Source organism: Cryptomeria japonica, chromosome 1 (assembly GCF_030272615.1).
Source record: "Cryptomeria japonica chromosome 1, Sugi_1.0, whole genome shotgun sequence".
Lineage (NCBI taxonomy): Eukaryota > Viridiplantae > Streptophyta > Pinopsida > Cupressales > Cupressaceae > Cryptomeria > Cryptomeria japonica.
In genome coordinates this window covers 283,631,009-283,775,187 of record NC_081405.1, presented here as the reverse complement: position 1 = coordinate 283,775,187, position 144,179 = coordinate 283,631,009, and positions in this window count along the sequence as shown.

Here is a 144,179-nt window from a genome sequence, read left to right as displayed (position 1 = left end):
CTTGTAAGATAAAAATACTATGCTAAGAAGACAATCTTTCGTTTGAATAGAAATTGATAGAATAAATCTTTTATTACAACCAATCCTATCTGAAAAGAAACAATCTTTTATGGATAATCAAATATACATCTAAAAGAAGACAATCTTTCCCTTCTATCTTTCAAGCAATTTAAAGACAAGATTAAAAATATTAAGAAGGTGTAACACATGTATGTACCTTACATATAAATTGAATAAAATGAGTACACGTTCTTTTATTCAATTATTAACATGCATTCCATTCTTATGGTTTAGAATTCTAAGTTTATCTCATCTAAACTCTCTATCTATCTTTCCAAGTGTCGTGGTTCATTTACCTCTTTTCTCAAAACATCATATTTAGTTTAAATACTAATATGTGACTTTTCATGATTTAAAACTTAACACACCGACTTCACTAATTTACTATAATGACAATCTAATATGATACAAGTTCGTAAAACACTTATCTATAAGGCTTTTCAAATGAGACACTCGATAACCATCATTATTTTTCTTGCAAAATTTGAAAGTCTAAGTCTTTCCTTGTGATATCAAAATAACTTCATTATTTATAAGTCATTATCCTATTATTTCATCTTCTTCGTGGTTCAATCTCAAAGTTTCTCTCTCTATCCTCTTCCTTTATTTAGAGAGGATTGGGTGATCTATGAGAGTTTCACTAAGTTTATCAACAAACTTAAGAAAGTATTTCACTATTGTATCTATATTTACATGAACATAATTTTTGAACAATTAACAATGATTCCTTTCACGATTCTATCTCTTCCATTAGTATATTGCATAGGTCTAAAACTAGATCATCTTTTAAAGAATATGTAAAGCAACCTATAATGCAATTCCTACTACTCTTTAACATCTTCCATGCATGTTCTTAGTTATTTTATCATATATACCTCATAATACATTTCTCTATAAGACTATTCAAAAGTGAGTTCAAACAATTTTGTTCTAATCATGGCTTGACTCAATCAAACTTCATTCTAATAAACATTATATAACTTCATGAATCACTTACTATCCTTGCATAATGACCAAATAATTAAGGTAGATCCTACCTCCTTATTCTCTTGTTACTGGCTTGAGGTGATGGATTTGCTTCCCTCTTCACATTTTCTTTTTCTCTTTCAAGATGGTACACAACCTCTTTGACACTCTCCATTTGTCGATTCTTCTATTAACTCTATCCTTCCTTTCTATCTTTTATTTCTAAACTTTACTCTGAAATTCAACTCTAAATCTTAGATGATCATGATTGATCTTTTACAATTCGATTGAAAAATATTCTAAATCTCACTACTTTTCTCTTCTTCATTCCATTCTCTAATCCTTGGTTGCATCTCTTCTCTTTTTCCTCTTCCATCTCCCCCACTCTCTTCCAACTCAATGGTCTATATATAGTGTTGTTGTCTACCTTCCTTTCCTACTTTCAGGCTATCTCTCCTAGAGGTGGATTGATTCTAAGTGACACCACTCATGATCTAATTACAACATAACAATCCTAAATGGTTTTGAACACTTATGTGTTCTCCATGCACTGTTATCCATTATCCATTTCATGACACCACACCACTAAGCTATTAAATTCATAATTATTGGTTATCCGGATGGCTTTTAATTCCAAGACTATGTCCACTTTACTAAAAATGACTTCCCTAAATATGCAAGTTAACTAATACTAATTTCTTTCCACACTTGTCGATCAAGGTGTGAACATTGGTGATTTACGTGGGCTAATGAACTACGTTCTATTAAGTCATGCCACATTAAATAGCAGTACCAACGTGTGTAAAATGTGGTTGGTGTTTTAATTTAGTAGTAAAGGGAGGAGGTGTGTTGACTCCTTCTAAACTACGCCTGCCTTAATTAATGCAACTACACATAAAACTAGCCAACTACCATATTGGATCTACTACGTGGTGATTGGGACAACTTTATCCATTAAAGTTTCTACTTGCAACGTGGAGTATGTTTCACAAAATAGGGACGAGGGTGGTCATCGATGTGTATCCTTTTTAAAACAACTCACCTTAACTTACCTCCCACCGCCTTCGACTTGCACGTGGAGTTTGAACTTTCTAAAAAGGGAGGAGAGTGGTCGGTGGTAGTACCGACCCCTCCCTTTATTTAAGGGGGGTGGTCGATGTTACCATTGACCACCTTCTTTAATATATATTTTTCTTTAAATTAACCCCGCCATTATCACTATTATAATTTGTTTTATTTTAATTTCATTTTTATTATATTTTAATATATAGTTAATGTTTTTTTGTCTTTTTTTAATTAATATATATATATATATATATGTATTTAAACATTAATCTTTGTTTAAATAAATTATTTAATAAACCCTTTCTATAATATATATATCGGATTTTCATTACATAATTTAATTTCATAAATACATTATTTCGAATGGTCATGATCATAAAATAAGAAAACAATCACTTAAGCATAATTAAATATTCAATATATAAATGTATATATATATATATATATATATATATATATATTATGGATTTTTATAAAATAGTTTAATTCCTCAAACCTATTTACATATTTGATAATTACACTCTTATCTATAAGTCTGTGATCAAATTATCATTAGAATTCATATACACATGTATATAATGCGTATATATTTTTGATCTCAAATGATTACATATATGTATAAACAAAAGTCTTGACGAAATCAAATTTTACTATAATTGGATATTGATATATGTATATGATTGAATTCTTATATACATATACATTTTATACTATTGACCAATTTACAAAAATACTTATTAGTACACTTTTCCATACATTTTACATATCTGAACAAGAAGGACATAAAAACCTAGGGTCGATATTCGTTTTCGAATCATCTACACATTTTATCTCTTTTAACCATAGAGCTTAATATTTCACCATTACTCATGCAACTTAAATTCAATTCAATCGCCACTCACATCATGCAATCAATGCACATGTATAATTATTTAAATCAATCTACTACTCATTCCAAATTCATCATTTCTATTTGAACGAACACTCAATAAGGTCATTTAAATCATCCATCTTTCAAGATGCAAATATAAATCCTAATGTGGTGTGTGAAAGATTCCATCTATCCTAATGAAATACAAGAGCTAAGACAACTCTACCTGAACCATGTTCTTGCCTTCATCATTGTTCACCTATTCCTGCATTCACTTTGCACTCAATCACTCATTAGCACTGACGATCCCAATTTACAATAAAAATTATTACTGATCATTCAATTGTATATAAATCATATCAGTACATTCGATATCCTTTCTTATATCATTAACAGTTCTATTTCATTTCAATTTCATGATAAAAATAAACATTATTTTCCTAATTAAATAATTATGGAAAAATAGGGTTTGTGACAATTGATGTTGGATAGGGCATCCAGTTGAACTTTATTAGTACATTTATGTCAAGTTGAAATTAAGGTTTGTGAGGATAAAAATGGCAAATGTGAATCACTTCTCACATTGTGAGCAAAGATAAGAAGTAGAAGAGAAATGTGAACCAGTTTCTAAGGAGATCAAAAGTGTTGAGGCGATCTGATAGAAGTTATTGTGCTTCTATCAGGAACAAAAGGTATTTTCATAAGCTTATTTTGAACCCTAAATTTCTCAGAATGGCATCATCTTCTACTAATATGCCTTCGGTAGTTGAAGTTTCAGAGAGAGAAAGCATGCAATTCTAGAAGCACCCATTTAAGTCTGTGGAAGATGATCCAAACGGTGCCTTCTCATCTGTGCCCTATGGTGTTTTGCATGTTGATGATGTAAGAGCCTATATTCACTGCAACATTGAGAAGACCAGAAATGAAGCAATTCTAGCACTTTACAACAAACATCTCTGGGATAGGGATAGAAGCCTTAAACTAGAATATGTGCAATTGCAGAGGAAGTATTTCACCTAATTTGTGCATTTCCCCATGTTTGATGAAGATGAGTGGGTAAGATATATTCTGAGTCATGTGCACGATAAATTTATCTAGCTAGAGAAGCCATACAAAATCACCAAGCAAGACATTCATGCAGTCACATGTCTGCATCAAACCAGTGACAAGCCGAATCTAAGGAAAGTAGTAAAAACAACTATGACAAAGGCAATCAATGTGCAATTTGATAATAGGTCCATGACTATTGATGATATCCAAGAGCATGATGTGAGATTTGCATCCATGATTATTGGATACAAGGTCTATCAGTCTAGTAGATTGAATTTTGTCTCCAGTATTACAATTTATGCAGCATATCAAATGGTGAAAGAGGATGCTCAGTATGATCTTTGTTCAGTCCTTCTTTGGGAGCTCTTAAGAAATTTGAAGAAGATAAAATCAGACAAGAAGAATGTATTTAAGTTTGGTTCTCTAGTTGTCTATTTGGCACTGTACTTCATGAACCAAATCCCCGGTACAAGCAGAGTGCCATGGGCATTTGAATTACTGATGGCCACTCAGATCAAACAAGGTTTACAAAGATTGGAAAATGGAGAAAACTAGGTAGTAGCCTTGTGGATTTTCTTTAAGAATTTCTAATGCCAAATGAAACATAGAGAAAGGATTCCCAAAGAGATTGTTGAGAAATATGAGAACACTATTTGCTTCGTGGTGGATAAAGACCAATGTCACATGGAAGCTATGGAGCCTAGGACAATCTAGATTTTGCTGATGGGTTATGAGGTGGATGGTCAGGCTCTTGAATTTTATGTTCAACATCTTTTGAGAAAACAAGTGGACCCCAATGAACTCAAGTTTGGCACCAACAAGGATAAGGATATGGATTTGCATAAGTAGTTCACCGTGCCTGCAAGGAAGAGAAAAGTATCTAAGATGGTTGAAGAAGTGGTTGTGTAGATGGGATTTACCAAAGAGGTAGTGAAGAAAGCAAGGGAGAAGCATTCTCAGATGCAAGCTATGGAGGAATCCAAGAAGCCTAAGGCTAAATCAGGTCCCTCCAAAGAAAAACCAAAAGAGACCAAGTTTGCCCCTACTTCGGTAATACCTTTAATAGGACAGAGCTCATCCGCAAAGGGAGTTTTGAAACAAAAAGAGAAACCAAAATAAACCTATGTTGTTGTATCTTCGATGGCATCAGAGATTGAATCTGATGAAGAAGTAGAAAAGGAAAAAAACAAAGGAGAATTTGTGAGGGTGGTGGGAAACCACAATCTGGTGGTGCAATGCAGAGAAAGAAAGCTAAATTTGAACGTACCCTTACCAAAAGACCCAAGAGGGGAAGGAAGCTCAAAACTCAAATTGATGATGATCTTGAAACTGGTAACTTGTAAGGTAAATATACATTTGTTCCTCTAATGACAACAGATCAATTGATTGATGAAAATTTGAAGAATCTTGGAGCATACTATGAAAATCTAGCTGAGGTTGATCAAAGAAAAGTTGAGGAATCTGTTGTTTTGTACTTACACAATTTTAATTAAAACTTTAATTGAATTGGAGCATAGAATTCCTAAGGATCTATATAATATTATTGATGCGAGGAGGTTGACTACTAGTAAAATAGATAAATAAATGAAAGAGAGAGAATTGATCAATGTTTGCACCTATATCTCCCAAGATGAATCCAAAAGGCTCATTGAGGAAGCAAATAAGAAGGAATTCAGAAGTAGGAATAGGGTGAATAGGTTAATGATTGGAAAAGTTGAAGATGTGAGGAAGGAAACTAAGGAAATATAGAAAAGAATCATACAAAACAATCCTTTATATAGTGATACAGTTTAGACTTCTCATCTGGAAGTAAAGGAAGGTGTCTCTGGTGATCAGAAAGATGAAACTTGGATAGAGGGACATCCGAAAGATAAAATTCATATAACCCTTGATGATAGAGATTAGTGTGAACCCTCTAGTGGTAGGAAGTATTGGAAAAATTCCTGAGGTTCCAAACAATGACACTACACCAAATGAAGGGAATAATGTTGAAGAAAAGGAACCTAAGAAGACAGAGGTGTAGGATGCTGAGGTAGATAAAGGGAAGAAATGTTGGCATTCTATTTATATTGATGTCAACCAGTATAGGATGGCAACCGGTATTGGAGATGTATGTGCAGTGTTGTCATTGATGTCAATTAGTATTATTGTCATGGATGGCAACTAATAGTGTGTGCAATTGAGGCCAACTGATATGCAAGCTAGAGTCACTAATATACAAGTTGTTGTTGGGAATGAAGAAATTGGTACCCGGTGAACAAGTGGATGAACATTTTAGTATACATGTTGTACTAACCGGTAAGATGATGACCAGCAAGATTGTAGAGTGCACAGCTCACCGATATGCTAGTGTGATGCCATCTAGCAGGACTCCCACCGGTAAATGATGTTGTCCCTAGAAAAAGAGAATACTAAAGAAGGAATGCTACCTATGGATTGTAGGGAAATTTCTTCTTCCCAATAACAGGGAAGTCACACCAATGCACCATTGGTCAGTGGATGACATAGATCCTCTCCCACTGATGATTGGCAGATTGTGAACCACGATGTATCTACCTCCACCAACAAGACGATATGTGTGAGCCTCTAGCATGTGATATTAATGATGTGCACCTGATCAGCGGAGTAAGTAGATTAGCTACCAGAACAAATGAGTGATGAGTTTGTCACTTTGACAAAATGGCTAAGAGGAGAACCTGTCAAATGAAGGAGAAGGAAAGGTTTAGCTGCAGACAGAGAGTGCAACCAAAATGCATATGCAAATTGATGCAAAGATAGTTAAAGACTTATTGCATGATATTATCATGCATGTTAATGACATAAAGGCGGATGTAGTGTTCATTGATACACAGGGCTACCAGTATGCAAGAAATATCACAAGTGAAAGGCTCTCATCAAATCAAGGTGAGTATGTTGATTTGCAAGGATAATGATCGGTCAATATGATACAACAATAGCATAAAGATGATAGCTAGTATGTGTGATGACTGGGCTGACATGATCCACTAGCACAAGGAAGGTGAAGGTTAACTGGGAAGGCAAGATATGCTGGCAGAGTTAGAGTGTTGGTAGGAAAAGTGAAGCAGTCACCCGTGAGGAGGGAACTCAAAGAGATCAATCTGTACCAATCAGCAAGAGTAAAAACAATGAAAACACAAAGATATGATGGAGGCAATGCAGAATAGATAATTTTATTGCATGATATCTCATCACAATCAATTGGTAACAACTGGGTTACAACATATCAGCTCATAGGCCTGTTAGAATAGGTCACAACCGGGACCATGAATCGAAAGATCTATCTTCTATGCACACTCTAGCTAATTGATTCTATCTTGATTACATTCTAAAGAATAATTACAAATACATATATTGATCAAAACCCGAAGAACAAGACCTAACATGAAAATAACAAGGTCGGCCTCTGCCAAGAGATTCCTCTAAAAAATCCAAAGGATGAAATGTAGATCACAAGAAAAGGTCGGCCACACACCAAGAAAAATTTAAATCAATGCCCAAGGCTCCACAAGCTTCAAAATGGGTTCCGGTGGATCACTAGAATAGGTCTTAGGCAACTGGTAACAAGAAATTGTCGTGGAAAATGGTAGCAATATCTTGCCAGAAAGTGATCCAAATGTGATGCAATCTGAAAGTAAGATAGATGATCAAGTCTTGAATTAGACTCCAACTCCATAGGATCTGGTGAGCCAAAATTGGGACACATAGAAAGGAAAACTGAAACTACAAACAGAAAACAAAACAGAAAGGAAAATGTTTTTGGTTGATGCAAGATTGTTGTGAACTGGGGATGCTCCTGCATCAGACATCCAAGGTTAATGAAAAAGTGAGCCTGTCACTTTGCTGGGGTCAAAGGGAAACCAAGGCGGTCTACCTCTACCTGAGAAATCCAAGACAAATCTTCAATTGGCTTGCCCTTCCACTTCACAAGATATTCCTTATACTAATTATTTCGGGTACTACGCCCAATCCTACTATCCAAAATATCTTCAATCTGATCTGGTTCCTTCTAGGGAAATTGTTCCTCCAAGTCTACAACACTTTCCTTATTGAATATTCAGTAGCTCCACTTCATATGCATTTCCAGAACTGAACTTCCTCAAAATCTTACAGGGTCCAAACTTCTTCGTCTGTAACTTATTATAAGCTCCAACTGGGAATATCTCTTTTCTCAAATATACCATCACTTCATCACCAACTTCAAATTCCTTATGTCTCCTCTTCTCATCTACCTTCTCCTTATATTTGTTATTCATGTCTTCCAAATGTTGTTTAACCTAAATATGCAATGCTTCCATGTGATCTGCAAAGTCTTCTTCTTCTGAACTCTTCTAGTCTTCACTGCTAATGTCTCTCAATTCTGATGTTCCTCTAGCGTGCACTCTGATAACAATCTCAAAAGGTGTTTTTTTTGGTACTTCTATTCACTAAATTGTTGTAGGCAAAATTTGTTTGTGCAAGAATCAATTCCCAACTTTCGGTTTTATCTCCCACTAAACATCTCAACAAATTTCCCAAACTCCGGTTTAAAACTTTTGTCTATTTTATCAATCTATGGATGAAAAGTAGAACAAAACTTCAAATCTATCTTCAACTTATTCCAAAGTGTTCTCCAAAAATAGCCAACAAACTTCTTCACTCAAGACTGCTCCTATTGTTCTTCCACTTGCATCACAATCCACATGAAATTATTTATTGAAATCCAATAAAGCTAACACAGGCTGCTCAGACACTTTTTGCTTCAACAATTAAAAACTTTTGTTTTCTCTAGTGGTCCACTTGAATTCCTTCTGATCTCCTCTCATGGTCTCAGTCATAGGGTTACAAACTGAACTGAAATTTCTGATAAACTTCTGGTAAAAACTAGCCAATCCATGAAATGATCTTACTTCCCCAATGCTTTCTGGTGTAGGCCACTCAACAATGGCTTTCACTTTCTCAGGGTTCATCTTCAAACCATCCTCATATATCACAAATCCTAAATAGACTAACTCATCCTTCATGAAAGTATACTTCTTGATATTTATCAACAACTTTTCTTCTCTCAACCTCTGCAAAACTTGTCTTAGCTGCAACAAATGTTCCTCTTTTGTTTTAATGAAAATCAAAATGTCATCCAAATACACAATAACAAACTTACCCAAGATTTTTTTCAATACTTCATTCATCAGCCTCATGAAAGTACTTGGTGCATTAGTCAATCCAAAAGGCATCAACAACCATTCATATAGTCCTTCATTTGTCTTAAATGTTGTCTTTCACTCATCACCTTCTCTGATCCTGATCTGATGATATCCACTCTTCAAATCTATCTTTGTAAAGTATTTTTCTCCACTCAAATAGTCCATTATGTCATCCATCCTAGGTAAAGGAAACCAGTATTTCATTGTGATCTTGTTTATTTCTCTTGAATCAGTACACATTCTACACTCTCCATTCTTCTTATGTGCTAATACTATTGGTACTGCACAAGGGCTCAAACTCTCCTTGATCAAACCTTTCTTCAACAGCTCTTGCACTTGTCTATTTAGTTCTTGATTCTCTTCCAGTGTCAACCGGTGTCTAGCTTTGTTAGGCAAACTAGCTTTGGGAACCAAGTCCATGCAATGACGAATGCTTCTTATAGGTGCCAATCCATCAGGTACATTATCTGAAATGATGTCCTCATATTCTATCAGTAAATCTCTTATCTCTTCTGGGTGCCCTCCTTTTGGTTCCAGTCTCTCAGTCTTCTTAGTAATTAAGGAAAAACACACATTCTCATGTCTCAGTCCAACCATGAATTTCTTTCTATCTACTAAACAAAATCTGGTATTCGTACAGACTTCATTCTTCAAAGGTTCCTACAAAGGTAGCAAGGTTTTTTTCATCCCATTGGCCATAATAGTGTATGTATTCTTCCTCCCATCATGTATTGCATGTCTATCAAACTACCAAGGTCTACCCAACAAAAGATGACAAATATCCATAGGCATAATATCACATAAAACTTCATCATGAGAATTCCCAATTTTTAATTTCACCAAACATTGTTCACTTACTAACAACTTATGTTCATCCTAAAACCATGCTATCCGATAAGGCTTAGGGTATTTCAATCTCTCCAATTTAAACTTATTCACCATCTCTTCTGAAACAAGGTTATCTGAACTACCACTATCAATAACAACTTTACAACACTTACCGGATACCTTACACCTAGTATTAAACAGATTCTTCCTCTGCAAGGGCTCTTCATCTGCTTTGGTATGACACAAAGCTCTCCTCATCATCAACAGTTCTCCATATTCTAGATTATTATCTAATTTGGTGGGGTTTTCTTCCAACGTTTTTTCTCTCCAGGTAGCCTCTATCTTCTTACACTCAAATGCATGGTGTCCTTCTCCTCCACACTTAAAGCAAGTTCCTCTAAATGTCCTCTTGTCTTGTCTTCCAAAGTTCTCATTCTGATAACCATCTGATTCTCTCCTCTGGTGGAGATTTCTATAATCCTTCTGGTATGAAATATCTTCTTTTCTCACTTCCTTGTCCTTGTTCTAATCTGTACTAGTTCCTCTTCCTCTGGTATATCCTCTTCCTTCTTGAAATCTTCCTCTGGTAAACCTTCCACCTCTACCTCTTTTTCTCTTCTCATGTCTTTTGTTCAATTTCTCATCAACCTTTAGGGCATACTAGTAAGCCTCTTCAACACTCTCCAATTTTATTATACTAAGTTCATCTTGTATAGACATCCGCAATCCATTTAAATATCTTGTAATTTGTTCAACTTCATCATCAACATATCTGGATCTGATGTTCAACTTGTTAAATGCTTCAGTGTACTCCTTCACACTAGATTCCTTCTGTCTCATATTATGAATCTTCTAGAACAAATCCATTTAATAATTCATTAGCACAAACTTTGATTTCAACTTAGCAATCATCCAATCCCATGTCTTAATCTTTTCTTTACCTCTTCTTTGTCTATCAACTTGCAAATGCTCCCAACAAAGAGATGCATGACCTTTCAATCGGGTACAGGCATATTTCACCTTTCTCTCTTCTGTAGTGTTTTCAAAATTGAAATACTTCTCCATCTCTAAGATCCAATCCATCAATTCATCTAAATCTAACTTCCCATCATATTTTGATTAGGTAAAATGAGGTTTAGTGTTCACCCTACACAAAACCCTTAAAAACCTTTCTTCATCCAAATCAACCGTCGGTAGGTTTACTTGTTCTGCCAAGGCTTCTTCTTCTTCATCTTCACTTACATCTTCAATATGCTAGCCTCTTCTCTGGGTTGTCTCCATGACTTATAACTCGATTGCTATTCCTCACAACATCTCCATCACAGTAGGGTTTGCATTCCAACGTGCTTCACCATTCCTAGTTCCTCTTCGTGCCATCGATTCATGCTAGTCCTCTACAATTGCAGGTTGGATCTGCAGTCTGCCACCCTTTGGAATGAAACTTTGCTCTGATACCACTTGAAGCAGTCACTGGTGAGGAGGGACCTCAAAGAGATCAATCTGTACCGATTAGCAAGAGTAAAAACAATAGAAACACAAAGATATGATGGAGGTAATGCATAACAGATAATTTTATTGTATGAAATATGGTCACAATCAACCAGTAAAAACTGGGTTACAACATATCAACTCACAGGCCTGGTAGAATAGGTCACAACCGGGACCTTGAATCGGAAGATCTATCTTCTATGCACAGTCTATCTACTTTATTCTCTCTTCATTACATTCTAAAGAATAATTACAAATATATATATCGATCCAAAGGATCCAGTCGACCCAAAAGGGATCAAAACTCGAAGAACAAGACCTAACATGAAAATAACAAGGTCGGCCTCTGCTAAGAGATTCCTTCAAAAAATACAAAGGATGAAACATAGATCATGGGAAAAGGTTAGCCACACTCCAAGGAACATCGAAATCAATTCCCAAGGCTCTACAAGCTTCAGGATGGGTTCTGGTAGATCACCAGAATAGGTCTTAGGCAATCGGTAACAAAGGAATAACTGATAATAAGAAACTGCCATTGAAATCGATGGCGATATCTTGTCAAAAAATGATCCAAATGTGATGCAGTCTAAAAGTAAGATAGATGATCAAGTATTCAAGTAGAATCCAACTCCACAAGATCTGGTGCGCCAAAACTAGGACACATAGAAAGGAAAACTGAAACTGCAAACAGAAAACAAAACATAAACGAAAATGTCTATGGTTGATGCAAGATTGTTGTGAACCGGGGATGCTCCTACATCACAGAAATGGACCGGTAGTATGAAGCATACACCGGTTGTGTGTTATTGGTTAGGGACCAAGTAGGACCAACATAGTGAGCCAAGGTGGATGCCAAAAAAGGTGTCATGTGGAGTCAAGGTGGCGAACAAGCATGAAGTGATAGATGGAGTGTGTACCAACTAGGTTCTTACAGATTCAGTCGACATTAAATACAGACCTCATAAATCAAGGGATGTGTTGCAGAGGTGTGTGACTTGAGGAAGGTCGAATAGAGGTGATTGATGGAATGCATTGATCAATGCAGAGTGTCCAGGTGCAGATCAAAGTTGGTGCTATAAACCATCAAACCATTTATGGTGGTTGACCAAGTGCCAAGCCAATGAACTGTCTGTGTTTTCCAAGTATAGAAAATGTGCCTTGGAAGAAAGAAGATATGGTAGATGATTCCCTACTGCATGTAGGTTGTTGATCTTTATGCAGAATAAGATCTGATTGGATCTGATACTCCTCATGATCAGTTGAAGAAACCCTAGCGCACCAATAGTTTAAAGTTGTGTTTTGGTAGGAAATCTCAGCTATAAGTATGCAAGTAGAAGACAGGATTGAATGATGTTGCCAGAATGTGCAATGCCAGTTGAATGAAAAGAGTCAATCTAACTATGATAGTGAAACAACTAAGCATTTGGAGGAGCAATTGGTAAGAGGATTGAAAGTGGTTTAACCTATAAGGCCAAGCTAACTAGTAAACTGTTATAGTTTAATAGTAGTATAAATTGATAGAGTTTGCACTCGTAAGAAGCAGACAAAGAAGAGTGAAGTATGCAGAGAGAGTGTTGAAGGAGATCCAGCAAGGTGAAGGATAGATTAGGGTTGAACTGGTACTCAGGAAGTCACCGGTAACCAGACACAAAGACAGACAACTGGTAGAGCCTGAATTGGTAAGGCTGCAACAACAAGCTAAGAAGAGAGAGGAAGAGAGTAAGCAAAGATCAGACAAGGAGGAGGCAATGTGACAGGAGATAGGAGTGAACCGGTGAGGCAAGGGAGTGTAACCAATAGAGAGGAGGTAGATTGTAAGATAGTGAATACTACCAGCAAATATGAGTAGGAGAGAAACTGATAGAGAGAGATTACTTGCAAAGGTTACATAACCCATTTGTAACCAGGATAAAACTATTGTATTATTTTGATCTAATATATTTTTGTCACTGAGTTGGAACTCAATGTAGGGGTTGGTTCCCTAAATCATTAGGAGTGGTGCTCCTTGGGTTGGTGCTCTAAATGTTGTAACCAGTGTTTTCATTGTGAGGTTGGATTGGAGCAGTAGACTCTAGCAGCTTTTCTCACCGAGATTTTTCCCATCTTGGGTTTTCCTCGTATATACCGGTGTCATGTGATGTGCCTTTGTGTGGTTGCATTATGATATCTTACTTTATCTCATCAATAGGTTTGCTTGGTGTTTGTATTGCTAATCGGTACTCACTCTTAGGATCAAAAGGTAAGGAGTTTTGGAAACCACTGATTCACCCCCTCTCAGTGGTACATTGTGTTCAACAAGAAATTTGTTGAAGCTCTGGCAATTGACACTCCTCTAGTAAAAGGGACAAGGACCCTACCTCAAATATCAATCAATCTTGATGGCCCCCTTGATATTGGATTAATTTCACCAGCTAAGAAGTTGATTCTTGCAGCAGTCATACAAGATCAGTCCAGTCAAGATCTGGTCAAGTCTGAGAATGAAGAAAAAAAGCTTATTTAGATGTCAGTTGATGTGTTGTAGAAGGTAGTACTGGGTTTGCAAGTAGATCCCAATTCTAGACCCTTTGATAAATTATTACAATTGATTAATAATGTAAATACCAACTTTGATTCTTTGGAGAAGTCTACCACTAAGCGGGTATTAGATAGATTCAAAGAGGTTTGTATGCAATCATTCTAGAAAATGATAGAGGATGATAGTGTCCCATTAAATAAAGGTTTTCAGACAATCTTTGATGCATTAACTAAAGGTGGTAAAATATATAAGTCTTGTCTTATTTTTCCAAAGTTCACAGTAGATATAGACAAGAAGATTGGTATCTATCAGGGTAAGCTAGCTAGTATTTCACAATCTTTTGATTCTAATGTATCCCTATCCAGAAGTATAGAAGGGTAGGTAATGGCTCTCAACGATCAGATCTCGAGCCTAAATATAGAGAAGGATAGAATTTTGAGGAGAATTGGTGAACTTCAGAATCTAATTGCCACCCGGATGGACACCATGTAAGTAATAAGGTTGATTGTATGAAGGCTATAACACAACCTATTCATCTAAATTAAAGGATGTGGAGATTCATGTCTATGTTTTCAGTGCATTCATCATAGTTTTGGATAACTTGAAAAGTGGGTGGAACATTCGATTAGACACAAAGGATCACTAATCGGGGGCTGAATTAGTGATTTAAATGATTTTTTACTTAATCGGATCTATACCGATTCAATATAAAATAAACAAAATGTAGACCGGTTACCAAAGCAATACAAACAAGGTGTGTAGGAGAAAGATCTAACAGATTAATACAATAGACACATGAAGATGCAACTCATAACACCAAATGTACAAGGAAAGCACAATGTGGGAAAAACCTTGGTGAGAATAGTTGTTTGAGATCTTCTGCTCCAATCTAGCCTCACAATGAAAAGATCTGATTACAAATTTTAGGGCACCAACCCCTACACAATTTATAGGCTACAACCTAAAGGAGCTACAATCCCTGCACTAAGCACCTTCTTAGTGAAAACAATATGAAAACTCATATACACAAATGAGATCTCTGCTACAAATGAAGTTTTACAACCCTTCAAAGTTTTGCACTACCAATTTATATCTTACCAATTTGTGTTAACTCAACACACACTGCAACTTAGTCTTTCTGCTGGTTCTAAATTTGCTAAATCTTCTCTCCCTCTATTCTGCTGAATTTAACTCACACTTGGTCATTGTCTATCAGGTACTGCTTCTTCTAGTTTGTCACCTCATTCTATGCTCACTTTGTTGATTTGTTCTTTACACCGGTTTACCCTTCTTCTATTGGTATTATGGATGTGTTAAATTAGTTTTGTCATTGATGTTAACACTTATCCTTCTGGAGATCTATGGTTATGTTGAACTAACACATTATGTTCATTGGCAAGTTCAGTGACTTATGCACAGTCATAGGTATATTGCTCACCACCAGGTTATATGGTTCACCAACACTGATGATGACTTGTTATCATCTAGAGATCAATTAATTATGTCGAAGACATGGTATGGATACTTGGTTTTGGTGTTATGGTTATTGGTCTAATCGGGTTGACATATTTATTGTTACCAGAAAAATGGTCTAGGTTATGGACCGGTATGCGTTATCTATTCCAGATCAGCATGGCACATTATGGAGATGATTTATTGATTACATATTGCTGTAAATGTATTGAGCTGACATGTTGTATTGCATCAAGACTTATTTATAATTGATTTAATTGTAATATTATTAGTGAGCCAACCTACACATTTGGTCTTAGGTTTTGTATATATGTAAGGTCTCATTTGTGAGATGAGATATGGTATGTAAGGTTATGGTATTTGTAACATGGTATGTGCGAATATTGAAGATCATATGAGCAGACCATAGAGAAGGTTGAAGGAAGGCTTGAAGATGTTTGTCAGAGCTTAACCAGTATTGAATCCAACATTGGAGACACTATTTTGAGCAGTACATTATTCTAGGATTTAACCATCCTACTGTAGTCATTGTGACTCCCATTTCAGCAATGTGCTCTAGGCAATTGGCCTTTCTGCAAGTGCAAACCCCATTTGTATACACATACTATCTACAGTAGTATCATTTGATTGTGGGTAAGGTTTCCCACCATAGTTTTTCCCTTTATCGAGTTTCCACGTACAAATCTTTCTATTATGAGTTGTGGATGTTGTTTCTCTTTCTGTTTCATGCATTAAGTTTCACCAGTATTGATATTAAATGTTAATCTATTAACCGACATTAAGTTTGGTTTACCGGTATTAAGTATCAAGTTTGATTAAGTTATAATTAGGATAAAATTCATTGACCACTGATTCACTCCCACTCTCAGTTGCCCTTCTGGTTCCTAACAGCTTCTCCTTGTAGGTACAATATTCACTCACAAACACTTTAGGTGTTTATCTCTTCATCTCTCAGACAACAATTTCACTCTATCCTTCACCCTTCAGTCGCTCTCTATCTGTCTTCAATCACCATATTTAAACTAAATCTTTCCCGCCAAAAACCAAATCAAACAAGGGGTAGCTAGGGTTTCCTTCCACCGATCAAATCTTCATTAAATCAGATCTGATCTACCTTGGATTGTGCACTTTATTCTAGAGGATAAATCATCAAACGTTTTTTATCTGATCAATGCATGTTTGCTAAAAATAGAAAGCCTAACCTTGATTTACAGCCTTGAAACCAATCAATGTATTTATGATCTAGATGTTTCTTGTTCGACATCATCCTGCAATTTGATTTCAAGCTTTGATTACGATGGTGACAACCATCTGATCTTCCTCTGTCGTCCATCCTTCATTGAGTTGCAAACATTTGCAATCAATCCATGATTTGTCCAATCGCATTAAATCTCAACCTATCACACCAACCTCTGCCTTTTTGCCAACTGCCATCCATCTATCAAACATGTCGACAATCGACCCATTGACATCAAATTAGTTCATGCTTATTCATTCGACAAAACTCCATACCGGTTCAATCCCTTATCGGTATAACTTTCTCCTGCTACTATCTGACAACATACACTACACCGGTAGTTCAAATTCTCCTCTGGTGGTTTGTGCTCTCTTTGACACTCTGCCTCTTCATCACAACCATTATCTCAAACAAAAAAACCAGCCTTCATACCAGTTACAACTTGTCATGCTAATACACAACTTCATATCACCTTTTACCAGTGATATCACTAAAAATCTCAATACCTGCTTGTCTTCCATGCCTTCATACTGATTTTGTCTTCCATGCCTTCATATTGGTTGTGTCTTCCACCATACTTGTTGACATGCCTTCATGTTAATCTTCCTTATGTCGGTTTAATCTTATTCATACCGAGTTGGCATAACCTACCGGTAGCCTGTAATACTGGTTGACATCAATGACAACTCAATGCCAACAATCTCCACCTTTGGCATTGATGTCAATATTTTCTATTTTAGTTTCTCTCCCTCTTTGATAGAAATGTCAAAGGGAACCTTAGTCTGACACCAATCATACTACCAGTGTCTACCCATAATCTCTCCCTTGTCTACATCTGGTTAGGACACATTCTCCCCCTGTGTCTAGGCTTCATGATTCAAGAGTCATAAGATAGTAGCAATTATTGACTCCCCCTAAGCCATACATCCTCCTACACATTTAAGTGATGCCAAATGGTGGGAGAACTCCCATCTTTTGTCTCAAGTGCTCAAATGGGCCCAAAGGAAGTGGCTTGGTAAATATGTCAGTAATCTTCTCACCAGCTGGAACATATTCAACAATGACCTCCTTGTTTGCTACCTTCTCCCTCAAGAAGTGATACTTGATTGCAATGTGTTTTGTTCTTGAGTGCATTACTGGAATCTTGGAGATGTTGATTGCACTTGAGTTGTCACATCGGATTGGAATAGGATCTGGTATCTCCACCTGTATGTCCTTCAATGTTTGCTTCATCCATATCACTTGTGAAAAACATGTAGCAGTTGTTATATACTCTCCCTCAGCAGTAGATGATAACATTGGATCTTGCTTCTTGTTGTGTCATGATACTAACCGGTCTCCTAACTAGTACTTTTTTGGTCATCAATACTTCCTGCCCAATCTGCATCAATATAAGCCTGCAAAGAAAAGTCTCCTTTCTTTGGATACCATAGGCCATGACTGATAGTTCCTTGCAGATACCTGAAGATTCTCCTAGATGCATTTAAGTGAGACTATTTTGGAGTAGCTTGGAATCTTGATACCATACAAATAGCTTGTACAATATCTGGTCTAGATGTTGTTAGATATAACAGATTACCAATCATAGACCTATGCAGTGTTTGCTCAACTTCTGGTGATTCATCTAGTTTACTCAACTTACAACCAGTTACCATGGGAGTACTTAACTGTTTGTTGTCCTCCATTTGAAATTTCACCTAGCATGGACATATTAAATTTTGCCTTCATCTAATCTACAAATTCTTTGTACATGATATCCTTGTCTCCACTAAAGATAATATCATCCATATATACAACAACTATAATCATGTGATCTCCATTTACCTTGACATACAAGTTATTATCTGCATTCCCTTTCTAAAAACCTTGCTCCTTCAAGTATTTATCCTGTTGGCATTTTTGTTGTTTATGTTGTGATTGTCATTGATGGACACACACTTGTATTGAGATCCCCTTTATATGTATGAGCTTGTGCTTAACCGGTATTTGTTCCAACCGGTATGTTGTATACTAGTCTTTAGACTAGTGGTGATTTTGCAGAATGTGTTTCCCGGTCTGAAGCGGCATGTCGACCCCAAGAGGTTCGTAGATCACAAGCGGTATGAGGGAGCAAAGCAGCACAACACATTCTTACCAGTCTTCATTTTTGTCAAACCGGCAACCGGTATTTTGTATGAACCGGTAATACTCTGTGATGAGTTACCAACTAGCATTTTGTGATGAGTTACCAATCCACCGATTGTTTGATGGTGCCAACACATTGATGGTGCTTCTTATGTCATGTTACTGAGTATGTCTAGATTCATTGAACCTAGGAAATTGTAATGTAATCCTATTGGACTGACATGAAATCAGATTCCTTTAAAAGGACATCATGTCTAGGGTTTTAAGTTGTTGCTGAAAGGGTTAATGTCATGCTAGGGCTTAAGGTGGAAGTTGAGAATGATCTTATCTGAGAAGATCAAGTTCTAACTATGAGAGAGAGAGAGAGAGAAGACTGAAGTAATGCTGGAATGCATTAGCTATGAGCGATACTGGATCTAACCAAGCAGTTTGTGCTATTAGATAGATCAAACACTTGTTGATTACTCACATCTTTGACAAGTTTGTAGCCCTTAACTGGGTAGGCCTCAAAGCCTTTGTAAAATCCTCTAACAAGGTGGTTCAGACATGTGAATCTAAAATCCTCTGACAAGGTAGTCTTTAATCAGACTTATCTCCTAACAAAGATTGAGATTCCTAATAGGATCTATTCTGGTGAAGAACATTGTAAGACCTTAACCAGTCTGACCTTAACCGATTTGGTTTCTATTCTGTAGATAGTGACTTGTGAGTTCCATCTCACCGTGGTTTTTCCCAGTTGGGTTTCCATGTCAAATATCTTATGTTATGGTTGTATTGCTTTTGTGGGTGAATGCTTTATTCACATTTTGGTTTGCATGTGTGGTAACCGGTTTGACTGTTAGACTGCTTTACCAGTTTATCTTTAGACTGTGTAAGCGTTTTAGTGCAGATATTTTTGGCATACTAATTCACCCCCCCTCTTAGTATTCATCATATCCAATCGACAATACCATGATCTAAGAGTTTGCTTCAAGCCATACAAGGCTTTCTTCAACCAACATACAAAACTCTCATCATCATGTAATAGATATCCTTCTGGTTGTTCCATATACACTTCCTCTATTAGGATAACTGGTGAACAACTGAGAGGGGGGTTGAATCAGTTGTTAATAGATTATAACGTTTAATCCATAATATAGCCTTAAACTGGAGCACATAAACATTCAAATATCAGTAAAGCAGAAACATATGCCAGTAGACACAGATACCGGTAAAGCAATGTAACTCAACAATTAAATAGATAATCAATGCAAAGAAACCATACCACATAACACCATTATTTGTACGTGGAAAACCTAGAAAGGGAAAAACCATGGTGGGAAGCCTACCCACAGTTAGATGATACTTCTGCAGAAAGTATATGATACAATAAGGGGCCTGCACATGCAAGAAGGCACACTGCCTAGAGCGTACTACTTATCACAAAAGTGTCTCACTTACTATAGAGGTTAAAACCACCTTGAGATAAATGGACAACAATCCAATAAAGTGAACTACCAGAGATAGCATCTACCATGCCTAATTATAGTCCCGGTTAAGCTCAATACCGGAGGCCTTTGACCTCTTCCTTAATCCCAATTCGATCACCTATGATCAACCTAATCCTCTGCTGAATGATATTACAATATTTGCACATTACATTCCACATCCATGATCTACAATGAGATCTTACATCATTTTATACAAACCCTAAGGCCTAAACCAATTACGTCATCCACCTAAAAGATATTACAATAATATCATTACATAATTCCATATTATAATGATATGCCATGTCGGCTTAAGACCAAAAAAATAATAAAAAATCCATAAATCCTCCTGAAACATCCCAGTAACGTGTAGAGTACATGTTAGCATGATACCAGTCCATAACCTAGATAGGCATGGGACCTATTCTAGGTCCACCATGCCAAACCAATGTCTTCAAGAAGTTGAAGAATGATCAAAGAACATCTTCAGCATCCTGAAATCCATTTAGAAGCCACACCAACACCACTTATGCATCCTGTCATGATTCCTTAGTGAAAGCTCTACCAGTAAAGCCTTAAACCAATGTCGGTAAGGGTTTACAAGAGTGTATGATATTATCCAATACGAAATCAATACCAACTAACCAAAGCATCCTCCAAAAGCATGTATCATATGTAACCATTCACATTCCATATATCCAAACATGTTGGAAGTGTGCAACACATGATCTCTTCTATCGGTAACACTAGATCTTCTACCAGTAACCAAAACCTATATGTCGGTAACCATCCATAACAGTTAGTGTTGACATCAATGAAAAAACATCAATGCAATACATAATCAATTCATCCAAAATGCCAACAATCTCCCACTTTGGCATTGATGGAAACACTAGATGTGAAAAACATCTAAGTACCAAGAAGTACCAAACAAGTCTCCCCCTATGGAAGACAACCAACAATTTGTGTGAATGAACCAACAATCTATGTGAATGATATCTCTGTAAATTTCTAAATACATCTCTACCCCTAATGTATACAAGTCCTTTTTCTTTATTTTCACATCAATATCTCTCCCCCTTTGACATCAATGCCAAAAATATGACAAAAATATCAAGGCAATAATGTAAATCTCAAAGCTAACTACTCCCCTTGAGTAGTAGCACCACTCATCAGTGTCGGAATGAATAATGTTTCTAATAATGCATGTCGGACTGATGAAAAAACTACATCAATCAAGTCTTTGTCGGAGGGGCAGAAACTCCTAACCTGTCTCTCAAATACTCAAATGATTCCTTAGACAATGGTTTAGTTAATATGTCTACAATTTGTTCTTTAGTGTTCAGATAAACCAGTTTGACTTCTTTTTCTTCTACCTTGTCCTTCAGAAAGTTGTACTTTATTGATATATGTTTAGTCTTAGAGTGAAATACCAGATTTTTAAACATGTCAATAGCTACAGAGTTATCACAAAAGACAACTACTGGTTCACTACAATTTACCTTGATATCCTTCAACATTTGCTGCATCCACAAGACTTGGGTGCAACTAGTTGCTACTGCAACATACTCAACTTCTGTAGTAGATAAAGAAATGCATGACTATTTTTTGCTGATCCATGAAACCAGTTTATTTTCAAGAAAGAAAGCTCCACCAGAAGTGCTCTTCCTATCATCAATATCACCTGCCTAATCTGAGTCAGCAAATGCACATAAAGTGAATTCATCATTTTTAGAATACCATAGGCCATATTCTGTTATTCCTTGCAAATACCGAAATATTCTCTTTACTGCACATTCATGATTTTCTTTAGGATTACTTTGGTACCTTGAAACAATACTTACTATATTCATAATATCAGGTCTAGTCTAAGTTAGATATAACAGACCACCCATCATAGACGTATACCTTGTCATATTTACCCGTGTAGAAGTATCCTTGATAGATAATGTTGGTATTTTGGTATGATTTTGTCATTGATGTCAACACCTGCTAACACACCTACTTTGGAGATCCAGCAACATTCACCGGCAATCAGTGAAATGCTCAAACAATCACCGGTATATGGTTAACCGTTAGGATATAATGTTCACCGATACCTGCAATGACATGGAAGACACTTGGTAATGTCAAAGACATCATGTGGACAATTTTCCTTGAAGTAATATCATTGGTATATTCTTATTTGCATATTTGCTTTTACCAGCAAATAGGTCCAGGTTATCTAGGGTTACACCAGCAGGTTTATCTTTTCCAGATCAGCATGGCACACTATGGAGATGATTTATTGTTGTTGTAAATGCATTAAGCCAACATGTTCAATTGGTTATTGCATCGGATATTGTATTATTTGTAAAAAATTTTATTGTAATATCTTGTAGAGCTGACCTACTAAAATTGGTCTTAGGGTATGGTATAAATGTAAGATCTTATTTGTAAGATCAAGTGTGGAATGCGAAAAAGATTTAAGGAAGGGTATATGCGAGATCAAGCAGAGATATACACGAAGACATCATTTGAAAGTGAAGTTAAGTTTTTTTTGAAAAGCATATCAGCATTACACCAGTACTGAATCCAGCATATGAAGATGCTATTTTGTGTAGTACATTCTCATTGGATTTAACCATCCAACTATAGTCAGTGTGACTCCCATTTGTGTTTGAGCAGTGAGCTCTAGGTTGTTGGCCTTTCTGCATGTGCAGACCCCTCTTTGTACACTTACTATCTGTAGTAGTATCATCTGATTGTGGGTAAGGTTTCCCACAGTGGTTTTTTCCCTTACAGGGTTTCCACGTACAAATATTTGTGTCATGTGTTGTGGTTGACTTTGTGCTTGTGTTTCATGCATTAATTCTTACTGGTACAACATTTCCTGTTAACATTGTTTACCGACACAATTAACTGTCTTACCGGTATTATCCAATAAGTTGGTCAATAAGATTTTGGTTTGAATTTATTAGACAACTGATTCACCCCCCCCCTCTCAGTTGTCCCCGGGACCTACAATTGGTATCAGAGCCTAGTCCTCTTTTTGTAGAAGTTTAACAACTTGAGGAGATCCAATGTCTACTAATTATTTCAGGAAGGATAGTCCTAAACTTGATGGAACCAACTACGGAATATGGAAAATCAGAATGGAGACACATCTGAATTGCATTGGTAAAGACATCTGGGAAGTTACTAAGAATGGTTATACTGTTGTTGTAGCTGGTCAGCCTGCTCCTATTACTTTAGGTAAAGATGAAGAAAATGATTGCAAAGCAAGAGAAGCACTTTTGAGTGCTTTATCAGATCAACAAATCATGGGATTATTAGATAGATCTACTGCAAAAGCTATTTGGGATCATTTGGAAACACTGAATGAAGGGGATTCCACAGTCAAAATTGCAAAACTTGAAAGCTTCCGAGTCAGGTATGAACATCTGAAAATGGAAGAAGATGAAAGAATTTCTTCCTTTATGGAAAGAGTAAATGAAATTGTTTTAGGTATCAAATGTTGTGGAGGAACCTTGAGTGAAGATGAGATTGTTTCAAAAATCTTAAGAGGTTTTCCACCGGCATATAAAATGAAGGTTACTGCTATTAATGAGCTGACAACAATGCCTAATACATCAATAACTAGGGATACATTGATTGGAAAACTTTCAGCTTTTGAAATAGAGGAATTTGGTCCTATTGCTATAAAAACTGATTTGGCCTTCAAAGCATCAACATCATCTGCTCCATCTTTTGACAAATCAGAATGGAGAGCTTTTTATGTAAGAGAACTTGAAGAAACCAGGAAGGAGAATGAAGAGCTTGAAGAACTTGAAGCGCTATTTGCAAGAAAAATGCCAAAAGGTCTAGTTGGAAGTAAGTATGAAGGTAAAGCACCCTTTAAATGTTTCAATTGCAATAAGATTGGTCATATGGCTTCAAGATGCCCTGATAGACATGCTAGACTAAGAGAAGAAGCTAGAAGGACATACAAACCTAATCCTAAATAACAGAGATACAGATTTAAGAAAAACAAAGATAAATCTTGTTACATTGCTGATGAAGGTGTGACTGATGATTCTGATGAGGATCCAGTAGGCAACGGATGGGTCTTTGTTGCTATAACAGAAGATCAACCAGTACCTATTGCTCCACCGGTAGAACAATCCCTAGCAACTAAAGTTGAATCAAAGGATGAATGGATTATTGACTTAGCATGCTCACATCACATGACTAGAGACAAAGGCAAATTCTTGAACTTTCAAGAATACAATGGAGGTTTAGTAAGATTCGGAGATGACAAAGCTTGTTCAATCAAAGGTAAGGGTTCAATATCTCTTGATGGTAAACATAACACTAACAATGTTTAATATGTTGAAGGATTAAAACATAATCTTTTAAGTGTTGGTTAATTAGTTGAGAAAGGTTTTCAGTTACAATTTAAAAATGGAAAATGCAAAATCATGAATAGAACTGGCTCGGAAATTGCAACAGGTAAAAATCAGTACTTCTAAGGCATGCTTAATTGCTCATATAGATGAAAGTTGGCTATGGCATAAAAGACTATGTCATGTAAATTTTGATTGCAAGGTAAAAATCAGTACTTCTAAGGCAGTTAGAGATCTACCTAAAATTGTGAAACCTCATAATACAATTTGCAAGGAATGTCAATTTGGAAAATAGGTTAGAGCTAGTTTCAAAAGTATTCCAGAAAAATCCAATAATTCTCTTGATTTAATTCACACTGATTTATGTGGTCTGGCTAGAACTAAAAGCCTACAAGGTGATAGATATTTCATGCTAATTATTGATGATTATTCTAGAATGTGTTGGGTTACTTTTCTCAGAGAAAAGTCAGAAGCACTTGGGAAGTTCAAACTATTCAAAGCAATGGTTGAAAATGAAACTGGTAAGAAAATTAAATGTTTAAGATCATATCGAGGAGGAGAATTCACATCTAGAGATTTTAATACATTCTGTAAAGTGAATGGAATCATAAGACAGTTATCAGCACCTCAGACACCACAACATAATGGAGTTGTTGAAAGGAAAAATAGAACTATTTTGGATGCAGCAAGAAGTATGTTATCAGAAGAAAATCTACCACATGTACTAGAGAGAGGTAGTAAGCATTGTTGTCTATACATTCAACAAAGTTCACATCAAAGGTGAAACCGGTAAGACCCCTCATGAAATATGGTTTGGTAATACTCCTACTCTTAAGTATTTCAGAATTTTTGGAAGTAAATGTTATATTAGAATAGATGAGTATATTGGCAAGTTTGATCCTAGAAGTGATGAAGGAATATTTCTTGGTTATTCATCTAAGAGTAAATCTTATAGATGTTTTAATAAAAGATTACAGAAAATTGTTGAGAGTACAAATGTAAAGATTGATGAACAATTCAGAGGAACTTCAAGGTATATAGACTCTGAACCGGTAACAGAAATTATGACAAATGAACCAATAGTAAATCCACTGGTACAGAATAATGACCCAGTTACTCCGGTATCATTAGAGGATACCATAGTAATTGAAGAAGAACAACAGACTAAGACACCCCGGTATGTAAGACTGAATCATTCTGAAGATCAGATAATTGGAAGCAAATTTAAAGGAGTCATGATAATAGGAAGATTGGCAAATGAAGAGGTGTGTCTTATTTCTCAAATTGAACCATTATCTATCAATGAGGCATGTGAAGATAAATTTTGGATTAAACCTATGGAAGAAGAATTAGGACAAATTGAGAGAAATAATACTTGGACATTAATTCCCCGGCCTGAAAATAAAAATGTAATTGGAACCAAATCGGTATTTAGAAACAAACTCAATGAAGTTGGTAAGGTTGTCAGGAATAAAGCAAGACTAGTGTGTAAGGGATATTCTCAGAAAGAAGGAGTTGATTATAATGAAACCTTTGCACCTGTAACGTCGTAAATTGTACGCACTTGCTAAAGTAGTACAATTTCACACCTAGTTTAGCACCTACCTTGGCGCATTTTGCATTTTGCATTGCATTTCCCCTTTAGCACTTAATTAATTAAATTAATTAGGTCTAAGGTTCTATTTCATCATCGTCCACATCATAAAGTTGGGCCCTTTTCATTAAAGTGTGCCCCTTTCATTTTACTCTTCCAATACATCATTTAATCAAAAACCCTAATTAGGTCCTATTTTGAACTTGGGGGCTTGATTTCGGGGGTCAAAAAATCTCGAAATCACCTGTAACTTCAAGATTCTCTCTAAAATCATCATATCCGATGGCCCTGAAAATTTGGTGAAAAGTTGTCAGGACCATGGCGCCCAGAGTGCACATGGTCCCAGACATTTTTCCCAAAATTTTAGGAGCACAATCCAATCATAAAATAAAGCTTAACCCCAAGAAATTGGTGGGAGATTCAATCTCTAGGTCAGCCAAAAGTTGAAATTAAGACCTAGGGTTTCATATATAAGAGCTCTCTTTGTTCATTGGAGAGGATTCAAATTTTTTGGTTTCAGGGACCTTCTATGCAGTGAAAGAGCAGATCTTTGAAGACTTCAACAACATTCAACATCCATCCATCAAGCATTCATCCATTTAGGGCTTTGAAGACATTGAAGAGCAATAGGGGATCACTGACTGAAGATTGGCTTGTACCCCTCCCTTGGGGTTGGGTATGATTTCATGTTGTATTCATTTCTTTGCATAAGCCACATTATATCATTTGTATTCATGCTTTAGATCACTTTGCATCTTGATTTGGAGCATTTACATTATCATTTACAAGCAATTAGGGTTTACTTTCTAGGTTGCTCTAGTTTGCTTACTTGCTTTTTAGGATCTTGCACACACACTACTGTTACAATACAAATTTTCTATTCATGGAGGTGGAAATCACCGAAGCAGGGGTTTGACTAAGGCAAAACCCTATATAGTCGCCCACCATACCTTTTCAGATATAAGTACAAGTTTTCGGATTCGGACGACGCCGCAAGTTGTAGATCCGACGGAAGCGGACTGAGACAGAACTTCACACCAAATTTTAGAGCAAAAGACTAGGATAGGGGTGTGGAGTGCCCTGGTCTTTCCAGGACAAGGGCGCTAGGCGCCCTAGTCCCTAGGACAGGGGTGCTGAGCGCCCTAGTCCCTCTGTCAGACAACAAGTTTCAGACAGCTTTTTAGGTTGCAGAACAGCAGTTTCAGGAGCAGTTTTAGGGGTAGTATCAGGACAGTGGCGCTTGCGCCCCCATCCCAAACATTTGCACTCATATTTTAACTCTAGGTACGCATTTGCATTCTTGTCTTGTCCTTGTGTTTACAACTTTCCATTGTTTAATCTCAATTCTGCAATCTTATTATTAGTTCATACTTGCACTTTGGGTTAGGAATTGAACTTGCATCATTCTTTCAATTACAACAAAGGAATAGAAATCCTAATAGGTATCCTATGGCTCTCTCTTCCACAAAAAGAAGTAGCCAATTGTGTGATACCTCTAGGCTCTTTCGTATTCCACAATGTGTGTCAAAAGGTAGGATTAGGGCATGTTTGCTTAGTGTCACTTTTTCCCCCACACATTTTGGTGAACCCGACGTGAACTCCAATCTTCTCTAATTCTGATTTATGTTTTCAAATTTGAGTGTTTATGCTATTTCAAAATCAAATTTGTATTTACAAGTTTTAATTTCTTGCAAGATTCAAAAATCTAGAGGAAATTTTTGCTAAAACCCTAATTTTTCAATTCAAAGTTGAACTTGTGGATAGCTTAATTGGGATCAATAATTTCAAATCTGATTTAGGAACTCATTTGAATCATTAATTTCATTTTCTTAATCTACATTCTAAGTGCTTGCAGTGGTTAAAATTAAACATTTCCTTCTATTTTGCATGTGTTATCATTTGAAAGAGGAAAATTGTTGTCATGATGCATTCATTTCATAGATGTGATAATGGGTTAGCTTCCCTTGTTTCAATTTTTCCTTCTCCTAAAGAACCTCCCCCCATCTATAACAACATTTTAGTGCTTAAAAGAGTTGCTACCAATCCCTTTGAGACTCTCCCATGCTCTAAGGATGAAGACTTTAAGAGTGATCTTGACAATTCTCCTAAAATGTGCCCGTCCTATTTAGCTATCCTAGAGGAAGAGAATGATATCATAAACACCTTTCTTAATGTTACTTCACCTTCCCTACATGATGCCTCTCTAAGTGAAAAGGTATTGGTGGACACTGACTTATTTTCTCCTAAAGTTGGTTCTTCCAATGGGGGCATGTTAGTACAACAAGAGGTTATGAACACTTCTTTCAAAGATCTCCTTCCTAAGCATGAATCTTTGGAGAAATATGTTCATGTTCCTCCTAAAAAACACTCCCTTCATGAGGATCCTTTTGTGCAAGAAGATGAAATTATCCCTACATTTCCTAGTGATGGCATTTCCTTTTCCAACAAAATTCCCACTAGAGATGATGAATTAATGATAAATGCTTACCCTTCTCCTAAAGTTTGTCTTACCCATAAGCATCCCTTAGAGAAAGAAGATGAAATAATAAGCAATTTCCTTAATTATCTCTCCCCTAAAGATCATATTGAACATATTTTGAGGAAAGAGGATGAGTTTAACACATCTATTGATGCTCTCCCTCCTAAGGATGAGGAATTAATAAACAATGTTGTCTCCTCTCCCGAAATTGACAATACTTCAAACATTCCTTTCAACCACTTCACTATTTGGGATGAACCTTTAGAAGAAGGTGTAGATTATTCTCTACCCCATGAGAGAACCCTAGCCAAAGGGGATGAAATCAAGATTGAAAACTCCCTTGATAGTTTCTCACCTTCCTTGAATCTCAATTATTCTCCCTCTAAAAATAAAGCATCTCCCTCTCCTCAACTTGGTTCTACTCATAAGGAAACCCTAGTTCAAGGCAAGATGGTTAACATCTCTTTCAAAGATCTCCCTCTCAAGAGTGAGACTTTAGAGATTAATGTCGATCCTTCTCCTAAAGAGTTTATTCCCCATGTAGATCCTTTGATGATAGAGGATGATATGACCTTTCCTAGTACTACTCTGCCTACTAGAACATCAATGCCTACCCCTTGTCTCTCTCCTAAAATTGATTTAATCCGTGATGAGATTTTAGTGCAAGAGAAGACTATCAACAATTCTTCAAACATTTTTGTTCATTCCTCTAAACCATCCTCAATCAATTTGATACATGTGAATGAAACACCTAACAAACCTATCTTCACTATCCAAGGTGCTTGTCCTTCTCAAAATTCTCAACCTTTAAATAAGCCTATCTTAGTGGTTCAAGGTGGTTATGCTAATGATTCTTTTTTCACTCCTAACAAACCTATTATTACTGTGCAAGGAGGTTATTCTACTAAGAGCCCTTATGAGTATGCTAAGCAACTGACTAGAGAGAGTTATAATGCGGTTGCTCATACCTATAATACTAGAAATAATAGGCAGCCTAATCCTCCTCCAGTTATCCCAACTTCACTTCCTCCTTCCCAACCTATTCTTCCGCAAGCTCCACATATTTCACAAGTTCTTGGTAAGGAATATGATCTCATAGAACAACTTAAAGCTACCCCTGCTAAGATATCCCTTTGGGATTTGATCCAAACTTCTTCCGCTCATCATGGAATGTTACAAGATGCCTTGATAGATTTGAATGTTCCTCCACCTAATACATCTAGTAATATAGTGTCTTTGGTTAACTCTGTGATGAATCCTAAAGCTCAAATTGTGTTTACTCAAGATGAGTTGCCTACTAGTGAAATTCAACATCGATATGATCCCTTGATGATTGTGGCTATCATAAATGACACTGCTATAAGATGAACACTGGTAGATAATGGTTCTGGCCTTAATGTGTGTAGCATTAATCTATTGCATAAGATGAATGTGGATACATCCCTTATTGAGCCTGACTCTCATCCCATTCAAGGCTTTGATAATGTGGCTAAGTCTTCACTAGGTATTATCACCTTACCCATCACAGTGGGACCTGTTACTTTGCCTACTCCTATCCATGTTATGTCGGGAAATCTAACATACAACTTGTTATTAGGGAGACCTTGGATTCACAGTATGCAAGTTGTCCCCTCTACATTGCATAGACAAGTTAAATTTATTTATAATAATAAGACATATACCTTGATAGGTGATACTAATTTTCAAGCTTGTTTGCAAGCATCTACTTCCAAAGGGAGTTCTTCTAAGCCTTCCTCTTCTAGTGATGACTCGTTAAACAAGATACCTATGGATGGATCATCACCCTCTGATAATCAAAATTCTTTGGATGAGTATGAAGTTCCTGAAGAGGATTCTTCTCAACTTGAATCTACACATCAAAAGGCTTTTGATCCTGAGAAGGTTCTCGCAGAAGACGATTGGGGATCTCTTGATTTCAATCCCACCTTTGTAGGTGAGTATAGGGTTCCTCCTAGAGAGCTTAAAGTTAAAAAGAAGGAAGAAACTAGAGATCAATCAGTCTTACCTGAACCTATGAGCAATAATTTTGTGGCCGCTTCTCAAACTTCTTCTCCTCACACCTCTAATTCTGAAGAATTTGATTCTTTGTCTTATGAAAAACCACCTTCTCTTTCTGAAATGGCTAATCATTATGGTCGTGGTTTTCATATTTTGGCTAAGAGTGGCCATAGTGGAAATGGTTGTGGCACAAATGAACAAGGAATTAAAGTTCTTTTAGAACATAACATGCATGAATATTCATTTGGACTTGGATATAATCTTTCTAAGCCCACCAAAGCATCTAAAAGACCATCTCTCAATGTGAATGCTATATTTAGTAGTGATGATGATCTCACCTCAACTAAATCATCTTCTACTTCTATCAACTCTCATTCCCCTCATAAGGAAATCTTGGCAATGAACAAATCTCTTTATTCTAAATCCACTTATGAATCTTTATCTCCTATTCATCATAAAGTCCTTTCCTCCAGGGATAAGGCTCTAATAAATTACACTCATCTTTCTTCTAAGATTTCTCGTAACTTTCCTTCTTCAATTTTTATCACTTTATACATGTTTTTGATCTCACTTATAGTTGAGCATTCAGCATGTCATATTCAAATACCTCATTCAATCTATCATGTCTTTAAATAACATTAATGGCTATTATGTTGCTCATCATTATGTGACATTGGTAGCTCATTTACTAGGGGCTCATTGTCATTCATGATGGTACAATTTCAAGTGCAATCATATTTTTGAAGCAACATAATAGCCTAATTTTTCTATGTTATCTCTTGTTCCTATGGGGTAATAGTGTGGAAATACTGATCATCTTTGCTTTAGAATTCTCTTTTCCTAGATATGGGAGAAGATGTGTATTCTCTTTCTTATCCTACCCACTTCTTGTGAGGAGCATTTTACATACACTAATGTCTTGCTTGCATGAACTCATGTGAGTATGTAGTGCATTTTGTTCATGTCTAAATCTCTCCCTGGAAGATTGAGTAAGTCCTTCTCATTGACCTTATCCTTGGGAGGCAATGATCTTTTCTTGTTTTTATCTAAGGATCCACTTTTTCCTATTTCGTGGATGGTGTGAACTTTATTACTTGATGTTATTCCTTGTATGCATTTGTTGTTGTTTGTTCAAGGATTCTCTCTTACAAGAGGTGTAAGTCCTTGACTACAACCTCTTTTGCACTTGGCCAAATATATCCATAATGAATTCACTCTCCCAATTGGGTTAAAAAGAGCATCATCCTTCATTAAGAATCACTTTCACTTCTCGGAACCAGAGCACAGACTCTTAGAGTGAGATGTCTCCATTTTTCTTTTATGCAAGGTGATAGTTCTTGGAACTAGAGCATAGACTCTTAGAGCAAGATGTCACACTTTTGTACTATACATATACAGGTTGTAGCATAATCGGGCATAGACTCCTATGAGGTGCTTCTAACCTCACTTACACACACATGCACGAGGTTGAGTGGAACTAGCGGCATAAGGCTAGACTTTCTCACTCTCCTCCCTTACACGGATCACCTGGACAGACTCTAGGGGCTAGTTTTCCATGTCCTTTTTCCCATGGATCACCTAGACAAGATCTAGGGGCAAGAAGTCCATGTTTTCTCTCTCACTATTCTTCCCATGGATCACCAATGTGTGTATTCATGCTTTTTTCCTTTCTTTTCTTCTCTTTGCATTTTGTTTCCATTTACATCCTTCATCTTGTGTTAGAGAACTCTCAAATCCTCACACTCTTTTTTGTGTTGGAATTGAGATTTAGTCCTCTTTCTTACCAAATGATTCTCCATTAGTTTTTGATCTCATATCAAATCTTCTTGTGAGCATTTATCATCAATATTCTTTAACAATTCGAAGTGGTAAACATGATACCCTGTTTCAACTCACTAAAATTAGCAAGCCAAAACAAGAGGGGGCATATAGCTACCCTCGAATTTTCATCACCTTCCTTAGTAAGCATTAGGTGATTTTGTGATCTAACGTGTGTTTTTTAGGGTGCGGTTCCTAATTGTATACTGCAGATACCGTTGGGGGCTTCGTCCGACAACTTATGGATATATCATTTTTCAAATAATGTTTACTTTTCTGTACTTTAGCTTGCATATGCACGTAGTGTTCATATGACCACTAAAGTGGGGGCTAAATGTAACGTCGTAAATTGTACGCACTTGCTAAAGCAGTACAATTTCACACCTAGTTTAGCACCCGCCTTGGCGCATTTTGCATTTTGCATTGCATTTCCCCTTTAGCACTTAATTAATTAAATTAATTAGGTCTAAGGTTCTATTTCATCATTGTCCACATCATAAAGTTGGGCCCTTTACATTAAAGTGTGCCCCTTTCATTTTATTCTTACAATACATCATTTAATCAAAAACCCTAATTAGGTCCTATTTTGAACTTAGGGGCTTGATTTCGGGGGTCAAAACATCTCGAAATCACCTGTAACTTCAAGATTCTCTCTAAAATCATCATATCCGACGGCCCTAAAAATTTGGTGAAAAGTTGTTGGGACCATGGCGCCTGGAGTGCACATGGTCCCGGACATTTTTCCCAAAATTTTAGGAGCGCGATCCAATCAAAAAATAAAGCTTAACCCCAAGAAATTGGCGGGAGATTCAATCTCTAGGTCGGCCAAAAGTTGAAATTAAGACCTAGGGTTTCATATATAAGAGCTCTCTTTGTTCATTGGAGAGGATCCGAATTTTTTGGTTTCAGGGACCTTCTATGCAGCGAAAGAGAAGATCTTTGAAGACTTCAACAACATTCAACATCCATCCATCAAGCATTCATCAATTTCATTCATCCATTTAGGGCTTTGAAGACATTGAAGAGCAATAGGGGATCACCGACTAAAGATTGGCTTGTACCCCTCCCTTGGGGTTGGGTATGATTTCATGTTGTATTCATGTCTTTGCATAAGCCACATTATATCATTTGTATTCATGCTTTAGATCACTTTGCATCTTGATTTGGAGCATTTACATTATCATTTACAAGAAATTAGGGTTTACTTTCTAGGTTGCTCTAGTTTGCTTACTTGCTTTTTAGGATCTTGCACACACACAAGGTCTGCACACACACTACTATTACAATACAACTTGGCTATTTGTGGAGGTGGAAATCACTGAAGCGGGGGTTTGACTAAGGTAAAACCCTATATAGCCGCCCACCATACCTTTTCAGATATAAGTACAGGTTTCAGGATTCGGACGACGCCGCAAGTTGCAGATCTGATGGAAGCGGACCGAGACAGAACTTCACACCAAATTTCAGAGCAAAAGACCAGGACAGGGGCATGGAGTGCCCTGGTCCTGCCAGGACAGGGGCGCTGGGCGCCCTGGTCCCTCTGTCAGACAGCAAGTTTCAAACAGCTTTTCAGGCTGCAGAACAGCAGTTTCAGGAGCAGTTTCAGGGGCAGTATCAGGACAGTGGCACCTTCGCCCCCATCCCAAACATTTTCACTCAAATTTTAACTCTAGGTACGCATTTGCATTCTTGTCTTGTCCTTGTGTTTACAGCTTTCCATTGTTTAATCTCAATTCTGCAATCTTGTTATTAGTTCATACTTGCGCTTTGGGTTAGGAATTGAACTTGCATCATTCTTTCAATTACAACAAAGGAATAGAAATCCTAATAGGTAGCCCGTGGCTCTCTCTTCCACAAAAAGAAGTAGCCAATTGTGTGATACCTCTAGGCTCTTTCGTATTCCACAATGTGTGTCAAAAGGTAGGATTAGGGCATGTTTGCTTAGTGTCACTTTTTCCCCCACACAGCACTGGTAGCCAGAATTGAAGCAGTTAGATTATTCTTAGCCTTTGCAGCTCACAAAGATTACAAAGTTTATCAAATGGATATTAAATGTGCATTTTTGAATGGAGATATTGAAGAAGAAGTTTATATTGAACAACCTGATGGATTTTCTTTGATAGATAACAATGATATGGTTTGCAGATTAAGAAAAGCTCTATATGGACTAAAACAAGCTCCAAGGGCCTGGTATGCAAGATTGGATAGGTATCTCTTAAAAATTGGTTTTACTAAAGGAAATGCAGATAGCAATTTATATTACAAAGTAACTAATGATGACATTTTGATTATGGAAGTATTTGTTGATGATATAATCTTTGGAGGAGAAGATGGATTATGCAAAGAATTTTCTCTTAAAATGCGGCATGAATTTGAAATGTCTATGATTGGAGAAATAAAATTCTTTTTTGGATTGCAAATTTTACAGACTGATAAAGGCAAATTTTTGAGTCAATCTAAGTACTTGAAAGAACTACTCAAGAAATTTGGGATGGAGAACTCTAAACCGGTAAGCACACCTATGACTACAAATGACAAATTATCTCAAAGGGATGAATCTACACCTGTTAGTCCAACTAGATACAAATCTATGATAGGAGGTTTACTGTATTTGACACAAACCAGACCTGATATTATGAATGCAGTATGTATAGTTTCTAGATTTCAGAGTAATCCCAAGGAAAATCATGAATCAGCTGTAAAAAGGATTTTTCGGTACTTACAAGGCACAACAAATCTTGGATTATGGTATCCTAAAGATGAAAATTTTGATCTATATGCATACACAGATGCAAATTGGGCAGGAGATGTGGATGATAGAAAGAGCACCACTGGAGGAGCATTCTTTCTTGGAAAGAGATTAGTTTCTTGGTTAAGTAAGAAACAGAGTTGTACATCTTTATCAACAGCAGAATCAGAATATGTTGCAGCAACAACAAACTATACACAGGTACTTTGGCTTAAGCAAATGTTGAAATACATAAAGGTAAAATGCAAGGAACCTATTACTATATATTGTGATAACACTGCAGCAATCGATATATCTAAGAATCTAGTATTACATTCTAAAAGAAAACATGTTTATATCAAACTGAATTTTCTAAGGGAAAAAGTTGAAGAAAAGGAAATAAAACTGGTTTATGTGAGTACTAAAGAATAGCTTGTAGATATTTTTATAAAACCTTTGCCTAAGGAAACTTTTGAGTATCTCAGAGATAAGCTCGGAGTCTTACCTCCACCGGTAGAGACTTAGACAGTTGATGATAGTCACCAACCGGCAGAATTAAATGGACAAATCTTTTATTCCGGTATTTGATGAGGAAGCTACTTCTCAGGGGGAGTAGTTGGTATATTGAATTGGTTGGTATTGTGTATGAACTTGACCTTTTTGTGACTTTGGCATTTAATGTCAAAGGGGGAGAGATATATGGAAAAACATTAAAGAAAAATATATGAAAAATGCATTATCTTTTTGAGGAGAGATTCATATTGTAAATAAATCTTTGTATAAACACATATTACTCCTAGGGGGAGAATCGGTTTTTGTACTTGGCATTTCTATTTTGGCACTGTTATCACTATTTTAAAATTGGGTTCTTCTTTTCCCATAATTGGCTATGGTACCTTGAAAAATTTTCAAATAAGGTGTAATCCCAAGTGCTTTAGCTTTCTTCTAAACCTTAGGGGTTTAAGGGTATTGATTTTTTTAGATTTTATCCTTTTGTTAAACCCTTTGGTTTCTAATCTTCTGTTACTTTATTCACTTAAGTTATGGGTCGGGGGGTCGTAGGAAGTGTCCCCCCTTGTTTTTTGGCCTAGGCGGCTACGTTGATTATTTGAAAAATTTATGCCTTGTATGCTTTTCTTCTAAAGTTGTCAGGCCCAGTATATGCCGATCAATTTAAGAGACGATCCGACGGTCCGCGCTATTTCGCCAGGGTAAAATGCTCACCCTTTAGGCCCGTGAAATAGCGAGAATGAACGAGGGCCGTCCATGTGTCATGATGGAGAAAGTAAAGGGTGTAGCTGTCAGAGGTGGTTGGAGCCCCGTGGCTTTCTTCTGGCGTATTAAAAGGTAGCACGTGGCACAAGTCACTACAGTCAGCGGGTCAGGATTAAAGGTTCAAAGTGGGCCCCAGAAATGAGTCGGGACGCAGGTGGAGATGACCTGGAAGGTACAGCTGTTAACAATTTATTGAGACTTCGTGGCTCCTTCTAGCAAATGACAGAGTGACAAGTCAGCTCCGAAAGTGACAAGGCGCCAGGTGTCCATGACGGGTTAGTGGGCCCACATCTCCTGAGAGCTTTCTCAGAGAGTTAAATGTTGGTCAACATAAAACATGATCCAATGGCCCACACTATTTCGCAAGGGTAAAATGCTCACCCTTTAAGCCCATGAAATAGCGAGAGTTAACAAGAGCCGTCCACGTGTCATGATGATGACGTGAGAGATAGACCTATTGAGACGAAAGTGGGGCCCCTCATGGTTTCTTTTGGGTGAATGAGAAAATGACAAGTCGGCGCCGCAGGTGACTGGATGCCAGGTGTCCATGATGGGTCAGCGGGCCCATCATTCCTGAAAGCTTTTTCAAAGGGTTAAATGCTGATTAACTGCAGAGATGATCCAACGGCCCGCGCCATTTTGCAAGGGTAAAATGCTCACCCTTTAAGCCCACGAAATAGTGAGAGTTAACAAGACCCGTCCACGTGTCATGATGATGACATGGTCAAAAAGTGAGCCCGTCACAGTATAAAGAAAGACACGCGGTCAGTATCAAGTGGAATGCAAAGGGATTTCTAAGGCCAATGGTTGGGTGCCGCGTGGTATTATGTAGCCAATAGAAAAGCGGGACCCAGACTAAAGACAAAGCCGTCAATAACGAAAGGTAACAGTGAAACACTTGCAGGAATGTTATGACCCGTTGGAGCGAAAAATACGAATTCTCGTATGAATTTGATTTTGAAGGGACGGCCGGAGCATGCGGAATCAATGTTATAGTTAAGGCCTTGAGTACAAGTATTTGATTTCCTAACAACCTAGTAAAGATATCTTTTAAAATATTTTGCAAGAGAGTAGATGCAGAGTTATCTTTTTCAAATACAGAGCAAGAGGTTCAGTTGCAGAGCAAAATTCCTTCAAACAAGCATCGAGTTCTTTCATGTTTTGTAGAAATTCTTGTGTGGTGTTTTAAATAAGAATCATTCTCGTGTTGCAGAATTGTTTAAGAGTGTATTCATTTTCTTGCATTTTCAAATGGCTCCTAAAAGGGAATTTTCCGGCAAGGTTGATTATTTAGAAAGAACTGTATGTGACGATTTTTTAGAACAATTGACGTTGTCAACTAACCAGGCATCAAAGGTCAAAGAGTTAGTGCCCAGGGCTCCCCGTCTAAAGATAGGAGAAGGATTGTATGATAAAGGTAATTGGCTGAGAGACCCACGGGTTGGACTGTCAGGGTTGGGGCTGTTTAGAGTCGGATTTGGAATGAGGAATTCTCCTACTCCTCAAAATAATATCTGGGAACTAGATGTTGGGAGATTAGTAGTCCCAGGGGTATTCATGGATACAGACTTGCTAACCCAAATGGCATTGAACTATGATTCAGTCACAAGATGCATCCGGGATGTAAATGGGAAAACCCTTGTGGAAATCAATGCAGAAGAATTCAGAACAGCATTTGGGCTCAATGAGTTCACAAACTTCTTGGAACCCATAAATTTCACACAATTAGCTCAAGTGTACAGTGCACAGAGGAGTCATCTTAGGAATGGGCCTCTTAAAGAACTTTTTCTGAAAATAGGAGGGTTAGCAGTTGTAGGGCCCAACACACAAGAGCCTTTTTCATTGAGTATGTTTACCTTGAGAGCTAAAGGAATGTATTGGGCACTTTGCCAAGATCTAGGAGAAGATGTTGAACCAAATATGCCAAATCATTATTTGCCAATGATTGTTCAGATTTTGAATCAATCTCTTGCTATCACATTTGATTACGCTTCTTACATTGCCGATGCTATCCATGGAGGGTTGGTAAGAATAAAAAATGGAAAGGTGGATAGACCTTTCGGATGGTATTCACTCTTAATGCACTTTTTTCACTTCAAAGGTGGTGATTATTTCGCTAGTGGACTGGACCTGGTTAAAGAGAAGGAAGGAGAGAAAATGTCAGTACAATTATGGAGTACTATGTTGTCATGGGACAGAGAGGATGCTAGTTTCCTAAAGTTCAATAAATATTTTGCATCTAAAATAAGGACTCTCCTTTGCTCTGATAACCCAAGAATCCCCAAGGTTCTTTTGGAATTTCTAAGGCTAAAAGAATTCGTAGAGAACATCAAAATTGTTCATAACTGGGGCGACATGTACTTATATCTAGTCTCCACGATCTTCAGAGTTTTTGGTTTCAGGGGCACTCCATTTTTGTTACCTTACCAGGTCCCTCTCAAAGTGGGAATAACTGAGATCCTTAGACAAATTGGTGGCCTACAAGAGGCAGAGTTAACAGGCAGAGGTAAAGGGACTATTTTCCCTGCAGCTACCATAGCCCACCAATTTGTAATTACAAAGGGAGGCTGGAATTGCTTTGAGGATTTCCTCAAACCCTACCATTTATCCACTGCAGTGTCTAGATGTGCTGATCCAGAGGACTTCTTCAATGGTGTGTTCAGGAAGAAGGTAGCATTTAGAGGTAGGCCTCATCAATTCCAATTTCTTGAAGACCTCATCAGAAATGAATTTGATTTAGATGAGCAGGAGTTGAGGAAAGAAAAGTGGGTGGCTTACAAGAAAGCCTTGGATTTTGTGCATCAATTTGATGCTAGCTATCACCCATTGTCTAGCTTCTTCCCATTGGAAGAAAAAATAAAATTTTTGATTGTATGTTTTGAAGATGTGATGCAGACATTGAAGGAGAAGACGGAAGCTGTGATTAAAAATGACCCAGAAAAAGCCAGAGTGATTCTGAGCAGGTCAGCTTCCACCAAAGCAATTCCTCCTGGTGATTACATACTGCGAAAGAAATCAGGTTATAGTGTGCTGGTGCCTACAACAGGGGAGCCCTCTTCATCCAAAGGAAAGAGGAAAGTACAAGATGTCATTGACATCCAAGACAGCCCAAAGAAGCAAAGGGTGGGGAAGGAAGTGCAATCAGATACACCCTTGTATTCCCCATCCCAATCCCCCATCCACATAGGAGATGAACAAGCAGCAGCTGCACACCTCTTGCAGTTGGGCAGCTTGGGGGAGATTGCATACACTTATGATGAAATGGAAGAAGGGATGCCAGAAGAACCCATTGAAGCTGAAATGGACATTACCTCAACTGAACTTAAAGGCCAGGAGTGGGACCCTGAGATGAAAAAGGCAAGTAGTGCCTTTTTAGCTGATGACAGCTTTGTCACATGTGAAGCATTCATGCAATTCATTTGGAAGCAGCATATAGATAGATATAATGATAGATGTGAGACAAGAAAGGCAGAGCAACCCAAAAAAATCTAGCCTTAGTGGAGGAAGAAATAAAACAGGAGATGATGGAAGAATTCAAAACCATCACTTGTGAAAAAGGAAGAGATCTAGTAGCACAAGCTGGAGTGCTCATCTTGCTAGAATGGAATATTATTGATGCTCTGGTGTTGGATGCAGTAAGAAAAGAAACTAAACCCTTGGAAGGTGTTACATTCAATAAGGAAAATGCTGCACTAGTTATGTGGTCCCTTAAGAGAAATGAGGGCAAAAAGGGCAAAGACACTCCAGGGTCAAGTCACCTTGGTGGATTGATGGTAAAAAGAGTGCAGAGTACAGGGGTAGTAGAGGCTGCTAGCACTCTGCTAGAAACTGCAAAATTCAGTGTTGCAGTGGCTGAGAAGGAAGCCCAAGAAAAGGAGGCCCTCCAAATTAATTTGGAAACAGTTTTGAAGGCCTATAACAGTGCTAAGGAGGAGGTAAGAGGTAAAGATAGCATCATTGCCAAATTGCAAAGCCAGCTGATGGGACAACACCAACAAGGTGAGTCTTCAACATTGATGATTTCCTCTTCTCCTGCAAGACCTCCGCCTACTAGCCCCATTATTGAATTTCCACCATCTCCTGCACCTTCCAGCTCCCAAATGATTGAGATTACTCCCCAAGAACTAGAGAACCTGAAGCAAGCTCAGGCCTTTTATGCGGGGAAATATGAGGAGAAAATAAAGGCCACAATCTCCAGTTTTGCAGATATGATAAATGCCTCTTTGCTTTACAACAATGTGGGCAAAGTCATGGAGATATGGAATGAACTGAGGAGAGATAAGGCCATTTTGACACCCATTTTTGACAGATGGAGGCCTAGGGAGCAAGATCTAGAGTTCATGTGTGTATCCTGTGATGAAGCAAGGGCCAATCCCATTATCAAATCTACCTCTGATGTCGCTAAAGTTTTAATGCAATTGGCAGCAGATGTAGATAATGTGGATAGGAAGGTCAATCTATGCAAGAAGGAATACACTGATCAGGTTTTTGAGTTGCTCCCAGGAATTTTTGCCAATCCGGATCACCTAAAAGATAAGCAAATATGGCTCAAAGAGATAGAAGTCAAATTGTCAGCAAGGGTTAAGGGAATCATTGATCTTGATGATACCTATTTCTTTGTTATAACAATACAGGAAATAGAAAAAATTCAATCACATTATAGTTTTCTTAATTCAGAAGTCAACAAACTGAGAAATTCCTGGAAAAGGTTGACTAAAGTTAAAAATGATGTGATTAAATTTCATGGCCGACAGAAGAGACATATAATGAGTGGGGAGTTAAATATTCCACCCATGATCCAGAGCAGTTGGAGAGCACCCTTGAAAAGCCAGAAGAGGTTGCAACCGAACAACCTATTGAACAGATTGCAGAGGCTGAAAAGAGTGCATAAGTGTTTTTACGTAAAAATTGTAACCTCTTCAATTTTTGAAATAATTGTAACAAACTCTCCTCGGGAAGTCCGAAGCTTTGTGCATCCATGTTGTTATAAATGGATACCAGGACTAGAGAGAAAGAGATCACAAAAATTTTGTAGGAAAACGCTGCAGAAATTTATCTGAGCTTTTCCAAAATAAATGGAGAATCAGAACTTCTTGTAACATCTCTTCAAATGAATATCAATATACAGGCCATCGGTTTTGAGTAGAGCTTTGTGTTGTCTTCAAGTTTGTTCACAAATTTACTTACTATTTTCATTCTGAATAATCCAGGATTTTTCTGTTTGAATGGAATTGCAAAGCAATCTCAGTATAAGTGTTTGTTAGCTTTTCTCTTTAGGAGGGAGATTAAATACGCAGGATCACTTATACCAGTAAATTCTTTGGAAAGAACTTTGAATTTTGAGGACCATAGTTTAGTTTGAAATGATTGAATTCTTGTATGTGTCAAGCATATGCAAGGATTAGTGGACACTAAGCTGATAGGAAGCATAAAGATATATTGTTTTAAGAGTTTTATTTGAGTTTAGGTGACTCTGTAACCTTGGATAAAGCACTGGTATTAATCGAGGTTGTTTATTGCATGCTTTGTTGATCAAAATGCTGAAGTTAAGTGTCGTTCCATTCTTTATTTTCAGTTGATTTCAAGGTGAACAAATCCACTGGTTTCCCGGACTGGTTTGCTGTGGGTTTATTGTTTGAAAGTGTGAATTTAGTTCACAAAGGTATACCCACCTGGGCTCCAAGGAAGCCCGAAGTGTAGAAGGTTTAATCAAACCTTGTCATATGTTGTCTCTGAGATTTCCTTATCTTTGATGTCTCCTCTGCACCCAGTTTAAACCATATTACTCTTAAGGACATTGAAAGGAATCAGATTTTAGTTACAACAAAAGTGGCGACTCTGTTGGGGAGAGTTATAACAAAGATATAGACACAGATCTGTGCTGAGACTTGTGGAGAATATCGTTGTGTGTTTTTGGGTAAGACTGCTTGTTTTCATTTTTCCCATAGTTTTGTGGGTGGTGACTCTGTTACTTTTGAACTAGTCCTTGTGAGATACAAATTTTCTAAAATAAAGACAAGTGAGATGCAAGGAAATAAGAACACAAGATCATTCATGAAGAAACATCCTCATGAAACCTTGCAAGAATGTCTGCCAGAACAGTCACGAAGAGGCCAGAAGAGATCTGTGATGCATGAGCCATCAAATGCTGCGTGGGTGTAGAAAAACAATAATACTGGTAAGATACCTGATCGACCTGTCTATGCAAAGTCAAATTCATCTTCTAGAGATTCAGAGTATGATGTTTTAGGTTTCCATTCAGGATTGTTTGGAAATATTGATGATGCACCTTCTTTAAATCGAGATCTATCTCATGTTAGTGTTTCTGCAAAAGATAGAACCAGTTCAAATGCAATTAGGCACTTTGTTCCTAGGACAATAGATGGGAACATTAGCTTAATTGACATAGATCAAATTAATGCATCAGACTCTAAAGAAAACTACCCTGATGAGGATAAAATGTCTCAAGAGATTGAAGATTTAAACAAAAGAGTCCATCATTTAATCTCCCTAAGAGCCCAAAAGGAGGCAAATAAGAAAAAGGAAGTTAAAGCTAAATTGATGGAGAGAGATAGGCTCCTTAGACAGATAGCTGATCTTGAAGTGCTTGCTAAAGAAAAGGAAAAAAGTGATGAGGAAGGCCCAATGGTTAGGGAGATCCTAATCCCTAAGATTAGACCAACTTCTAAATCAGTAGCCCAGCCAATTAAGGAAGCATCTAATAACTCCCAGCTTCCTAAAGTCAATTTAGACAAAGGAAAATAGATATGGGTAGATGATGAAGTAGAATCTAAAACTACAGAAGGGATTTCTCATAGGATCCTAGCACATGAGAGAGAGATGGAAAGGATGAGAAAGGAAAAGGAAGACCTCCAAATGGAATTGGAAAAGGCTGAGTTAGAAGCAGCAAATCAGGAAGTGAAAAGAAAGATTAATTACTTAAAAGCTCCCCCTATTACATTCCCATCGGAAGATCTTAGCAAGCCTAATCCCCAACACATCTCTTTTCCTCAGGTCAATACTCAACCTGCAGTACATGCTAATATTGCCTCAGCAAGCCAAATACCCCTAAATACACAGTACACCCAAACATCTCAATCTCCAATTCCAAAAGCTAAAATGATCATGGGAAATAATAGTACTATTTCCCCTTTTCAAAGAAGGCCAATTAATCTAGAACAATATAGGCAATTGTTTTTTGATGGGATCCCAGGGTATTCGAATCATGTCCCCACTGAGCTAAGAGACAGACTCCATAAGTTTGTTGGGAACAATGCAGTCAGTGCAGAGGAACATTTGAAATCTTCTGGGGATTTGATAAATGATTATGAGATAGCAGATGAAGATGTTATTATAAAACTGTTTGTTCAATCCCTGGTTGATGATGCAAGGGATTGGTACAGAGGTCTTCCAGTAGCTAGCATAGGTTCATGGGAAGATTTCAGAAATTGCTTTCAAGAACAGTATGGTGATAAGACTAATGTGAGTTTCATGCTGAATGAGTTCAATAACATTAGAAAATCTGAAAATGAAATAGTCACTGATTTCAATGCTAGATTCCAGAAAGCTATGCGTAGATTGTATCAGGTAATGAGGCTAGATGACAATATGTGTCTTAATACATACTACAATGCATTTGATTCCAAAATGGCTTATATCTTGAGAGATAAAAATCCTCATAACCTAAGGGATGCCTTTAGAATTGCCATAAATGTAGAAAGTAATAGAAAAGCGTTTGGAAAATTAGGAAGAAAGACAGATTGTAGACTATGGCATGAAACCAAACAGCAACCTAACAAAGTTGCTAAAGAGGAGGATAAAATAGAAAAACTAGTTACTGCTATGAAATATTTGACCGCTAAAGTCAACAAAAATGATAAGCCCCATTATAACTGGCAAGATAGACCTCCTAGATTACATGACATGCCATACAATACAAATTGGAAGGATGGTAAACCCCAAGTTGAGAAGCCTAAAATTGCTCAAAGCCAAGACACACCAGATCCTTTAAAAGGGAAAACTGTTAATAATATAGAAAATACTCCTTTGTGTATTGCTTGTGATGGACCACATTCTCCTCATCAGGGTGCAATAGCTCAAGCTCTGGAAGAATCTATGAGGCCAGAAGCAGAACCTAACATTAATATGTTTGAAACCATCATAGAAAGTGATGAGGAATCTATGCATAGTGAATACAGTGATGTGCTAGATGATGAAAGGTTAGTGCAAGGACAGTTAACCTTAGGTTGGCATCCTACATTGAATGTGGTAACAATTGAAGATGAAGAAGTTCATCTTAGGAGGCCTAGTGAGGAAGAAGTTAAAAATCTCACTAAGGCTGCAATCGCCAAAGCAAAAGATAACTACAATCTGAGAAGCACCAAGAGAGACACTGATCAAGGTGAACCAGGTTCTATGTTTGTAAAAGAAGTTACAAAGAAAGGGGCATCCAGCAATGTTACTGCTATTCTTAAAGATAGTCAAGAAAAAGAGGAACAAGTTAAAGACTTACTTAAAGGTATAGATGCCAAAAATGCTGGTGATGTACAAAAGGCAGAGATAGTGAAAAAGGCCAGTCAATTCAAAGCAGAAAAGGTTAAGGTTAATACTGAGAAATGTAATAATTCTACATTTGATATGGCCCAAGCTTTAACTCAAATGAAAGTCACTGTTCCATTAATAGAATTACTAAAGATTAAAGAACATAAGGATGCAGCTTTGTCTTTATTCTCTGGTATATCTGATAGTGACTCGGTATTACCCACTAGTTCGGATAAAGTTGGAAAGGATCAAGAGTTCCAAACCCCAGAGGTATATGTTGGAACCACTATCACTCAAGAGCCTTCTCGGGTAGATCCCTTCTATGTTACTTTGCTAGTTAATAACCGGTTGATTAAAAATTGCATGATAGATTCAGGAGCAGCTGCTAATGTAATGCCCTATGGTGTTATGAAAGAACTAGGGTTATCAGTAACCACTGTGTATGGGAAATGTTATGCCATGGATAATAGAGAAGTGCCTATGATAGGTACAATGAAAGATGTAGAAGTAAAAATAGCTGCATTTCCTGAAGCCACTTATAAAATGGATGTTATTGTTACTGATACTAAACCCCACTATGGTATGTTACTTTCTAGGTAGTGGGCAGCAGCAGTTGGGGGAAATGTTCAACTGGACTTGTCTTATGCTACTATTTCTATTGGTGGCAATCAGGTCAAACTATACAGGGAGCCACGAGCTCCTAAGGTAATTGAAAATGTGGACCTTGGTATGCTTAATTGTATGATTGATGTGGATTTATATTACTTCAGACTTCAACCAGTATCACCTCAATTGAGGAACACTGACCCAATTGTAGTCGAGCTACAAGCACAGCAATATGGGTTGTGGCAGATGTATTTTGATGGAGCCTTCTCCAAAGAAGGATCTGGAGTAGGGGTTCTTTTTGTGTCCCCATCAGGTATAACTTTTAAATATTCATTCTTATTGGCATTCCAGTGCACGAATAATACTGCAGAGTATGAAGCCCTATTATTAGGACTTGAGGTAGCAAAAAAGCATAGAATCCAACTGTTGAAAGTAATGGGGGATTCAGAGTTGGTTGTCTCTCAGGTGAGATCTAAATATGCATCCAAGAACGATAAATTGAAGCAATATAAGCATGCTGTTTGGGATGTTATTGAATATTTTGATGCATTTTCTATCAATTGGATAGAGCGAACAAAAAATATTATGGCAGATTTCCTAGCTAATGTTGCTTTAAAAAATGATGATGCAACGCTAACTGGTATTTCCGCTGTGGAAATAAAATCTAGGCTGGCCATCCCTGATAATGTATATAATTGGCAAGTTTTTGTTGATGATGAAGATATTCTTAGGTTCATCCAATGTGTTGATGATTATGATGGACAGAAGATTGATTGCAATGCATTGGTGGAAGTGGTGGATGACAGAGAGACAGTGTTTGGAAATGATATTGTCCAGTTGGAAACCAACGAGATACCTAAAGGATTGGTGGAGCTAGAAAGTATGTTCAGTTATAATGATAGTCATTTACACTAGCAATCTACCACCAAGTTAGAAGAGTTGGAGGAGGTGAACCTGGGGACAGAATCATTCCCCAAGTTGGTATATATTGGAAAGAAATTACCCCCTCATGTTAGGACTAACCTTATCAATTTATTGAAAAGGTATAAGCATGTTTTTGCTTGGTCTTATGAAGACCTAAAGGCATATAGACAAGATCTTTTTCAGCATGAAGTTCCCTTACTTCCAGATGCTAAGCCTTTCAGATAGAAATACAGACCTATCAACCCCTTATTAGAAACTAAAATGCAACAAGAGTTGACTAAATTGAGAGAAGGGGGGATTATCAAACCAATAAGACATTTTTCATGGGTCTCTAATCTGGTCCCAGTAAGAAAGAAGAATGGAGACATCAGATTGTGTGTTGATTTTAGGAATCTTAATGTTGCTTCTTTAAAAGATAATTATTCATCCCCACATATGGAAGCAATGCTACAAAGAGTGACAGGATGTGATCTTTTATCCATGATGGATGGTTTTTCAGGATACAATCAAGTGCTAGTAAAGGAGTCTGAACAGTTTAAAACAGCTTTCACTACTCCATGGGGAACCTATGTATATGTGAGAATGCCGTTTGGATTAAAAAATGCAGGAGCTACATTTCAGAGAGCTATGGATGTGGCTTTTAAGGAATTCATAAATATCATTATGGTGGTTTACCAAGATGATCTAACCTGCTTCCCAAAGAAAGCTGATGATCATTGTGGACATCTAGAGAAGGTGTTCGATAAAGCCTTGGAATTTGGTGTATCACTGAATCCCAAGAAATGTCATTTTGGGGTCACTGAAGGAAAGTTACTGGGACACATAGTTTCCAAGGAAGGGATAAGAATAGACCCTGAGAAAATTGAAGCAATCAACAGAGTGCCTAAACCTAAAAATGTGAAAGGAATCCAGTCTTTTTTAGGCAAAGTGAATTTTGTCAGGAGATTCATTGCGAACTTTGCTGAGATAGTGAAGCCTATTGTCAAGTTGCTCAAGAAGGACACAAAGTTTCATTGGGATCAAGAAGCTTCAAAAGCTTTTGATGAGATTAAGAAGGCAATCCAGGAAGCACCAGTGTTGAAATCCCCGGATTATGGTAAGCCTTTTTCTCTATTTTCTTTTGCCTCATATCACACGGTGGCTGCGGTATTATTACAAAAGGACAATGAAGGATATGAACATCCCATAGCTTTCTATAGTAAATCTTTGCAAGCGGCAGAACTAAAATATGAAACCATGGAAAAACAAGCTTATGCCTTAGTTAAAGCTATTAAAGCTTTTAGGCCATATCTGGTGAATGCAAACATCATTGCTTATGTTCCACATGCTGCAGTTAAAGATATTTTGTCTCAGTCTGAGGTTACTGGGAAGAGATGTAGATGGATTAATAGAATTCAGGAGTTCAATTTGGAGATAAAGGTCACTAAATTGGTGAGAGGGTTAGGTTTGGCTAAGCTCATGACTGAGTCAAATCTCATGAATGTAGAAATACACAATGTTGAGGTTAAAGATACTTTGGTTAATAGTATTGAGAGACAACCGTGGTACACAGAGATAATCCAAGTATTGAAAGGTAACATACTACTAGAAGAAATGACACACAATCAGAAGAGAACTTTGAAGCTCAAGTCTCAAAAGTATGTGCTCATTCAGGGTGATCTTTTCTGGAGAAAAAGAGATGGGGAGTTACTAATGTGTTTGGATGAATTTCAAGCTAAACAAGAAGTAATTGAAATGCATGATGGAGTATGTGGAGGTCACTATTCTGCTAAGACTACTGCTGGTAAGATAATACGGGCTGGGTATTATTGGCCTACTTTATTTAAAGATACTCATGCATATGTTCGAAGATGTGATCCATGTCAAAGATTTTCTTCTAAGCTCAAGTATAAAGGAGCCTTACCCTTAAATCCAGTCTCTGTAGAAGCTCCTTTTGTTCAATGGGGCATTGATTTTATTGGAGAAATTGTTGAGAAGTCAGGAAGAGGTCATGGATGGATTATTGTGGCCACTGATTATTTTACCAAATGGATAGAAGCCATCCCTACAAAAAGAGCTACTAGTAAAATTGTCATTGATTTCCTGATGGATAATATTGTGACTAGATTTGGAACACCTGCGAAATTGGTAATGGATAATGCTATGTGTTTCAGATCAGAAGAATTTGTAAGTTTTTGCAATAGTCACGGTATACTCATGTCATACTCATCACCTTATCACCCTCAGGGGAATGGACAGGCAGAATCCAGCAATAAAAGCCTGTTGAATATCATCAAGAAAATTTTAGAAGAAAACAAGAGATCTTGGGATCAAAAGTTGAAATTAGCTCTGTGGGTAGATAGAATAACAGTTAAAAAATCCATTGGAATGTCACCTTTTGAGTTGGTTTATGGTACCCAAGCCAGATTACTAGTAAATAACCTTCTTCCAGTATATAAGTTTTTGCAGGATGAGGACATGGAAATATCTGAACCAATGGAAAATAGAATGATCCAAATTGTAGAAATGGAGGAGCTTAGGACTTCTGCCCATAAGAAAAATCAGAAGATCCAGTTGCAGTCAAAGTATCTTTTTGATAAAAGGACATCCTTAAGGAAGTTTCAAATTGATGACATGGTTCTTCAGTGGAATGCAAAAGGACAGGATAAAGGAAAGCATAAAAAATTTGAATCATTATGGATTGGCCCTTTTGTGGTTTGTGGCTTGAATAGTAAGGATTCATATTTTTTAAAGAATATGAACAATGAAATGCAAGAATTTCCTGTGCATGGACAATTCCTGAAGCATTATTTCTCTTAATGTCCATGCACGGTAGGTCCTTTGTTTGTATATATTTTGTTTTCTTTCCTGCTTTCCTGGTTTTGGTCTGTGTTTTGGTCTGTCTCTCCAGAGTTTCTGAGTTGTCTTGTGTTGATCTCGCAATCAACCATCCCTAGTCAGAGCTGTTGTTATCACTATTTTAAAATTGGGTTCTTCTTTTCCCATAATTGGCTATGGTACCTTGAAAATTTTCCAAATAAGGTGTAATCCCAAGTGCTTCAGCTTTGTTCTAAACCTTAGGGGTTTAAGGGTTTTGATTTTTTAGATTTTATCCTTTTGTTAAACCCTTTGGTTTCTAATCTTCTGTTACTTTATTCACTTAAGTTATGGGTCGCGGGGTAGTAGGAAGTGTCCCCCCTTGTTTTTTGGCCTAGGCGGCTACGTTGATTATTTGAAAAATTTATGCCTTGTATGCTTTTCTTCTAAAGTTGTCAAGCCCAGTAAATGCCGATCAATTTAAGAGACGATCCGACGGTCCGCGCTATTTTGCAAGGGTAAAATGCTCACCCTTTAGGCCCGCGAAATAGCGAGAATGAATGAGGGCCATCCATGTGTCATGACGGAGAAAGTAAAGGGTGTAGCTGTCAGAGGTGGTTGGAGCCCCGTGGCTTTCTTCTGGCGTATTAAAAGGTAGCACGTCGCACAAGTCACTACAGTCAGCGGGTCAGGATTCAAGGTTCAAAGTGGGCCCCAGAAATGAGTCGGGATGTAGGTGGAGATGACCTGGCAGGTACAGCTGTTAACAATTTATTGAGACTTCGTGGCTCCTTCTAGCAAATGACAGAGTGACAAGTCAGCTCCGAAAGTCACAAGGCGCCAGGTGTCCATGACGGGTTAGCGGGCCCACATCTCCTGAGAGCCTTCTAAGAGAGTTAAATGCTGGTCAACTTAAAAGATGATCCAATGGCTCGTGCTATTTCACAAGGGTAAAATGCTCACCCTTTAAGCCCGCGAAATAGCGAGAGTTAACAAGAGCCGTCCATGTGTCATGATGATGATGTGAGAGATAGACCTGTTGAGACAAAAGTGGGACCCCTCGTGGTTTCTTTTGGGGAATGAGAAAATGACAAGTCGGCGCCGTAGGTGATTGGATGCCAGGTGTCCATGATGGGTCAGCGAGCCCACCGTTCCTGAAAGCTTTTTCAAAGGGTTAAATGTCGATTAACTGCAAAGATGATCCAATGGCCCGCGCCATTTTGCAAGGGTAAAATGCTCACCCTTTAAGCCTGCGAAATAGCGAGAGTTAACAAGAGTCATCCACGTGTCATGATGATGACATGGTCAAAAAGTGAGCCCATCACAGTATAAAGAAAGACACGCGGTCAGTATCAAGTGGAATGCGAAGGGATTTCTAAGGCCAATGGTTGGATGTCGCGTGGTATTATGTAGCCAATAGAAAAGCAGGACCCAGACTAAAGACAAAGCCATCAATAATGAAAGGTAATAGTGAAACACTTACAGGAATGTTATGACCCATTGGAGCGAAAAATACGAATTCTCATATGAATTTGATTTTGAAGGGATGGCCGGAGCATGCGGAATCAATGTTATAGTTAAGGCCCTAAGTACAAGTATTTGATTTCCTAACAACCTAGTAAAGATATCTTTTAAAAGATTTTGCAGGAGAGTAGACGCAGAGTTATCTTTTTCAAATACAAAGCAAGAGGTTCAGTTGCAGAGCAAAATTCCTTCAAACAAGCATCAGGTTCTTTCATGTTTTGTAGCAATTCTTGTGTGGTGTTTTAAATAGGAATCATTCTTGTGTTGCAGAATTGTTTAAAAGTGTATTCATTTTCTTGCATTTTCAAATGGCTCCTAAAAGGGAATTTTTCGGCAAGGTTGATTATTTAGAAAGAAGTGTATGTGACAATTTTTTAGAACAGTTGACGTTGTCAACTAACCAGGCATCAAAGGCCAAAGAGTTAGTGCCCAGGGCTCCCCGTCTGAAGATAGGAGAAGGATTGTATGATAAAGGTAATTGGATGAGAGACCCACAGGTTGGACTGTCAGGGTTGGGGCTGTTTAGAGTCGGATTTGGAATGAGAAATTCTCCTGCTCCTCAAAACAGTATCTAGGAACTAGATGTTGGGAGATTAGTAGTCCCAGGGGTATTCATGGATACAGACTTGCTAACCCAAATGGCATTGAACTATGATTCAGTCACAAGATGCATCCGGGATGTAAATGGGAAAACCCTTGTGGAAATCAATGCAGAAGAATTCAGAACAGCATTTGGGCTCAATGAGTTCACAAACTTCTTGGAACCCATAAATTTCACACAATTAGCTCAAGTGTACAGTGCACAGAGGAGTCAACTTAGGAATGGGCTTCTTAAAGAACTTTTTCTAAAAATAGGAGGGTTAGCAGTTGTAGGGCCCAACACACAAGAGCCTTTTTCATTGAGTATGTTTACCTTGAGAGCTAAAGGAATGTATTGGGCACTTTGCCAAGATCTAGGAGAAGATGCTGAAGCAAATATGCCAAATCATTATTTGCTAATGATTGTTCAGATTTTGAATCCTTCTCTTGCTATCACATTTGATTATGCTTCTTACATTGCCGATGCTATCCATGGAGGGTTGGTAGGAATAAAAAACGGAAAGGTGGACAAACCTTTCAGATGGTATTCACTCTTAATGCACCTTTTTCTCTTCAAAGGTGGTGATTATTTCGCCAGTGGACTGGACTTGGTTAAAGAGAAGGAAGGAGAGAAAATGTCAGTACAATTATGGAGTACTGTGTTGTCATGGGACAGAGAGGATGCTAGTTTCCTAAAGTTCGATAAATATTTTGCATCTAAAATAAGGACTCTCCTTTGCTCTGATAACCCTAGAATCCCCAAGGTTCTTCTGGAATTTCTAAGGCCAAAAGAATTCGCAGAGAACATCAAAATTGTTCATAACTGGGGCAACATGTACTTATATCCAGTCTCCACGGTCTTCAGAGTTTTTGGTTTCAAGGGTACTCCATTTTTGTTACCTTACCAGGTCCCTCTCAAAGTGGGAATAGCTGAGATCCTTAGACAAATTGGTGGCCTACAAGAGGCAGAGTTAACAGACAGAGCTAAAGGGACCATTTTCCTTGTAGCTACCATAGCCCACCAATTTGTAATTACAAAGGCAGGCTGGAATTGCTTTGAGGATTTCCTCAAACCCTACCATTTATCCACTGCAGTGTCCAGATGTGCTGATCCAGAGGACTTCTTCAATGGTGTGTTCAGGAAGAAGGTAGCATGCAGAGGTAGGCCTCATCAATTCCAATTTCCTGAAGACCTCATCAGAAATGAATTTGATTTAGATGAGCAGGAGTTGAGGAAAGAAAAGTGGGTGGCTTACAAGAAAGCCTTGGATTTTGTGCATCAATTTGATGCTAGCTATCACCCATTGTCTAGCTTCTTCCCATTGGAAGAAAAAATAAAATTTTTGATTGTATGTTTTGAAGATGTGATGCAGACATTGAAGGAGAAGACGGAAGCTGTGATTAAAAATGACCCAGAAAAAGCCAGAGTGATTCTGAGCAGGTCAGCTTCCACCAAAGCAATTCCTCCTGGTGATTACATACTGCGAAAGAAATCAGGTTATAGTGTGCTGGTGCCTACAACAGGGGAGCCCTCTTCATCCAAAGGAAAGAGGAAAGTACAAGATGTCATTGACATCCAAGACAGCCCAAAGAAGCAAAGGGTGGGGAAGGAAGTGCAATCAGATACACCCTTGTATTTCCGATCCCAATCCCCCATCCACATAGGAGATGAACAAGCAGCAGCTGCACACCTCTTGCAGTTGGGCAGCTTGGGGGAGATTGCATACACTTATGATGAAGTGGAAGAAGGGATGCCAGAAGAGCCCATTGAAGCTGAAATGGACATTACCTCAACTGAACTTAAAGGCCAGGAGTGGGACCCTGAGATAAAAAAGGCAAGTAGTGCCTTTTTAGCTGATGACAACTTTGTCACATCTGAAGCATTCATGCAATTCATTTGCAAGCAGCATATAGATAGATATAATGCTAGATGTGAGACAAGAAAGGCAGAGCAACCCAACAAAGATCTAGCCTCAGTGGAGGAAGAAATAAAATAGGAGATGATGGAAGAATTCAAAACCATCACTCATGAAAAAGGAAGAGATCTAGTAGCACAAGCTGGAGTGCTCATCTTGCCAGAATGGAATATTGCTGATGCTCTGGTGTTGGATGCAGTAAGAAAAGAAACTAAACCCTTGGAAGGTGTTACATTCAGTAAGGACAATGTTGCACTAGTTATGTGGTCCCTTAAGAGAAATGAGGGCAAAAAGGGCAAAGACACTCCAGGGTCAAGTCACCTTGGTGGATTGATGGTAAAAAGAGTGCAGAGTACAGGGGTAGTAGAGGCTGCTAGCACTCTGCTAGAAACTGCAAAATTCAGTGTTGCAGTGGCTGAGAAGGAAGCCCAAGAAAAGGAGGCCCTCCAAATTAATTTGGAAACAGTTTTGAAGGCCTATAACAGTGCTAAGGAGGAGGTAAGAGGTAAAGATAGCATCATTGCCAAATTGCAAAGCCAGCTGATGGGACAACACCAACAAGGTGAGTCTTCAACATTGATGATTTCCTCTTCTCCTGCAAGACCTCCACCTACTAGCCCCATTATTGAATTTCCACCATCTCCTGCACCTTCTAGCTCCCAAATGACTGACATTACTCCCCAAGAACTAGAGAACCTGAAGCAAGCTCAGGCCTTTTATGCGGGGAAATATGAGGAGAAAATAAAGGCCACAATCTCCAGTTTTGCAGATACGATAAATGCCTCTTTGCTTTACAACAATGTGGGCAAATTCATGGAGATATGGAATGAACTGAGGAGAGATAAGGCCATTTTGACACCCATTTTTGACAGATGGAGGCCTAGGGAGCAAGATCTAGAGTTCATGTGTGTATCCTGTGATGAAGCAAGGGCCAATCCCATTATCAAATCTACCTCTGATGTCACTAAAGTTTTAATGCAATTGGCAGCAGATGTAGATAATGTGGATAGGAAGGTCAATCTATGCAAGAAGGAATACACTGATCAGGTTTTTGAGTTGCTCCCAGGAATTTTTGCCAATCCGGATCACCTAAAAGATAAGCAAATATGGCTCAAAGAGATAGAAGTCAAATTGTCAGCAAGGGTTAAGGGAATCATTGATCTTGATGATACCTATTTCTTTGTTATAACAATACAGGAAATAGAAAAAATTAAATCACATTATAGTTTTCTTAATTCAGAAGTCAACAAACTGAGAAATTCCTGGAAAAGGTTGACTAAAGTTAAAAATGATGTGATTAAATTTCATGGCTGACAGAAGAGACATATAATGAGTGGGGAGTTAAATATTCCACCCATGATCTGGAGCAGTTGGAGAGCACCCTTGAAAAGCCAGAAGAGGTTGCAACCGAACAACCTATTGAACAGATTGCAGAGGCTGAAAAGAGTGCATAAGTGTTTTTACGTAAAAATTGTAACCTCTTCAATTTTTGAAATAATTGTAACAAACTCTCCTCGGGAAGTCCGAAGCTTTGTGCATCCATGTTGTTATAAATGGATACCAGGACTAGAGAGAAAGAGATCACAAAAAATTTGTAGGAAAACGCTGCAAAAATTTATCTGAGCTTTTCCAAAATAAATGGAGAATCAGAACTTCTTGTAACATCTCTTCAAATGAATATCAATATACAGGCCATTGGTTTTGTTTAGAGCTTTGTGTTGTCTTCAAGTTTGTTCACAAATTTACTTACTGTTTTCGTTCTGAATAATCCAGGATTTTTCTGTTTGAATGGAATTGCAAAGCAATCTCAGTATAAGTGTTTGTTAGCTTTTCTCTTTAGGAGGGAAATTAAATACCCGGGATCACTTATACCAGTAAATTATTTGGAAAGAACTTTGAATTTTGAGGACCATAGTTTATTTTGAAATGATTGAATTCTTGTATGTGTCAAGCATATGCAAGGATTAGTGGACACTAAGCTGATAGGAAGCATAAAGATATATTGTTTTAAGAGTTTTATTTGAGTTTAGGTGACTCTGTAACCTTGGATAAAGCACTGGTATTAATCGAGGTTGTTTATTGCATGCTTTGTTGATCAAAATGCTGAAGTTAAGTGTCGTTCCATTCTTTATTTTCAGTTGATTTCAAGGTGAACAAATCCACTGGTTTCCCGGACTGGTTTGCTGTGGGTTTATTGTTTGAAAGTGTGAATCTAGTTCACAAAGGTATACCCACCTGGGCTCCAAGGAAGCCCGAAGTGTAGAAGGTTTAATCAAACCTTGTCATATGTTGTCTCTGAGATTTCCTTATCTTTGATGTCTCCTCTGCACCCAGTTTAAACCATATTACTCTTAAGGACATTGAAAGGAATCAGATTTTAGTTACAACAAGCACTTTGATGGTTTTTCCATCTTGTGTTGCCATCAATGCCAAAGGGGGAGATTGTTAGTATTTTGGTATGATTTTGTCATTGATGTCAACACCTGCTAACACACCTACTTTGGAGATCTAGCAACATTCACTGGCAATCAGTAAAATGCTCAAACAATCACCAGTATATGGTTAACTGGCAGGATATAATGTTCACTGGTACCTGCAATGACATGGAAGACACTTGGTAATGTTGAAGACATCATGTGGACACTTTTCCTTGAAGTAGTATCATTGGTATATTCTTATTTGCATATTTGCTTTTACCGACAAATAGGTCCAGGTTATCTAGGGTTACACTGGCAGGTTTATCTTTTCCAGATCAGCATGGCACGCTATGGAGATGATTTATTATTGTTGTAAATGCATTAAGCCGACATGTTCAATCGGTTATTGCATCGGATATTGTATTATTTGTAAAATGTTTTATTGTAATATCTTGTAGAGCCGACCTACTAAAATTGGTCTTAGGGTATGGTATAAATGGAAGATCTTATTTGTAAGATCAAGTGTGGAATGCAAAAAAGATTTAAGGAAGGGTATATGCGAGATCAAGCAGAGATATACACGAAGACATCATTTAAAAGTGAAGTTAGGTTTTTTTTGAAAAGCATATCAGCATTACACTGGTACTGAATCCAGCATATGAAGATGCTATTTTGTGCAGTACATTCTCATTGGATTTAACCATCCAACTATAGTCAGTGTGACTCTCATTTGTGTTTGAGCAGTGAGCTCTAGGCTGTTGGCCTTTCTACATGTGCAGACCCCTCTTTGTACACTTACTATCTGCAATAGTATCATCTAATTGTGGGTAAGGTTTCCCACCATGGTTTTTCCCCTTACAGGGTTTCCACGTACAAATATTTGTGTCATGTGTTGTGGTTGACTTTGTGCTTATGTTTCATGCATTAATTCTTACCAGTACAACATTTCCTGTTAACATTGTTTACCGGCACAATTAATTGTCTTACCGGTATTAAGCAATAAGTTGGTCAATAAGATTTTGGTTTGAATTTATTAGACAACTGATTCACCCCCCCCCTCTCAATTGTCCCCGGGACCTACAGATAATTTCTCACTTGTCACCATAGGAGTACTTACCGGTTTGGAATTATCCAGACCAAACTTCTTCAGCAATTCCCTCAGATACTTAGTTTGACAAATAAAAATGCTTTTGTCAATTTGAGTAATCTGCAAACCTAATAAAAATTTCATCTCACCAATCATGGACATTTCAAGTTCATTCTTCATGTTGTTAGCAAATTCCATGCACAATTTATCTTCTCCTCCAAAAATGATATCATCAACAAATACTTCAATAATCAGAATATCATCATCAGTGATCTTATAATATAAATTACTATCAGCACTGCCTTTAGTAAAACCAAGCTTCAAAAGATATTTATCCAACCTTGCATACCAAACTCTAGGAGCCCATTTCAAACCATATAAATCTTTCTTCAATCTAAAAACCATATCTTTATCATCTGTCAGTGAAAATCCATCAGGTTGCTCACTGTATACTTCTTCCTGAAGTTCACCATTCAAAAATGCACATTTAACATCCATTTGATAAACCTTATAGTTCTTATAAGATGCATAGGCAAAAAATAGTATAACGGCTTCAATTCTAGCTACAGGTGCAAATGTCTCACCATAATCAATTCCTTCCGTTTGAGAATATCCTTTACAAACTAATCTAGCCTTGTTTCTTACAACCTGACCATCCTCATTCATTTTATTCCTAAAAAACCATTTACTTCCAATAACATTTTTATTTTTAGGTTAGAGAACTAAAAACCAAGTTTCATTCTTCTCTATCTGATCTAATTCATCTTCCATAGCCTTTAACCAATGTTTATCCTTATAAGCTTCAATAACAATTGTCAGTTCAATTTGAGAAATAAGACATACCTCTTCATTAGCCACTTTCTTTCTAGTCATAACTCCCTTGTTCTTATCTCCAATGATTTGATCTTCAGAATGGTTTAATCTTACATACCTTGGTGTTGTCTAAACTTCAGGTTCACTTCTCTGATCATCTGTCATAGTTGAATTTTCTGATTGTGTCAGTGTAACTATCACAGCTTCTTGTACCAATTGAGGCATTGTCGGTTCAGTTATTATCATTTCTACTACTGGTTCCCTATCGTATGATATAGAATGATTTTTTTACTACTCATACACTTTCACATTAGCACTCTCAACAATTTTCTATAATCTTTTGTTATAACATCTATATGCTTTGCTCTAAATTGAGTATCCAAGAAATATCCCTTCATCACATCTGGGATCAAACTTTCCAATTGAATCATCTATTTTGATATAGCATTTACTTCCAAAAATTCTAAAATATTTAACAGTAGGTGTATGTCCAAACCATAGTTCATAAGGTGTCTTACCGGTTTCACCTTTGATGTGAACTTTGTTCAACGTGTAGACTATTGTACTCACTGCTTCTCTCCAGTAGATATGAGGCAATTTGGCTTCCATCATCATAGATCTTGCTGCATCCAAAATGGTTTTGTTCTTTCTTTCCACTACTCCATTTTGCTAAGGAGTCCTAGGTGCAGATAGTTGTCTCTTGATTCCATTTGATTCACAATTACTATTAAATTCATGAGAAGTGAACTCACCTCCTTGATTTGATCTTAGACATTTGATTTTCAATCCAGTTTCAGTTTCAACCTTTGCTTTACAGATCTTGAATTTATCAAAATCTTCAGACTTCTCCCTTAGAAAAGTCACCCACATCATTCTAGAATAGTCATCAATAATCAACATGAAATACCTATCACCTTGAAAGCTTCTAGTCCTTGTTGGACCACATAAGTCGGTATGAATAAAATGAAGTACATCATTAGATTTATCATGTATTCTCTTAAAAGAACTTCTAACTTGCTTACCCAATTGACATTCCTTACATACCGGATTATGAGGCTTCATAATCTTAGGTATATCTCTAACTACCTTAGTTGAACTGATCTTAACAATACAATCAAAATTAACATGACACAACCTCTTATGCCATAACTAACTCTCATCAATATGAGCAATTAGTCATATCTTATTACCAGTGTTCAAGTCAAAGATATTACTTCTTGTTTGAATACCGGTTGCAATCTCCAAACCAGTCTTGTTAATGATTTTGCATTTTCTATCTTTAAACTGAAGTTGGAAACCTTATCAACCAATTGACCAAAACTCAAAAGATTGTGCTTTAAACCTTCTACATAATAGACATTATCAATATTATGCTTGTCATCCAAAGAAATAATACCTCTACCTTTGATCATACATGCCTTGTCCTCTCCAAATCTGACTTGACCGCCATTGTATTCTTGTAGGGACAAAAATTTTCCTTTATCTCCAGTCATATGATGTGACCATCCACTATAAATTACCCATTCATCTTTATCTTCAACTTTTTCTGCCAGGGCCTTTTCTTCATTCTTGATATCCAATTTCAGTTCATCTTCCTTCAAAGCATAGAACATCCATTCCTTTCCATTGCCGGATCCACTAGCAGAGTCTTCTATCGGTTCATCCCTAGAGTCATCAATTACTCCTTCCTCATCTGCTATGTAGCATTGTTTATTTTTCTTGAATCTATATTTGTTTTGTTTAGGCTTAAAATATTTCCTTCAAAGCATAGAACACCCATTCCTTTCCATTGCCAGATCCACTAGCAGAGTCTTTTGTTGGTTCATCCCCAGAGTCATCAATTACTCCTTCCTCATCTACTATGTAGCATTGTTTATTTTTCTTGAATCTATATCTGTTCTATTTAGGCTTAAAATATTTCTTAACTCTTTCCTCAAGCCTTGCATTCCTTTCAGGACATCTAGATACAAAATGACCAATCTTATTACATGCAAAACATTTAAAAGGTGCTTTTCCTTCATACTTACTTCCAATCAGTCCTTTAGGTACTCTTCTAGAAAATAAGGCTTCAAGTTGCTCAATTTATTCATCTTCTTTTCTCATGTCTTCCAATTATTTTGCATATAGGACTTTCCAATCACTTTTTCCAGTAGATGATGATGATGATGATGCATGAAAAGAAGGTTCAGACTTTACAGCTCCAGAAGATCCAAATTCTTCAAGCTCAAAAGCAAATAATTTCTCAATTAGAATGTCTTTGTTAACTGAAGTGTTTGCCATTGTTCTTAACTCATTAATTGCAGTCGCCTTCATCTTGTAAGCTAGTGGAAGGGCTCTCAAGACTTTGGAAACTATTTCATCCCCACTTAGAAATCCTCCACAACATTGAATTCTCATAACAATCTCATTTACTCTTTCCATAAATACAACAATTCTCTCATTATCTTCCATTTTCAAGTTTTCATATCTTACCGGGTAACCATCAAGTTTAGCAATTTTGATAGTAGGGTCACCTTCATTCAAAGTTTTCAATTTGTCCCACATAACCTTTGCTGATGATTTATTAGTCAATCCCATGATCTGCTGATCAATAAGTGCACACAAGAGGGCTTCTCTAGCTCTGTAATCATTTTCAATATTCTTATCCAAGTCTAGAGGAGCAGGATTGTCAGATGTTGGATCATAAGGTGTGTATCCTTTCTCAGTGATCTCCCAAATATCCTTGCCAAGACATCTAAGATGAGTCTCCATTTGAATTTTCCATATCCCATAGTTTTTTCCATCAAGCTTAGGTATTTCTCTTTTGAAAATAGTTGTCAATGGATTAGAAGTGTTAGTTGCCATAGGATCTACCTCAAGTGGTTAAGCTTCTACAAAAGAGGACCAAAGCTCTGATACCAATTGTTAGGATAATTGGTGAACAACTAAGAGGGGGGGTGAATTAGTTGTTAACATATTATAACTTTTAATCCACAATACAACCTTAAACCGAAGCACATAAACATTCAAATACCGGTAAAGTAGAAACAGATGCCAGTAGACATAGATATCGGTAAAGCAATGTAACTCAACAATTAATCAAATAATCAATGCAAAGCAACCATACCACATAACACCATGATTTGTATGTGGAAAACCCAAAAAGGGAAAAACCATGGTGGGAAGCCTACCCACAGTTAGATGATACTTCTGTAGAAAGTATGTGATATATTGAGGGGCCAGCACATGCAAGAAGGCACACTACCTAGAGTGTACTGCTCATTACAAAAGAGTCTCAATTACCACAGAGGTTAAAACCACCTCAAGATAAATGGACAAGAATCCAATAAAGTGAACTGCTAGAGATAGCATCTATCATGCCTGATTACAGTCCTGGTTAAGCTCAATACTAGAGACCTTTGACCTCTTCCTTAATCCCAATTCGATCACCTATGATCGACCTAATCCTCTGCCTGAATGATATTACAATATTCGCACATTACATTCCACATCCATGATCTACAATGAGATCTTACATAATTTTATACACACCCTAAGGCCTAAACCAATTAGGTCAGCCACCTAAAAGATATTACAATAAGATCATCACATAATTCCATATTACAATTATATGCCATGTCGGCTTAAGACCAAAACAACAATACCAAATCCATAGATCCTCTTGAAACATCCTAGTAATGTGTAGAGTACACGTTATCATGATATTGGTCCATAACCTAGATAGGCACTAGACCTATTCTAGGTCCACCACACCAAAGAAATGTCTTCAATCAATTGAAGCATGATCAAAGAACATCTTCAGCATCCTGAAATCCATCTAGAATCCGCACCAACACCACTTATGAATCCTATCATGATTCCTCAGTGAAAGATCTATCGATAAAGCCTTAAACCAATGTCGGTAAGGGTTTACAAGAGTGTATGATAGTATCCAATACCAAGCCAATACCAACTGACCAAAGCATGCTCCAGAAGCATGTATCATATGTAACCAATCACATTCCATATATCCAAACATGTTGGAAGTGTCCAATAGATAATATCTTTTGTCGGTAACACTAGATCTTCTACTGGTAACCAAAACCTATCTGTCGGTAACCATCCATAATAGCTAGTGTTGGTAACCAACCATAACAGCTAGTGTTGACATCAATGACAAAACATCAATGCAACACATAATCAATTCATCCAAAATGCCAACATCTTCTTCAAGGTTACTATTCAAAAATGCAGATTTAATATCCATTTGGTAAACCTTGTATCCTTTTATAAGCAGAGAAAGCTAAAAACATTCTTATTGCCTCTAACCTAGAAACCAGTGCAAAGGTTTCTTCGAAGTCAATACCTTCCACTTGAGCATACCCTTTGCAAACTAACCTTTCTCTATGCTGGATTATTTTTCCTTCTTCATTCATCTTGTTCTGGTAGACCCACTTGGTACCTATGACATTCTTGTCTATCGATCTAGTTACAAGTTCTCATGTTTGATTTTTCTCAATTTGTTTCAACTCTTCATCCATGGCATCTACCCATTTCTTGTTTTTGCTAGCTTCATCAAAAATTTTGGGTTCTAATTCTATCATGAGGCATAAATTTACCTACTCATCATTCTAGGCTAGTCTCCTTCTGGTCTGCACACCTTCATTTTTATCTCCTATGATCTATTCTTCCAGATGGTTCTGCACATACCGATTGGAGTTCTTTCTTGGTTCTTCTTCTATAATCCACTGTCAGATTGATCTTCATGCTCATCATCTAAAACATCAATATAGGGTGCCAGTTCAGATTCTTTCTTATGTAGGTCCTCATCTATTCTCACATTTATACTATCAACCATTTTTCTCTATTTTTTATTGTAGATTTTGTAGGCTTTGCTATTGGTTGAGTAAACCAAGAAGACTCCTTCATCACACGTGGAATCAAAACTTCCTAATCCATTAGCATCTCTCTTCTTGAAGCACTTACTTCCAACCACTCTAAAATGCTTGAGTGATTGTTTCTAGTAGTACCATAACTCATAAGGAGTCATCCTACTGTTCACTCTTAGTTGTACCTATTTTAGTGTATAATAGCAGTATGAACTGCTTCCTTCCAGTATGTATCTAGTATGCTAGCCTCATTCAACATTGTTCTAGCCATTTCCTTTACTGTCCTATTCTTCCTTTCTGCCACACCATTCTATTGTGGTTTTCTTGTTGTTGAATACTGTCTCCAGATTCCATGTTTCTCACAGTAGTCAGTAAACTCATTTGAAGAATATTCTCCACCCTAGTCTGATCTTAAATACTTTAATCTGTGTCCACTATCATTTTCAACCATCCTGCTAAAAATATTGAATCTTTAAAATGCCTATGATTTTTCATGCAAAAATGTCACCCAAGTCATCCTTGAATAGTCGTCAATGAATAGAATGAAGTATCTCTCACCGGTCAGATCTCTTGTCCTTGTTGGTCCACACAAATCTGTATGCACTAACTCCAGAGGTCTTGAGGTATTATACTCTCTTATTTTGTATCTCACTTTGATTTTCTTTCCTCTAATGCATTCATCACAAAAGGTACTTGTTGGTTTAGGTATTTGTGGAATATTTCTCACATACCGGTTTTTACTTATCTTTACCAGATTATCAAAATTTACATGACCTAATCTTTGATGCCACAACCAGATTTCATCAACTTGTCCCATCATTTATTAGGACTCATAGCATTCCTTTAGATTGTAGACATACCATCTTTTCTCTTTCCCTCTATTACAACTTGACTGGTACTCTGCTTGCTTATCTGACAATCGGTAGAGTCAAATGAGAACTTGTACCCTTTGTCACACATCTAACTTACACTTAGAAGATTATGCTTTAGTCCTTCCACATAGTACACATCATGAGCCTTAAGCTTTCCATCAATATTCAAAATACCACGGCCTTTAATCTTGATGGAGGAGTTGTCACCAAATCGGACAAAACCACCATTCCAATCATCAAGCTTGATAAAAATTTCTTGTCTTTGGTCATGTGATTTGAGAAGCCACTATCAACTACCCATAAATTCTTCCTTTCAACATGTAGAGCAGTCTGCACAATCAAGCTTGACTCTATCTTGTTCTTCTCCTTCTCTATCCAGACTTGTTTCTCTTCTTTCTTCTCCTCTTTTGTCATCTTGTGTTCTGATTTAGTCTCTATCTTCTGATCCAGTATTGTTTTCTTTTTCTCGCTAGTTCTTAGCTTACAATACCTTGCTATGTGACCAAAATTTTGATACTTGTAACATTTTACATTAGCATTGAAAGATGTATCCAAAGCATTCTTGTAGGACATTTGTACATTTCTCCTACACTCATAACTCTTATGACCAAACTCATTGCAATTATAACATGTGACATTTGTACCTTGTAATGCAGAAAATAAGTTTCTACTCTCAAAGCTAGGGTTTACAATAATTTTCCTACAATCTATCATTATATGACCAAACTTATTACACCGGTGACAATAACCATGAAAGTTTGGAACATACCAATTAGATTGTCTTGGTCTTGCAAATGATTGCCTCACTGGGGGTCTTCCTTTCATGCTGCTAACTCTAGTGAATCCTTCACGATTAGCTCTTGTATTTCTCCTTGGATCTGCATGTCAGTGCATTGAGTGTGATTTTCAATTCATTGATTGTGTATACAGGTTTGTGTGACGGTTCTTAACAGTATCTGCATATGTCTTCTTACCGGTATCTTTGCTTACCGTGAATGTCTTCTTCTTTTCACCTTCATTTGAAGAAGTAAAGAGTATCTCCTTACTAAATGTGTCTTTTCTATTTGAACCTTGACCCTCTTCAAATCCTAAGCCACTGGTATCTTTATATTGCTTTTGTTTGATCAACATCTTGTCTAAAGATTCGGTGATGCCTTTATATTTGCTTCCCACTTTCATTTCTTTATTGCTCTAATTCCTTCCAGAGCTTGACAATTTCTTCTTCTAGGTTTTGATGCTCCTTCTCCTTTTTACTCAAGTCTATACTAGTAACTTCATAGATCCTTTTGGCCTCTTCCAATTAAAGTTTTAGATCTACAATTATTTTCTTGGATTCTTCAAGAGATTCTTCCAACAACTCTTGTTCTTCAGCTGCAACCTTTTTCACCTTCTTCAAATCTCTTCTTGTTTTCTTCAGTTCTTCCAAGGCACTGATGAGATCTGCTTCAATGTCTACTTCTCCTTCTGTCTCTTCCTCTTCTCCTTCTTCAGGTACCAAAACCTCTTGGGCCATGAAAAGGGTTGCACTGACTTTATCTTCACGACAACAATCATCTGAGACACTCTCCTAATCCATGGTATCATTTTCATGAGTGTAAAGATTTCTCTGCTTCTAGTTGCCTCTTCTACCATGCCAGTAGATATTCTTATTCTTGCCCTTACCTTATGATCTTCTACCACTTGATTTATCATCTTCATTATTATCACCATAGGGACATTTGGCAGCAAAATGTCCAATCTTTCTATAGTTGAAACATTTCAAGGGCATCTTACCTTTGTATTTGCCTGAACCCATCTTGAGTCTTCTGACAAAGTTTTCCATAATATCATCAGAGTCTTCACCAGTTCCATCATGAACAAACTCTTCTTTTCCTTTCCTTGATGTTTTGAATGTAGCTTCTTTCTTCACAGCCTCAGTACTAGCAGTCCTCATCTCATAAGCAGCTAGAGAACCATACAACTCATCCATTGTAAATATTTTCAGATCTTTTGCTTCTTCTATTGTTGAGACCTTTGTATCATACCTATATGTGAGAGATCTAAGTACCTTCTTTACTACCACCTCATCTTTTATTTATTCTCCAAGCCCTCTAATGGTGTTGTTGTTTCATCAATCCTTTGGAGATAGTCAGCAATCTTCTCTTCCTCTCTCATCTTCAAACCCTCAAGTTGTGCTCTTAATGTCTGTAACTTGGCTTCCTTGACTTTAGCATCACCTTCAAATATTTTATGCAACTTATCCCAAGTTTCTTTGGTAGATGAGCAGTGCATGACTTTAACAAACTCATTATCAGATAGCCCACTAAGATTAGCATTTTTTGCCTTAGCATTGTTCTCATATTCCTTCTTAGCATTTGAATCAGTAGGAGGATTATTAGGGACTGTATACCCATTCACAACCGACATTCGTACATCACAACCTAGAGAAGACAAATAGGTTTCCATTCTTCTACTCCAAAAGGCATAGTTGACTCCATCAAACACAGGAGCTATTGAGGAGGTTGATTCATTTCCTTCCATTGTGAACACTTGATAGGATCTACCCAAGCTAGAGAATCCTTTGACACAACAAGGTACCTAGGCTCTGATACCAATTTTTAGACACAAAGGATCATGGAGAGGGGGGTGAATCAGTGATTTAAATGATTTTTTACTTAATCAGAGCTATATCGATTCAATATGAAATAAACAAAATGCAGCCCAGTTATCAAAGCAATACAAACAAGGTGTGTAGGAGAAATATCTAAAATATTAATACAACACGCAAATGAATATGCAACACATAACATCAAATGTACGAGGAAAACCCAATGTGGGAAAAACCTCGGTGAGAATAGCTGTTGGAGATCTTCTGCTCCAATCCAACCTCACAGTGAAAATATCTAATTACAAATTTTAGAGCACCAACCCAAGGAGTACCAACCCCTGATTTATGAGCACCAACTCAAAGGAGCACCAAACCCTACACAATTTATAGGCTACAACCTAAAGGAGCTACAACCCCTGCACTAAGCACCTACTCAGTGAAAACAATATGAAAACTCAAATACACAAATGAGATCCTTGCTGCAAATGAAGTTTTGCAACCCTTCAAAGTTTTGCACTACCAATTTCTATCTTACCGGTTTGTGTTAACTCAACACACATTGCAACTTAGCCTTTCTTCTAGTTCTAACTCTACAAAATATTCTCTCCCTTTGTTCTACTAAATTTAACTCACACTTGGTCATTCTCTATCAAGTACTGCTTCTTCTAGTTTGTCACCTCATTCTATGCTCACTCTGTCGGTTTGATCTTTACACTGGTTTACACTGGTTTACCCTGCTTCTCCTTACCAGTACAATCTTCACTCAAAAACACTTCAGGTGTTTATCTCTTCAGATCTCAAACAACAATTTCACTCTATCCTTCACCCTTCAGCCACTCTCTAACTGTCTTTGATCACCATATTTAAACTAAAGCTTTCCCATCAAAAACCAAATCAAACAAGGGGTAGCTAGGGTTTCCTTCCATCGATCAAATCTTCATCAAATCTGATTCGATCTACCTTGGATCGTGCACTTGCTTCTGAAGGATAAATAATCACACATTTTTTTATCTTTCCAATGCATGTTTTCTAAAAATAGCAAACCTAACCCTGATTTATGGCCTTGAAACCAGTTGACATATTTATGTTCTAGTTGTTTCGTGTTCAAGGTCATCCTACAATCTAATTTTAAGCTATGATCATGACATCAGCAACCGTCTAATCTTCCTTTGTCATCCATCCTTCATCAAGCCACAAACATCTGCAATCAATCTGTGATTTGTCCAATCATATTAAATTTCAACTTGTCACACCTATCATGCCTTAACAATGCACACACCGACCTCTGCCTTTTTTCCAACTGGCATCCATCTGTCAAACACATCGGCAATCAACTCACCGACATTGAATCGGTTCATGCGTATTCATTTGACAAAACTCCATACCGGTTTAAGTCCTTACCGGTATAACTTTCTCCTACTGCTATCCGACAGCATACACTACATCGGTAGTTCAACTTCTACTCTGGTGGTTTGTGATCTCTTTGACACTCTACCTCTTCATCAAAACCATTATCTCAAATGAAACAACCATCCTTCATACTGGTTACAACTTGTCATGCCAACACACAACTTCATATCACCTTTTATCGGTGATATCACTGACAATCTCAATACCTACTTGTCTTCCACGCCTTCATACCAATTTTGTCTTTCACTCCTTCATATCGGTTTTGTCTTCCACCATACTGATTGACATGCCTTCATGTTAATCTTCCTTATGTTGGTTCAATCTTCTTCATACCGAGTTGATATAATCTATCGGTTCACATCAATGCCAACACACTCACCTCAGAATTTTTAAGACCATTTTTTCTAATATCTTCAAGTATGTGTAGAAGTCTCTGGTAGATATCCTTGTACATAAATTTTGGACAACACCCCATCTTTGGCATTGTTGTCAAAGGGGGAGAGTAAAGATGAAAAATGTACAGTGCATATTATAGGTTTTTGATCTAAGGGGGAGCCTTGGAAATTTTGATATCAATTTTGATCCGGTGTACGGGTTTCAAAACTTAGTCATTTTTTACGTGTTGCCATCAATGCCAAAGGGGGAGATTTTTTGCAATTGACACTCATATGGTGGACATTGATGCTTAATTATTGGTTTAAGGGTTTTAATTCATGTCAACTTCATGGAATCCTATCTGGTAATCACTGATCTTGATAACTAGAAGTGGATGTGAACCCGTAACCAGTTAATCAGTATTTCAGATTGAGCAGAGCAATTTTGGTTCGGAAGCTTTCCGGTGATTGTGGTGTTATGAATCATGCATGGGATGATAGGACTAGGATAGAGATATAATTTTATCATCTTTTTGGTGATCTACTTTTGTTTTTGGTGATCTACTTTTGTTTTTGGTGATCCAGTCAAGCTGACTCAGCTCTACATGCTGACTTGATATTTGTCTATTTTGTGATTGTAGATATATAAGACTGATGCAAAAGATATTTTTGGTGTGTGATATGATAGTATGCAAGCAAGTGGTGATCAAGAATCCCTTTTGGCATAGTTGTGCATGTGCATTCTTGATCCAGTAGTTGACTCATATAGAAAATAGAGCACAGTAGCAGAGGTGGTATAGTCAGAGTTTTGCACTTAACCAGAACTCATCTAGGCATTGTTAATGCTATTTTAGAGTTCATTTATTATAATTCATCATTGTAATTGATTTGTAAGGAAGTGAGCCTTCCGGGGTTGTAGCCGTTATTGTAATTGAGTTGTAAGCTCTAGGAAGTGTGTCTGAATTCTAGTGCATTCCCCCTCATATAATATTGTTTTGCTACTGGCCATAGTGGAATAATATTGTGGGTTCAAATCCCATGGTGGTTTTTCCCATTTGGGTTTCCACGTAAAAAATATTGGTGTTATGATTTTGTGGTTGATTGTTTTTTGTTTTTGTATTTCAATTTCATGCTTATGCTTCTGGTGGTTTAAGGTTAAGTCAAAAAAAATATTACCATTAGAACACTGATTCACCCCCCCCCCCTCTTAGTGTTCCTCAATTCCAACACAGAATGCTCCCGATCACTCTTTCTGAGGAAAGAAATCTCTCTTTCCAAACAGATCGTTCCAGATCATTTAATGTATTATTTTAGTCCATAAAGAATGAGCCCCAAGTATCTCCTAATTGACTCATTGGTCTAGTACCAATTGATTTGATTCATAAGCTCTGGATGGCTCCTGAGCGGTAAGTCGATTTGTCTCTTTTGGCAATGGTCAGTACTGCATGACAACTCTTGATCGATAAACTAGTTATTTTTGGTGAGTTAGTCACTACTACTTGATAGCTCCTAACAGAATATGCATTAAATGAGGAGGCATGCATTTATTGAAAATATTATTTTTGAAATATTATCTTTTGATTTAGTTGGTATAAAGTAGAATTGGTAGGCATTGTTTGTGTAAAAATCTCCTTATTAGCATTATAATTACAAAGTTTTAAGGACCAAACTAATGATGGTGGCTTAGAGATAAGGGAATATATTTGAATGACATCATTTGTCAATTCAAATTCAAAGTAATTATTACTTCGAAAGGCGCACACACATCACGACCACTACCAACTTTACAAATCAGAGAAGTATAGAGAAGTGGTATGTGGATCATCTGGTCCAATTCAAGAAAATTAATGCAAAATCGTGTGCCATAAATCATCATCTATATTAAAAATTTTGGCTGCTAGAAAATAAAATGTTTATTTTGTAGATTGAATTAATATTGACACATAAATTTTTATTAAAAAAAAAAAGTTACAAAGCTAAAATGTGAAACAAAAGAAAGATAACCGAAGAATTTCAATTTGGACCCTGAAACGCAAAGTGAATTTCATATGCATGTATGAGGGATTTGAGTTGGATATAGTTGTCATGAGAGTGAGTGGGGAGACCATAGAAGTAAACCCACAGATTATCAATGAATTATTGAGGATTCCACCTGAAGGGGAACCAATAAATAAAGGCCTGTAAATGCATACAGGGAGCACCAAGGTTGTCAGTAGAGAAAGTCTAGATGAGCCCTAGCAATAAAACGTAATGTGGTTAGTGAAACTTTTCACTTGTGAGGTCCAATACGGGACCATACTGGCCCCAAGAATGCGACTATTGGCACATTTAAGGTATGGAAATACCCAGCCTGAAGTCAAAATTAATCCCCCAACTTTCTTATTTTCTCAAATTTCTTTTGTGATATCTAGGGTAAAAGATAGGGGTATCTCCATTTGATATCATAGTTTGATGCATTTGATTATTAAGCATCATTTTCTAAAGAAAGAATCTAGGAGGGAAGGATGGTTTCAATTTATTTCTCCAACTATTAAGAAAAAGTCCAAAAAGTGACACACACCAAAAAGGATAAAATTGGAAAAAAGGGGAAACATCCAAAAAAAAGAGAAAAAATAGAAATTGAGCAGGGTAAATCCACTAGGGTGACCTGTTGCTCCTTGATAAGGGTAGTTCAGGAGCAGTCAGAGGAAAAACCTAGCCCTGTCGCTACCCCTTCACAAGCTCTTGATGTTCCTCCTATGCAAGATCCTAACAGTACCCCTAAGCAGTCTCTCAAAGTTTCCTAGGAATCTCTTAAAGGTCACCTTGAAACTCAAAGCCCCTCACAGTCCCCTGCTCCCGCAAAAGAAACTGTTGTCTCACAATTCCCTAAGAAAAAAGATGAAAACCCTCCAGATAAAGAATGACATATTTTTATTACCATTGACGAGAGATCTCTTAATGATCCTAAAATGCAGCATTCACCTAAGTCCTCCTCTCAATCAGAAGATGGGATGAAAGAAGTTGAATCTCTAGAGGAGTTTGAATCCAATCAATACCAATCCTCTCCTTCACCTCTTCTTGATCAACTATTACCGCCTTCACCTCCTCAAACATTTCCTGAAAGAGAAGGAAAAGAAGTAATGGCTAAAGAAGAACCTTCAAAAAAACCAAATAGGGGAATAGTTCAGGAAGAGAAAGAATTAATGAAAGTTGTGGCATTATCTAGATTGGAATCAGAAATAATAAATGCAAAAAAAAAAGTGATTTTTTTAGGAAAGTTTAAAACAAAATGATGAAGAATTTCAACAAGTTGTTCAACACATAGAACAACTAAAGAAAGAGGCAATTGAGAAAGAAGATAATTTCATGAAACAATTGGTTGAAAAAGAAGAAGCACTTTCACAAGCTAATGCTCAAGCATTATTCAATGCTAAAGAACAAAGAAAATTAATTATAGAATTGGAACATAAAGATAACCAATTGAGAAGTCAAACTATCAAAACTCATGATAATGAAGCCTCTACTTTATTTGCTCCTCCTCGATACCTCTCCTTAGTCACTATTGTAATGTCCCCTAATTAGTTATTGTTAGATATTTGGTTAATCCCAAAGACACTGAGAGGGGGGGGGGAGGTGAATCAATGTCTAACCAGTTTATGAAAGATTTAAACTTATTTGCAACTTTATAACTGAAATTAATATACCGGTAAGCAAATAATAATGCAGTAAGCAGAAACAAAAGAAACAACATCAATGCACACCATAACATGGATATTTTGGCGAGGAAACCCGATAAGGGAAAAACCTCGGTGGAATTTGTGACCCACAATTTTTACTCACTAGCTAATATAAATAAATATTACTTAGTACAATAGGGGCCTGTACATGCCAGAAGGCCAACTGCCTAGAGCTCACTACTCAACAACAAAAATGGAGTCTCACTAACTACACAATTGGATGGATAAATCCAACAACAATGTACTGCTTCAAAATAGCGTCTGCAATGTTGCATTCAGTACTGTTTTAAGCTCTGTCTGATACCTCTACCAAAAACCTTGCTGGTAAATGATTCTGCTTACACAAAATAGTCTTCACTCTGCTCTACTCTTATTCTCTCCAAGATAAACACATCAAAATACATATACAATTATTCGCTCTCATATACCGCTTACATACATACCTACATACATTTCATATTTCATACATATATACCTTTTAAATGACCTACAAGATCTCATACATATATGAGCCTTTACAATACAACATGTCAGCCATACAAATATAATTTACATTTGAATTCATATAAATAATATTATTTCCAAGTCGGCATAGAGTGTCGGTATGATCAGTTGCCGGTATAAACTAGATGCCGATGTGAATAAACCTTGTTGTATCTATTGGTGTCGGTAAGTGAAGTCTATTGCCAGTAGAACCTATAGAACCTTATTGAACCTCATTTCTATCAATGACAACATCTACCTTTCTCATTTGAGTGTATAATGCCAACAATCTCCCCCTTTGGCATTGATGGCAAAACTCATGAGAAAAATCAAAACTGATATCCAAAACTAAGAGTGCTCCCCCTGAGCAAATGATCTCCTTTTGTTCACATTTCAATGCCTTACTCCTTTTGTTCACATTTCAATGCCTTACTCTGTACATTTTTCTCATTATACCACTCCCCCTTTGACATCAATCACAAAGGATGTCAAAAATATCAAAAATTCAAAAATTTACTTAGAACCCTGAAGTCGGTTATGTGCAATCTAAAAAAATATCTGCAAGAACTAAGTTAAGACCCTGCAGGAACTTTGTACTGTTGAAAATTATTGCCTCAGTCTACCTGATCATCCCAGTGAGATAATGCATTTGTTTCTCTAGTGATTTGTCTCCTTGAATAGTTTCCTTGGATAGCTCAATCCGATGTGTAAGTAGACTGTCCAATCTAGGACCAAGTTTAGTCTTCAACTCCCAGGTTTTCATTCTCAACCTTGCCTTCTCTTTTTCAAATTTTCAATCTTTTCCTCATAAATAGCCATTTCCTAATCTAAGACTGATGTTAGTTCTAAAGAACCAATCATGTTATCTGCAATGTCATCAATCTCCTTTTGAGTTTTCTTTATTTGTTCATCAATGTCTTTAGTTAAATGATGAGGTTTGCAAGCTTCCCTGTATAATTCCTTATATTCCAGAATAGTGGAATTCAATGCCGGTAGCAATGAATCAATCTGCTAATTACAATCCTTTATTGTTTTATCAAAGAATTCTTCCTTTTCCTTATTAACCCTTCACTTAATAGTCTCCTCATTTATTTTATCTAAAGACTAAATGTTAGAAGAAATGAATTTAGAGAATGTGTCTCATTTACCTATCAATCCAACAATGTGATCTACCTTGCACATCGGTGCAATCATCTGCAAAATTGGTAAAGAGTCATCAATAGCCTTAAATGATAGACATTACATTCAGTTATCTTCTTTATTGAGTCCAAAAGTACATTAGTAACATTTGTCAGTCTGAAATCCACAACTAAAGTAGTGGGAGAAGTGCTAGGTTCTGTAATAACTATCTTCTCTTCTCCAGATACATATTCAATTACTTTAACCTCTTCTTTATTCTCACTCTTATTCTCATTCTTATTCTCTATCAGTTTTGATTGTGTCTATTCTTGTTCTTTTTCTGCTTCTACCGGTATCTCAACATTCTGTTGAGTGTCAACTGTCTTGACCGGTGAGTCAGCAATTTCAACATTTACAGATTCAGATTTCTTCTCTTCAGCAATTTCTTTATCCATTACAATATTGATGTCCTGAGTGTCAACATTCATTGTGAATAGAATGTCTGGCTCAGGATCAACATCATCTGTTTTCATTTCCTCTTACTTCTCTTCTTCAGGCTGATTTTGCATTTCTATTGGTACCTATGCTACTACCGGTGGGGTGTCCTATGCCGGAGGAGGTAAGTTATCTTTTATGGTGAAATCAAGAACATTGCCAACCTTACTCTTACCCTTATCTTCTTTCTAATATACCTTACTAAAGGATTTGTCAACTTTTTGTCTATCTGTTTCTTCCCTTTTCTCCTTCTCTAAAAAGAAAATGTCCCACTTATCTTCTGTCTCATTTGCTATTTCTTTTAATATGTCGGCCATGAGGCTTACTTGCCGGTGACCACTCACAAAAATAGTTATGTTAGCTTTAGATATCAAATCATCAATTTCTTGCTTAGATTTAATAGGATGAACTGCTAACAGTGCCTCAACCTTCAATTTCTTATCTAATTCCATAATAGACATTCTCTTAGCTTCAAGTCTTAGATATAAGTCATTTGGAAGAACATCTATAACTTTAATAAGAACCTTCTTATATATATCTAGATACAAAATTATACTTTCTTCAATGGTGTCCTTATCAGAATCTTTAAAAGAATGATAGAACTTACTGACATTATCAAGATTTCCTTCCTGATTTTTTTCATTGATAAGCTCTTCTGATGAAAGAGTCTCATATTCCTTTTGTTCCAATTTCTTATGTGTAACTTTCTTCTTCTGACCACTGGGCTCTCTCACAGACTGTTGTTTCTTTCTAAGTGTCCTTGTTTTCTTCGGTGATGGGGCAGGTACCGGTGAGGATTTTCTTTTCTTCCTGTCCACCCTTTTGAATTTTGCAGCCTTATCACTATTAGAGTCGGATGAGGTAGCCACAAGATAAATATGTGCTACCGGTTGTTGTTCATATTTTCTTTCTTTTGTGCTTCAAGCAACACCACTAAGGTTCAATAACCCCTTTGTAACATCTTCAACAAACTTCAAAGCATCTTTCGATACTTTATCTATTTTCTTCCTCTGCTTCTGCATATCAATATCTTTTTTAATGGTCTCAGCATTGCCAAAGATCTTTTCTGTCGGTTCCCATGGAGCATCTAGGAGTATCTTTGCATAAGATTCTAGAATGTGTGAGTCCACTTCATAACATATCTCTTTTATCCAGATAGTTCTAGGTGTAACTGCCTCCATCCATATTTCATCTCTTAACAACAAAGCATATATGTTTGTTATATTTATTTACAATTCTCTAAGGGATTCTTTCCCTTTGTCTCATTTTAGCTTGAAAGTCTTTGAAATACTCTTTTACCTGCTTGTCACCATCTAAACACATGCTGCTAATTGTCTCCTTAATCTATTTTCCAATAGAAATATCATAGGCAAAGTCTTTGTGACCTATACTGGGAATCTCCTTTGAGAAATATAGCATTAAACATACAATCAAATTCCCAAACTTGAAAGTTTCCTTTTTGTCACCTTTGATCTTATCCAAATTTTCTAACTGTCCATCTTACAACTATTCACAAATATCAATTTTAGCATTGTTCATTACCATCTCATAAGCACTATGAATGCATAGACTGGAAACAGAATTCAGCCTATTAGTATGTGCAACCTTATATCCAATAACCATACTTGCATATTTAGCATTGTTATCAGTAATGTCGTTAACCCCGAGTGATCTATTATCAAATGTAGCATTGGTTAAGTTCATAACCTCTTTGTTTGGAATTTTCTTTTTCTTCTCAGGCCTTGTGCCAGTAGAAGGTAAACCTGTAACAACCCTAATTGCTTGCTTAGTGATTTTGAAAACTGAGTCTAGCCATAAAAATTCACCGTGAACTCTACTAAGAACATAATGGACAGTTTCATCATCGAATTCAGGCATATGAAGGATGTCTACGAACCCTAAATCTTCCACAATCTTGTGTTCCAGTTTGACTACACCTTGTTTGTTAGTGATAACATTCATGAACTTGTTCTTTAAATCCTCAGACCCTAAATCTTCAATGTTACAGTGAATGTATGCCCTAGGGTCTTCAACAAATGTAACTCCTTTCATAATTTTCAAAAATGCACCAATGGAGTCATCCAACTTAGCTATCTTAGGGATTATCTTAAAGACTGGTCTAGGATGCTTGATATTTTCCATAATAGTAGGGTTTGCAATGAATTCAAGAACGAAAGATGAAGAAGCCATGTTGTAAAATAAATACCTTTTACTGTCGAATGCAAGTGAAAACCTTGGATGCCCTGAAAAATCTTTGTTTCTTCACTTCTTGAATGTCAGTGCTCTACTTTTATGCTCTTTGAATACTTGAATGCTTGGTGAGTTGAAAATGAGAAATTCAAGTTCTTTATAACCAAAAAGTTAACTTTCAACCGCATTAAATGATTCGTCGGTTAAGTGAATACTCAACATATGTGTCGGTAAAGAATAATTATGACTTCTTACCACCATTTGAGGATAAAATACATTATCTTCAATTAGTTGCCTTATCCCTAAGGATTATTCCTTAGTTAGATGAAGAATCTCCTATCGGTGTCGGATTGCTCTGTTCTACTGGTACAGAGATGGATTCATCATTTCTCTTATCTCTCTTCTTGATCCATTGATTTCATTCACCTTTTCCTTGCCTTTGACATTAGATCGTCTGTTGTTTGTTAGTACATTCTTGCTTCTACAAAATTTTTCAATATGCCCAATCTTGTTACATGCATAACAAGTTACATTGTTTCTCTTAATAGCTTTTCCATAACCTTGTCTGGTTTGAGTTCTGCTTTGATTAGATAGATGTCCAAATCTACCACAAGCATATCATTTTACATTCATTCTGCAATCATTTGAGTTATGACCATGTTTATTGCATTTGGAACATTGACTGGTGGATGAGTTTGTATTATGATTATTCCTAAATCTGCACTTATTTGCTGTATAACCAAATTTGTTGCAATTAAAACATTTGCCATTGAATTTATAAGCATTAGGTTGCCTTAGCGGTTTGTTGTGATCATGATTGTTTGCAGTTCCAAAACTTTCTCCTTGTTCAAATCCAAGTCCAGCTATTTCTCCATCAAGTTTTTTACTTTTTAGCACATCATCAAGCTTGTCTGAACTCTTTTTGAATTTGTCTTTGTATTCATTTGCAGTGACCAACTCACTTTCTAGAGTACTAACTTGTCTCATAAGTTCCTCTTGTTGGAAATATGCCTCGATTTCTCCTGACCAGTGTTCGAGTTGATCGGGGTAACTTACCCCGATGGAACAACTTGCAAGAAGGTATCGAGTTGTGCTTTCCCAATGGACTCTTTTTATCAAAGTAACCTTGGCCGATGAACTCAACTTCTTGGAGTGGTTTTCATTCGCTACACCGAAGTCCCAATGTGTTAGCTATCTTCCGGTTGGAATGCTTTGCATATCAGAATAGATGTTTATAAGTCATCCCGATGATCCGACGAAGTCGACTTCGGTCATTGGGGTAACTTCGGCTATCGAGAGGACTAGATGGGAGTTGTGCCAATAACCGATGGATCCACCTTAGGTCATCACAGTGCTATTGGCTATCGAAGAAGCCATGTTGAAGTTCCTTCGATGCTCGATGGTTCCAGTCTCAAGTGGTTGATATGCCATCGGATATCAGGAGTGAAGTTTTATGATCATGTCAATTCCCGATGGATCTGCCTTTGGTGTCATTGAGGATCGGGAGTTCGAGTTTATTCTTGTGCTGATGCCCAATGGTTCCACCTTGGATCATCAGTGTATCTCTTCTTATCGGAGTAACAATTTTGATGTTATGCAGAAACCTGATGAGGTCACCTTCAGCGATCGGGTTGATATCGACAATCGGGTTGACAAGATGGAAGCTATGCCGAAGTCCAATGAGTCCGCTCTCTTTGGTCTTGGAGTGCATCACTCATCGGGGAAAATTTTCAAGGCATGTTCCGATAGCCAATGAAGTCATCTACTATTGTATCGAGGATCGGGATTACTTGTTCATAGTTTGGTCGATGACCCGATGGTTTGGTGTAGACATCCTCAGAGTCATCGGGGATCGAGGAGATAGCAGGAAGGTTTTGTCGATGTCCCAATGGGATCATCTCTTGGTCATTAGGAGATCAGAGTAACTCATTTAGAGTCTTTCTGATGACCGATGGGGAAATATCCAACTGCGGATGGCCGCCTGGACCAAAGTCCAAAAGACAAGTAGGTGAACACTCAGAATGTTTCTTTCGCGGTACTTGAATACGAACCGAGCTGACTTCCGGATGAATGTGGGATAATTGGTTTCCACGAGTTCATGAACCGACTGGCAGTCGCTCGATGGTTACACTCCAAAGTTATTGTAACTGACAAGAATGTAATGATTTGATTCGACAGATGGCATGTTTGCAGTCAAAGGATCAGAGTGATCATTGTTGTATTTTGTGGGGACTTATTGTATAATTCAGAGTGTGGTCGAGTAGATCATAAAATGAATGATAGTTGAGCAGAGCAAAGTGAAGCGATAGGTTTGTGCTGATCAGAGTAGAATGGAGTGACTACGAAGGGATGTAGAGAGGCTACATTTTTGTAGTCTTGCATGTTTGTAGTCTTGAATGTTCTGCATGATGTTATAGAAAAGTTTTGAACTGTGTAGACTGAGAATGAATACCTTCTATGTTAAAACTGTATCTTTATTGTAATCCTTTTACTATAAATAAATTAGTCTTTCAGTTGGGTGGTCGGTTTTTTCTCGTAAGGGTTTTCCCACATAAATCTTGATGTTATTTCTCTGTGTGTTTGGATATGTGAATCATCTGTCTATGTCAGCTTAATGTGTTGCAAAAGAATTTTAAAAGGCATTCTTTCTTGATCCCCTATTGAAGATGATAGGAGAGCGTTTCCGCACATTTCTTTCCTTACAAGTGGTATCAGAGCCATTTATTTGTGTTATCCTTGTTGGGTAGGGGTGGTTCTTTGTGCCAATTCAGGTTTCAATGGGAGTCTAGCAGAGTGTTTTTGTCTTGTTTGTAGTTTAAGATGGCGAACACCTCTGGGCGAATGGACATTGAGAAGTTCAATGGATCCAACTTTGAGTTGTGGAAACTTAAAGTTGAAGATTTGCTAGTTGATTGAGATCTTTGGGTTGCTATGTCTGGACAAAAACCTTCAGGCATGAAGCAAGAAGACTAGGATCTTGCAGATAGAAAAGCTAGAGGATTGATCAAACTCTGTTTGGCAGACTTTGTTCTGTTAAACGTTCATGAGGAAAAGACTTCACATTTTCTGTGGAAGAAACTTGGAGATATTTATCAGGGGAAATCTCTGGTAAACAAGTTGTTCTTGAGGAAGAATTTGTATTCCTTGAAGATGGATGAGGGTACATCTATTGCAGATCATCTTAATGTTTTCAACATGATGGTTGCTCAGCTAACTTTTGTGGGAGTCAAGATTGATGACAAGGATTGATGTATGCTTTTGTTATGTTCTCTGCCTGACACATGGGATCATCTAGTAATGGACATTGGGATACAACAACCACTTTCAAGATGGAAGAAGAGGTTGCTTCGTTGCTATTAGAAGAAACATGAAGGAAATCTTCTGAGAAGGTCAAGGAGGCCCTTGTTGTTCATGGTAAGACAAAGGACAAGAAGTCTAAATCCAAGTCAGAGGAAAGTTTTGGTCCTAGAAAGAAGTCCAAAGCGAAGTGTTCGAACTGTGGGCAGGTTGATCACATTCAGAATGATTGCAAAGTGAAGAAGAATAAAGAAAACAAGAGTTCTTCAGATTCTGGGTCCTAACAAAATAAGGATGGAGATGCTTTCTGAGCTGCTTTGGCAAGTCAGACGTATGTCGATGTCTGGTTCAATCATGATGCCATTAAGACTGGGTACCTTGGGTCTTTTGCAGTGATGCAAATTCATCATTTGATGGTGAATGTTCTTCATGTGACTGAAGATGGTGACATCTGGAGGATCCATAAAGGGGTCCTTGGTAGAGATTTTGTTTATATCATATTTTGACATGTTTTCCTTAGTTAGGATGTGTTATATTATGTCTAGGTACACTCTTGAGATGCATTTAGAGTTTTGACATAATATGGTTATGTTCATACAAAGCATGTAATCTCTTTGGAAGAGATTTTTTAGATCATGTTTGTCATTATAATATTCCTGAGTCTACAGCTGGAAGCTTGACAATGATCTAGTTTCTATTTCTATATTTTGAGTACATTGATCATATTGTTTGATACTTCATGATAATGTGGTTATGCATTTGGAGGTTGGCATGTGTTGATTAGTTATAGGTGCTCATGGAAACATGGAAACGTAGACCGTGTTGAGTTTGAATGAGTAATAGGTTCAACTGAAAGGCATTCATCTATGATAACACAATTAGCATTTAGAGGTGAAGAAAAGGTATGATACAGGGTGTTGTGAAGACTTTCTTGCAATTTCTTTGTTTATAGTTAGTATTGTGAATTCTCTTGGTACAAAGGTTTTATTTACTTCTATGTAATGTTGAAAAAAGGATCTTTTTCAAATCTGACATTACCTATGCAGTGGGAGCTTCTTGGTGTGTATGTGACTATCATTGCACTTGAAGTTTGAGACTGTGAGTAATAGATTGTATATGTTGATGATTTGAAATTCATCTTGTTATACCATGAAGGTATGTATAGTTGGATGTACTAGCACTTGCTATGGGTGTTATTCTAGCTATGTTTGTAACAAATGTTGGTACATTTGAGTAGCCTTGGGATTGTGAGGTTTGTGTTTTGGGAGTCAAAGTTATGTTTTTCTCAATAGATAGCTTCTATGTGTGTCTAGTGGTAGTGGCATGATAGAGGGTGGGAGTATCTATGAATGAGATGAGACTTCTCTGCATGTGTCTTAGTGGTGCACAAAGTAAACTGTATTTTCTGATGGTTTCTGATTGAGTGGTATATCAAAATTGATGAGCTTTAGAGTCCATGGTTCTGAGTGTAATATGTAAGTGTTCGGCATGGTAGACAGGTCCAGTGAATTCCTTGGCAAGTGGGAGATTGTTGGAAATATGCCTTGATTTCTCCTGACCAGTGTTTGAGTTGATCGGGGTAACTTACCCCAATGGAACAGCTTGCAGGAAGGTATCAGGTTGTGCTTTCCTAATGGACTCTTCCTATCTAAGTAACCTTGGCTGATGAACTTGACTTCTTGAAGTGGTTGTCATTCTCTACACTGAAGTCCTGATGTGTTAGCTATCTTCCGGTTGGAATGCTTCACATATCGAAATAGTTGTTTATAAGTCATCCCAATGACCAGATGAAGTCGACTTCGATCATCAGGGTAACTTCGGCTATCGGGATGACTGGATGGGAGTTGTGCTGATAACCGATAGATCCACCTTGGGTCATCAAAGTGTTATTAGCTATTGGAGAAGCCATGTTGAAGTTTGGTCGATGCCTGATGGTTCTGGTCTCAAGTAGTTGATATGCCATCAAACATCGGGAGTGAATTTTATGGTTATGTCGATGCCCAATGGATCGGCCTTCGGTGTCATTAGGATTGTGAGTTCGAGTTTCTTCTTGTGTCAATGCTTGATGGTTCTGTCTTGGATCATCGGTGTATCTCTTCTTATCAGGGTAACAATTTTGATGTTATGTTGAAACTTGATGAGGTTGTCTTTGGCGATCGGGTTGACAAGATGGAAGCTACACTGAAGTCTGATGAGTCTACTCTCTTTGGTCTTGGAGTGCATCGCTCATCAGGGAAACTTTTCAAGGCGTGTTCCGATAGCCGATGAAGCCATCTACTATTGTATCGGGGATCAGGATTACTTGTTCATAGTTTGGCCAATGACCCGATGGTTTGGTGTATACATCCTCAGAGTGATCGGGGATCAGGGAGATAGCAGGAAGGTTTTGTCAATGTCCCAATGGGATCTTCTCTTGGTCATCAAGAGATCAGAGTAACTCATTTGGAGTCTTTCTGATGATCGATGGGGAAATATCCAACTGCGGATGGCCGCCTTGACCGAAGTCCAAAAGACAAGTAGGCGGACACTCATAATGTTTCTATCAGGGCACTTGAATACAAACTGAGCCAACTTCTAGATGAATGTGGGATAATTGGTTTCCACAAATTCATGAACTGACTGGCATTCGCTCAATGGTTACACTCCGAAGTTGTTATTCTAACTGACAAGAATGTAATGATTTGATTCGACAGATGGCATGTTTATAGTCAGAGGATCAGAGTGATCATTGTTGTATTCTATGGGGAGTTATTGTATAATTCAGAATGTGGTCAAGTAGATCAGAATTTGAATGATGGTTGAGCAGAGCAGAGTGAAGTGATAGGTATGTGTTGATCAGAGCAAAATGGAGTGACTACGAAGGGATGCAGAGAGGCTACATTGTTGTAGTCTTGCATGTTTGTAGTCTTGAATGTTCTGCATGATGTTATAGAAAATTTTTGAACTATGTAGACTGAGAATGAATACCTTCTTTGTTAAGATTGTATCTTTATTGTAATCTTTTTACTATAAATAAAGTAGTCTTTCATTTGGGAGGTAGGTTTTTTCTCGTAAGGGTTTTCCCACATAAATCTTAGTGTTATTTCTCTGTGTGTTTGGATATGTGAATAATCTATCTGTGTCATCTTAATGTGTTGCAAAATAATTTTAAAAGGCATTCTTGATTGATCCCCTATTGAATTGACGATAGGAGAGCGTTTCCGCGCATGGCTTTCCTTACACCTTTTTGTCATGTTGCATGTGAATCAAATTTGTTTTAAGCATATCATTTTCATAAATAAGCCTTAGAGATTCATCTAATCTTTCATTAAGTCTTCTAGCCAAATCTTCCTCATTCATCTTTCTATCTTCAATATCCTTACATAGTCTCATGGTTAAATCTTGCATCTCATTCTTCATGTTATTGTTCTCTTGTCTCAATTTCTCTACAATATCTCTGAGAATTTTTTTTTCTTCATCATCTTGTTTTTGCAATTTCTCATGTAATTATTTTCTCTTGTTCTATGCCTTGGCCAAGTTTTCTTGAAATGCTTTGATGAATTCCTAAGCAGATCTGAGTTCATCTTCTAGTTTGGTATTCTTTAATTTTTCTGCATCAAAATCTTCAAGAGCTCCTTCCAACTGTTGTCTCAAACTTTCCATCGGTACCAGTTTTAGAATCTTCCTCAAGTTGTTAGGCTTCTACAAATAGAGGACTAAGCAGTGATACCAATTGTTAGATATTTGGTTAATCCCAAAGACACTGAGAGCGGGGGGGGTGAATTAGTGTCTAACCGGTTTATGAAAGATTTAAACTTATTTACAACTTTATAACTGAAATTAATATACTAGTAAGCAAATAATAATGCAGTAAGGAGAAATAAAAGAAATAGCATCAATGCACACCATAACACAGATATTTTGGCGAGGAAACCTGGTAAGGGAAAAACCTCGGTGGGATTTGTGACCCACAATATTTACTCACTAGCCAATATGAATAAATATTACTCAGTACAATAGGGGCCTGCACATGCAAAAAGGCCAACTACCTAGAACTCACTGCTCAACAACAAAAATGGAGTCTCACTAACTACACAATTGGATGGATAAATCCAGTAACAATGTATTGCTTCAAAATAGCATCTACACTGCTGGATTCAGTACCAGTTTAAGCTCTGTCTAATATCTCTGCCAAAAACCTTGCTGGTAAATGATTCTTCTTACATAGAATAGGCTTTTCTCTGCTCTACTCTTATTCACTCCAAGATAAACACATCAAAATGCATATACAATTATTCACTCTCATATACCGCTTACATACATACCTACATACATTTCATATTTCATACCTATATACCTTTTAAATGACCTACAAGATCCCATACATATATGAGTCTTTATAATACAACATGTCGGCCATACAAATACAATTTACATTTCGATTCATATAAACAACATTATTTCCAAGTCACCTTAGAGTACCGGTATGATCTATTGTCGGTGTAAACTGGATGTCAGTGTGAATAAACCTTGTTGTATCTGTCAGTGCCAATAGATGAAGTCTATTGTCGGTAGAACCTGTAGAACCTTGTTGAACCTCATTTCCATCAATGACAACATCTATCTTTCTCATCTGAGTGTATAATGCCAACAGTTATACTTTAAATTAACCTAAAATAGGTAATTAAGTTTATGGGAGTACCTTTGTATACAGTTTTCCATCAGTATTATATTTGTTGGACAAAATCATATTTCTAGGTTAGTTTCCATTCTTTATTATCCAATTCTTAGTGAACTAGGGCAAGTTGTTGAATATCCAGGCAACTGAGAGGGGGGGTGAATCATTTGATTACCTAGAATGATTACTTTATTTTCACCTTCGGATCCAAACTAATAGAATTAATCAAAACATATATAGCAAGAAAAACATAAACATATAGTAGATCACACAAAGAACACCAGATATGACGTGGAAAACCCAAGAAGGGAAAAAACATGGAGAATGTTAGTTCTCAATAAAAACACTGGTTAAGATGACAGTGGTTAAGATAAATTGTACAAAGGGTGGCTCACTATAGGTGGGCTCACTACCCAAAAGAAGGCTCACTGCCAAAGAAAGAGAGAGAGAAAGAAAGAAACCACCACTGAAACACAATCTGCAAGTAGGACTGCTTTCGGTCCCTCAATACCAACACACTCACAGATATCACCAATAATCAAATCTTTCCTTTTCAATCTTGCATATCTTCAAAACAATGTCATAGATTTTCTATATATAACATAATCAAATCATCCTCATATATATATTATCTTTCGGGAAGTGTGGTCTTCCAAGTCAGTCAAGATAGAGATCTAAAATAGGTCAATACTAAAAATTCTAGTGGTGGAAAGAAATAAGTAGTAGACCACACCACATTAATCAATATGATACATTACAAGTCACTGCATATCCTTGAAATTTGGACTTAATCTAGACCCAAACACTATTGCCCAAACCAACAAGAATAAGAATAGGACCAAGACATTTAATAATACCAACAATCAACACCATATCCAATAACCTAGAGTATCTGAACCACCAACACGTCTTTTAAAGAACCAAAGACTCCATTGCAAGTATAATTTAGAAGTAGAGAGGTTCTATCCAATAAATTTTGATCTATGAGCCTTTGATCTAACTCTCTTCAATTAATTACTTCAAACGGGACCTCTTAAAGCTTAAATCATTATATTTTCTAAAAAATGTATGATTTCAGCAAAAATCGGGATTTACCAAAAAGTGGGAATTAGCATTATGAGTTTGCCTAGTTCTCAGTAAAAACACTGGTTGAGATGACAACCATTAATATAATTTGTACAAAGGGTGGCTCACTATAGGTGGGCTCAGTACCCAAAAAAAGGCTCACTACCAAAGAAATAGAGAAAGAAAAAAAGAATCAACCACTAAAACACAATCTGCAAGAAGGACTGCTTTTGGTCCCTCAATACCAACACACTCACACATATCACCAATAGTTAGATCTTTCCTTTCCAATAATGCATATCTTCAAAACAATGTCACATATTTTCTATATATAACATAACCAAATCATCCTCATATATATATTGTCTTCCGGGAAGCATGGTCTTCCAAGTCATCCAAGACAGAGATCTAAAATAGGTCAATACTAAAAAATTTGGAAGCCGTTGCACATCCTCGAATATCGGACTTAATTTGGACCCAAACACCATTGCCCAAACCAACAAGAATAAGAATAGGACCAAGATATATACTAATACCAACAATCAACACCATATCCAATAAACTAGAGTATCTGAACCACCAACATGTCTTCTCAAGAACCAAAGACTCCACTGAAAGTATTTAGAAGTAGAGAGGTTATATCCAAGAAATTTTGACCTAAGAACCTTTGATCTAACTCTCTTCAATTAATTACTTCAAATGGGACCTCTTAAAGCTTAAATCATTATATTTTCTAAAAATGTGATTTCAGCAAAAATCAAGATGTACCAAAAAGTGGGAACCAGCATTGTGAGTTCGCCTAGTTCTCAATAAAAACATTGGTTAAGATGACAATGATTAAGATAATTTTTACAAAGGGTGGATCATTGTAGATGTGATCACTACCAAAAAAAAGGCTCACTGCCAAAGAAAGAGAGAAAGAAAGAAAGAACGCACCACTGAAACACAATCTGCAAGAAGGACTGCTTTTGGTCCCTCAATACCAACACACTCACACATATCACCAATAGTCAGAGATCTAAAATAGGTCAATACTAAAAATTTTGGAAACCTCTACACATCCTCAAATTATGGACTTAATCTGGACCCAAACACCATTGCCCAACCCAACAAGAATAAGAATAGGACCAAGATATATACTAATACCAACAATCAACACCATATCCAACAACCTAGAGTATTTGAACCACCAACACTTATTCTGAAGCACCAAAGACTCCATTGCAAGCATGATTTAGAAGTAGAGAGGTTATTGTTATCACTGTTTAAGAAATGGGTTTTTTGTTCCCATAATTGGCTAAGTTTTTGAAATTTTGAGTCAGACACACTATCAACTGCTTCAAGTTTGTGTTAGGTCTTAAGGGTTTAGGGTTTTAATTTTAAATCGCTCAATGTCTAATCAAAAACCCTCTGGTTTTTATTCCTGCATTACTTTATCCACTTAAGTAATGGGTCTTGGGGTTGTATGAGGTGTTCTCCCTTGTCATGTGCCTAGGCGGTTGTTGAATTAATCATAAAAAATTTATGCCTTATGTCTTTTCTTCCTAATGTTCTCGGGCCCAGTAAGTTGCACGCAGCTCTCAGATGGATATATAGTTTTCGCTATTTCATTAGGTGAAGTTACGCATGTTTTAAGACTCGTGAAATGGCGAAAGGGAAAAGCGTGTTCAATGGTGTGCATTTGATCTGGTTTAAAAGGGCTCCATCTCGTTCAAGATCTAACGGCTGGCATTAGTTCGCAGCCGAAACTAGCAAGTGAAATACCTTTCACAAAATGGTGAAAATGCTTGGCGGGACCCAACAGTGGAGACTTTTCAAACAGCTAAAAGGTGATCAGGTTCAAGAGAGATCAACGGTTCGTGTTGTTTCATGCCTAATAGATGCTCACGTGTTATGCCCTGTGAAATAGCGAAAACATTTTTTGACCCACGAAAAGGGAGTTTTAATAAGAGCATAACAGATGCGCAAGTCTCATTTGATCTAACGGTTAGCGCAGCTTCGCAGGACGAATATGCTCGGCAGTTAGCTTTCGCAAAGTAGAAAATGATGTGGTGCTCCAAGCAGGTGGTCCAGTTGGTCGAGATGGCGAGTAAGATGATGGCATGTGGCAGAAGGTCAAAATAGTTAGCAAGTTGGATCTAAGGATTAAAAGGTGGGTCCCAGAGGTGAGTCATGTTGCGGGATAAGAAGTGACCTAGTAGATACAGGTGGCAAGGATGAGGTGGAATCTGATGTTTTCTCTCAGCGAATGAAAGGTTGACATGTCAGTTTGGAAATGACTAGATGCCAGGCGGGTGGAGTTGAGTCAGAGGGCCCACGTCTACCAAATTCAACTATGTTGTTAAGCATCAAGCAAGTCAATCAAAATCAAGTGGTCCGCGTGAGTTTGCAAAGGTAAAATGCTCGTGTTTCAAAACCAGCAAAATAGTGAAAAGGTTTTGGGGCCCCAAGGACAGATAAAGCATGAAGTTAAAAAGGGATCAACTCTGATTCAATCTAAGGGCTCGTGTTGTCTCATGGCTGCAAACTAACCGAGGGATATGCTTCGTGCAATAGTGAATGGTGATGTGTCAATTGACATGTGGTTTCAGAAGAAATTGAGGGCCCGCCAAGGCGTAACTGACGGTTATAAAGGAAAGACATGTGGCTGACTTTGAACTAAACTCGAAGAGTTTTTCAAAGCTAATGGTTGAATGCCATGTGGTGTTTGGTAACCAGTGAAAGAGTGGTGTAAGTGAAGCAAGCATAAAGGTCTCGCTTAAAGTATGGTCATCTATGATTTGATCCAACACTTTGCGTTGTTTCGTGGCCCGAAGTTGAAAGCGGTTTAAGCTATGCAAAATAGCGAAAGACCGGTAGCTGTCAAGATAGAGACGCGGTTAATGAAGAAGCTGACATTCCCGGTGAGAATTAAATGCTGAGCAGTTAAAGTTCCATCTAACGCCTGGTGCAGCTTTGCAAAATAAAAGTTCTCAAAGGATAAAGCCCACGAAATGGTGAAAAGGAGGTGGGGCCCAGTGCTAAGGCAAAGTTGTTAAGTCGGTGTAAAGACCGATCAAGTTTCATTTGATCAGACAGTTGGCATGATTTTGTTTGATGAAATTTCTCAAAGGTTATGCTCTGCGAAATGGCGAAAGAGTGGAAGGAAAAAATGTGCAGACATGTTATGACCCGTTGAAGCGAAAATTTTGAATTCTCTCATGAATTCAATTCTGAAGGGACAGTCGAAGCATGCGGTATCAATATCGCAGTTAAAAGCCAAAGTACCATATATGATCTCATATCAATCGAATGAAAGTATCATTCTAAAGAATTGTTGTAGAGAAAGCAGTTGCAGAGCTTTTTTCTTCAAATACAGAGCAAATTATTCAGTTGCAAAGCAGATTTCTTCAACCTAAAAATAGGTTTTCTAGTGCTCTTGTTTGGCAATTTCTTAGCAGTGTGTTTTAATTGAGGTCTTGATTTGTCACAGAACCAGTTGGGGGTAATATTTAAATTGCTTGCATATTTTAAGATGGCACCTAAGAGAGAATTCTCAGGAAAAGTTAATTACCAGGAAAGGGCCATTTGTTATGATTTTCTTGAACAGTTGACATTGTCAACTAATCTGGCATCAAAGGTGAAAGAATTAGTGCCAAGAGCTCCTCGCTTGAAAATAGGAGAGGGGTTATATGATAAGGGTAACTGGTTGAGAGACCCATAGGTTGGGTTGTCTAGGTTGGGGTTGTTCAAAGTTGGATTTGGCATGAGAAATTCCCCAGCCCCGTAGAATAGTATCTGGGAGTTAGATGTGGGAAAATTGGTAGTTCCAAGAGTAGTCATGGATATGGATCTCCTAACTCAAATTGCACATAATCATGATCCAGTCACAAGGAGCATTAGGGATATAAATGGAAAATCCCTCATTGAAATAAATAATGAGGAATTTAGAAATGCTTTGGGGCTTAATGATTTTACTAATTTTCTAGAACCCATTAATTTCAAATCATTAGCTCAAGTATACAGTGTGTAGAGGAACCACCTTGGAAATGGACCTCTTAAAGAGTTCTTTGTGAAGATAGGTGGGTTGCCAGTTGTAGGACCCAACACTGAAGAGCCCATCTCATTGAATCTGTTCACCCTTAGGGCTAAGGGATTATATTGGTCACTTTGCCAGATTTTAGGAGAGGATGCTGAGGCAAATATGCCCAATCATTACATGCTAATGATTGCTCAGATTTTGAATCCTTCTCTTGCAGTAATCTTTGATTATGCTTCTTTTATCACTGATGATATCCATGAAGGATTGATAGGAATAAAGAATGGGAAAGTGGATAGGCCTTTTGGAAGGTATTCCCTCCTCATGCATCTATTTTTATTCAAGGGTGGTGATTATTTTGCAAATGGAATGGATCTTGTAAAAGAGAAAGATGGAGAAAATATGCCAGTGCAATTATGGAGTATAGTGTTGTCATGGGAGAGAAATGATGCTAGTTTCTTAAAGTTTGATAAATGTTTTGCATCAAAGATTAGGACTCTCCTCTGTTCAGAAAATCCAAGAGTCCCCAAGGTTCTTTTGGAATTTATTAGACCAAAAGAATTTGTAGAAAATATAAAAATTGTCCATAATTGGGGTGATATTTACTTATACCCTGTCTCCACAGTTTTCAGAGTATTTGGTTTTAGAGGCACTTCATTTTTATTGCCCTATCAAGTCTCTCTCAAAGTGGGAATTGCAGAAGTCCTCAGACAAATTGGTAGTGTGCAAGAGGTAGAACTAACAGGCAGGGGTAAAGGGACTATTTTCCCTACAGTTACTATAGCACACCAATTTGTAATAACCAAGGGAGGTTGGAACTATTTTGAAGATTTTCTTCAACCTTATCATTTGTCAACTGCAGTATCCAGGTGTGCCGATCCTAAAGATTTCTTCAATGGCATCTTTAGAAAGAGGCCAATCTGCAGAGGTAGACCTCATCAATTCCAGTTTCCTAAAGACCTCATCAGAAACGAGTTTGATCTAGATGAACAGGAGCTGAGGAAGGAAAAGTGGGTGGCTTATAAAAGGGCCTTAGACTTTGTACATCAGTTTGATACCAGCTATGACCCATTGTCTAGCTTTCACCCTTTTGAGGAGAAAATAAAGTTCCTAATTCTTTGTTTTGAGGATGTAATGCAGACTTTAAAAGAAAAGAGGGAGGTTTTAATTAAAAACAACCCTGAAAAGGCAAGACTAGTTCTAAGTAGGTCCGCAACCACTAGAGCAATCTCTCCTGGTGACTATACGTTGCATAAGAAGTCCAATTATAGTGTGTTGATGCCTACAATAGGGGAGCCTTCTACCTCTAAAGGAAAGAGGAAGATACAAGATGTCACTGACATCCAAGATAGCCCAAAGAAGCAGAGAGTGGGAAAAGAAATACAATCTGATACACCCTTGTACTCTCCATCTCAATCCCCTATTCACATAGGAGATGAACAGGCAGCAGCTGAACAACTAATACAGTTAGGCAGTCTGGGAGAAATAGCTTACACATATGATGAAGTAGAAGAGGGAATGTCAGAAGAGCCCCTTACTGCTGAGATGAACATCACTACCAATGAGTTCAAGGGCCAGGAGTGGGATCCTAAGATCAAGTAGGCCAGTGAGGACTTCTTGGTTGACAACAACTTTGTTACATCAAGAGCATTCATGCAATTTGTATGGAATCAAAACATTGATAAATACAATGCAAGGTGTGAAAAGAGAAAAGGTGAGCAGCCTCATAAAGATATAGTTGAGGAGGAAATAAAGAAAGAAATGATAGATGAGTTTAAGACCATCACTCCTAAGCAAGGAATAGATATGGTGGCACAAGATGAAGTACTCATTCTCCCTGAGTGGGACATAGCAGATGCCTTGGTATTGGAGGCAGTGAGAAAAGAGACCAAACCCATGGAGGGAGTCACTTTCAGCAAAGACAATGGTGCATTGGTCATGTGGTCTCTCAAAAGAGATGAAAATAGGAAAAATAAGGACACCCTAGGGTCAAGTTACCCTGGTGGAATGATAGTAAAAAAAGTGCAAAACACAAGGGTAGTGGAGGCTGCAAGCACTGTCCTAGAAACTTCAAAGTTTAGTGTTGCAGTAGCAGAAAGGGAGGCTAAGGAAAAGGCAGATCTCCATGTTAAGTTGGAGACAATTTTGAAAGCTTACAACAGTGCTAAGGAAGAGGTAAGGGGTAAAGATAGCATAATTGCTAAGTTGCAAAGCCAGTTGACAGGGCAGTACCATCAAGGTGAGTCTTCAACACTAATGATCTCCTCTTCTCCTGCAAGACCTCCACCTACCAGCCCCATTATTGAGTTCCCACCATCTCCAGCACCTTCTAGTTCTCAAATGGTTGAGATCACTCCCCAAGAATTGGAGAATTTAAAACAAGCTCAGGCCTTGTATGCAAAGAAGTACGAAGAAAGAGTAAGGGCTACAATTTCAAGTTTTGTAGACATCATGGGGGCCTCATTATTGTATAGCAATATGAGCAAGATTCTAGATATGTGGAATGAGCTTAATGGAGATAAGGCCATTTTGAAGCCTATTTTTGACAAGTGGAAGCCTAGAGAGAAGGATTTGGAGCTTATTTGTGTATCTTATGATGAAGCAAGGGTGGATCCTATCATCAAATCCACTTGTGACACCACAAAGGATCTAGTAAAATTAGCAGAAGGAATGGACAATGCTATCAGGAAGATCAACTTGTGCAAAAAGGAGTACATTGATCAGGTTTTTGAATTGATTCCAGGAGTTTTTGTCAGCCCAAATCAATTGAAAGATAAATAAGTGTGGCTTAAGGAATTAGAGGCCAAATTGTCTGTCAGAATAAAAGGAATTGTTGACTTAGATGATGCTTCCTTTTTTGTTGTAACAATTCAGGAGATAGAGAGAATCGAATCTCATTACGGTTTTCTCAATTCAGAGGTTAACAAGATGAGGAATTCATGGAAAAGGTTAACCAAGGAAAAGGCAAAAGTAATTAACTTCGCGTGGCCAACTGATGATGTGTACAATGAGTGGACAAGAAAATATGCCATTCAGGATGCAGAACAGTTAGAAGAGGTTGCAACGAGACAACAAGTAGAAGAAGCTACGAAGGTCGAAAAGGACTTGTAACCGTATTTGTAAAAGATTTTGTAACTTCTTCTTGAGAAGCAATAATTGTAACAAACTCTCCTAGGAAAGTCTGAGGCTATGTGCATCCATGTTATTATAAATGGATACCAGGACTAGTAGAGAAATTATTGCAAAGAATTGTAAGAAAATGCTGCAGAAATCTATCTGAGCTTTTCCAAGTTTTAATGGAGAATATTTGAAGGTTTCTTGTAATACTTTTTTGAAGAAAATATCAATATACAGACCATTGGTTTTGAGTTAAAACTTTGTGTTGTCTTCAAATGTGTTTGCAAGTGTTTACTGTTTCATTCTAAATAATCCAGGGTTATTTCATTTGAATAGGGGTTGTAAGGCAATCTTCAGTAGATATGTTTCTTATCTTTTCTCTTCAGGGGGGGAATTAAATATGCAAGAATCACTTCTACCAGTAAGTTCTCTATAGGATACTTTGAATCTTGATTAGCGTAGTTTGATGTGGTATGAATAAACTCTTATGTGTCAGGCATATATAGGGATCTACAGAAGCCAAACTAATGGGATATGTATTGATATTTGACTGTGAGAGTATTGTTTGAACTTAGATGACTCTGTGACCTTGGATAAGGCACTGGTATAGATTGAGGTTGTCTATTACATATTTTGTAGGTCAAATATTGAATATGAGTACAATTTTCATTCCTTTGTTTTAGTAAGTTTTAAGGTGATTAGATCCACTAGTTTTCTGGACTGGTTTGCTATGGATTTATCTTTTAAAAGTGTGAATTTGGTTCACAAAGGCATACCCGCCTGGACTTAGAGTAGGTCCGAAGTGTAGAAGGTTAAATCAAACCTTGTCATATGTTGTCCTGGAAGTTTCATTCTTTTTAATATCTCTTCTGCACAAAGTTATAATATTATTATAAGGATGTTGAAGTGAATCAGATTTTGAGAACAACAAAAGTGGCGACTCTGCTAGGGAGTAAATGAATTGTTAAAAGTCTCTGGTTAAGAAAGATTTAATTCATATTGTGGTGACCCGGATGGGATAAGTCACATTAAGAAACCAGAAGTAAATTTTGTGCTTCAATTTATAAAGAAAATCATTGTGTTTGTGGAATTGCAGCATTTCATTCTAAGCTTGTTTTCATAAATCCCATGTCTTGTGGGTGGCGACTCGGTTATCTTGTAACCAGTCCTTGTGAAATACAAATCATTTTAAAAGGAAAACAAGCACAATGCAAGGAGGAAAAAACACTAGATCATTCATGAAGAAGCATCCTTGTGAAACTTTGCAAGAAGGTTTGCCAGAACAGTCACGAAGAGGTCAGAAGAGATCAGTGCTACATGAACCATCAAATGTTGCTTGGGTACAAAAGAATAATAATACCGGTAAGATACCTGATCGACCTGTTTATGCAAAGTCTAATTCTTCTTCCAGAGATTCTAAACATGATATACTAGGTTTCCATTCTGGATTGTTTGGAAATATTGATAATGCTCATGCTTTAAATCAAGATTTATCTCATGTTAGTGTGTCCGCAAGAGATAGGACTAGTTCAAATGCAATTAGACACTATGTGCCTAGAACAATCAATGGAAACATTAGTTTGATTGACATAGATCAAGTCAATATATCTGATTCTGAGGAAAATTTCCCTGATGAAGACAAAGTGTCACAAGAGATTGAAGATTTGAATAGGAGAGTTCACCATTTAATCTCCCTAAGAACCCAAAAGGAAGCAAATAAGGAGAAGGAAGTCAAAGCTAAATTACTGGAGAGAGATAGGCTTCTTAGACAAATAGTTGATCTTGAAGTGCTAGCTAAGGAAAAAGAAAAGAGTGCTGAGGAAGGCCGTGTAATTAGAGAAATTATGATCCCCAATGCTAAGCCAGCTTATAGGTCAGTAGTCCAACCAAAGAGGGAAGTATTTAGTGATTCTCAGCTTCCTAGGACTAATGTGGATAAAGGAAAGTAGAAATGTGTGGATGATGGAATTGGATCTAAAACCACTGAAGAAATTTCTCGTAGGTTGTCAGCACATGAGAGAGAGAGATGGAAAGAATGAGGAAAGAAAAAGGGGACCTCCAAATGGAATTAGAGAAAGCTGAATTGGAAGCAGCAATTCAGGAAGTGAAGAGAAAAATTAGCTACTTAAAAGCTCCCCCTATCATTTTCCCATCAGAAGATCTTAGTAAGCCTGATCCTCAACAAATTTCTCTTCTCCCAATTAAGATTCAGTCTACTGTGCCTGCTAATACAGCATCAGTGAGTCAAACCCCTGTGAATAATTAGCATGGTCAAATATCTCAGTCCCTAATTCTGAAAGTCAGAATGAACATAGGAAATAATAATGTTGCTTCCCCTTTTCAAAGAAGACCTATCAATTTAGAACAGTATAGGCAACTATTTTTTGATGGGATCCCAGGATATCCCAACCATGTTCCTACTGAGTTAAGGGACAGGCTCCACAAGTTTGCTGGAAATAATGCAATTAGTGCTGAGGAGCATTTAAAATATTTTGGGGACCTAATAAATGACTATGAGATAGGGGATGAAGATGTTATAATGAAACTGTTTGTTCAGTCCCTAGTTGATGATGCAAGAGATTGGTACAGAGGTCTTCCAGTTAATAGCATTGGGTCATGGGAATATTTTAAAAATTGTTTTCAAGAACAGTATGGTGACAAAACAAATGTGAGCTTCATGCTCAATGAATTTAACAATATCAGAAAGTCTGATAACGAAATGGTCACTGACTTCAATGCTAGATTTCAAAAGGCCATGCATAGATTATATCAGGTGATGAGGTTAGATGATAATATGTGTTTGAATACTTACTACAATGCATTTGATTCTAAGATGGCCTATATCTTGAGGGATAAGAATCCACATAACTTGAGAGATGATTTTAGAATTGCCATTAATGTAGAAAGTAATAGAAAAGCATCCGGGAAATTGGGAAGAAGAATAGATGGTAGGTTATGGCAAGAAGAAAAACAGCAACCTAGTAAAGCTGCTAAGGAGGAAGACAAGATAGAGAAGTTGGTCATTTCTATGAAGGATTTGACTGCCAAGGTAAACAAAAATGATAAACCTCATTACAATTGGCAAGATAGACCCCCTAGATTGCATGACATGCCATATAATACCAACTGGAAAGATGGCAAACCCCATAATGAGAAGCCTAAAATTGCCCAAAATTAGGACACTCCAGATCCCTTAAAAGGGAAATATGTCCATAATATAGAAAATACTCCCTAGTGTATTGCTTGTGATGGACCACATTCTCCTCATCAGTGTGGAGTGGCTCAGGCTCTTGAAGAATCCATGAGACAAGAAGTTGAGCCTGACATTAACATGTTTGAGACTATTATAGAAAGTGTTGAGGAATCTATACAAAGTGAATATAGTGATGTGTTGGATAATGAAAGGTTTGTTCAAGGACAACTAACCTTAGATTGGCATCCTACATTGAATGTGGTAACAATTGACGATGAAGAAGTTCATCTTAGAAGGCCTAGTGAGGAAGAAGTTAAAAGTTTCACCAAAGCTGCCATTGCCAAAGCAAAACACAATTATAACTTAAGAAGCACCAAGAAGGACACTGATCATAGTGAACCTAGTTCCATGTTCATAAAAGAGATTACTCAAAAGGGGGTAGCAAGTAGTGCTACTAATGTTCCTAAAATTGGTCAAGAAAAGAAGGAACAGGTTAAAGATGTACCCAAGAGTACAGATGATAAAAATACCAGTGATATACAAGGAGCTGCCATAGCAAAAAGGGCAAGTCAAATCAAGGCAAAAAGAGTTAGAGCTAATACTAAAATAAGAAATAGTTCTACATTTGACATGGCTCAAGATCTTACACAAATGAAGGTCACTGTCCCATTAGTAGAATTACTAAAAATTAAAGAACATAGGGATGTAGCTTTGTCTTTGTTTTCTAGTATATTTAACAGTGACACAGTCCTACCCACCAATTCAGCTAGAATTGGAAAGGATCAAGAACTCCAAACCCCAGAGGTTTATGTTGGAACCACTATCACTCAAGAGCCTTCACAGGTAGATCCTTTCTATGTTACTTTGTTAGTAAATAACCAGTTAATAAAAAACTGCATGATAGATTCAGGATTTGTTGCTAATGTTATGCCCTATGGTGTTATGAAAGAATTAGGACTATCAGTAACCACTGTATATGGAAAATGCTATGTTATGGATTACAAGGAAGTACCTGTGATAGGTACAATGAAAGATGTTGAAGTAAAAATAGTAGCATTCCTTGAAACAACTTATAAAATGGATGTTATTGTTATTGATACGAAGCCCCATTATGGTATGTTACTGTCCAGACAATGGGCTATAGCAGTAGGAGGAAATGTCCAACTGGATTTGTCTTATGCCACCATTCCAATAAATGGAAATCAGGTCAAGTTGTATAGAGAGCCACGTGCTCCTAGGGTAATTGAAAATGTACACCCTAATATGCTCAATTGTATGATTGATGTAGATCTTGATAATTTTAGACTTTAGCCAATTTTGCCTCAGTTGAAGAATACTGACCCCATTGTGGTCGAATTAGAATCACAACAGTATGGTTTATGGCAGATGTATTTTGATGGAGCTTGCTCCAAAGAAGGATCTGGGGCAGGGGTTCTTTTTGTATCCCCATCAGGTATAACTTTTAAGTATTCTTTCTTATTGGCTTTCCAATGCACAAATAATACTGCAGAGTATGAAGCTCTATTGTTGGGGCTTGAGGTTGCAAAAAAGCATGGAATCTAGATGTTGACAGTGTTAGGGGATTCAGAATTGGTTATCTCTCAGGTAAGATCCAAATATGCATCCAAGAATGATAGATTAAAGAAATATAAACACGCAATTTGGGATGTTATTGAGCATTTTAGTGCATTTTCTATTAATTGGATAGAGCGATCAAAGAATATTATGGCAAATTTCCTAGCTAATGTTGCCTTGAAAAATGATGATGCAACATTAATCAGCATCTCCACTATGGAGATAAAATCTAGGCCTGCCATCCTTGATAATGTGTATAATTGGCAAGTTTTTGCTGATGATGAAGATATTCTTAGGTTCATCCAATGTGTTGATGATTATGATGGATAGAAGATTGATTGCAATGCACTGGTGGAGGTGGTTGACAATAGGGAAACAGTGTTTAGAAATGACTTGGTCCAGTTGGAAACCAATGAAATACCTAAAGGGTTGGTAGAGCTGGAAAGCATGTTCAGTTACAATGACAGTCATTTACATCAACAGTCTACCACCAAGTTAGAAGAATTAGAGGAGGTAAACCTGGGGACTGAATCATCCCCTAAGTTAGTATACATTGGGAAGAAATTACCCCCTCATGTCAGGACTAATCTTATTAATTTATTGAAGAAATATAAACATGTTTTTGCTTGGTCTTATGAAGACCTAAAGGCGTATAGACAAGATCTTTTTTAGCACGAAGTTCCTCTACTTCCAGATGCTAAGCCTTTCAGATAGAAATAGAGACCTATTAATCCCCTGTTGGAAACTAAGATGCAGCAAGAGTTGACTAAGCTAAGAGAAGGTGGGATTATCAAACCCATAAGGCATTCTTCATGGGTCTCCAATCTGGTCCCAGTAAGAAAGAAAAATGGGGACATTAGATTGTGTGTGGATTTTAGAAATTTAAATGTTGCTTCTTTAAAGGACATTTACTCTTCTCCCAATATGGAAGCCATGTTGCAGAGAGTAACAGGTTGTGATCTTTTATCCATGATGGATGGTTTTTCAGGATACAATCAAGTATTAGTGAGGGAATCTAAATAGTTTAAAACTGCTTTCACTACTCCATGGGGAACATATGTCTATGTGAGAATGCCATTCGGACTGAAAAATGTTGGAGCTACATTTCAGAGAGCCATGGATGTAGCCTTCAAATAATTCATTAATATCATCATGGTGGTTTATCAAGATGATCTAACTTGTTTCTCCAAAAGGGGTGATGATCATTGTGGACATTTGGAAAAGGTGTTCAATAAAGCCTTGGAATTTGGTGTGTCATTAAATCCCAAGAAATGTCATTTTGGGGTCACTAAAGGAAAACTATTGGGACACATTGTTTCCAAGGAAGGGGTAAGGATAGACCTTGAAAGAATTGAAGCAACAAACAAAGTGCCTAAACCAAATAATGTTAAAGGTATTCAACCCTTTCTAGGCAAAGTAAATTTTGTTAGAAGATTCATTGCAAACTTTGCAGAGATAGTGAAGCCCATTGTCAAGTTCCTCAAGAAGGATACCAAATTTTGTTGGGATCAAGAAGCCTCAAGGCTTTTGCTGAAATTAAGAAAGCCATTCAGGAAGCACAAGTGTTAAAGTCTCCCAATTACAATAAGCCCTTTTCTCTGTTCTCTTTTGCTTCATATCATACAGTAGTTGTAGTATTGTTACAAAAGGATGATGAGGGATATGAACATCCCATAGCTTTCTACAGCAATTATTTGCAAGTAGTAGAATTAAAATATGAAACCATGGAGAAACAAGCTTATGCTTTAGTTAAAGCTATCAAGGCTTTTAGGCCATATCTGGTAAATGCAAATATCATTGCTTATGTCCCACATGCTGCAGTTAAGGATATTTTGTCTTGGTTTGAAGTTACAGGGAAAAGATGTAGATGGATTAATAGAATCCAAGAATTTGACTTGGAAATAAAGATCACCAAATTGGTGAGAGGTTTAGGTCTGGCTAAGCTCATGACTGAGTCTAATCTTCTGAATGTTGAAATACATAATGTTGAAGTCAAAAGTACTTTAGTCACTAGTATTGAAAGGCAACCTTGGTATTTAGAGATAGTCCGATTTTTGAGAGATGCTGCATTCTCAAAAGGAATGACACATAATCAAAGAATAACTCTAAAACTCAAGTCACAAAAATATGTTCACATTCAAGGTGATCTATTCTAGAGAAAAAGAGATGGAGAATTGCTAATGTGTTTGGATGAATTCCAGGCTAAACGGGTATTGACTGAAATGCATGATGGAGTATGTGGGGGCCATTACTTTGCTAAGACAACTGTTGGTAAGATAATCCAGGCTAGCTATTATTGGCCTACCTTATTCAAAGATGCTCATGCACATGTCTGGAAATGTGACCCATGTCAAAAAAATTCATCCAAGCTAAAGTATGAAGGAGCTTTACCCCTAAATCCAGTCACAGTGGAAGCCCCTTTTGTCCAGTGGGGCATTGATTTTATTGGAGAGATTGTTGAGAAATTAGGAAGAGGTCATAGATGGATCATAGTAGCCACTGACTATTTTACTAAATGGATTGAAGCTATTCCTACAAGAAGAGCTACAAGTAAGGTTGTCATTGATTTCCTGATGGATAATGTAATAACTAGATTTGGAATACCTGCAAAATTGGTGATGGATAATACCATGAGTTTCAAGTTGGAAGAGTTTGTAGGATTTTGTACCAGTCATGGAATACTCATGTCTTACTCTTCACCCTATCACCCTCAGGGAAATGGGCAAGAAGAATCTAGCAATAAAAGCCTTTTGAACATCATCAAGAAAATCTTGGAAGAAAACAAGAGATCTTGGGATCAAAAATTGAAGTTAGCTTTGTGGGCAAATTGAATAACAGTCAAGAAGGCCATTGGAATGTCACCTTTTGAACTAGTTTATGGTACACAAGTCAGATTTCCAGTGAATAATCTTCTTCCAGTTTATAAACTCTTGCAAGATGAGGACATGGAGTTATCTGAACCAATGGAAAACAGAATGATCCAAATTGTGGAGGTGGAAGAGCTCAGAACTTTAGCTCATAAGAGAAATTAGAAGATCCAATTGCAATCCAAATACCTTTTTGATAAAAGGACATCATTAAGGAAGTTTCAAATTGATGATATTGTTCTTCAGTGGAATGCAAGAGGATAGGACAAAGGGAAGCATAAAAAATTTGAATCATTGTGGATTGGCCCTTTTGTGGTCTGTGATCTAAATGGAAAGGATTCTTATTTTGTGCAAAATATGAATGATGAAGTATAGGAATTTTCAGTGCAAGGACAATTCCTGAAACATTATTTCTCTTGATGTCCATGCACAGTAAGTCCTTTGTTTGTATATATTTTGTTTCTTTCCTGTTGTTTTGTTTGGGTCTGTGTTTTGGTCTGTTCTCCAAAGTTTCTAAGTTTTCTTGTGTTGACCTTGCAATCAACTATCCCTAGTCAGAGCTGTTGTTATCACTGTTTAAGAAATGGGTTTTATGTTCCCATAATTGGCTAAGTTTTTGAAATTTTGAGTCAGACACACTATCAACTGCTTCAAATCTATGTTAGGTCTTAAGGGTTTAGGGTTTTAATTTTAAATCGCTCAATGTCTAATCAAAAACCCTCTGGTTTCTATTCCTGCATTACTTTATCCACTTAAGTAATGGGTCTTGGGGTTGTATGAGGTGTTCCCCCTTGTCATGTGCCTAGGCGGTTGTTGAATTAATCGTAAAAAATTTATGCCTTATGTCTTTTCTTCCTAATGTTGTCGGGCCCAGTAAGTTGCACGCAGCTCTCAGATGGATCTATAGTTTTCGATATTTCATTAGGTGAAGTTGCGCCTATTTTAAGACTCGTGAAATGGTGAAAGGGAAAAGCATGTTCAATGGTGTGCATTTGGTCCGATTTAAAAGGGCTCCATCTCATTCAAGATCTAACGGCTAGTGTTAGTTCACAGCCGAAACTAGCAAGTGAAATACCATTCGCGAAATGGCGAGAATGCTTGGCGGGACCCGACAGTGGAGACTTTTCAAACGGCTAAAATGTGATCAAGTTCAAGAGAGATCGACGGTTCACGTTGTTTCATGGCTAATAGATGCTCATGTGTTATGCCCTGTGAAATAGCGAAAAGGTTTTTCGACCCATGAAAAGGGAGTTTTAATAAGAGCATAACAGATGTGCAAGTCTCATTTGATCTAACGGTTAGCACAGCTTTGCAGGAGGAAGATGCTCGGCAGTTAGCTTTCGCGAAGTAGCAAAATGACGTGGTGCTCCAAGCAAGCAGTCTAGTTGGTCGAGATGGTGAGTAAGATGATGGCACGTGGCAAAAGGTCAAAATAGTCACCAAGTCGGATCTAAGGATTAAAAGGTGGGTCCCAGAGGTGAGTCATGCCGCGGGATAAGAAGTGACCTGGCAGATAAAAGTGGCAAGGATGAGGTGGAATCTGATGTTTTCTCTCAGTGAATGAAAGGTTGACATGTTAGTTTGGAAATGACTAGATGCCAGGCGGGTGGAGTTGAGTCAGAGGGCCCACGTCTGTCGAATTCAACTATGTTGTTAAGCATCGAGCAAGTCAGTCAAAATCAAGTGGTCTGCGTGAGTTCGCAAAGGTAAAATGCTCATGTTTCAAAACCAGCGAAAAGGTTTTGGGGCCCCAAGGATAGATAAAGCATGAAGTTAAAAAGGGATCAACTCCGATTCAATCTAAGGGCTCGCGTTGTTTTGTGGCTGCGAACCAACCGAGTGATATGCTTCGTGAAATAGCGAAAGGAAGAGAAGGTTCATCTAGGTGTAATGCTAGATGGTGACATGTTGATTGACACGTGGTTTCAGAAGAAATTGAGGGCCCGCCAAGGTGTAACCAACAGTTATAAAGGAAAGACATGTGACTGACTTTGAACTAAACTCGAAGAGTTTTCCAAAGCTAATGGTTGAATGCCACATGGTGTTTGGCAACTAGTGAAAGAGTGGCATAAGTGAAGCAAGCATAAAGGTCTCACTTAAAGTATGGTCATCTTTGATTTGATCCAATGCTTCGCATTGTTTCGTGGCCCGAAGTTGAAAGCGGTTTAAGCTATGCGAAATAGCAAAAAACCGCTAGCCGTCAAGATAGAGACACAGTTAGTGAAGAAGCTGATGGTCCTGGTGAGAATTAAATGCCAAGTAGTTAAAGTTCCATCTAACGCCTAGCGTAGCTTCATGAAAGAAAAGTGCTCAGAGGATAAATCCCATGAAATGGCGAAAAGAAGGTGGGGCCCGGTGCTAACGCAAAGTTGTTAAGTCAGTGTAAAGACCGATCAAGTTTCATTTGATCGGACAGTTGGCATGATTTTGTTTGAATAAATTGCTCGAAGGTTATGCTCTGTGAAATGGTGAAAGAGAAGAAGGAAAAAATGTGCAAACATGTTGTGACACATTGGAACGAAAATTTTGAATTCTCTCACGAATTCAATTCTGAAGGAACGGTCGAAGCATGCGGTATCAATGTCATAGTTAAAACCCTGAATACCATATATGATCTCATATCAATTGAATGAAAGTATCATTCTAAAGAATTATTGTAGAGAAAGCGGTTGCAGGGCTTTTTTCTTCAAATACAGAGAAAACTTATTCAGTTGCAGAGTGGATTTCTTCAAGCAAAAAATAGGTTTTCTTCTGCTCTTGTTTGGCAATTTCTTAGCAGTGTGTTTTAATTGAGGTCTTGATTTGTCACAAAACCAGTTGGGGGTAATAGTTAAATTGCTTGCATATTTTAAGATGGCACCTAAGAGAGAATTCTCAGGAAAAGTTAATTACCAGGAAAGGGCCATTTGTGATGATTTTCTTGAACAGTTAACATTGTCAACTAATCTAGCATCAAAGGTGAAAGAATTAATGCCAAGAGCTCCTCGCTTGATAATAGGAGAGGGGTTATATGATAAGGGTAACTGATTGAGAGACCCACAAGTTCTGTTGTCTGGGTTGGGGTTGTTCAAAGTTGGATTTGGCATGAGAAATTCCCCAGCCCCACAGAACAGTATCTGGGAGTTACATGTGGGAAAATTAGTAGTTCCAGGAGTATTCATGGATATGGATCTCCTAACTCAGATTGCACATAATTATGATCTAGTCACAAGGAGCATTAGGGATATAAATGGAAAATCCCTCATTGAAATAAATAATGAGGAATTCAAAAATGCTTTGGGGCTTAATGAGTTTACTAATTTTCTAGAACCCATTAATTTCAAATCATTAGCTCAGGTATACAGTGTTCAGAGGAACCAACTTAGAAATAGGCCTCTTAAAGAGTTCTTTGTGAAGATAGGTGGGTTGATAGTTGTAGGACCCAACACTGAAGAGCCCTTCTCATTGAATCTGTTCACCCCTAGGGCTAAGGGATTGTATTAGTCACTTTGCCAGATTTTAGGAGAGGATGCTAAGGCAAATATGCCCAATCATTACATGCTAATGATTGCTTAGATTTTGAATCCCTCTCTTGCAGTAACCTTTGATTATGCTTCTTTTATCACTGATGCTATCCATGAAGGATTGATAGGAATAAAGAATGGGAAAGTGGATAGGCCTTTTGGATGGTATTCCCTCCTCATGCATCTATTTTTATTAAAGGGTGGTGATTATTTTGCAAATGGAATGGATCTTGTAAAAGAGAAAGATGGAGAAAATATGCCAGTGCAATTATGGAGTACAGTGTTGTCATGGGAGAGAAATGATGCTAGTTTCTTAAAGTTTGATAAATGTTTTGCATCAAAGATTAGGACTTTCCTCTATTCAGAAAATCCAAGAGTCCCCAAGGTTCTTTTGGAATTTATTAGACCAAAAGAATTTGCAGAAAATATAAAATTGTCCATAATTGGGGTGATATTTACTTATACCCTGTCTCCACAATTTTTAGAGTATTTGGTTTCAAAGGCACTCCATTTTTATTGCCCTATCAGGTCCCTCTCAAAGTGGGAATTGCAAAAGTCCTCAGACAAATTGGTAGTGTGCAAGAGGCAGAACTAACAGGCAGGGGTAAAGGGACTATTTTCATTATAGTTACTGTAGCCCACCAATTTGTAATAACCAAGGGAGGTTGGAACTGTTTTGAAGATTTTCTTCAACCTTATCATTTGTCAACTGCAGTATCTAGGTGTGTCGATCCTGAAGATTTCTTCAATGGCATGTTTAGAAAGAGGGCAATATGCAGAGGTAGACCCCATCAATTCTAGTTTCCTTAAGACCTCATTAGAAATGAGTTTGATCTAGATGAGTAGGAGCTGAGGAAGGAAAAGTGGGTGGCTTATAAAAAGGCCTTATACTTTGTACATCAGTTTGATACCAGCTATGACCCATTGTCTAGCTTTCACCCTTTTGAGGAGAAAATAAAGTTCCTAATTCTTTGTTTTGAGGATGTAATGCAGACTTTAAAAGAAAAGAGTGAGGTTGCTATTAAAAACAACCCTGAAAAGGCAAGACTGGTTCCAAGTAGGTCTGCATCCACTAGAGCAATCCCTCCTGGTGACTATATGTTACATAAGAAGTCCAATTATAGTGTGTTGATGCCTACAACAAGGGAGCCTTCTACCTCTAAAGGAAAGAGGAAGATACAAGATGTCACTGACATCCAAGATAGCCCAAAGAAGCAGAGAGTGGGAAAAGAAATACAATCTGATACACCCTTGTACTCTCCATCTCAATCCCCTATTCACATAGGAGATGAACAGGCAGCAGCTGAACAACTGATACAGTTAGGCAGTCTGGGAGAAATAGCTTACACATATGATGAAGTAGAAGAGGGAATGCCAGAAGAGCCCCTTGCTACTGAGATGAACATCACTACCAATGAGTTCAAGGGCCAGGAGTGGAATCCTAAGATCAAGCAGGCTAGTGAGGACTTCTTGGCTGACAACAACTTTGTTACATCAGGAGAATTCATGCAATTTGTATGGAAGCAGAACATTGATAAATACAATGCAAGGTGTGAAAAGAGAAAAGGTGAGCAGCCTCATAAAGATCTAGCTATGGTTGAGGAGGAAATAAAGAAAGAAATGATAGATGAGTTTAAGACCATCACTCCTGAGCAAGGAATAGATATGGTGGCACAAGGTGGAGTACTCATTCTCCCTGAGTGGGACATAGCAGATGCCTTGGTATTGGAGGCAGTGAGAAAAGAGACCAAACCCATGGAGGGAGTCACTTTCAGCAAAGACAATGGTGCATTAGTCATGTGGTCTCTCAAAAGAGATGAAAATAGGAGAAATAAGGACACCCCAGGGTCAAGCTACCTTGGTGGAATGATAGTGAAAAGAGTGCAAAACACAAGGGTAGTGGAGGCTGCTAGCACTGTGCTAGAAACTACAAAGTTTAGTGTTGCAGTATCAGAAAGGGAGGCTAAGGAAAAGGTAGATCTCCAAGTTAAGTTGGAGACAATTTTGAAAGCTTACAATAGTGCTAAGGAAGAGGTAAGGGGTAAAGATAATATAATTGCTAAGCTGCAAAGCCAGTTGATAGGACAGTACCATCAAAGTGAGTCTTCAACACTGATGATCTCCTCTTCTCCTACAAGACCTCCACCTACCAGCCCCAGTATTGAGTTCCCACCATCTCTAGCACCTTATAGTTCTCAAATGGTTGAGATCACTCCCTAAGAATTGGAGAATTTAAAACAAGCTCAGGCCTTGTATGCAAAAAAGTATGAAGAAAGAGTAAGGGCTACAATTTCAAGTTTTGCAGACACCATGGGGACCTCATTATTGTATAACAACATGAGCAAGATTCTAGATATGTGGAATGAGCTTAGTGGAGATAAGGCCATTTTGATGCCTATTTTTGACAAGTGGAAGCCTAGAGAGCAAGATTTGGAGCTTATTTGTGTATCTTATGATGAAGCACGGGCTGATCCTATCATCAAATCCACTTGTGACACCACAAAGGATCTAGTAAAATTAGCAGAAGGAATGGACAATGCTAATAGGAAGATCAACTTGTACAAAAAGGAGTACACTGATCAGGTTTTTGAATTGATTCCAAGAGTTTTTGTCAGCCCAAATCAATTGAAAGATAAACAAGTGTGGCTTAAGGAATTAGAGGCCAAATTGTCTATCAGAATAAAAGGAATTGTTGACCTAGATGATGCTTCCTTTTTTGTTGTAACAATTCAGGAGATAGAGATAATCAAATCTCATTACGGTTTTCTCAATTCAGAGGTTAACAAGATGAGGAATTCATGGAAAAGGTTAACCAAGGCAAAGGCAAAAGTGATTAACTTCGCATGGCCAACTGATGATGTGTACAATGAGTGGTCAAGAAAATATGCCATTCATGATGCAGAATAGTTAGAAGAGGTTGCAACGGGACAAGTAGAAGAAGCTGCGAAGGTCGAAAAGGACTTGTAACCGTATTTGTAAAAGATTTTGTAACTTCTTCTTGAGAAGCAATAATTGTAACAAACTCTCCCAGGAAAGTCCGAAGCTATGTGCATCCATGTTATTATAAATGGATACCAGGACTAGTAGAGAAATGATCGCAAAGAATTGTAATAAAATGCTACAGAAATTTATCTGAGCTTTTCCAAGTTTTAATGGAGAATATTCGAAGGTTTCTTGTAATACTTTTTTGAAGAAAATATCAATATACAGACCATTGGTTTTGAGTAAAAACTTTTTGTTGTCTTCAAATGTGTTTGCAAGTGTTAACTGTTTCATTCTAAATAATCCAAGGTTATTTCATTTGAATAGGGGTTGTAAGGCAATCTTCAGTAGATATGTTTCTTAGTTTTTCTCTTCAGGGTGGGAATTAAATATGCAAGAATCACTTCTACCAGTAAGTTCTCTATAGGATACTTTGAATCCTAATGAGCGTAGTTTGATGTGGTATGAATAAATTCTTATGTGTGTCAGGCATATAGAGGGATCTACAGAAGCCAAACTAATGGGACATGTATTGATATTTGACTAGAAGAGTATTGTTTGAACTTATATGACTCTATGACCTTGGATAAGGCACTGGTATAGATCGAGATTGCCTATTACATATTTTGTAGGTCAAATACTGAATATGAGTACAATTTTCATTCCTTTGTTTAAGTAAGTTTTAAGGTGATTAGATCCATTGGTTTTCTGGACTGGTTTGTTGTGGATTTTGTAGACATCTAAAAATGGTCAACGCTAGCGGAGTCATACTTTAACATTTGTGCATTGCCTTATTTTAGGGTTTTTGCATTGCATTAACATTTCTTCTAGTTTGCGCACTTGGTCTTTATCATTTGCGAGCATCGAGTCCTTCTTCTGCATTCTTCATTTGTCTCGCTTTCAAATTTGGTCTTGTCGATAATAATCTTCAGTCATGATTTTGGTCGATCTTATCCTATTGTATCAATGTGCGTGTTCATTTGTCATCATTTTGGACATCATCAATCCTAATCGATGATAGAATTAGGGTTTTGTCCTCTTTTCAATCTCGTCAATTTTGTGATCAATTTTTCATCGATCGTTGTCATTTTCAATCTTGTCGTTTTGCGATCGATTTGTCATCGATCGTTGTCCTCTTTTCAAACTCGTCAATTTTGTGATCCATTTGTCATTGATCATTGTCCTCTTGTCAATCTTGTCATTTTGTGATCGATTTGTCATCGATCCTCGTCCTTGTCAATCTTGTCATTTTGTGATCAATTTGTCATCGATCATCGTCCTTCTCAATCATGTCAATTTGGATCAATTAGTCATTGTTTCTCATCAATTGGTGCATTTATCAATCAAATCATTTGTCAGCATTGGTCCTTTGTTAATCAGAATCATGATCGAATCGACATCAATTATCTTTTGTCAAGACCTAATTGTCGTCCTTGCATTTCTAATTCATCTTCTAAGGTTTTATGATTTATTCATTTAATCTTGTTTGTCATTTTCCCTCTAGGTTAAATAATGTATTCATTTATCCCAAGTCTTCTTGTCACAATTAAATATTTATTTAATTGGCTAACTAATTCCTCCCTCTTTTTGTGAATTAATTAATGAATGAAAAATTATTAATTAATTTACCTAATTTTCCAATTTCCTAATTTCCAATTCATCTAATTTTCTATTTTCTCCTATTTTTCTAATATTTCCCCTAATTTCATGGGAATGACATTTCAATCTTGTCATAATTTGTCAATCAATCAATCTTGCATAGAAAGTGTCAATTTTGTCATAATTTGTCATATTTGTCATTCTTGATTTGAAATTTCCTTTCAAATCTCTTCATGCTAATCTTGTCTTTTCTCCAATTTATTTATAAATTGGATGAATTTCTTCAATCAGGCCCCCCCGATCAACCAATCATGCTTCTAGTATCCTTATGATGTCTTGTCAATCTTACTTTCATATTATGCTTATGCACTTGTAGGTGAGATCCACAAACAAAGCAATTTGAAGGAGAAAGAAGGACAATGGAGAATTATGAAGGAGATATCTGCATTTGGTTTGCTTTAATTTCATTTTGAAAATCTTGTCTTCATGTTTTCTAGTGAATGTTTTTAGGATTGTTATCATTGCATTTTAGTTTTTCGTGATTGAGCTAGTCTAATTTTCTACTTGCTTTGATGATTTCCAAATTCCTATCTACATTAATTGGTGAACTCGACGTGAACTTAACCCCTTAACTGTGTTTTTGAGTGCTTTTGAGCTGATTTGCAGGTGGAAAACTCAAGAAATAGGGCGACCCAGAGCTTTCTGGACACTTCTGCACCTATGTAGGAGGGATATGCGCTTGTGTTAAGGATATATGTGCCTGTGTCAAGGCATTCTATGCCTGTGTAAGGCCAGAAACAAAGGTGAAAATCAGTGTTTTTACTTGCAAATTACTTTGTTTTCATTTTGTTCTTATATTCTGCTTTTTTTGGTACTAATTCTCTGTGCAGCACCTTAGCATTACGTGTGATGAAGATTAAGAATGAAACTACTAACAAATCTTATGCAAGCTCGCTAGTCAAAGACCAAACAAATCAAACTCCTAACTTAGTGATTTTGCAAGTCTTCTTATATTCCAACCAAACTTTGTGTTTGTGATTTTTAATTAGGCACCTAGTATGTTTGCTAAGTAGGATGGAATGAACATGTGTTCACTTTGCTTGTTGAGTTTGACATTGGAGTAGGAGATTATGCTCTCATCCTTCTTAGGGTGATCAGAAATCTAGACCTTCGATACCATTCTCATGTTTTGGATTGTTTGTTACCTTTAGAGGGCCTGCCTTCCTGACCATTTGCTTTCTTTTGTAAGCAAGTGACAATCGTGAGAAGGGAACGACCCAAAGTGAGCACAGCTAGACTACCTTGGCATTCTAACTCACTATAAATAAATACCTGATGGGTGAAAGCTTTGAAGGAAGGGTTACGTGGGAATTGTAGTTACTTGGGAAGTGATGACCCTTGGACTCTTTCTCATATCAGCATCTAAGTAGGGCCTCATGGTCTAAATCATGCTTGCGCGACTACATTTGTTTGGTATCTTGGTGGGCCTATGTCTCAATCACGCTTGTGTGACACCAAGGAGTAGCGCTTAACAAAAATCCTTATTAAACACCTTGTATTTAGAGGCCAAAAATCCTTCTAGTTTCTTGAGAAGGAGGAGTTTGAATACTTGGAAGAGATACTAAGTTCGCCATGGGGAGATTTCCATGGGGACTGATGCTTGGCTGCCCTAAGAAGTGAGTGTCATGGAGGGGAGCCCGTGGGGTCAAGCATCTATGTATTCTCCTTGAATCTCATAACGAGTCTACCTCTCAAGTGCCTACTGTCCTTACCTACCATAAGAAATGTGTGAATGAGCATGATTGTCTTGAGTCTAAGTTAAAATATCTTGTCTTCTTTGCTTGTCAAAAGTTGAGTTGTGTCTCATTTCAAAAACAAGACAAATTGATCCAAAACAAGGTTAAACATGAGTATTTCATTCAACAAAGTTCAAAACACCTTCAAACATGGTTGTCAAACATTTTTCAAAATCTTGTCTCAACATTCATGTCACTTAGATTTAGGTCCTCCATTGTCCATACTTAGGGCTTAGAGCATCATTCTTGCATTCCACTTGGTTCATTTCATTTAGGTGTCCATTTGCATGTCCTTATTAGGTTCTCATTTAGGTGTCCCCTTGAATGTCATTATTAGGTCCTCACTTAGGTGTCATATCGCATGTCCAACATTAGGTTCATCCTAGGTTTGCATTTTGCAAATTCATTGTCAACTACCAAGGTTAGGTTTCACCTAGGTCATACTCCTTTGCATATCAATAAGGGTCATCCATTTGCATGTGTCCTCTTGCATTAGAGTAATACCATTTCATAATTCAACCTTAGGTTTTGTCTTAGGTTGACATTGTCATATATTTGCATTTGCATCTTTGTCCTCATAACATTAGGTCACATTTGCATACCCTAGGTCTCTTCATTAAGCTTAGGTCATTATCATATCATATTAGGGTCATTTGCATAGTAATTGTCCCTTTGCATATAGTGTCAAAACTAGGTTTTGTCATACTTGAGTAATACAAATCTTTGAATAAACCCTAAGTTATTGTTAGGAAGTCTAGACCTTATCAAATTTTTGTCTTTTTGTCATCAATGTCATTTGGTCAAACCTAGCTTAGTATCCAAGCATATAGGGGAGACATTGTCATTTTGTCCTTTGAGGTCTAGACATCATTTCAATTTCCTAAGGGTCTCATTTTTAGAATTGCATTCATGAGTTTGTCAAAATCTTTTAAAAAAAAAAAAAACATAGGTTGCATTCTTGCCATAAATTGCATTTTCATCTATTTAGGTTGCATTTAGTTGCATATCATACATCATCCTTTTAAAATCAAAAAAATCCTAAAAATATTGCATTTGCATAGTGACATGTCTATTGAAACAAGGTTCCAAGCACCAATGATGCAACAAAGTTTGACGTATCAATTGACAATGCAATCGAATTTTAATCCAAGGCAATCACAATTATATCCAACCCAACAACAAGGCAATATCGATCAAACTTTTTATGATGAAACAAGTCTCCAAATACAAAAACTAGAGGAGAAACTAGCTCAAGAAAAAGAGATTTTGGAACAAAGAGTGAAAAACATTGAGAAGAATAGATCACAAATGTCCAAAATGTTTCAAAAATTTCCAGGTCAAAATCCAAAGATTGAGCCAATTGATGTAAGATCTCTTATCGAATGATCAGACATACCAGCTCTCATCTCACAAGTTGAGATGATGAAACAATTTCAAGAAAAGAGACAACAACATTATGTGCCTTCACAACAAGAACAAGAAGGTGTTTACTATCAATTAGATTTTCAACCATCACAACCAATTGTTCAACAGTTCCAACATTTCCAACCAACACAACCAATGGTCCAACATATACAACCAACACAACCAATGGTCCAATTTCAACAATATGTCCAACCAACTATACAATGTCCACAAATAGTTCAACCAATGGTGGAATATCAACAAGTTCAATCAACATATCAATGTCAACAACCACAACCAAACATTCAAAAACAAAGGTTGCAGCACACACCAACCCAAGTTTCAAACATGTCAGAACAATTGAACCAAGTCCAATATCAAAACATAACATCAAACCAAGACCAAATTCTTGCCAAATAAGTTCAAATTCCAGATACAACTATGTCAAAAACTCGAAAGAAAGGTGGCTTTATTGCAAGGATCTTAAGCAAACTACCAAGTGAGTTCTTTGAGGAGGATCAAGATAATACACTTATGTCTAGCAATGCCTCATCCCCCCACAAACAAATTGACTCTCCAATGGCATCTATCCCTACACCTTTAGAAGTTTCCCAAGAACCTTCCATATTGTCCTCATCAAACAATACACCCAAGGATGAAATTATCCAAGGGCTATCCATAATTAATTGCCAAGATAATCCAATTCACGATGCACATCCTTGTCATGTTTCAGAAATGCTAGACCCAATGCCACCATGCACTTTATTGCCATTACCCGTTTTAGAGGACCCCATTCGAAGTCCCTCTTCCTCATGTTCAAGCATTGATTCCTTGCCAGAATCCATCCCAAATGTTCAAAGTGCATTTCCTTCATGCCAAAACATTAATCCCTTGCCAGAATCCCCCATGCATATCCAAAGTCCAACCTCATGTCAAGAGGATAATTTAGAGCATGAAGAAACGTGTCTTAAAAAATATCAAGATCAAGATCCCGAAACCTTATCATCCCATCCAAATGTTGACCAAGACCCCATGTTCCCAAACACTCATGATGATTCACTTATTCCTATCAATTCTATCCAAGAACACAATGTCCTTTCAAATCCCATTGACATTCCACTTCCTAAGAAAGATCAAGATATCCCTTCCATCCTTTCCGATGATCCCATTAAAAGTCAAGAGCAAAGAACCTTTAAAGGGGATTCCAATGATATTCCTCCTTGTCAAGATCAAATTATTCCTTCAGATCCTCCACAAGATCCACTTGTTCCTTCATCGCCTTGTCTTAATGATCCATATACACTCCAAGATCGCATTTCTTTTGATGATTCCATTATTTCTCCCATTCCATCTCTTGAAGAGCCTGTCATTGAACCATGTCCACTACACAATCCTAGTCCCCCTCATGATCCTAATCCCCTTCATTATTCTAAAGTGTCAGTGCAAGATGTTCATGAACCCTCGACATGCACAATGGGTTCTGCAACTTTGGTGCAATCCGATCCACTTCAAGATCTCATTATTTCTCTCATATCATATCCACCTCATAATGGACTCGCATCTTCTTCCCAAAGAAAAGAGTATCCTACAAGTCAAGATATTCATAAAGGAAAAGGAGTAGACCTTCATGAGAAAGAACCCCTCCATATCAAAGAAGATCTTAAGGGTCATGTCTACACAACTCACTCTCAAGACGTTGGTATCCCTCCTTCAAAATCAAAACATACACCTTCCCCATCATACCTTCCATCCATCTTAGGTCCTTATATCCCTTCATCCTCTATGCAAGGTTAGAAAAGGCACACATCCTTGAGTAAATTTCATCAATCCAAAATTACTCCATTTCATTCATATACATCCATGCATTCCTTTCCCCCTCCAAGTAATTTGCATGCCAAGTATAAACATCATAAGTCTAAAAATCCACATGTATTCAAGGATCAACATGTCCAATATAATCGACATGTCAAAACAAAGAACAATATGATCTATAAAGAAAAAGAAATATCCAAAAGGCCACAAAGGCCCATTTCTCAAAAACAAAATTTAAAATCTATATGGGTTCCTAAATCCCTTGTGCAAGCGATGCACACCAAAGAACAACAAAAGCATGAAAAATCAAAAACCATGTGGATCCCTCAGCAACTCCTTGAAGCACAAAAGCCTAAAGAAAAATCAAAATTAGCATCCAAAGTTGCTATTCCTCCATCCAACCCTCTCAAATTTGTTCCTCCATCACCTTTTTCATCCATTTTGGGCCCTTATGTCCCAAAATCCCAAGCTATTCCTCCATCCAAATCTCACAATCTGAGATCCATTTTTCCTCCATCAATCCACCACTCCTCAAGGTGTGTGCCAATGTTGATCTTGCCTTCATTTCCATCCAATCAAGCCCAATTCTTCCAATACCCTATCCATTATCCAATGCATATTTTCCATCCTTCGATCCCTTTGATCCAATCCTTTACATAAATCCTTGCCTTAGTTTCATCTTATTTTCCATGTCCTTATCCTACCAACGTCTTTGAGCATACTTTTAAAGGTCATGGTCCATTTTTTTTCAAGGCTACTATCCAAACAAAAAGATGCTTGAGTCCTTCTTCCATCCCCTATCATATGTCCATCTTCTATTGAAAAAGGAAAAAAAAAAAAAAAGTGAAAAAAGAAAAGAAAAAAAAAAGTAAAGCAAAAATAATTCGTCCACTGGTGAAAACCTGGCAAATAGGTGCCTTGGGCAAGTACCGTGATGAAAACCTGGCAAATAGGTGCCTTGGGCAAGTACCGTGATGAAAACCTGGCAAATAGGCGTCATGCATAATCTATGAACTTCTTGCACACCACACTTGGGGGCAAGTTTCCTCCTTCATATCCTATTGCCCTTCATTATCCTATCATACCATGTCATTACCCCTTCATATCCTATTGTCCCTCATGTCCACTTTCCCTTTCCACCTTTAATCTTGACAAGGCTGAGGATCTTCATGAGCATCATGCATCTTGTTTGCAGCTTTTAGTCCATCGTAGATTTTGGTCTTTATCCATTTGCTTATTATAACCTTTCATCCATATTCCCTAGCTTATTGCAACTTTTTGCCGCTATCCCGTATCCTATCCCAACCTTCATGTCCCTTATCCATTCTTGGTCTTGCTTATCCTATCCATATCTTATCACTATCCATACACCCTTTTTCATTCCTTGATCTTGATCTGACATAAAGACGCAAAATTTAAACATGGTTTCAAACACTTCTTGACATGTCCCTCATGCCATGTTCCTGCTTTACATTGCCATATCCAGTCTCTTGTCCCATCACGCAATAGCCCTTGAAAATTGCATCTGTATTGTCTCCATGATAAAAGGCCTTTATCTTCCCTCTATCCACCATCATTTCAGAAAGCCTATTTATTCACCTGTCATATTCCTTGCCTTGCTAGACACTGGGGGCAAAATCAAAAAAAATCAAATAATGTCCAGAAAAAATCATAAAAAATTTAAAAAAATCCTGAAAACATTCAAAAACATCAAAAAAAAATCATATAATGTCCTGAAAAAATCTCTAAAAATCAAATAATGTCCTGAAAAAAATCCCTAAAAATCAAATAATGTCCTAAAAAAATTTTTAAAAAATCAAAAAATGTCCTGAAATAAATCCCTAAAAAGTCAAATAAAGTCCTGAAAAAATGAACAAAAAAGTTTCAAAACATTAAAATCCAAAAACAAGCATTTTGCAATAAATGATCCCTTTGTGCATAGACAGATCGCTGAGCATACCTCCAACGACTCTCAATCACAACATTACACTTTACTGCAAATCATGCATTAACAGATGAACTTTTTCAATCAAACCAGACATTCAAACTGATTAAAATCGTCATATCAATCAATCAACATCAATATCATTTGTCCTTGTCACTACTATCATGGGTCTTATACAGGGTGTGGTATGCTCGAAACCAAACTATGTCCTGTCTTAGATGGGGTACCGCATTCCTCGAAACCAGACAGCATGATCATTCCTATTTTCCACTTTTGACAATGACAATCAGACTGTTTGTTTGACTTGGTTGAATTTGTGCGTCTTATCTTTTTACTGGTTTATCTTTGGCTTCGATCATGTTCCTATGTTGCTCAATGATGTCACTGAGTGATTTAGAGTGACCGGGATGGTTCATGGTCCCTTTTTTGTGGTGTTTGCTGTTTGTGGAATGTTTGTCACAAACTGGGGCAACTATATCATTGGGTGTTTGTGATAAGTATGTTCTCTTTGTGAACGCCGCACATACCTCGACCCTTGATGTATGCACCCTAGGATACTTCACTCATTCCTTGTGTGTGATGTGTCTGTCTTTTGCAAAAGGGGTTGCGTTTTAGCTCTGGCCTTCAATGCCATGATGCTCTGCATCCGTTTTGCTACATTAAATAAAGGTTCTCACCTACAAAGTGCATTGGTGAAAGCAAGTTTTTCTTCGACTCTAACTATCCTCTGTCTAATTTCTTCTTACTAACATTTCTTCCGTCAGTTTGGGTAGTCAGTTTGGTCTAGTGCTTCGATCTCCAAAACACATAAGTTGCATCCTGCATTCATTGATTAGTACATTTGCATTATATCAAGCCTATATCAAGCATTTTATCCATTTCATATTATAAATGCATCAAAAATACATAAAAATATATTCATACATGTTTCACAATGGTACATAAATAGTTCATAAGACATCCATGCATGGAAAGTCAACATAAGCCATAACACATTGCATCCCATCATATAGCTGCATATCATATCATATATCAAAACAATATCGGAGTACAAAATTGGACTGTCTATCCTAAGTATGGCCCACAAGCTGAATACATAATGTCAAACTACATATGTTTTTGTCATAAGGAGCATGTGCCTCTGTCATTGGGTGCTTCCTTTGTCCTCCTCATCCTTGCCATGTCTCAAAGATGTTGTCCCTCCTGTCCCTAGTCCTGGCTGTGGTGGTCTCCTAGGTCCACTCACCCCCATGCTGCTTACTGACCTCCGAGAATGTGGCCTTCTTTCTGTCCTCGATCGTGCCCGATATGACGCTACTCTCTACTCTGGTGGAACTGCACTCTCATATAGTGTCCTTCAATGGCATATCTCCTCTCCGGTCTCTACCAACATCTGTGCCATCTCACATGCACTGGCATCCCTAATCGACCCAATATACTCAGTCACTCTCTGCTCTGCTTGTTGTGCCTACGCTATTGTTGTATCTTGCGTCGCTGTCAGTCTAGCTATCTCTGCTCTGAACTGATCTTGCTCTATCCTCAAGATAACATTCTATCTCTCTAATGTCACAATTTGATCATGCTGACTCGCTATGGTGGCCCTACATATCTCCATCTCCTCTATGCTAGCTGTCTCTGGCTCTATGGGTATATCCTGCAATACCTCCTGATTGGCTGGATCTGGCCTATCCCCTCCATCCTCTTCATCCTCCTCATCATCATCCCCTCCTTCCTCATCATCATCCTCATCCTCATCACCTCTATCCTCATCATCCTCCTCCTCATCATCATCTCCCTCCTCTCCAGCGAGTGGGAAGTCCTCCTGTCTCCTCGGTACCGGAATATCAGGATCTGTCAATAGCACAGGCCGTCATCATGCAAACCATCGCTCATACTCCTCTATCATCCCAGCATCCACCACATCTGGTCTCTAGTCCCACTATCTCTGATGTAGCTGGTGAAGTCGGCATATGCTATGTGTGGCTGAATCATCCTCCCCCACTGACTCATCTCTCTGTGAGATCGGGCAAAGTGTGTCGTCCCTCTTGGTACATCCTGCCTCTCTCCAAACTGTCATCTGACTCTCTCTGGTAGGTACATCTCAATTACTCTCTGGTGATTCACTAGTTGCCCAATCAGGTATCTCTCCTGTCTGCAATACGGTAGCTCATCACTATCATCTGACCATCCAGGGCAATCAAGATATGGCCTCCATGTGAACTCTCTCAATCTATCTAGCTCATGTCGCCAATACAATATGTATCCGAATGGACCCTGTCTCAATGTACCCCCATAAATGTACACATATGGTTGGTGTGGTACTACCTGTCTCTCTGCAATCAGTCGACATATGGCTATGTGCTCAAATGCCCATACCTGTAATAGTGTGACCCCACAGCTCAAAGTCTGCACCCCCTGATATGCTATCTGATGCAACTGAAAATATAGCATGGCAAGCACACATGGTCCCCATGCATACACTGTCCCCTCTGTCGCCATCCACTCTAGCACTCTTCCCCATCCAATAGGGAATCCATGTCCTTGTCTGTTCCCTACTAATAGGCATTCTATAACCACTACTATCACCACATATCGTTGATCGTACTCTACTGCCATGGTCTCCTAGCCAATCTCCCTCTCTACGATATCCAGATCATCTGCGTCACACTCAAATAATTTGCACAAAGCATCTCTCCTTATTTCTAGGTCATACTCTATCATCTCCCCATGAATCAGAATGCAGAGGATACGCCATACATCCTCTAGTGTCATCGTCGCCTCTCCTATCGGCAGATGGAATGAGGAGGTCTCTGAATGCCATCGCTCTACCAATGCGATCAGCAGTCCTATGTTTTCCCTAATCTTGGGCATGAATGTAATATAGTATAATCCAAGTCCTGCTAATGTATCTCTATCTGTGCTCCTGAGTCTATGTCGTAACATGAAGCAGTCAGGTAGGTTCTCCCGCGTAATCAGTGGATACTGTCGACTCTGCATCACAATTGGGGTGTACTTTGTCAGTTTTAGGGTTTCCTCCTATGAGTTGCATTTCCTTGTTTCATCCACCAATCAAGGTGTTTCTTATCTATTTTGACCTATCCTACCCTCATCCCCCTTTTCGGGATCATTCGCATGCTATTTTTGGTCAAATTAGGGTTCTCAGTGCGCAACTGCGCCTGTGTACCATGTCCTGCGCCTGTGCAGCATCAAGTTGCACCTGTGTACCCTACACAGGCGTAGAACATCCTACACAAGTGCAGGATGTTCCCACACATGTGCAGAAGTCCTTTTTTTCATTCCCTGTGGGCACCGCAATGTCCGGCAAGCGAGCAAAATTCATGAAATTGACAATATGGGTTTTTGAGATACATACCGCTTCTCCCACGTCATCCGGTTGTCTGTAGGTACGTACACGTTCCCTGAGGTGATCTACCATTGGAATGTTCGCCATCTCTATGCAAGGGTCCTTTTCCAGAGCAACAAATCCTCCACTTTGGCTAGTGCAAATGAGTTCTTTTCCTTCTCCTTGTCTTATTTATAGATCTTTGTCAGTGCCTAGATGGACGTGCATGCTCTCCATCTTATGCTAGTCGTAGTCTTTTGTACCTTCCATTGGTTGTCATTCGTGCATCTGATCTCCGATTCTTGATCCGTTTGATCCTATCATTTTCTATCATTCTTATCGATCAATTGGCCTCTTTTCTGGATGTTTCCGGCCAATTCCTCGAGGGGGCATGCATATGTCATTGTCATTGTCTAGGGCATTTTCATTATTGTTCTTTGAAACAACGCTTAGAATTGCATTGTCTCAAAAAGGGGCAAAATGTAGACATCTAAAAATGGTCAATGCTTGCGGAGTCATACTTTAACATTTGCGCATTGCCTTATTTTAGGGTTTTTGTGTCGCATTAACATTTCTTCTATGTTGTGCACTTGGTCTTTATCATTTGCGAGCATCGAGTCCTTCTTCTACATTCTTCATTTGTCTCGCTTTCGAATTTGGTCTTGTCAATAATAATCTTTAGTCATGATTTTGGTTGATCTTATCTTATTGTATCAATGTGCATGTTCATTTCTCATTATTTTGGACATCGTCAATCCTAATCGATGATAGAATTAGGGTTTTGTCCTCTTTTCAATCTCATCAATTTTGCGATCAATTTCTCATCGATCGTTGTCATTTTCAATCTTGTCATTTTGCAATCGATTTGTCATCGATCATTGTCCTCTTTTCAATCTCGTCAATTTTGCGATTGATTTGTCATCGATCGTTTTCCTCTTGTTAATCTTGTCATTTTGTGATCGATTCGTCATCGATCCTCATCCTTGTCAATCTTGTCATTTTGTGATCGATTTGTCATCGATCGTCGTCCTTCTCAATCATGTCAATTTGGATCAATTAATCATTGTTCCTCGTCAATTGGCGCATTTATCAATCAAATCATTTGTCAGCATTGGTCCTTTGTTAATCAGAATCATGATCGAATCGACATCAATTATCTTTTGTCAAGACCTAATTGTCGTCCTTGCATTTCTAATTCATCTTCTAAGGTTTTATGATTTATTCATTTAATCTTTTTTGTCATTTTCCCTCTAGGTTAAATAATTTATTCATTTATCCTAAGTCTTCTTGTCACAATTAAATATTTATTTAATTGCCTAACAAATTCCTCCCTCTTTTTGTGAATTAATTAATGAATGAAAAATTATTAATTAATTTACATAATTTTCCAATTTCCTAATTTCCAATTCATCTAATTTTCTATTTTCTCCTATTTTTCTAATATTTCCCCTAATTTCATGGGAATGACATTTCAATCTTGTCATAATTTGTCAATCAATCAATTTTGCATAGCAACCTTGTCAATTTTGTCATAATTTGTCAATCAATCAATCAATCTTGCATAGAAAGTGTCAATTTTGTCATAATTTGTCATATTTGTCATTCTTGATTTGAAATTTCCTTTCAAATCTCTTCATGCTAATCTTGTCTTTTCTCCAATTTATCTATAAATTGGATGAATTTCTTCAATCAGGCCCCCCCGATCAATCAATCACGCTTCTAGTATCCTTATGTTGTCTTGTCAATCTTACTTTCATATCATGCTTATGCACTTGTAGGTGATATCCACAAACAAAGCAATTTGAAGGAGAAAGAAGGACAATGGAGAATTATGAAGGAGATATCTGCATTTGGTTTGCTTTAATTTCATTTTGAAAATCTTGTCTTCATGTTTTCTATTGAATGTTTTTAGGATTGTTATCATTGCATTTTAGTTTTTCGTGATTGAGCTAGTCTAATTTGCTACTTGCTTTGATGATTTCCGAATTCCTATCTACAGATTTATCTTTTAAAAGTGTGAATTTAGTTCACAAAGGTATACCCGCCTAGACTTAGAGTAGGTCCGAAGTGTAGAAGGTTAAATCAAACCTTGTCATATGTTGTCCTGGAAGTTTTGTTCTCTTTAATATCTCTTTTGCACAGAGTTATCATATTATTATAAGGATGTTGAAGTGAATCAGATTTTGAGAACAATAGTTATATCCAAGAAATTTTGATCTAAGAGCCTTTGATCTAACTCTCTTCAATTAATTACTTAAAAGGGGACCTCTTAAAGCTTAAATCGTTATATTTTCTGAAAAATGTACGAATTCAGCAAAAATCAGGATGTACCAAAAAGTGAAAACCAGCATTGTGAGTTCACCTAGTTCTCAATAAAAACGCTAGTTAATATGATAGTGTTTAAGATAATTTTTACAAAGGGTGGCTCATTGTAGGTGGGCTCACTACCCAAAAAAAGGCTCACTACCAAAGAAAGAGAGAAAGAAAGAAAGAATCCACCACTAAACACAATCTGCAAGCAGGACTGCTTCTGGTCGCTCAATACCAACACACTCACACATATCACCAATAGTCAAGTCTTTTCTTTCCAATCTTGCATATCTTCAAAAAAATGTCACATATTTTCTATATATAACATAATCAAACCATCTTCATATATATACTGTCTTCTAGGAAGCATGGTCTTCCAAGTCGGCCAAGACAGAGATCTAAAATAGGTCAATACTAAAAATTCTAGAGGTGGAAAGGAATAAGTAGTAGACCACACCACATCAATCAACATGCTACATCACAAGCCATTGCACATCCTCAAATTTTGGACTTAATCTGGACCCAAACACCATTGCCTAAACCAACAAGAATAAGAATAGGACCAAGATATATACTAATACCAACAATCAACACCATATCTAATAACCTAGAATATCTAAACCACCAACACGTCTTCTGAAGCACCAAATATTCTGGGAACACACATTCTGGATTAAGAACAACAGAAACATCAATACCAACCAATATGTTGACTTCAATGACAACCATGACAACTACTTAACAACATCATATTATCCATAACAATCACATCTGCAACAATCTCCCCCTTTGTCATTGATCACAACATCCATCAACAACAAACACAAAACAATCTTTGCACGTCAAGATAGACATCTAAAACTCTCATGATCTCTCCCCATTTGATAGCAATGATAAAGGTGGATATAACTCCCATAGAGAAACTAACTCATGCTTCCCGTAGGAGGAAGCACCCAAGCATCAGTCCAAATAAAAATATGCAATCTGCTCACTAGACCAATGCACATCCAGAAGCACATCAGTTCAAACTAGAAAGGGGTAATACTCCTAACTTCTATTGGAGATACTCAAAAAGTATCCTTGCATAATGCCTTCATGAAGATAACTGCAATCTGCTCTTTTGTAGGTACATATTCAAGTTTTACCTCATAATCCAACATATTTTCCCTTAAGAAGTGATACTGAAAGGATATATGCTTTGTTCTGGAATGTTGTACCAGATTCTTAGAAATGTTTATTGGACTAGTGTTATCACACATAATAGAGATAGGTTCATGGAATGTTACATCAATATCCTTCAAAGTTTGCTTCATCTATAAAATTTATGTACAACATGAAGATGCTACAATCTATTTTGTTTTAGTTGTAGATAAAGAGACAAAATCCTACTTCTTACTTGACCAAACCACTAACCAAGAGCCTAGAAAGAATGTTCCACCACTTGTACTTTTCCTTTCATCAACACTTTTTACCCAACCTGCATTAGTATAAGTTTCCAGAGTAAAATCTAAACTTTTGGGGTACCATAAACCAAATCATTTTGTTCCTTTTAGATATTTGAAGATTCTTTTCACTGCCACAACATGAGACTCTTTCAGTTCTTCTGGAAATCTGACTACCAAACCAGCTACATACATGATATCTGGTCTAGTAGTAGTCAAGTATAACACTCTTCCAATCATTGATATGTACTGACTTGCATCTTCTTTAGGGGACTTATCATATTTTTTCATCTTGTATTTGGTGGTCATAGGTGTATACACCGGTTTGGAGTTCTCTAACCCAAACTTCTTCAATAATCTTGATGTATTTAGACTGAAAAATGAAAATTCCTTTATCATTCTAATTAACTTGAAAACCAAGGAAGAAATTTAACTCACCAATCATGGACATCTCAAATTCCTTTAGTATCTCATTAGCAAATCTTCTACACATACATTCATTGCCTCTAAATATTAAGTCATAAACTTACACTACAACAATTAGGATTTTACCTGAATCAATTTTGAAATATAAATTGTTGTCAGTAGATCTCTTCTAAAAACCTTGATCAATCAGGTAAATATCTAGCCTTCCATACCAAGATCTAGGAGCTTGTTTTAGTCCATACAGGGTCTTCTTCAATTTGCAAACAAAGTTTAGATAATCTTTTATCTTGAATCCTTCTAGCTATTCAATATAAACTTCTTCTTTCAATTCTCCATTCAAGAATGTTGATTTCACATCCATCCAATAAAATTTGAAATCCTTAAAAGATGAAAAAGCTAAGAACGTTCTAATTGCTTATGTCCGACAAATTGGGGCATATGTCTCATCAAAATCAATGTCTTCAATATAAGTATAACCTTTGCAAACCAACCTTTCCATCTTCATCCAACTTGTTCCAGAATACCCACTTAGTTCCAATCACATTCTTATTTTCTGGTATGTTAACTAATTTCCATGTCTGATTCTTCTTAATCTGATCCAGTTCTCCTTTTATTGCCTTCATCCAATTATGAACATTGCAAGATTCTTCTATTGTTTTCAGTTCAGTATCTAGAAGTAAACATAACAAAACTTGTTCTCAAGCTGCTTTGCTTCTTGTGATGATTCCTTTGTTCTTATCTCCAATAATCTGATCCACTGAGTGATTCTTCTGAACATATCTTGGGGTCTTAGATGTTGATTTTGGATCTTCTTGAGCTTCATTTTCTTCTTCTCCTTCTCTTATCTTCTCTTCTCTTTTTTTGTCATTCGGTTCATTAAATTCATATCCTACCAATTTGTGAGACACTTTAGAAGTAGTTTCATCAGTCTTCACATTAACACTTTCAACAATCTTGTTTAGTCTTTTGTTGTAATATTGATATTCATTGCTTCCTATAGAATATCCTAGAAATATGCATTCATCATCTCTACTATCAAACTTTCCAAGATTATCCTCATCTCTTCGGATGTAGCACTTGCTTCCAAATACCTTGAAATATTTCACTATTAGAGTTCTACCATGCCATAGCTCATAAGATGTCTTTCCATGTCTTTTCCAGTATATAATTCTATTAAGAGTTTAGACTATAGTATGAATTGCTTCTCTCCAATGCATTTCCAGGAGTTATGCTCCTTTGATCATTGTTCTATCTGCTTCGTGAATTGTTTGGTTCATCCTTTCTACTACACCATTCTATTGAGGTGTTCTCGGGGCAGATAATTGTCTTTTAATACCATGTTTCTCACAGAATTTGTTAAACTCATCAAAAGTGAATTCTTCTCCTTTGTTAGACCTCAAACACTTAATTTTTCTATCAACTTCATTTTCAACTTTAGCCATGAATATTTTGAATTTCTCTAAAGCTTGTGATTTTTTTCTCAAAAATGCAATCCATGACATTCTAGAGTAATCATCAATCAATAACATGAATTACTTCTCACCTTGTATTATCCTCATTCTAGTCAGACCACATAGGTCTATATGCACTAAATCCAACAATCTAGTGGACAAATTCTCCTTTCCTCTGTAGGTTTCTCTTGTCTATTTTCCAACTTGACATTATTTTCACATGTTGTTATCCAGTTTGGTCAGCTTCTAATAAATCTCTTACTATACTTGATGAACTAATATGCATTAGGTTGTCAAAAGGATATGAAAAATTCTCTGGTGCTAGAGCTAGCTATCACTGATCTAAAATAACAAGCAATGCTTTGTATCTCCTTCTAGTAGATACATGTTTTCACCAGTCCTTTTTCCTGCTGCACTAACAATTCTGGATCATTTCTAGATCTCACAACCACCATCCTGAAAGAAAACATTGTAACCATTTTCCCACATCTATCCAACATAGAAGATTATGATGCAAGCCCTTCACATAGTAAACATTGTCATGATTATGCTTGCCATCAAAAGAAATATAACCATTTCCCACAATTTGTGGTGTCTGATCATCTTCAAACCTAATAGTACCACCATCATACTTATCAAGTTTCACAAAGGTACTCTTTTCACCAGTCATATAATTTGAACATCCACTATCAATCAACCATTCATTTATCTCTTCTAGCATGTAAAGAAGTAGCAATACTCCTAGGGATATCAATTTTAGGAACATCCCTTTCTACCAAAAATAAGCAATCACCATCTTCATAATCTGATTCATCATCAATTCAAATCCCTCAAAGATAGGAATGGTCAATTTATGTGCCATTGATTCATGATCTACATCAAGCAGTTAAGCTCTTCTCCAAGGAACCAAAGCTCTGATACCAATTGTTGAATATCTGGGCAACTAAGAGAGGGGGTGAATCAGTTGACTACCTAGAAAGATTACTTTTATTCTTTTTCACCTTTGGATCCAAACTAACAAAATTAATTAACACATATATAGCATGAAAAATAAAAACATGCAGTAGATCACACAATGAACACCAAATATGACATGGAAAACCCAAGAAGGAAAAAACCACAGAGAATGTTAGTTCTCAATAAAAAAACCGGTTAAGGTGACATTGGTTAAGGTTACCTTTACAAAGGCTAGCTCACTTCCAGAATTCTCATTGCATGTGGGCTCATTGCCCAAAAAAGGCTCACTACCGAAGAAAGAGAAAGAAAGAAAAAATCCACTACTAAAACACAATTTGCAAGTCGGATTGCTTCCAGTCCCTCAATACCAACACACTCATACATATCACCAATAGTCAAATCTTTCCTTTCCAATCTCACATATCTTCAAAACAATATCACCCATTTTCTATATATAACACAATCAGATCATCATCATATATATACTATCTTCTGAGAAGCATGGTCTTCCAATTTAGCCAAGATAGAGATCTAAAATAGGTCAATACTAAACATTTCAATGGTGGAAAGGAACGAGTAGTAGACCACACCATATAAATCAACATGCTACATCACAAGTCATTGTACATCCTCGAATTATGGACTTAATCTGGACCCAAACACCATTTCCCAAAGTAACAAGAATAAGAATAGGACCAAGATATATACTAATACACATGATCAACACCATATCCAATAACTTGAAGTATTTGAACCACCAAGACATCTTTCGGAGCACCAAAGATTTCAAGAACACACATTCCGGATCGGGAACAATAGAAACATCAATGCCAACCAATATGTTGACATCAATGACAACCATGAAAACTACTTAACAACATAATCTTATCCACAACAATCACATATGCGACATAGGCTAGCTGGATAGGGTGTCTAAGAGACCCTCTACCCTAGGCCCAAGAGTAGATGTTGCAACCCTTTTGGCTCCATGTGGCAAGTATTAAGCATCCATCATGTAGTGGCGTGCCTAGTGAAGTGTGCTATCTTCATTCCCCCTCATCACAACCACCTCCTCTCTTAAGCCCAAGAGCATAAGCTTCATTCCTCTTGGCTCCATGTAGCAAGGGTTAGGCATCCACTATGGAGTGACTTACCTAAGAGAGGGTCCCATAAACATTAAGAAATGAGTTTGCAATTGATGTGATTTTATGACGACCTTGTAAGGGTTAAAAGTTCCCTTAGTTTAGCATTATTACCATCATATTGATCAATATTTTTATCGTCCATATTATTGTGTTATATCAGATTTTGTGACAGCATTAAATTACATTCATTATCAACTTTATAAGTTAAATTCATCACATTATATTTCATGATAGAATAATTATAGAATTAATTCCCATCATATTTATATTCTTATTATATTTGATTATGTTCGTGTATTAGATTGTGGTATCCACTATATTTACTATATAATTGTGATCATTTATCAAATGATCAGCTATGTTACTACTTGTAACTTAATAACAATTCTGATATGAACTAATTGATGGCAATGTTATTGGATGATTTGATTCTTTCCTTTATTTCTCTCAATGTGAGAGAGAGTTCACACATCTCCATCATGTATGCCCTTTGGCAAGAGATGCGCCCTTTCACCATTACCACTCTTTGAAAGAGTGTAACTCTTCATTATTTCCACCCTTTGAAAGGAACACAACCTTTCACAATCAGATCTGCATGTCTTATTTAAGTCAATTTTGCACTTTTGATTTCCAAATTATCCCTTCCCAAATGAGGCTTTCTTCTCCCTTTTATACCTCATATTTGGGAGAGTCAAAACTTATCATTTCATGCCTTTTGTCCATTCATTAACTTAATTAAATTTTTAATTATATTCTTTTATATTTTTAATTTAAAGTTATTTTTATTCTTTTATATTTTTAATTTAAATTTTTTTTTATTCTTTTAAATTTTAACTTTATTTCTAATATATTACATTACATTATATTTCAAAGTGGGGACATTACAATCTGCCCCACTCAAGATTGCTTGTCCTCAATAAATGATCATGGAGTGTTTAAAATGATGAAAGTGATCTAGAAACACACATGGGACAAGCTTGTTGAAACTATCAAACATGATGTGAAGCACATTTAAGCCATAAGGCATACATTAGGAAGGCACACACCATGACAGTCATGAGGTACACACATAAATGAACATAAGATATGAAGCATATATACAAGAAACCAAACATTCATGAGAAAGGTACACATACAAAATACCCATGAGGTTTTCATGTTGAAGATACATTGCATACATATAGACATATGTAAGGCATGAATAATTTACATGTAGAAAAACACGCCAGGAATGAAGCTTGAATACAATGCATAAGTTATACACATGAATACATAGGAGGTGTAAAGCACGAAGAGTACACATGAGCATACGTAAAGCATGAATCATACACATGAATAAATGTAACACATGAATTAAATACATTAATAGTCATGAATCACACACTTGAATACACCTAAAGGCATAAATCATACACATGAATACACGCAAGGCATGAATCACACACTTGAAGACATGTAAATCATTTAGCATATGTGTTTAATGAATAAAGTATACATTTTAAAGTAACCATGGAGTAAACATGTTGAAGACACATCAATTTCAAGGTTAACACATAAATACATGTAAGTCACAAGGCATACATATCAAACACATATGTTAAAAACATATCAGATTTGAAGCAACACAAATCATACATGACAAAAGCATTCATATAAAGTACACATGGAGTAAGAATACTCAACACACATTACACGCATATAGGAATTCAATGTTGGTCATAAGAGAATGACTGTCAAAAGTAGGTTTTCTCTGCAAGCTAGCAAAATCATGCTCTGACACCACTGTAATGTCCCCTAATTATTTATACTTTAAATTAACCTAAATTTTCCCAAATCTATAATAGGTAATTAAGTTTAAGATTTGTAGGTTAGTTTCCATTCTTTATTATCCAATTCTTAGTCCACTAGGGTAGGCTAGTTGGATAGGGTGTCCAAGAGACCCTCCACCCTAGGCCCAAGAGCATATGCTACATCCCTCTTGGCTCCATGTGGAAAGTGTTAAAAATCCATCATGGAGTGGCATACCTAGTGAGGTGTCCATAGTCGTTCCCCCTCATGACAACCACCTCCTCTCTTAAGCCTAAGAGAAGATGCTCCATCCCTCTTGGCTCCATGTGGAAAGGGTTAGGCATCCACTATGGAGTGGCATACCTAAGTGAGGGTCCCACATACATTAAGAAATGAGTTTGCAATCGATATCATTTTATAATAGTCTTGTAAGGGTTACAAGTTCCCTTATTTTAGCATTATTATACCATCATATTAATCAATCCTTATATTGTCCATATTATTGTGTTAGATCAGATTTTTTGACAACATTAAATTACATTCATTATCGTCTTTATAAGTTAAACTCATCAAATTATACTTCAAGTTATCATCATTATATAATTAATTCACATGACATTTATATTCTCATTATATATGATTATGTTCATGTATCAGATTGTAGTATCCACCATATTTATTGTATAACTGTGATCGTTTATCATATGATCAGCTATGTTACTGTTTGTAACTTAATAATAGTTTTGATCTAAACTGATCAATGGTGATGTTATTGGATGCTTTGATTCATTTCCTTTATATCTCTCAATGTAAGGGAGACGCCACACCTCTTCATCATGTATATCCTTTGGCAAGAGACACAACCTTTCACCATAACCACTCTTTGAAAGAGTGCAACTCTTCATTATTTATGCCCTTTGAAAGGGACACAAACTTTCACAATCAGATCTGCACTTCTTATTTAATTAATCTACGCACTTCTGATTCCTAAATTATTCCCTCCCAAATGAGGCTCTCTTCTCCCTTTTATACCTCATATTTGGAAGAGTCACAACTTATCATTTCATGCATTTTGTCCATTCATTAACTTAATTAAATTTTTAATTATATTCTTTTATGTTTTCAATTTAAATTTATTTTTATTCTTTAAGTTTTAATGTTATTACTAATATTTACCATTACATTCTATTTCAAAGTGGGGACATTACAACTATTAGGTATAAACAAAAAAAATTCGAGTTAAGCAAGGAGATTGAGAACCTTGAAAAATAAAAAAATGAAGGTAATCGGAGACTAGAACAAGTTGTAGAATTGTCTTCAGCACTATAAGCCATGAGAAAACCATCTGGATTGTATGCCTTATTTTTGAGAGAAATATTCCTACAGTGGAATATTAATCAGTTAGTTTTGGGAAGAAATTTTGGTTATGATAATGATGATGACTTTCTTTAGGATTACTATAAAAGTGATCCTAGTTTCCAAAATCAAATGTGTGAATATCATTTGCATGGATTTCTTTTGGGTCATTTTACTTAGTCATTTTTTAATATATTTACTCGTGAGGTGCAAATTAGAGCATTTGTGTCACTATTACAGAATCAGGTTGAGTGAGAAAATAGATTGAATCAGTACAGAGTAGACTGGGTCTTCCTATGAGGGATGAAACACCTTGGTCTATAGCATTTAGAAACAAATTTACTTCAATTGCACAGCTGACCAAAGTAAAACCAATCTATACAAACAAATTAGCTGCAAGCATTTAATCTTTTAGATATGTTCAGAATTAGCTACCTCATCGTGTGTTGTTAGCATCCACGGTGAGATTCAATACCATACCAGTTCAATTACAAAGAAGAGAACCCATCTCTCTACACAATATCACTTAGAGTTTAACTAGGGTCAAGATAGAGATTTAAATAATATAACAACAAGAAGAATGGATTGGTATGAGATTCAGGTCACCTTTGATTGTATTTCCCTCACCAAGGTTAGATGCACCTCCCCCCTTTGCAGGAGAAATTCTAAAAAAATGGATGAACAGAGTGGAAGAGATGAATGGATATGCTCCCCCCAAGACTTATCAGGAGTACAGATTTCAGCATTTTGATCTAGTTATCTAGATTGAGTCTAAAGAATCTGCTAGACCCTTAACCATGAGGACATGGTTGACAGCAGGAGGGGGAGGATGATGAGTGCTCAAAAATGACATTTTAAATCTTATTTTATACTTAAAAACTCTATGTATTTTGTTAATTAATGTGTTTGGAGGTAGATTATATACTTGTATGTTTACTTATTTTGCTCTTGTATTTGACTGATTAGAAGATATATATTAGAAATGATATTTTGCATTAAATGCATTACTTCAAAGGCTAAATTAATGAAGAAACAACCATTATCAAGAATCTTTGCTATTGTGTTCTTGTCCTACTTTCCTAGATGTTGTTTCAGATACTTTAAAGGTTATTTCAAGATGTGGAACTGTTGAAACTCTTGCTCAATAGTGTGGAACTCTTGATCATACTCTTGATCACTCCAGCTGGGCAATGAAATTGTTTTCTTTAGTTTGACTTCATCGGCTGTCTATGAAACTCTCAATTTTACCAGCAGTAAAGTGAGGCATTGTAATTAGAGACGTTGAGTTCTCTTTAGTTTTATTAGCAGTCATTACTCATCTAAGTGGGTAACGCATAGTTTAAAATTCAAATAAGGGTATGGCTATATATCCACCTATTCTCAGTAGAAAATAGTTAGTCAGTCATCAGTTGTTCAGTATTGTTAATTCCTTCATTTCTATAATTTTCAAAACTTTGTTTCGCTCCCTCTTAGGAGTCAATTTGAATGCAAGTTAGAAGTTGATCTAAATCTTGGTATTGAAAGATCCCACTAGAGGAAGAGCAAGGCCCACTCAACCAAAGGGAGGTGATCTTGTGTTGTTTTTGTTTGTCTTTTGTTTACTTTTTAGTTATCTTTCTTTTAGCAAGATTCATATTTAAAATTGAAAATCAAAAATCATTTCTAGTTAAAACTTATCATTTGCAAATCATTTCTAGTTCAGTAGTCTTTAAAGTTAATTGATTCTTTAATGAATGTTATATTTATGTCTCATCAAGTTAGTTCAAATTCTCGGAATAGATCAATTGATAAATGCATTTTTAGTTTCAAATTTTAACAACAATTGGCGATGGTGATGGAAGTAGAAATTAGGCAGAAGCTTTATTGAAGTTAATTCATGGGATTTAGTTTTACTTTGAATTCTCTTTAGAATCATATTTTAATTTCCTGCAAGCGTAAAGTAGGTTTCATTTTTAGCAAAATAGAATAGAATTTGAATTTTATGTGTTATAGATGAAATTCAATTTCAGTTATAGTTGTAGGATTCAATGAATTGATCTTGATCAAGCTATGCCTAGATCAAACTAAAATCACCAAAGTTTCTTCTTAGGATAGATTGAGCACCTTCGTTTCAATTTCTGTCAAATTAGAATAGCACAACTATTTTAGAACTTAGTTTTTAGAAGTGGTTCCCAAGATCTCCGAACAAAGCACAGTCAAAGTGTGAGTCACTATTTTAAGTGAAAAAACCCCCCAACTTAAATAAGAGTGCAATAGAGTAGAGTTTGATAGCATGCATGTGTGTTTGTAGTTTAGATTTCAAATTGCATGTGTGTGTGGGAAAATCTTTTGTCCATTTTTTTTAATTATTATTTGTTTTTCGCTTGATTGGGTTTATCCTTTGTTCTTTATGTCATTTTGATGCAATCTTATTCTAATGCAGCTGCAAGGAGAAGATGGAAAAGGTTGTTGAATTCAGTTTTGCACCTGCCCTTACATTACTTTAAATTTTCTAAATGATTTCAATTAATTTATTTGCTGCTCCAAAAAAAAAGCCAAAAGTGCATGTTCTCTCTTCCACGTTCTGCAAAAATCAAGTGCCTTGTCTATGCTTCATAAATTTGCATGTCTACGAGAGCATTTACTTTTTTAAAACAGTCACTTCACATTTATTTAAAAAAAGAAAAACAAATAGCCCCCATTCATTGAAATACGCTCCTCTTTTTACCTCACGTGGCTTGAGATTTTGGCTTAAAAGTTGGATTTAATTTTTAGAGTTTAGAATTTTGAGTTAGTTTTAGTTTTTAGCTTTTAAATTAGTTTTAGATTTTAGATTTTTAAATTGCTTTTAGTTTTTTATTTTTTATTTTAGTTTTAGATATTAAATTAGTTCTTTTGGGTTTTTAGATTTTAATTTAATTTTTTTAATTAGATTAGTTTAGTCTTAAATTAGATTAAATTTTTCTTTTGTTAGTTCTTAAATTAGATTGAATTTTATTTTTTGTTAGTTTAGTTCTTAAATTAGATTGAATTTTGTTTTTGTTAATTTAATTCTTAGATTAGATTAATGTTTGTTTTGTTATTTAGTTTTTAAATTTAGATTTAGTCTTGTTATTTTAGTTTGTAAATTAGATTTAAAATTACTCTTGTTTTAGATTATATTTGAATTTTATCCTAGGAACTGATCCTTTTGGTTTGTGTCTCGTGCAGGGCATCTATTTTTTTTGTGTCGAAGATCATATCTTGAAACTACTGACATTGTTTGTTGCAGGACGCCTATCAAAGAAATGGTGATTTGAAACTGATTGTATGTTATTTTTAGATTAGATCACACTTCAATTGGTGCTCTAAAATTGAACCAGTGTCTTTTGTGCTTTGAGCATTAGGCTCTTTTGTGTTTATCTTTAGAGGGTCTGCCTCCCCGTGTGGTCATTAGGACTACTAGTGAGGAGGGAACGACCCAAGTGAGTACGACTAAAACCCAAGCATTCCAACTCACTATAATAAATAGGCCTCTTGGGATGAAAATTTTAGAGGTTGGAGCTATCTGAGATTTATCTCATATCATGCACTTTGTAGGGCCCTTGAGGTCTAAATCATGCTTGGGTGACTACTAAAGTGTTTGGTACTTTGTTGGGCTATAGGCCTTGATCGTGCTTGTGCGACTTCAAAGGATAGTCTCCTAACGGAAACCCTTACTAGCACCTTTTTGTTTTAGAAAGACCAAAAACCTTCTAGTTGTTGATGTAGGAGATCGGACCTCTGAAGCGGCTCACATTCTTACGGCTCTTAGTAGAAATACAAATTTTGCCATGAGGAGTTTTTGTGGGGACTAGTGCTTGGTTGTCCCGGAGAAGTGAGTGTCGAGGGTCGAGCCAGTGGGGTCAAGCACCTAAGTATCCTCTCTGAATTGCGTAGCTCGAGGTAACCCCCCAAGTGAGATTCAACAACTATTGTCCTGGCCAGCCTTATGATTGTGCTTGAATGTGGTTTTATTGCAAAATCAAACAAACATTATGTCTGCCATGTTTTTTGTGTGTGCACAAACAAACAAGAACAATTCACAAGCAACACCACACTTTAAATTGAAATACTTCACAAAAAAATTGGTCTAAACTTTCAAGTATCCATCCACATTGTAAAACAATCATTTTAAATCCCTTGAGACATCATTTTCTAGCTCTGATCTTTTAGGTTCTTGCATAATCACATCATCACACCTTTAAAACCTTGAATGTCACCCTTAGATCATGCCCTCGCTTACTTCTTTAGGTCTTGCCCTTGCATCATGTCCTTAGGTTCCATTATTAGATCAAAGCTTTGCATACCCCCATTAGGTCAAACCCTTGCATAATTCCCTTAGATCATACACATTATCTTTGCATAGCCTTCCATCATTCCTCTAAGACATAACCTTAAACCTTACATAGGTGTCTTAGGTCATTTCATCATTGGTCCTAGCATTTCATTATTATTTGCATTACCAAAAAAAAAAAAAAAAAAACCCAAAAACATTGCTTGCACTTAAGATTTCTCGTCTTAGGTCTGACATCAACTTTTGATCATCAATCCACCTTATCACTTGAGGTGCATCTTCCTTGAATTAGGGAACCTATCAGTGTCTTTGAGTTGGTATTCTGCTTTGAGTTCATCATCTCCTATCATAGCATGCCCTCCCTTTGATTACTTATCCTTGTGTCTATCCATCATAACAAAAGTCAAACCTCACATTGGAAATATTTTTCAGACCTAGAGTATCCTTAGTCCTTTCATTAAACATCATTTATCCTCATATCATATTTAAGGTTTAGCTGTTGATCACTTTCCTATCATATAGATCGTATTTTTGCATCAATCCTTTAGTAGTCATATCACATAGATTGCATATTTAAATTGATCCTTAGTTGCATCCCAATTTCACTCATATCATATAGTTCCTCCTTTGAATTTTAGGGGTGAAGAGGAAAAAATAGATTTGAAAGGTAAACTGATCAAAACATAACGAAATAAACATGCAGAATGCTAAAATATCATAAAAAGACCATTTCACCTTGCTATTTTACCTTCTCCTTCAGATTGAGCTTGATGAAGTGAAGGCGCCCCTTGATAATGCTCCACTTGATGTGCTCCTTTGATTGCTGGATGTGGATGGCTCTCCAATATTGTGCACAAATGATAAGGATGAATGATAAAGATGAGATGATCAAGTTGCCAAGATGATTTCTTGGGCTCAAAAGGGCAGCATAAGCTTACTGAATTTCAAGATGTTTTGAATGAAGGGATGGAACCCTATTTTATAGAAAGAGGAGAGGAAAACGGATGGCTAGGATGAATTCGAGATGAAGGGCTAAGATTTACTTGTGAGGTCACACAAGGTCCAAGAGAGGGTGTGGAGACCAAGAAATATGCCTTAAAGGCATTTCGTATCTCCACACTCTACAAGATGCATTGGAGGAATTAAAAATTCTCAAAAAATGGATATTATGGGGATTAGAAGAATAAAAAAGAATTAAAAATTCCTTGGGAGAGGGAAATGCCTAGAGGAATGTAAGATTTCAAAAATCTTACATTCATCTAGAAAAAGAGCATTTAAAGCTAGTGGCTGGATGAAAGGACAAAGAGTTGACTTTGTGGCTAATCATGATGATTAGCCATTAACGACTCATTAGGAGGGGAATTAGAGGAAATGTTAGGTGGGATTTATATTTGTAGGAGAATTTGACTAAAAGAATAATGTTAAGTGAGTTTAGGGAGTTTCTAGAAGAATTTATTAGGTTAATGATGAATTAAGAAGATGATTTGTAGGAATTATGTAGGTTAACTAATTAATTGAAATTAATTAGCTAAGAGGAAGATTTGTGAGGATTTGATTTTTTAGAAGAATAAACAAAGGGATTGATTTATTAAATAAATCAATCATATGCTATAGTGACAATATTAATTATATTTAATTAATATTGAGAAGAATTTTAATTAACATAATTAATTAATTAATTATGTGAGGAATTAAAAAATAATTAAAATAATTATTTTTAAGTGTCTACATTTTGCCCCTCTTTGAAGCTAGGTGTGATGATGCATTGATTCAAAGAATAATCTTGTTTTGATGTTGATATTGGTTTGATAGGATGCCCCAGCTCTTGATTTATAAATTACGGTATGGTGATGCCCCCTCAGGAGATCAATTGAGGTATTTGATCTTTGGAGTTTTGCAAAATTGATATCCCGATAGATTTGATTTGATTCGATTGATAAGATCTAGATTCAGTCTAGTTTCAAGAAGAATTCATCCTGTATAAGACAAAGATGATCAAAGTGTCTAGTTTCAAGAAGGATTCATCTTGTATAAGACATGATTGATCACAATGTCTGGTTTCAGAAAGGATTCATCTTGTATAAGACATGGTAAGAGCGTCTAGTTTCAGGAAGGATTCATCCTGTATAAGACATGATCGATCAACGTCTGGTTTCAGGAAGGATTCATCCTGTATAAGACATGATCGATCACAATGAATGTCTGGTTTCAGGAAGGATTCATCCTGTATAAGACATGATCAGAGCGTCTGGTTTTAGGAAGGATTCATCCTGTATAAGACATGATCAGCTCGTCTGGTTTCAGGAAGGATTCATCCTGTATAAGACATGATCAGATCACAACGTCTAGTTTCAGGAAGGATTCATCCTGTATAAGACATGATCAGATCACAATGTCTGGTTTCAGGAAGGATTCATCCTGTATAAGACATGATTAGAATTAGAATTGATTATGTGAGGAAAAAATAAATAAATAAAGGAAGAAAAATTAGGGTGGAAGGGATAAATGAGGAAGATATATGAAGTAGCCATGAGGTATTTGGAAAGAAGAATAAGAGATGCAAGACCACAGAGGAAAATGGGGGCAATTGAGAACTCCATGAGATTATTGAATTTAGGATTTGATGGAATGATGGTGAGATTTTGTGCACAACAAATGTGGAGTGCCAACCTAGCTTGATGTTTCCCTGAGTGACTTGCACCACTGCTTATAGAAATCAGGATGCCATGAGAAACCCAGGGCATGGACTGACTCTGTAGACAAACGGGAATTTCTTTCACACAAGGATGCAAGTGTTAAGAAACACTAATACAAAGTTGTGGGTTTGTGCAAGGAAACCCTCAAACACACCTATACCTCTTGTATACGAGAAGGTAAGTGTTGATAAACACTAGTACTAGGTCACCGGTTTATACAAGAAGGATCCGAAACATGCCATACTATGAAATATGCCCCAGTATGCACCTATCAGAACATACCTGGATATGGAAGAACCCAGGCAGTCGTAAATAGTGGCATTTGTAGGGCAAAAGATGCAAGCCTATATGAAAAAAATCTAACAAAATCTAACAAGTCTCTTCCTTGTGACCAAATGATACCTCTTGCCAAGAGTAGAATGAGGATGGACTTGGGATTGTTTCTCAAGACTTCTTGAAGCTTATACAGAGGCATGAAAGCTCAGTTTCACTGGGACATTTCTTGTTCATGACTTAGGCAAAGACTCATCATCATACGCATGTTTTATTGGGAGGCGGAAAAGAAGGAATGTTGTGCATGGGTGGGCTGGATGGCAGATGATTTGTAGTATCGACCTGATAGACAGTGGATCCGGTTATTTACCTTGGCACTCACACAGAGGTTTTCACCAAGATACTTGCCCATAGTGCCACGAATTGTTTTTCTTTCTTCTTTTTTTTTTTGATTTTTTTCTTCTTTAATTTTTTTTGTATCATAAGGTGCCTGTTTGCCAGGTTTGCACCAAAGTGACAATTTTTTCAGGATCTTTTTTTTATTTATTTATTTATTTATTTTTTTGACAATTTAAGACTTTCTGAGGACTAAGCATAAAACCTTTTGAGGTGCATGATATTCATCGGATCATCCAAAGGATCGCCTTCAAGAGTAGCCAACTGATAAGCTCCTGATTCATATTTTGTTGTGATTACATATGGTCCAAGCCAGTTAGGCTCGAACTTGCCTTTCTTTTCTCGTTTTTGTATATTTTTCTGATTCTCCATGAGGACAAGATCACCAACTTGGAATTCTCAGGTTCTGACTTTTTTATGATAACTCATGCGCAGACGGTTTTGATATACCCGGAGATGATTCAAGGCTTTAAGGTACCTTTCATCTAACAATTCTAGCTCTTGTAAGCGGGCAATTTGTATTCTTCCTCTGGTAGGATGTTTTGCAGCGATACCCTTAGAGAGGGGATCTCGATCTCAAGGGGAAGGATAGCTTCAGAACCAAATACTAGGGAATAAGGAGTGGCGCCTGTGGGGGTGCGGATGGAGGTGCGGTAGGCCCACAATGCAGGATGGATCTGGAGGTGCCAATCACGGCCTGCTTCATTGACTGTCTTTTTGAGGATTTTTATTAGGGTTTTATTAGAAGCCTCAGCTTGGCCATTGCCTTGGGGATAATATGGAGTGGAGAAGCGATGTTGGATGTTGAATTTTTGGCAGAGTTCTTTGACATCCTGGTTTTTAAATTGTTTACCATTATCTGTGATGATAACTTTTGGGATGCCATATCGGCAGATTAGGTAATTCAAGATGAATTTGGATATTTGCTTGCCGGTGGTGAAAGTAAGAGGGATAGCCTCTACCCACTTGGTGAAGTATTCGGTGGCGGTGATAATGAATTTATGTCCGTTGGAAGATGAAGGGTGGATTTTCCCAATAAGATCGAGCCCCCACTGCGAGAAGGGCCATGGTGTAATGAATGGCTGCAATTCTTGTGACGGTGCATGAATCTTGTCACCATGTTGCTGGCAAGGGATGCATTTCTTCACATAGTTGTATGCATCTTCTTCCATTTTAGGCCAATAGTATCCTGTTCTCAAAAGTTTTTTAGCCAATGTGAGTCCACTTGAGTGTGCCCCACAGATGCCCTCATGTACTTCGCGTAATGCCCATTCGGCTTCTTGTTTATCTAAACACCTTAGGAGGGAACCATCAATATGCCTTCTGAACAAGGTGTCTGCAAGGATGGTGTAACGGGCACATCGGCGGATGAAAGTTTGTTGTTGGGTTTTGGTGAGATGTGGGGGAATGGTGTTGTCTTTGAGGAAAGCGAAGGTTTCTTGGTACCAAGGGGACTCTGGACCAATGAGAACACACACCATTTCAGATTCTGGTAGGTTGTATGTCGGTATAAATAATTGCTCGACCAAGAACTCGCATTTCTGACTATGTGCTGGCATTTGAAGGAGGGAGCCAATGGTGGCCATTGCATCTGCAGCCCTATTGTTTGTTCGTGGGATTTGATCAAACTTGATTGCCGTGAAATGTTGCTTAAGATCTTCAACCATGGTACGGTAGGGAAGGAGTTTATCATCTTTTGTCTGGTATTCATCATTGACTTGTTTTATGACGAGCTGGGAATCGCCATAGACTTGTAATTCCTTTATTTTCCAATGGATAGCCAAGCGTAAACCTGTGATGAGGGCCTCGTATTCTGCTATATTATTAGTACATGCAAAGGCTATCTTGTATGATTTGGGGATGCCATCTCCTTGAGGTGTGACCAATAATATTCCTGCCCCCGATCCATTTTGAGTGTAGGAGCCATCAAAATACAATTTCCATGTGGAGGATGTGGTAACAGTCATAATGAACTCATCTGGTAATTCTGTGAGAAGAGGATGGTCACCTGGAAGTGGAGCTTCAGCCAGTTGATCTGCAATGACTTGTCCCTTGATTGCCTTTCTGTCCACATATTCAATGTCAAACTCGCTTAAGAGCATGACCCATTTAGCCGTTCTGCCAATGAGAGCAGCTTTTGACAGGAGATATTTAAGTGGATCAATTTTAGCAATTAATTTTGTCTTGTTGTTTAGCATATAGTGTCATAGTTTCTATGTGCTGAATACTAATGCCAAACATGCTCTTTCAATGGGGGTGTAGTTGAGTTCATATCCTACTAGCATCCGATTGATGTAGTAAATGGCGTGTTCCTTCCCTTGATCATCTGTTTGCGCCAGCAATGCCCCCAATGCCACTGTAGTAGCACATATGTACAAAATGAGGGGTTTTCTAGGGGTAGGTGGCATCAAAACTGGAGGTGATGCTAGATATTCTTTTAATTTTTCAAAGGCCTTTTGACAGAGGCAATCCCATTTGAATTTTGTGTCTTTACGTAACAAATGTGCAAATGGATGGCACTTGTCAGCTAGCTGTGAAATGAAACGCCTGACAGACTGGAGTTTTCCCTGGAGACTGCGTAGTTGTCTGAGAGTTTTTGGCGGAGGCATTTCCATAATAGCGTTTACTTTTGCAGGATCAACCTCAATGCCTCTGCGGGAAACAATGAATCCTAGTAGTTTTCCCGATGTGACGCCAAACACACACTTTTTAGGATTTAGGCGCAGCTTGTATTTTTCCAATCTTTCGAAGATCTGTTTTAGAATAGGGATGTGCTCTTGTCTTGTCTTGAATTTGCCTAGCAGATCATCCACATAGTCCTCCATAATTTTGTGCAAGAGGTCATGAAAAATTGTTGTCATTGCCCGTTGATATGTAGCTCCAGCATTTTTAAGGCCAAAAGGCATGACCCAGTAACAGAAAGTACCCCATGGTGTTGTGAATGCGGTTTTATGCTGATCCTCATCTGTGATCCTGATTTGGTTGTATCCAGAAAACCCATCCATTAGCGATAGCATTTCATGTCTTGCTGTAAGATGCACAATCATATCTGTGTTTGGGAGTGGGAAATCGTCTTTAGGACAAGCTATATTTAGATCTCAGAAATCTGTGCAAATGTGGATGCCCCCAGCAGGTTTGCCGACAGGCACAATGTTGGAGACCCATTCAGCGTAGTCTATGGGTTTGATAAATTCTGCGTCTAACAACTTTTGAAGTTCTGCCTTGACCAAGAGAGCAATATGCGGGTGCATTTTGCAGAGTTTTTGTTTTACAGGTTTTGCATCTGGGCAGACGGCGAGATTGTGAACCACCAAGGCAGGATCCAACCCTGGCATATCGGAATAGGACCATGCAAAATTGATTTTAACCTCTGTAAGGAAGTTGATGAAGTCTTGTTTCTCGATTTCGGTGAGGGATTTGGCAATGAGCACATTTTTTGGAATGACTTCAGTGCCCATGTTGATGCTGTCTGTTTCTTCTATCAACAAATTTGATTTGTCTTGTGGAAGGTAACCAATGGTAGGGAGGTCAAATCCCTCATCATCAAGTGTCTTTTCTAGGTTTTCACTTTCAAATATGCCCTTTGTTTTTATTTCTTGTTCATCCAAAGGCGCCTCAGGGAGGTTTTCACCTACGAAATCATATCTTTTTCTTTTATTATCTTTTTTGTGGATAAGGGCATTGACTTGACTACCAAAGTATCCCTTTTCGTGTAGTTGAATACCCTCAATTCTATTACCATCTTCCATATTTTGCATTGTTAGGAGAGCAATGAGAGCATTATCGTCGACGCAGATATCTAAATTGGGTTTGTCTCGTTGGCCCCAGTCAATGAGTTCAGGATGGACAAGATGTAGCTCATGTGAAGTGGGAGGGGTTACGGGGGTGATGGTATTGATGTAAGCATCGAAGAAGGTATCTTTCTCGTATTCATAAGGCATTTCATGGAATTCCTCTTCGTCAGGGCTTTCAATATCCAAAGAAGGACTAGAAGGGGCACCAGCGATAGTAATCTTAGGCACCGGGGTGTACCCCAAGCCTCTGTTGTATCTATAGGAGATAGGATTTATGGGTGCTTTTCTTCCTTTCTCCTCTAGTCCCAAACCGTGTCCTTTGTAACCCATTTTTTCAACTATGGCAAATGCTTTTGGATACATTTCTTTGGATATTCTTGTTGGATCATTGTCCTCTTCCCGATACAGCCATGAAGAGATATCTGCTTCGAGGTTCTCATTATCAAGTGGGCCCCATTGCTGGAAGGTGGTGCTTTGGCATTGCATGACTGGTTTCGGGTCCTTTTTTAGCTCTTTTGGTTTGCCAAATGACTTAGGAGAGAGAGGGAGGTTTCCTATTAATAAGACGTCCTCCAATTTGTATTCTCCACAGCCATTATCCAAGATCTTGATTTGATTATTTGGTTGGAATGATGTGGAGGCAACATTTGATGTGTCAGATGGAAGCGTTGGCGAAGGTCTATTTAGTGGGCAATGATACGGATGCTTCCCCTCTAATAGTTTGCAATATTGAAAAGGTTGGGGATCACCTTTGATAGTGATCACTCTTCCATTATAGGGGAATTTAATGCATTGGTGATAGATGGAGGGTACGACCTGCAAGGAATGAATCCATGGCCTCCCGAGGAGAATGTTGTAGGGGAGATCAAGATCTAGTACTTGGCAAGGGGTTTCAATTGTAATGGGGCCCACTTGAAGAGGTAAGGTGATCATGCCCTTTGAAATTCTTTCTACATCATCATATGCCTTTATTGTGATCCTTCCTAATGTGTCTATCAGATCCTCAGAAAGTCCCAATTGTTTTATCAATTTGTATGTACACAGATTAAGCCCGGATCCACCGTCTATCAAGATTCGTTTGACCTTGTGCTTGTGGATGAGAGCTTTGATGTGCAAAGGTTTGTTATGGTCCTCATCCGCGGGAGCATCTTTGGAGTTAAATACAATGTGTTGCTAGGAAACAAGGTTTCCAATGAGGGTTTGAAATTGGGTAGCATTGATGTTATCAGGAACGCGTGATTGGAGAAGGGCTTGTTCCAAAATTTCTTTATGGACTGGAGAAGTCTTGAGAATTTCCAAAATGGAGATCTGTGCGGGTGTCTTCCCAAGTTGATCAAGGAGGTCATATTGGCAGGTGGAAGACATGGGTGGAGGGTTTGGTGGGGGAGGAACTCCTTGGATGGTGACTCTTCCTCAGCATGTAGTTGCATTACAGTCATTCTAGAAATGGGAGGTGGAAGGCGTGGCACCTTGAATAACTATTCTAGCCAGGTTTGGTCTACTTTGGGAAGGAGGAGGATTAACTCCTTGGATGGTTATGACATTGACATGATTGTCTGCAGGTTCAATGCGACTTACTAAAAATCAAAACCGGTTACGTGATTAGCATAGTCATAATCCATTACGTTAGATGATGAGCCTTTTCCTTTATCATGCTTTGGGAAGGGTTCTTCGTACATTTTGAGTTTTTCATTGTTATTACCAGGTTTTTCATTTGCTACCTCAATCTCACCTCTATCAATGAGATCTTGTATGTAGATCTTCAGTTTCATACACTTTCGTGTATCATGTCCCTTGATACGATGGTATTCACAATACTCATTTTCATTATACCATCTTGGTTTAGGTTGATTGGGATCAAACGGGCGAGTGATTGGAAAAACCACTATACCTGCTTGGACAAGTTTTTGAAACACCACTTCAATAGGCTCAGCAAGAGGAGTGAAATCTCTTGGAGTCCTGTTATTCGATCAGGGTGGTCGTTCTTGGATTGAGACATTGTTGTGATGTTTTTGAGATTGATTTGAATTATTTTGATTGTTGAATTGATGAATATTGGTGGTGGATTTTGGGGGAGTGGCCACGGTTTGGACCCGCTTCACATCAGTTACACCATCATTGACCATGTTTTTATTTTTAGCCTAGACTTTTGGCTTGTCGTTATGATAAGAGGAAGAACTTTGTGATGACTTCTGGTAATGTTTCAAGGTTCCTTCCTCCAACAAGACACGTTCGAGGGCGAGGCCCTTATCGGTCAATTTTTGGAAGGATTTGATACATTGAGATATTAAAGGTCTTGAAAGTTCAGGCACCAAGTTCTTTTGAAATAGTTCAATTTGATGTTGTTCTGGCATGTCCCACTGGAATTTTTTGATAAGATGTCACCATCTTTGTAGGAAATTGGCGAAGGTTTCTCCAGGCCTTTGTTTTGTATTACATAGGTCCATCATAGAAACATCATTACCCATGTTGTATGCATAGTGGGCCACAAATTTTTCTGCCAAGTCTGGAAAAGAGACAATGGAACCTCGTGGTAAAGATGAGAACCATGTCAGGGCGTCTCTCGTGAGACTCTTGGGAAAGAGTCTGCGAAGATAAAGGTCACTATAGGAGACTTCTTGGCATAAGATGTGGAATTCACGGACATGGTCGCGGGGGTCTCCTTTGCCTTCATACTTGGTGAATTTAGGGATCTCAAATCTCGGGGGATACGGTTCAACTGATATAGATGGGTCATAAGGACAAGGGCAAAACTCTTCGAATGAGTAAGCTTTCCTTTTATTAGTCTTTTCTTTCATGTTTTTGATGATATTCTTCATGTCTTGAATTTCCTTGATGAGGTCTTGTTGTGGACTTTGATATTGATGAATTGTATGTACCCCAAGCATTGGATGAACTAAAGAAGGTGCACCACCACCAATATATTGATATGATGAGGAAGTGGGAACGTGGGATGTGATGATCGATGTTGCTGGGATTCGTGTGATAGTTGGTTGTGATCCGCCAACTGTTGTGACGGGATTGAATGCGGTCTGGATAAAATTTGCGACATTGTTGGGAGAAAGGGAAGTTTGTGAAATAGAAATATGTGGTTGAATAGAAGGAGGTGGTATAGAAGTTTTTTGGAGAATGGATGATATTGGATTTGATAGTGGTATGGATGGTAAGGAGGAAGAAGGTGGGATGGAGATCATGGTGGGAGGTGTCGCGGGTGGCATTGATTGGGCTTGGATGATTGATGGGGCTGCAATTGATTGAGTTTGAATAGTAGGTGCAGCACTTTGTGTGGGAGCGAGGTCTCCTTGTGGTTGTTGGACAAGAGCGGATCTATTAAATTCAGGTGGAAGTTGAGCTCCATGTTCAAGAAGAGTTTTCAGAAGTGCAGTAGGATTGTGTTTAATAAACTTTTCTATCATCTCTTGGTTATAAGAATCCGCTAGGAAAGTTTGCACTTCCAGACAAAGTTCATCTTGGTTAACCATGTCAAGATTTTGGCTTTGATCTTGATCACTTGGTTGCCCACTTTGTGTATGATCTTGCATGGGATCTTCATATAGGACACCAATGTCTATCATGCCATATTGTTGATCAGCCATCTTTTTCTTTTGGGATCGAGTTGCGACCATACACGATATTTGTGATGAAAAGACTTAGGAAAAATGTGATGAAATGACTAAGAAAATTTTGTGATGGAAGGATTTTAGAAACTTGTGATGAAAGGATTTAAGAAATTT